This window comes from Petaurus breviceps, unplaced genomic scaffold (assembly GCF_028583685.1).
Source record: "Petaurus breviceps papuanus isolate PSGF00001 unplaced genomic scaffold, PetGlider_PUasm1.0 90654, whole genome shotgun sequence".
Classification (NCBI taxonomy): domain Eukaryota; kingdom Metazoa; phylum Chordata; class Mammalia; order Diprotodontia; family Petauridae; genus Petaurus; species Petaurus breviceps.
Window position 1 is genome coordinate 4,977,609 of NW_027187301.1, and position 144,179 is coordinate 5,121,787.

Genomic DNA, 144,179 nt, shown 5'->3' on the forward strand with positions numbered 1-144,179 from the left:
AAAGTTTTAAAAGTATGTTTCATCAGAGTTCATCAGTTCTCTCTCTGAAGATAGATAACATTTTTCCTCATGGGTCCTTTGGAATTGTCTCAGGTAATTGCCTTGATCAGAATATCCTGATTTAGATTTAAATGAAATTTTAAAAATTTAGATTTAAAATACCCAGAATTTTTCCTGTTACTGTGTACAGTGTTCTCCTGGTTCTACTCATTTCACTTTGCATCAGTTCGTGAGTCTTCCAAGATTTTTTTTTGCAAGCATCCCCCTTGTCATATCTTATAAAACAATAATATTCTATCATAATCATATACCACAACTTTTTCAATCATTTCCCAATTGACAGGCATCTCCTCAATTTCCATTTTCTTGTTGTCATTAAAAAAAAGCTGCTATAAATTAAATCCAGCATTCTTTCTATTATACAACATTGCCTCATAACTCAGGGATGTTACCAAGGATATTGCCTAGCAATTTTAATTGTAGTCTGTGTGTGATGGTCCTAATGGGCCTCATGGAATAATACAGGCATAACTAATAATTTTTATTGAGCATCATGGATTGAATATTTTATTTTTATGATTTCCCACCTTTCCGTTCCATAGAGGCTGAACCCTCAAGCCATTAGACTGAATAGAATCAGGTGTAGCCCTCTCTGAAAAGGCCTATCTGTAATCTCTGAAATCTAGTCTAACATAAACTCCCAAGCTCTCAGAGGTATCTAGATGGAGTAGTAGATAGAAGAGGAAGACCTGAATTGAAATCCAGCCTGAGACACTTACTGGCCATGTGACTCTGGGCAAGTGACTTAACCTCTTTACTTCAATTTCCTTGACTGTAAAATTGGGGATAATAACAGCACTTACTTTGCAGGATTGTTTTGAGGATAAAATGGTGAAATATTTGTAAATTATAGTAGGCTGTTCAGAGATGCTTCTTAGCAATATACTATTGATTCTACAAGCAATTTTTTTTCCCTCGCTACAAATGAGATCACCAAATATTTTCTTTCCAGCTGCAGAACATTTTGAACCAGAGTTCACACAGCATTTAAAATCATGCATTTAATCAGTTCTGGGTTGAACAAAATGAATCCTGAAAGAAATGCAAATAGATTTAAAGCCTATAAGGCAAAGTCAAACATGGTAGATCTTGTAAAACTGGATAATAGTAACGTGACTATTTCCCAATCAGAAGCATAGTCCATAATTCATACAATTTTTGAGCTGAAAAGAGTTTTAGGGATTATCAAGTCCAAACCCAGAATTCCTGTAAGAAAGGAACTGAGGCCCCTGGGGAAAAGGGGACTTGCCCCAAATCACCCAGCTCATTATGGACAGAGGAAGATTTGGGATTCAGGCCATCACGAACAGCAAGTTCAACTCAACTTTTTTTATGGGAGGAGTGAGCCTATCACTTGACCTCTCTTCATCAATATTTGTATGCAGCAGAAAGCACTTGATTGGCCATCAGATAGCCTCTCAGTCCCTCAGGCTCCCAAGCTAGGATCACTCTGGACCCTTCACTCACCCTCACCCCTCACATCCAAGCTGTTGGCAAGGTCTATCGATTTCACCTCTGCAAAGTCTCTTGAATATGACCGCTTCTGTCCCCTGACACTGCCACCATCTTGGTGCAGACCCTTACCTCCTTATGCCTGGACTATTGCAATAGCCTTCTGCTTGCTCTCTCTGCCTCAAATCTCTCCTCACTCAAGTCCATTCTTTTCTCCGCCACCAAAATTATTTTCCTGAAGTGTAGGTCTGATCATGTTATCACCCTACTCTACAACATCCAGTGACTTCCCATCACTTGCAGGATGAGATATAAAATCCTTGGTTTGGCATTCAAAGTCCTTCATAACCTGCCCCCAACCTTTCCAGTCTTTTTATACCTTACCTCTCCCCACACACAGCACCATGCCACTCCCTTTCCCCACACTCATACAAACATCATGTACTCTCTTCAGTCCAGGGACACCAGTCTCCTTGCTATTCCTCAAAATAAAACCAAACCTCTCCATCTCCTGACTCCAGGCATTTTTCCTGGCTCTCCCTATGCCTGAAATTCTCTCCCTTCTCATCCCTGCCTTCTGGTTCTTTCAAATCTCAGATAAAACCTCACCTTCAGGAAGCTTTCTCAATCCCCCTTAATCCTAGTACCTTCTTTCTGTTGATATTTCTAATTTATCCTGTATGTCGCTAATTTGCGCATATTTGCTTGCATGCTGTCTCCCCCATTATTCCATGAGTCTCTTGGGAGCACAGACAATGTTTTACCTTTTTTTGTACCTCCAGTTCTCAGCACAGTGCCTGTCATATATTAACTAATGTTTATGGACTGACTCATTGACTGACAGTCAATGAATGAACACAGAAACTTAAAGTTCAATAAGCCCAGAGATTCCCATCTAGTGTGGTCAGTATTCTGACTATTTAACAAAACCTTCTTCGAAAGTTAAAAAGCAGTCTGACAAGACTTAAGGTATAGACCAGGGGTGGAGAACCTTCAGCCTAGAGGTCACATGTGGTCCTCTAGCTTCTCAAGGGCAGCCCTTTGACTGAATCCAAACTTCACAGAACAAATCCCCTTAATAAAAGGATTTGTTCTGTAGAACAAAAGGCTACACAAAGTACCTAGAAGGCCACAGGTTCCCCACCCCTGGTATAGACCAACACCTTACACACATACCAAGTAAGCTCCAGATGAATACATGACCTAGATATAAAAGGTCACATCATAAACAAATTAGAGGAAGATAAAAAAATCATCTTTGAGGGGCAGCTAGGTGGTATAGCTAATAGAACACCAGCCCTGGAATCAGGAGGACTTGAGTTCAAATCCAGACTCAGGCATTTGACACCCTTACTAGCTGTGTGACCTTAAGCAAGACACTTAACCCTAATTGCCTCACCTTCCCCTGTCCTATATGTATATGTGTATATATATATATATATATATATATATATATATATATATATATATATCTTTGAGATCCATGAATAGGGAAAAAGATAATTACCAAAGAAGGGATAGAGAAGATCAGAAAGATAAATTGGACAATTTTGATTAATCTCAAAAGTTTTTACATGAACAGAACCAACATAGTTAAAATTAAAAGGGAAATAGATAACCAAGGGAAAATATTTGCAGCAAGTTTCCTGACAAAGGTTTTATATCTAAAATATATAAGGAATTAATTCAAATTTTAAGAATAAGAGTCATTTCCCAATATAGAAATAGTCAAAAGATATGAACAGATAAGTTCTCAAAGAAAGAGATCTAAGCTATCAATGCCCATAATGAAAAAAATTTTCAAATAATGATCAGAGAAATTAAAATTGAAGCCATTCTGAAGTTTCATCTCATACCTATCAGGTCAGCAAAGATGACAATAGAGGAAAATCATAAATACTGGAGGGACTAAAGGGAAACACTCACTTTGTTGTGCTATTGATGAAACTATGAATTGTTCTAGTCATTCTGAAAAGCAATTTGAAACCCTCCCCCCATTACTAAATTATGTATTAGTGATATCACTACTAAGTCTACATGCTAAAAAGATCAAGAAAAGAGGAAAGGGAATCATATGTACAAAAATATTTATATCAGCTGTAAATTAAGGCATATGAATGTAATAGGCTATTATTACACCATAAAAAAATGACAAAATGGATGGCTTCAGAGAAGCCTGAAAAGACTTGTATGAATTGATATGAAACAAGGTGATCAGAACCAGAAGAATAATTTATACAATAACAACATAAAGAAAAACAACTTTGAATGTCTTGAGAACTCTGATCAATGCAATGATCCACTACAATTCCAGAGAGCCGATGATGAAGCATGCTACTCATTGCTAGACAAAGAAGAGATGAGGCTCAAGACTGGACATAAGACATTTTGGGACATGGCCAATATGGAAATTTGCTTTACTTCACTGTACATGTTTATTACAGAGGGTTTTAAAAAAAATCTTTTCTTTTTTTTTTTCACTAAGAGGTGTATAAGGGTGACAGAGATAGGAGCAGGATATCAAAAAAAGAAAATAAAGAGGTATCTTTCCTTTTTAATGCACAGAAGAGACTAGAAGGAACACAGACAAGTAGGGCAGCCATGACAATGCTAATCAATGCAATAATAAACCACAATTCCAGAGATCTAAGCATGTTATCCACCTCCTGACAGGGAGGTGATGAATTCAAAGTGTAGAATGATAGATTTTTAGACAGTCAATGTGGGAATTTATTTTGCCTGTCTATGTCCATTTGTTGTAAGGTTTTTCTTTTTCTTTTTTTTTTTAAAGGAGGAGTGCAATGCAAAAGGGTGAGGGTAGATAGTAGTAGGGAAACAAGACCCAAAAAATAGAATTTTTAAGGTATCTTTTTTAAATGTAGAGAATAGAACATAAGGAAGGCCAGGAAGAAGCAGACCCCAGGACAGAACAGCTACGAAACCTAAACAATGAACTTTTTGTTGTTATTATTTAGTCGTTTCAGCCATGTCCAACTCTTTCTGAAACCATTTGGGGTTTTCTTGGCAATGGTACTGGAATGGTTTGCCATTTCCTTCTCCAGATCATTTTATAGATGAGAAAACTGAGGCAAACAGGGTTAAGTGACTTGCCCAGGATCACACAGCTGGTAAGTGTCTGAAGCTAGATTTGAACTTAGGAAGATGAGTCTTCTTGCCTGCAGGCCCGGCCCTCTATCCACTGTAGCACCTAGCTGAACTTATTATATTTAACAGAAAATCAAGCTGTTCATAATAGAGACCTGCAATTTCATTTATAATCTTCCTTTCCTTTTCTAATATGTATGCATGTATGTATGTAAATGCCCATTCTATTTGGTGTTTGTTAATTAAAAACTGAAAATAAATGTTCCTTCCTCCCCCCAAAAGTTCTGATCCTTCTTGACTCTGTTAAAGTATTTTACACTGATAACTACCCTTTTCTCCCATATACTCTCTCAACTCTGAGATTTTGTTGACACTGCTTTACTGCTGACAGTGATTCAAGACAATTCCAAAGGACTCATGATGAAATCTCTATATACCTCAAGAGGGGGAGCTGATAACATCTCAATGCATATGGAAACATATTTATTTTTCACTTTATTTTTCTTACTTTTTTTTCTTTCAACATGGCAAATACAGAAATGTGTTTTGTATGATTTCACATGTATAATGGGTATCATATAACTTACTTGTCCTTCTTACCTAAACTCACCTGGGGAAGACTTACATGAATTGATGCAAAGTGAAGTGAGTTCAACCAGGAAAACATTGTACAAAGTAACAGCAATATTTTAATGATGATTAACTATGAAAGACTTTGCTACTCTGATCAATATAAGCTCGCCATCTCAATGTGTGTGGGAAGGACTTGAGGGAGGAAGAGAATTCTACTCAATATTTTAAAAAAAATGAATGTTAAAAAAACATTTTAAAATATATAATACATTTATTGTTCTATTTATGTAAAAACTGTTCTTTTATTATATCTGGGTATAAACGAATGGATGTCAAGTAACAAATTTTGGTAATAAAATAATTTCTCAAAAAAAAATTGTACATTTGATATAGGGGTGTGCTGTTAAATATTTAGCAACTGGTTCTTCCTTCTCAAACAAACTATGCTGGACACATTTTTAAGTTTAATCTGCATTATTAATATCTTCTTCATCATTTTCTGGAGTCTAGACAAGTAACAAAACAGTAAATTAAGCTCTGATGGAAGTGTAAATGCTCACACTAAAATTTTAACAATCAGCTCTGGAGAACCACTGGCTCCAGCATGCTCCTGATAATATACCTGTCTTCCTGATCCTAATCTTTGATGAGAGCCTAGATATGGGCCAAAGCTAAGCTATAAGGAGGAAGGGAAGGAAGGAGAGAGGGAAGGAAAGAAGACAAGAAAAGAAAATTAGGAAGAAGAAGAAAAAAAAATCTAGTCCCATCAGCACATTGAAAAAATCTCACATTTTATGTTCCATATCTCTTAATTCTGACCTCTGCAAAGGAGCAGGGGCCAAACTTGTTCTTTATAATTTCAGAAGATTCAGTTTTTATTAATTTGCAGTTCTCATTCTTTCCATTTCCAGTTTTGTAATCGGTGTGTTTTGCTTTCCCATCTCTGCTTAGTTCACTTTTCATTTCTTCATACAAAACTTTCCACACTTCTTTTCATGTATCATGATCATTATTTCTTATCTCACAATAATATTTCATTCCATTCTTATACCACAACTTGTTTAGCTATTCCCTAATTGATGGGCATCCGCTTTGTTTCCAGTTCTCTGTTATCACAAAAATGCTTTTATAAATATCTTGCTGTATGTGAGACCTTCATTTTTGTTAATGATTTCCTTGCGGTATATGCCTAGTAGTAGAATATCTGATTCAAAGGTATGAACATTCTCATCATTTTATTTGCATAATTTGAGATTGCTTTCCAAAATGGCTGGACCAATTTATAGCTCCAACAACAATGCATTGCTATGCTTGTCTCTCCAGAACCAATCCAACATTCAGTATACCCATCCTTTGTTATCTTTGCCAATTTTGTAGCCAGTAAACATTTATTAAGCAGCCAAGCACTATCCTAAGTGCTGGAAATACAAAAAGAGGCAAAAGATAGTTCCTGACCTCATGGAGCTTATGCTTGAGGGAGGGAAAGAACAAAGAAATTATGTGCAAACAAGGTATGAACAGGAAAAACAGTAAATATTTAAAACAGGGAAGACACTAGAATTAAGAAGGTCTTCCTGTAGAAGATAAGCTTTTAGTTGACACTTGAAGGAGGAGATTAGGAGGGAGAGCATTCCAGGCCAGGGAGATAGCCAGAGAAAATGCCTGGAGCTGAGAGATGGAGTGGCTTGTTGATGGAACAATAAGGAGGCCAGCATCCCTGGATCGAAGTGTACCTGTATGAGAGTAAGGTGAAGGAAGACTGGAAAAGTTGGGGCATGGGGTGCTGGGTTCAGAAGGGCTTTGAAATCAAACAGAGGATTTTGTATTTGATCCTGGAAGTAATAGGGAACTACTAGAATTTATTGAGTTCAGGGGTAACGTGGTCAGAATTGAGCTTTAGGAAAATCAATTTGGCAGCCAAATGGAGGACTGAGTAGAGTGGGGAGAGGCTTGAGCATGAAGACCCACCATCAAGCTATTGCAGTAGTCTAGGAATGAGGTGATGAGAGCCTGCACTGGGGTGGTACAGTGTCAGAGGACAGAAGGAGGCTTACTCAAGAGATGTTCCAAAGGTGAAATCAATAGGCTTTGACAACAGATTAGTGAGAGGTAGTGAGGAGTTGAGTGTGACACCTTGGTTGGGGGCCTAAAGGAATGGGACAATGTTGTTCTCAACAATAATAGGAAAGTTGGGAGTGTGGGGAGGGTTTTCAGTCTATGAGATAAAACCTTGTATTTGTTTTGATATGCCTTTCTCTTCTTATTAGAGATTTGGAAAATTATTTCATATGTTTGTCAATTGTTTTCAATTCTTTTTAGAACTCATATCCTTTGACTACTTTTCTTCTGGGGAATGACTTTCAGTCACATATTTCTGTTAATTGTCTATATATCTTGCATATCAAACCCTTACTAGAAATACAGAAATATATAATATAAATATTTTCCCAGTCGACCCCTTCCCTTCTTATCCTAGCTGCATTAATTTTATTTGTGCAGAAGCTTCTCAATTTCATATAATCAAAATTATTCAGAATTTTTCATATTATAAAGACAAAGTAAATGTTTAAAACCAAGAGGACAGATTCCCATGTGGGAACCAAAGAGGAAAGAGGAGTTATAGAATTATTGCTTGGAAATCTGTAGTCTGGGGTATGTGGGTAGAGTAGAGAGTCCAACAGCACAGCATTTGTCTCAGCTCTCCTCATGCCTGATCAGCCTACATAGTCTTGCTCCTGGCATCCTTCCCTTTCTACTTATGGCAGCTGCCTCCACCCATATTTTTGTTCTACCAGATCCATGCAGCATCTTTCAGCCTCCTCTTTTCTAGGTCCATGTGTCTTCTGTATACATCTGATTGGAAGGTAGTTTCCTCTCCAAGTCTGGCTTCTTCCTGGACTCACTCAAAATGACTGACCCTAGAAATTCACAACTGTCTTTTAAAGGTCAACCAAAGTGTATGGCCAATCACAAACATCCAATGGCATCACTCTCTTTTTGATTTACTCAAGAGCCTTATTTGCACTTTATAAACAAATCTTGGCTACATTTCTACAATTAGTTGAACACTTTCTTACCAGCCTTTTTTTTTTTTTTAAGTTATTAAATCCTGGGCTTTTGATGACTGATTCCCTCATGCTAGGATAATAAATTTAGATTTGGAAGGTACTTTATAGGGTATCTAGCCAACCACTAATTTTAGAGGTGAAGCTGGGAAAGTCAAATGACTTGCTAAAGGTCATAAAGGCAGCAGTAAACATTTGGGGCAGGACTTGAACTCAGGCCGTAGGACTCCAGGCCCTTTTCATTGTGCCATAAAGTACCTCTTATTTATGTAGTCAATTTTAAATCCCCCTTATTGTGGCTTTCAATTCTTGATAAATTCGGTTTTGTTTTATTTTCCTTGTTTGAAGATTATTCTACTTAGTAAATAAAACATAAGCATTGTCCATTGTCATCATCACATTCATCCTGAGTAGTGATGTTCTAGCTCCTTGGATTTTCTCCATCCCAAATATAACCAACATAATTATTATTGTTGTTCATCTTTCGTTTTTGAAGAGGACCAATGACATCAGGGTGATGTCTTGACTTGTCCATGAATTGGATGCCTCTGTGAGGCATAGTTGCCCAAAGTCATGAGCCTCACTCTCTCCTCCCAAGACATCAAAGTCCAGCGGCAGGACAAAAGTCAAGATGACTGATGATGGCCTAGGGTGCAGCAGATGATTTTAGCATCATCAATGACTGAGCAAGGTCTAAGTACTCAACAGTGTCTGCTTTAGCCAGCTTCATGGCCTTTGGAACAAATTGTTCTCATCCTCCTATTGTGCCCAAAGAAGTCTTCACATGCTTGAGGTGGACGTCCCCCTACTTCACTGATGGTTTGAGGCCTGTTGGTCGCCCTTGACCTGGTTTAGCCCATTTGCTAGGATGTTGTATGGGGTGTTCAGGGAGGACTAGCATTTTTGGTATGAGGAATTGTCAAGCCCTTTTCAGAGCTTCTCATCCCCTTTGACATTCACCTGTCACGCAACTCTCACCTGTGGCTCCAAGAGAGACCACAGTCAGGTAGAAAGCTGAATGAAAGGAGCATATCAAATATGCTGGGAGGGAAAGGACTACATTTCTAATTAGGTTTCAGCCTTAACAATGGCGGAAATTTGTGCTCCCAAGACTTAGATTCTTTGGAGACTGTACAGGGAGATTGCGTCAGAAGACTTCTGAGGAGAAAGCTGAAAGAAGACAGGTATGATGGCACTCCATATTAATTAGAAGGTAGCAGAAGGAGTAGAGTCGGAGCAAGTTGAGGGCAGCAAAAAGAGGTTCATCTTACAAATGACAAATGAGATGATGAATAGCATCAGACACTCTAAACTCTAAATCCTGATCCTTCAAGAACATATCTTCCCAACCTTTGTTTTCTCTGGGCAGGAGACATTTGGCATCCCTGCTGTATACGAGGACATAGGTCTCAGAGGAAATTATTTTCTCCACTATTTGCACAATGATCAACCCTAATTCCTAGGATATGTGTGCTTTCCTATTCCTTTAATCATTTTTTCAGTCCTGATTAAGTATTTTACTTTAGAAATGAATGTTTCATGTAAATTGAAAAGGGGGGGGGGAATAGAACACTGTATAAGTATAATGAACAAGCTTGGCCTTGGATAAGTTAATCAGCTAACAGGAAAATAATGCCTAAGGGTTTGTGAAACACTATACAAGGTTGTTACGAGGGGATAGGACACTTGTATTCTCCAATGCAGCTTGGTGGCTCAGTGGATAGAGCATTGGGCCTGGAATCAGAAAGACCTGAGTTCAAATGTGGCCTCAGACACTTACTAACTGTGGGATTCCTTGATTTCCTTCAGTCAATTGCCAAGTCTTGCTGTTTCTACATATTCCATATCTTTTATACCTGATCTGTCTTATTATTTACACAGCTATCCCCTTAACAGATGTCTTTATTACCTCCTAGATTATTCCAGCTTCCTAACTGATATCCCTGCCTTAAGTCTCCATTCTGTTTTTTACACACAATTACTAAAATGATTTTTCTTTTTAAAAAATTAATATTTTTTATTTTTCCCCAATTACATGTAAAAACAATTTTTAATGTTAGTTGTTTTTTTAATTTTTTGAGTTCCAAATTCTCTCCCTCCCTCAATTCCAACCTCATTGAGAAGGGTTATTCATGTGTTGTTATGCAAAACATACTTTTGTGTTAGTCCTGTTGTGAAAGAAAATGTAGGCAAAAAAACAAACAAGAAAAATAAAGAAAAAGTATGCTTAGATCTGCATTCAGACTCCATCAGTTCTTTCTATGGAGATGGATAGCATTTTTCGTCACAAGTCCTTCAGAATTGTCTCAGATCACTGCATTGCTGTTACCGTGTACAATGTTCTCCTGGTTCTGCTCATTTCACTTTGCATCAGTTCATGTGAGTCTTTCCAGGCTTTTCTGTGAGCATCCTGCTCATCATAAAATGATTTTTCTCTTCTTAATTTATTTTTAGTTTTCAACATTCACTTCCATAAGATTTTGAGTTCCAAAGTTTCTCCCCTTCTCTCCCCTCCTCCCACCCCAAGACAGCACATAATTTGATATAAACTCTCTATGTACATTCACATTAAACCTATTTTCCCATTAGTCAAGCTGTAAAATGATTTTTCTTTTTTTTTTTGGAGGGAGGAAGGCAGGGCAATTGGGGTTAAGTGACTTTCCCAAGATCACACGGCTAGTTTTTGTGTTAAGTATCTGAGGCCAGATTTGAATGCAGGTTCTCCTGACTCCAGGACCGGTGTTCTATTTACTGCACCACCTAGCTGCCCCCTAAAATGATTTTTCTTAAGTGCAGATCTCACCACGTTCAAGCTAGATAACTCAAGTGGCTTTATGCCCAAGGTCAGAAGTAAATTCCTGTTTAGCTTTTGAGAACTTTCACAACCTGGCCCTGACTTATCTTTCCTGCCTGGTTGTTGATACACAAGCCCTAAACTCTCTGCAATTCTGTAAGCCAGTTAGACTGGTCTTCTCCCCATTCTTCAGACAAATAGCATTCCATCTTCCCTCTGTCTAACTTTTGCACTGGCCATCTAGAATGTATTTTTTCCTCGCCTCCGCCTCATAGAACACCTCTCTCCAATAAACAGCTCAAGCCCCACCTTTCACCCACAGCCTTTCCTGGTGCCCTCCCACTGCTAGCATGCGCCTTCCCCGATTATCTTCTCTTTATCTACTTTGTATTTATTTATTCTCTTTATATTTGTTCTGGACACACTTACATTGATAGTTACTGCATTCCTTTCCCCCTTACCCTCATTAAAATCAAAGATCTTTGAGGATAGAGACCTTTATTATTTGCATTTTATGTTGTTGTGCAGTCATTTCAGTCATGTCTGACTCTTTGTGACCCCATTTGGGGGTTTCTTGGCAAAGATACTCCTTCTCCAGCTCATTTTATAGATGAGGAAACTGAGGCAAACAGGGTTAAGAGACTTGCTCAGGTCACATATCTAGTAAGTGTGTGAGGCTGGATTTGAACTCAGGTCTTCCTCACTCCAGGCTAAGTACTCTAATCTCTGAGCCACCCACCTGCCTTTGCATTTATATCCCCAGTACATGGCACATAGTAGATGCTTAATAAATATTTGATTAGTTCTAAGTAAAAAACTAAACCTTTTATTATAGATGAATGAAACATACTGAAAATGAAAATAGCTGATAGCTGCCCCTGTTAGCCATGCCACCATTTTCTTTATTTAAAAACTACTTTTCAATTAAAAAGTATTTTTCTCTCCCTTCCATTTCTTCTCCCCCCTCTCCAATTATATGAGACAGACACACAGAGACACACAGAGAGAGAAGCATAACTCTCATAATAAATATGTATAATCAAGCAAAGCGATTTTCTACTTTGGTCATGCCCCTAAAATCTCATTCTACTTCTTCAGTCCATCACTTCTCTGGTAGGTAGCTTTCATAATCTTTGGTCCTCTGGAATTGTGGTTTATTATTACATTGATTATAAGTTTCATGGCTTTCTTTCTTTTTTTGAAATTAAAAAAATTTTTTTTGCTTTTTGGAAGGCAATTGGGGTTAAGTGACTTGCCCAAGGTCACATGGCTGGTTTTTGTGTTAAGTGTCTGAGGCCGAATTTGAACTCAGGTCCTCCTGACTCCAGGGCCAGTGCCCTATTCACTGCACCACCTAGCTGCCCCTTTTTTGCTTTTTTTTTTTGGAGGGGGGAAGGCAGGGCAATTTTGGTTAAGTGACTTGCCCAAGGTCATATGGCTAGTAAATGTTAAGTGTCTGAGGCTGGATTTGAACTCAGGTCCTCCTGATTCCAGGGCTGGTGCTCTATTCATTGCACCACCTAGCTGCCCCAATGGTTTTCCTTCTTATCTGTTTCTTTCTGACCTTCCTTCTGTTTTCTTCTGTGTATTTAAAACAAAACCAAAAAAAAAAAAACCCTCAATGACCCTCTTTTCTATTTATGTCCCTATTCCCATCCCCATCTTTCCACAGCATCCCCCATTGGGAAAAAAATCAAAGAAAAATAAAGCCCTTGTAAAAAATACACAGTCAAGCAAAACAAATGACCACATTGGTCATGTCCAAGAATGTATGTCATAGTCTGCATTGTGAGCCCTTCACCCACCTGTCAGGAGGCGAGTTGGAGGCCTCATTATCAGCGCTTTGGAATTTTATTTTATTATGACATTGATCAGAGTTCTCGAGTGATTCAAAGTCATTTTTCTTTATAACGGTGATGTTGTACTAAGAGTGTTTCTGGTTCTCCTCATTTCATTCCACATCATTTCATACAGGTCTCTCCGGTTTTCTCTGAAGCTGTCCATTTTTTCCTTTCTTATGGTACAGTCATAGTCCATTACGTTCATATGCCATAATTTGTATAATCACTCCCCAGCAGATGGACATTTCTTTTCCCCACTTCTTTTCCACAACAAAAAGAGCTGCTATAACTATTTTTGTACATATGGGTTTTTTCCTTTTATTATCTTCATGGGCATAGACCTAAGTAGTAATATTGCTAGTGTGGGCACAGTTAGTGATTTTTGTTTCCACAGTGCCACCAACAGTGCGTTGACATGCCCGTTTTTCTACAGTTCCTCTAAAATGTCATTTTCTTTTTTGTCAACTTTCCCAGTCTGACAGGTGTTAGGGAGATACCACCATTTTCTCACATTCTCATGTGATGTCATAGATCTTTCCATCGCAGAGAAGTATGATGAAACTGTCATGTCTCCTATTTTGATGATGTATGTAATAGATCCTTCCACTGTTGTAATAGAAAGAGGACTGGATGTAGACTTAAGAACGCCTGAGCTTGAATCCCTTTTTCTAATTATTACTAGCTCTGTGACCTGAAGCAAAGCCTCTTATGTACTGAAGTCTCAGTTCCCTCACCCATAAAATGGGAATAATGAAAATTTGTAGGCTCCTACCTCACAGGATTGTTATGAGAAACAAATAAGATGATGGTATATAAAGAACTTTGCAAGGTTTATAAATGTCAATTATTATTAAAAGCAATGGATAATAAAGGTATTTTTTCCTGATTTGATGTGATTGCATTACATACTTCACAACTTTAGAGATCTGTGATTTTGGTGGTGCAGGTATATCCCCCACTGATACACTGATAGCAACCCTTCAGTGTTTTGGTAGATTAGTCAATTAATCAACAAGTATTTAATAATTAAATACCTGCTATGTGTCAGGCATAGTGCTGCTAAGGGCTGAGGACACAAAGATTGAAATAGACTGTGATCTCAATAGGTATCGCTATGGCTGAAGAAGTTCACCTACTGGCCAACTTTCCTGTGAAGAGCCTTTCTGAACACAGTTAGACAGGTCCTTAGGCCACAGACACAGAACCCACACCTTGATTCATACTAGGAGTCCTTCCAGTTTTGTAAATTAAAACAAAACAAAACAAAAAAACCTATGCAAATGGAAGCCATTATTATTATAAATGGGAACCATCAACAATATTTACCTCTAATTTCTCATGATGGGTTTGGGGTTTTGTATGTGTGTGATTGATTTTTAAAATATTTTCTGAATGATGTAATTGTAGACACTTAAGGCCTGGGTACACTTTGGTGACCTTTAACTTTTCTAACTCATTGCCTGCCATCCAGATGACCCTAAAATGGGGAAATTATGTAAAACGCTTTGTAAACTTTAATACATTATATAAATGTTAGTTATGACTGCTATCTAGCAACTCCACATATAAGCATTCAGGTTCACTAATGCTTAAAACAGAATTGTCTTTAGACACACTGAAAGGGCTTACCACCCAAACCTTTAGTGAGTTGAGACACCATCCATGGGGGCAATGTAGCCATTGGAGACCTGTCTCTTTGACTTAATGTACTGCCATGGGTGAGGCTCTACCCAGAAGGGAAGGTAGGGTTTGCTTCTCCACCTTAATGCACTGCTCTGAGGCCCGTCTGGTGCCATGTTGCTTTCTTTCTTCTCAGCAGATCTCAGTTCAGACACTGCTCACCATCCTCTGTTTCTGCAACTCAGCTCCCAGAACCATTGACGTGTGTAATTTTATTTCCTATACCTCAGGTCCTTTGCAGTCTTCTGATGTTTTGACACGTTCCAGAAGATCTTCTACAATCACCTTTCCTAGGACACTCTTGAGTAGTTGACCCATGTGGAATAAGCTGAATGTTTATAGCTCAAGACACCTCCAGATCAAAGAGTGCCTCTTTCCACACTTTTGAAATTTGATGTCTTTTGCATACTTGGGTCCTGCAATCTCTGCCCTCTTTGCCAAAGGGCTCTCAGGGACTGTACTTCATACTTGCACTACAATTCCCATTTTCCACTTGGCCATCTTAGAGTGAATCAACTCTTTATGCCCCTTCCCCCCTATTGCCCAGGTAGTATACATCCCATTTGTGTCAGCTTTGGCCCTAAATTGGCTTTAGAAACTTCTAGCTCCCTTTGTCTTCTTTTTTTTTCCATAGTTATGACAGGCAGTATATTTCACAAGGCAGACAGGCTCTCTCTCACAGTCTCACACACAGACACACAAGCACGCATGCACACACACACACGTGCACACACACACATACACACACGATTTCCATTCACCGGGCTCTGCTTGTTCGTGTCAGGTACTGTACCACCAGACACATGATCACACAGGTGAGTAGCATCCCACCTGTCATGAAGTACTTGTCTTGGAAGGCCCACTTCTCAATAAGTCACATGACAGTGTTGGATAATGCCAGCATGTTAGCAATATCCAGGATCTTCTTCTGAGTGCCCTTCAGGGTCATTCTCTGAGCCTTCAGTCCCTCCAGAACACTGTGCCCGCCTCCAATGAGGTCGTCCATGCCGTGGTGAACTTTCTGGAGGGAGGAATTAAACTGCAGTGATTCATCCATGGGTATGGTGGTATCAGAGTCATTCGTGGTGAAGGTTCTTGCCAGAAGTTCTTCTCGCTGCCTCTCCTGATGCTCCCTTAAATATCGCCGATGCTGGAAGTTCCACAGTGCAGTCTGCAGGTGCTGGACATCATACTTTAACTGGTCAACACGGAGCTTGGCATTCTGGCGCTTATTAGGTGGCTCTTTGCTGGACAAAATTTCCAGGCGTTCCAGGCTGCTGAATATCTGGTCTATCCTTGTTTGGATTTCATTTTCTACTACGTGCAAAGACTCCTTGTCTGACGTCTCCAGGCGTCCCATGTGAGACTGGATCTCATGGACCTGCTTGTGGGTCTGTTGGTACAGCGGCTCCCTTGCTCTGTCCCCGGCTCCCGGTTCCCCTGAACACGTCCACCACAGACCTCCCTTTGTCTTCTTAAGTATAAAACAATGCCAGCCCCAACTATCTTCGGCTATTCCCCTGAATTTGTCCTATCATTTCTCCTAGAAACAGAATCAATCAGTTGGGACCTAGCATGGTGGGAGATGGTTTAGGAACACCTCTTCGGTATCCTGAGACCCAAAAGGGAAGTATATCACGGCTTAACTGGAGACCTTTGGAGTGGGAGGCAGGGACAAGGGTCCCAGATTGTGCAGAGACAAGCCAATATTTATACTAAAGCCAGGACTGAAGTAAACTGAGGCAATCCATCAATACTTGCATGGTAGAAATGATTAATCCAAGTTGGGGTAACTGATCAAGCTTCTTTACATTGAGGGATGAAACTATTCATCAATGAACATCTATTGAGCACTTATGTGTCAGGTCCTGTGCTAGGTGCTGGATATACAAAAATAAAAGTAAAACAGTTGATATGCTCTAGGAACCTCCTTTCTACTAGGGGGATACTGTAACATGTAACAAACAGACAAAAAATAAGGGAGGGAAGACAATAAGCATTTATTAAGTACCTAAGTGTTAAGTATATTGTTAATGTTTCAAGGCACTGTGATAAGCACTTTATGAGGGGGTGGCTAGGTTGCGCAGTGAATAGAGCACCGGCCCTGGAGTCAGGAGGACCTGAGTTCAAATCCGGCCTCAGACACTTAACACACAAAAAAACTAGCTGTGTGACCTTGGGCAAGTCACTTAACCCCAATTGCCCTCCAAAAAAAGAAAGGAAAAAAGCACTTTATGAATATAAGCTCATTTAATATAGAAAAATAAATTTAAGGAAATAGGGGAGAGGGAGTAAGTGCAGGTTCTTATACCTAAGGGAGTCAAGAAAAGTCTCAAAGTCAAGAAAATCTTTTGAGGTGATCTTTGAAGGAAACTAGGGATGTTGAGACAGAAGTCAGGAGGCAGTGTACTCTAGATATTGTGGACATCTTTGCTAACAGACTGGGATGGAGTGTCGTGTGAAGAAATGCAAGAAGACCAGTCTGACAAGACAAGTGTGTATGAAGGGAAATAATGTATGATAATTCTTTTTTTACATGTACAATCATGTTAAACATACTTCCACATTAGTCATGTTGTGGATGAAGAATCAGAACAAAAGAGGAAGACCATGAGAAAGAAAAAACAAAAAAAAAGTAGAAATAGTCTGCTTCACTCTGTATTCAGACTCCATAGTTCTTTCTCTGGATGTGGATGGATTTTTCATCACAAGTCTTTTGGAACTGTCTTGGATCATTGCATTGCTGAGAAGAGCTATGTCTACCGTAGTTGATCATTGCACAGGGTTGCTGTGATGTGTACAATGTTTTCCTGGTTCTGCTCATTTCACTCTGCATCAGTTCATGGTCTTTTCAGGCTTTTTCTGAAATCTTCCCACTTATCATTTCTTATAGAACAATAGTATTCCATTATATTTGTTTTATTCATTCATTCATTTATTTTTTGCTTTTTGGAGGGCAATTGGGGTTAAGTGACTTGCCCAAGGTCACACGGCTAGTTTTTTTTGTGTGTGTATGTTAAGTGTCTGAGGCCAGATTCGAACCCAGGTCCTCTGGACTTCAGGGCCAGTGCTCTATTCACTTCACCACCTAGCCACCCCTATTCCATTATATTTGTATATCACAACTTGTCCAATTGATGGGCATCGCTTCAGTTTCCAATTCTTTGCCACCACTCTGAGCTGCTATAAATATTTTTGTACGTGTGGGTCCTTTTCTCTTATGCTCTCTTTGGCTCACAGACCTTGTGGTAGTATTGCTGGATCAAAGGGTATGCACAGTTTTGTAACACTTTGGGATGATAATTCTTAAATGGTAAGTTGAAGCCAGGTTGTGAAGGTCTTTAACTGACAGAGTAGTTTGTATTTTATCTTAAAGCAGGGATTTAACCTTGGCCACATGTATATGCTTTTTAAAATGTTTTTACAACTATATTTCAATAAAATAGTTTCTTTGTAATCATACTAAAATAGTAAATACTATTTATATTTATTTATATTATTATTATTATATTTATAAAAAATACTAAAATATGCATTATTCTGACAAGAGATCCATAGACTTTACCAGCATGCCAAAGGGGTCCATGACACACAAAAAAGTTAAGAACCCCTTACTTAGAGGTAAAAGGGAGCCACTGGGATTACTGAATAGGGAAGTGGCAAGGTCAGATCTGTGTTTAGGAATACTGCTTTGGCAGTTATATGGAGGACAAATTGGAGTGGTGGGAGACTAGAGGCAGGGAGGCTAATTAAGAGAATGTGAGGTAATGAGGTCTAGGTGGTACAGAGAAGAGGCCAGATGGGGCAGATGCTGTGGAACTAGGCAATGGATTAGATATGTTAGGTGAAAAAGAGGGAGGAGTCAAAGATGAGTGAGGCTTTTGAATATCAGTGCCTGAAAGGATGGTGAACCCACTGACAAAAATAGGGAACGATGGAAAAGAAGTGAGATTGGGGGAAAAAGATGGAGTTTTTAATGTGGAACTAGAGTTCAGGAGAGAGGATAGGCCTAGATATATACAAATGGCAATCAAATGTGTAAAAATGATTATTGAATCCGTGGGTGCTAATGAGAGGGAGAGGTGGCCCAGAAAAGTTAGATGGTAGAAGATGACTCAACAAAAGAGGTAGAAATGATGCACAGCAAGGAGGGGAACCAAGACAGTGGTATCTTGAAAACTCTTGGTGGGAGAGAACACTGAAAGGCTGGTTGACAGTGCCAAAGGCTACAGAAGTCAAGAAGGATGAGGACTGAGAAAAAGCCATCTGACTTGACAATCAGACGTCATTGGTGGCAGTATATTACTGTAGAAATACCACTGACTCTGGAGTCAGATGACCTGGATTCACTTCCCTACCTCTCATCTTACAACCTGTATGACATTGGCTAAGTCACCTAATCTTTCTGGGCTTCAATTTCCCTTATCTGTAAAATGAGAAAGTTGGACTAAGTGACCTTTAAGATCCCTTTCACCTGTAGGTCTCCAAGCTTATGAATCTAGTCAAAGAAGCAGGTCAGTGCAGTGCCACAGAAGTCAAGATTGGGAGAGCATTTCAAGAATGTCAATGATCAAGAGTGCCAAATGCTGCAGAGAATTCAAAGTTAATCACTGGGGGGACCCTTCCCTTGGATTTGGCAGTTAGGTGCCTCCTAATGACCTTGAAAAGAGCAGAAAGAGTTGACTAGTCTTTCAAAAAAAAAATTAGCAGTGAAAAAGAGATTCGATTACTAGCCATGTGACTTTGGGCAAGTCACTTAACCCCAATTGCCCTCCAAAATGAAAAAGAGATTCCATAGTAGCTTGGGTAGGAAAAGGAATGACTTTTAGAACAGGGAAAATCTGGACATATTTGGAAGAAGAGGCAATAGGAGATCAGCTATGCAAGAGATAAGGAGATAAGGGATAGAGTAAGGTAAAGTCAGTGAGTCAATAAACATTTTATTAAGCACCAACTATGGTGCCAGGCCCTATGCTGAGCACCTGGGGACATAAAGAAACGCAAAAGATAATCCTGCTATCAAGGAGCTCACTGTCTATGGGGGAGACTATACGTAAACAACCACATGTAAACAAGCTATGTACAGGATGAGCTGGAGGTAATCAAAGAGGGAAGGCACTAGAGGAGGGATTAGGGTATGCTTCTTATAGAGAGTGGAATTTTAGCTGGAATTTAAGGGAAAGCAAGGAAGCCAAGGAAAGAGAAAGCATTCCAGGCATGGAGGTAGAGCCGATGAAAATTCCTGGATTCAGAAGTGTTCTTGTCTGGGGAGCAGTAAGAAGGCCAGTAGGGGCAGTGGTGAAAAGGATGGGAAGAATGGAAAGGTAGGGAGGGGGCCAGCTGAATTGAGAAGAGATTGGTGGGGGAGAGGTCAGAGGTAGAGCACAGGTGTGAAGGAGGGATGTTTCTTCTTATGAGACAGAGAGAAAAGAAAGAATGGATGAAGATAACATTTTGAAGCAGAGAGGAAAGAGATTAAGAGTCCATGAAGAGGGGCGGCCAGGTGGCTCAGCGAGTAAGAGCACCGGCTCCAGTGTTGGGATGACCTGGATCAAATCCGGGCTCAGATACCCAGCACCACACCCAGAAATAACTGGCCGTGTAACCTTGAGCAAGTTACTTAACCCCGATTGCTTTAAAAAAAAAAAAAAAGAGTCCATGAAGGATGGCCTTGATCTTAGTAAAATAAAAAGTTATGGGTATCTGCTGACAGTGAAAAGTTAGCATGGTGCTGAGTGCTTTAAGAGTGGAAAACATTTTAAACATTAACAACATGGAATGTGATGGAATAAAGACAAATCAAAGACTGTACAGTTTAAATTAGGTAGCATGAATTTATAGCTGACCTCTCTGTGACTCCTTCACTCGCCTCCTAACCTCTTATATGGGTATTTCTCAACAGTTTCTTTGGGGTCAACTAGGTGGCAGAGTGGAAGCACTGGCCCTGGAGTCTGGAAGACTCGAGTTAAAATTCAGCCTCAGACTCTTACTAGCTGTGTGACCCTAGGCAAGTCACAACCCCAACTGCCTCAAAAAAAGAAAGGAAGGAAGGAAGAAAGAGAGAGAGAAAGATAAAGAAAGAAGGAAGAAGAGAGAAAAACAGAAAGTTCTGTCTTTGGTCCCTCCTTTCTTTCTATGGCTTCTTCTCTGACAATCTCATTTACTCTCCCAAATTCAACTGCCACTTCCATTCAGCTAACTCCTAAATATAGGTCAGGGGTTCTTAATTTTAATGCTATGGACTTTGGCAGTCTGGCAAAACTTATGGACACTGTCTTAGAATATATTTTTTGTTTGTTTTTTGGAGGGGGCAAGACAGGGCAATTGGGGTTAAATGACTTGCCCAAGGTCACATGGCTAGTAAGTGTTAAGTGTCTGAAGTAACATTTGAACTCAAGTCCTCCTGACTCCAGGGCTGGTGTTCTATTCACTGTGCCACCTAGCCACCCTGGAATATTTTTAAATGCATAAAATAAAAGATAGGATTACAAAGGAAAACAAAGGTTAGTGAGAATAAAAATGCATTTTCCCCCATCCAGATTTTTTGACCTACTGAAATCTATCCACACCTGGACCCCAAGCTAACCCTTCTTCTCAGTTCCATTATGCACATCTTCAACTGCTTGAAACACATCACCTAGATGTCCCACCAGCAAATTCAACCTCAACCTTTCAAAAACTGACTTTATCCCCAAACTTATTCCACCTGACTTCACTCTTTTTCCTCCTGTGGTATAACAAAATGAAATGTATAACCAAGGAGTCAGGCTGGTAGAGACAACTGATGCCAAGAGGAAGTTGACAGCGGGCAAAATAAAGGTTGAAGAAGTGGAGGTCTGGCTGGGAGAACAAAGAGGAAGTCAGAGAGAGGAATTTCAGAAGATGAAAGGGGGTAGTACATTAAGTGTGATTATGCCAATGTATTGTTGAAATGGTTCACTAGCTGAGGTCGAAAACCTCGAGCTAGGAAGTTAAAAAGGTCAGCAAGCAACATTGATCTTGAGGTTGACAAGGATAAGCCAGTAAATGGAGAGAGGCATTATTATATTAGATTTGCTAGAATGTTCTGGCAGTACTAAAGATGGGAAGAGGGTAATTTAAACATCAGCCTCAAAAGAGGGAAGGAAATAAACCTTTCTTAAGCACCTATGTGCCAGGTACTACCTCTTTTGATCACCACAACAACCCTGTGAGATAGGTACTATTATTATCTTCATTTTATCTTCCAGCTGAGGAAACTGAGGCAGAGATTTAGTAACTTGCTCAGGGTCACACAGCTAGTATCTGAGGCAGGATTTGAATTTAGGTCTTCCTGGCTCTAGGCCTTGTGTTTTATCTACTGCACCACCAGATGCCTGGTGAACAGAGGCTGAGGGCCACGATGGCCTGGAATCAGCAGGGTGAACTGTCTTCAACTCTCACTGAAATGGGAGGAATAGCTTCAACTGAAGTAAATGGTACCTGAGAGGAAAGGCAAATTTTGATTAATGCAAGGATATGGAAGCACTTACAGGAAAGGGGAATTTGCTCATGATGGGAGTTCCACAGGACAAAACAGAGGGATGAACAGAGGGGTAAAAAGGGGTAGAATGTGTCTAGGGTAGGATAGGGCTAGGCTGTTAAGGGCAGGTGGATCAGGTTTGTGTCTGAAAACTGTGTTAAAAGAGATTAAGGAAGCCGATGGACAGTTGCTAGGCAGCAGGTACGGTACACATTATAGGAAAGAATTTAGTTATTTGAGTTTATAGAATTAAGCAGCTACTAGGCTCCACTTTGGATAGATATGTGATAGAAGCCTTAGGAAATTTACTCTGTGGTACTAGCCTTTGTGATGCCTGGTGACTTGTAGCCTTCGGAGAGGATGGGATAGAGAAGACAGGACTCTTAGAATTCATTCCCTGGATACTGGACTCTGCCTTTATATGCATCCCCACAGCCCCACATGATGTTAGGACAAAATCTGTAAACTAAACTCATCTTTTTGGATCACAAATACTCTGCTGTCATTTCACCACATAAAATGAAAATATGACTCCTCAGAAAAATGTTAAGTACTAACAAATCCAGTATTCACAAGGAATCGGGCTTCAAAGTCTGACAAAAAGCTTTGATTTTTTTTTATATACTCTGCAGAGCACTTCAAATTGAACACATCCCTGCCAGACGACTTATCATAAGATGCCACTTTCATCACATCACTTCCCAAGCTTCAATTATTACCATGGCTCCATCATTCAAGGCCATTTCAATGTCTTACAGAGTAGCTACAGGTCAGATTTGGATTCAGGAAGAACTAGGTTCAAATCTCATCTAAGGTGTTACTAGTTGTGTGTAGGCAAAGACTTACAAAGCCCATATAACATCAAGCACTAATGTGCATGGCTCTGACTTTAAGCTTCATAGAGAAGAGAGGGCCTTTAGAAAAGAGAAAGGTCAATAGCAGCTGAGTATCTTTCTGATACTCTTGGGTCTATACTACTGTAATGGAAATGCAAATTTAAAGATCTTCCCTGCCCCTAGGCTAAAGTGCACCTGGAGCCTGGGGTGGGAGGCTTGTTTTTCAGTTGATACTTCTTGATTGGCCAGTGGGTCCAAAAGATTGTTACATTCTCTGAGCCAGGAGAAGGCTATATAAGCCCTGATGTGTAGCTTTGTTTTTGGGGCTCACTTTGAGAAATGTTCTGTGATTTGATCAGATGAAACTCTGGGCTAGCCGTTGTCCAGAGCTCCCCAGCTTTGAAACCCAGATGTTGTTTGGTATGGATGTAATGGTTAGACAGTTTGGAAACTGTCTATTTGATCTGTTTCTCTGTCTTGATAATTCTGTCTGTATACTCTGAAGTTCAGGGTGCTGACCTTTTTCCCCTGAACTAGGTGAACGATACATATCTGACTGATTAAAGTAAGCTTGTTAACCCATTTTGAGTTGCCTTCCTTTATCAAAGCAGATCCAAGAACCTGTGTTGGCAGCCACCCTGGGGATGCTGGGGTGCTTGCTGCTACAACTATGTAACTCACAAGTGAGGAAGACAGACTAGGGAGGGTGAGTGAAACTGTAATGGGATACGGAAGGAATGGGACAGTTTGGGTGGAGAATAGAGTGGTTGGACTACAGAGGCTGATATTCATACAGTGCCTTAAAGCTTCTCCAAAGGTCATTAGACTTTCACAATCCCATGACATGGGTGCTGTTCTTATCCTTTTTTGACAGATAAAGAAACTGAACCAGCAAGAAGTCAGGGACTTTCTCATGGTCACACAGGTAGCAAGGATTAAGGCGGAATTTAAGCCCAGGTCTTACTGCTGTCTCTGATAGGACTTTATTCTATTAACCTTCTAGTGCACTTACATAATACTATGAATTCCATGTTATACCACTTCGGTTTCTTGGCACCCTATATATACCCTTGCCCTTCCCTTATATATATATATATACATGCGTGTGTGTATTTTAATAAATGTTTACTGACTACTAAGACTATGTGCAAGGAGAAATAAAGTCCCGTTGTTGTTCACTTGTGCTCAGTCCTTCATGACCCCATTTTTTGGGAGGGGCATTTCTCGACAAAGATACTGTAATGGTTTTTCCGTCCTTTTCCGGGGGATCCATTTTGTCAGGCAATCAGAGGTTGAGTGACTTGCCCAGGGTCACATAGTTAGGAGGGGTCTGAAGCTGGATTTGAACTTAGGTCTTCCTAATTCTAGACTCAATTCTATCCACTGAACCACCAGTTGCCTCTAACTCAGAGCATACATATGTGTACACACACACACACACACACACACACACACACACAGCAGTCTACCCTCAAGGAGCTTACAATTTAAGGGAATATTTTCTTTAATAAATGTTTAGTTCTTTTAATTTAAAAAGCCAATGGATGAATGTAGTGTTGAATTACTGTCTCTATAAAAATAATCAAAACTAAGTTAACTCGGTTTTGTAATTGTTTCTCATAATCTGTGGATTAGGTTGATCAGTCATCCTGTGACAGGAAAAAAGTACTCTTAAAAGTCATGATTAAGAGTTGTAAAAATACATTTAACATTAATATATTTTCCAGGAGTGACTGCTGCAAAAGATAAAAATCTGCTATTTAGTAAATATATACAAGGTACATGAAGAGTCTTAAGGCAGTTTTAAGCTTAAACAGCTTCAAACTACACTGATTTTTGGGATATCCTGTATATGAATATACATGTAAAATTATAGTATATTAATAATAAACTTTTCAATGTCATTCTAATATTGGACTGGAAAGTCTGAAATGCCATGTGTTATGGAGATATCAGATTTAATTGTGAATTCTATATGGCAAAATCCTGGTATTTCTGTTACATACTTTTTTTTTTTTGCTTTTTTGGAAGGGACAAGGCAGGGCAATTGGGGTTAAGTGACTTGTCCAAGGTCGCACAGCTAGTAAGTGTTAAGTGTTTGAGGCTGGATTTGAACTCAGGTCCTCTTTACTCCAGGGTCAGTGCTCTATTCACTGCACCACCTAGCTGCCCCTGTTACACACTTTTTAAAAGCGATTCTTCAGTCATTTCAGATGTGCCCAACTCTCAATGACCCTACTTGGGGTTTGCCAATTCCGAGTTCTCCAGCTCATTTTACAGATGAGGAACTGAGGCAAACTGGGTTAAGTGATTTGCCCAGGGGTCACATAGCTAGTAAGTGTCTGAGGGGAGATTTGAACTCAGAAAGACATCTTCCTGACTCCAGGCCCAGAATTCTATTCACTAGCTACTGCCAAATAAATTTTAATCAATCAAAAAAAAATGTATTAAGAACCCACTATGTACCAAGCACTGTGCTAAGCACTAGGGATACAAAGCAAGACAAAAGATAGTCCCTGTCCTCAAGGAACTCATGATCTAATGGGGGAAATAACAAATAAACGACTACGTACTAAAACAAGCTGGAAACTGAAAATAATCAACAGAGGGAAGGCATTAGATTTAAGAAAGATTGGGAAAGGGGTCCTGTAAAAGGAGGAATTTAAGTTGAGACCGGAAGGAAGTCAGGGAAACCAGAAAGCAGAGAGGAGGGAGACAGTGAATATGCCCAGAGCCAAGAGAATGGAGTGTCTTGTTTGTAGAACAGCCAAGCAGGCCAATGTCACGGAACTGAAGAGTATGGAGGGAATGGAGGTGGGGAGGTTTAAGATACAGGACTGGAAAGGTGCATACATGGGAGGGTGGTTATGAAAGGCTCTGAACACCAGAGACCTTTTATATTTGATCCTGCAGGTGACAGGGACCCACTTGAGTTTACTGAGTAGGGGGTAGGAGGTGATATGGTTCAACCTGCACTTAAGAAAATCACTTTTAGGTGTGGCTAGGTGGCGCAGTGAATAGAGCACCAGTCCTGGAGTTAGGAGGACCTGAGTTCAAATCCAGCCTCAGACATATAACACTCACTAGCTGTGTGACCTTGGGCAAGTAGCTTAACCCCAATTGCCCTGCCTTTCCCCCTCCAAAAAGATTTTTTAAAAAAATCACTTTTGTCAACTATTACAGTAGTCCAAGCATGAGGAAATGAAGGCTTGCACCGGAGTGGTGGCAGTGTCAGAGGAGAGAAAGGAGCTTATTCAAGGGATGCTGTAAGGATGAAATCAACAGGCCTTGGCAACAATTTGGATAGGGAGGAGTCAAGGATGACGAGCCACGCTGCCAGCCTTGAGCACTGGGAGGATGTTACTCTTTCAGCTGAACCTTGTCCTTTAATACAAAAACAAACGTGTGTCTTTTCCTAAAAAAAAAACACGCATTTTAAAATGATGCAATCAGTAGTGACTCACACAAACTCACATTGAGATACAGTGTTGTTGTCTTTGGATTTATTTTTAAAATGATCTTAAAAGACTTTTAAAATAATTTATTGTTTATATCTGGTTTTTATTTTTCATTTTGAGAATTAAACCAAATAATTATAAAACTAAAGCCTGAAATGAGTATTTTATTTTATTTTTGCCTTTTGGAGGGCAATTGTGGTTAAGTGACTTGCCCAAGGTCACACGGCTAGTTTCTGTGTTGTCTGGGGCCGGATTTGAACTCAGGTACTCCTGACTCCAGGGCCGGTGCTTTATTCACTGCACCACCTAGCTGCCCCTTGAAATGAATATTAAAAAAGAAAAATGGAACTTGAAGACTAGAAGGAATTTTGCCTGGTCCACTTATATATTTTTTATCTCTTTTCTGTAATCATGCCAAAATGCTTTCTATCACAAAATGCCTCTGAAGAAATTTCTGAAGTTAGGAAAAATTTAGCTAATGAATTGCACAATTTTAAAAGGTAAACTAAAATATGAAGGGAAACTACTCCCCAGCATCTGATAATGACAAGGTCAAAAAGTGAGCAAAAAAGGTCCCAATCATGACATTCTATTAGATAGGTATATATTTATTTGTAGAAAATTTGAAAAATATTCAAGAATTTTATTTTGCTTATTTGGAATGGAGATTAAAAGAACAGTTTTGTTCTTTTTTTTCAAACTAAAGAAAACCTGATGGGAGTGAGAAAGATACATTATACATTTGGCCACTGTCCTTTTTTTATTTTTTATTTATTTTTTTCACTGTCATTTTTTAGTTTGCATCTATTGTTTGTTTGTTTAATGTCAAATGGAAAGGTTGTGTTATTTCAGAACAAAAATGTTCATTTGTGTATCTTTTAACAGATGAGTTTTCCTTGTACCAGTTTTACCTTTCATAAAACTCAAGAGAATAATAAAAAAACATTAAATCACATTTCAGTATAACTCCTTATGTTTTTAAAACAAACATTTTGTTCCAAAAAAATTACATACAATGACATACTGAAACAAATAAAAAAACAGCAGTAGCTAGGGAGGAGCAAGGGAAGAGACCACAAGGCAGAGGAGAATGAAATCTCAGGAACATGTTCCAAAGTATAGGAAATGAGGTATTAAGAGTTATGAATCATTTTGTTAAATTAATGCATCTCATATGAAAATCAGCACAATGCTTCTTTCTTTTATTAAGTCTGGCAATTTCCACAATATTCTGTAACATTTTCAACATGTAAAAAAGTCAAATGCTAACTAGTAGTGGATTATTGTTATTTTACATAATTAGAAACAGCAAGTTCACATTTAAGATTCTGCAAAGCTAACAAAAAATAAAGATGCCTGGCTTTTGAACAAACTGTATCATGAAAACCAAAAAAAAAAAAAAATCAATATAATTTATTCATTTTTCTTTACAAAATTACAGCCAAGCAGTATAAAAGAAGGATGTTAATAATGAAGATACCACATATACTGTTGACATACAGATCTTTATATACTGAAATGTTACATCTTGTACCCTGAAACACCACTTGTCAAGAGCTGAGCCAGGTTAATTTAGGCTCATCACTCAGGTTTGAAAAAATGATTTGGAAACTTCCTTATTATATTTAACACATTCAATTACAAGGCTTTCTATTAATTCATGACAATGGACTCCACTACTCCTTTAAAGAGTTGTCTTCTTTGTTGGCAGTATAAAATTTTTGTCCAATATCAAAATCCTGGTGAAGCACAAAGTTGAAGGCATTTTCTAGTGTATGCATACATTACTCACAGGGGTGCTGAAGAGGTATGGGTGGAATAGCTTAGATTTCACACTAAGTTTCTGCTGAGCTTTTGTCAAAGCAAATAGCTCAGCTATAAGGCAAGTAAAAATCACCCCTCCAGCATTCTGATGAGCTTCCACTTGGCCATCTTTTCTGGGTAAACCTCAAGAATATACTCTTAAGTAAAAACTCTCCAAATAATTTTATACACTTATAGAGAGAGCATGGGCTGAAAGGACATATAAACATGACCTAACAAGGGGACTTTTTACTAGTTCAGAATCCTCTCAAACAATACCAAATAACTTTAGGAGGATCACCACAAGTTCTTATTTCAATGTTAATCTTCATTAAAACATCTCCTTTTTGTGCTATTCTAACAACTACAATCAGCCTAAAGGACATTGTATTTACTCAAATGATTAAATTGTAAATTTTTTGTGTATACCAGGTAGCAACTTAAGTCTCCATTATGTACTTGTGCTTCTGTTCTGGGGCACTTGATTGAAGAGGAATTCATTTCTGTAGGATTACATCTTGCTGAAGCATTCTTTAGCATTGGTCCACACTTGAATTCCCTAAAAGAAAATGGAAACATAAATAGATGACTCACAAAGGGTTCTGAAAAACTAAGTACTAGATTCCTCGGTACGTTAGATTTTGCATTGAGAGCCAAGAGATTATCAAAAAGCAATCCAAATAAACCAGTTAATGTCTAAAGTTTCAGAAAGTCATGACTCTCATACTGTCCTACTACATAACACACACTGTCCATAGGCCAGGAAAAGTGTTAGAAACATGATTTTTAAGACTCATGATAAAAGTGGTATAATAGACATTATTAAAGACAAGTAGGATTGGAAAATGAGGTAAGTCAGTAATTTAGTGAGCGTGAGATAAGAAATATCATATTCCAATCCCTCCGATCTTTTAATGTAGAAGCTGCTAGGTCCTGTGTGATCCTGACTATAGTTCTGCGATATTTAAATTGTTTCTTTCTGGCTGCTTGCAGTATTTTCTCCTTGATCTGATAATTCTGGAATTTGCCTACAATACTTCTTGTGAGTTTTCAATTTGGCATCTCTTTCAGGAGGTGTTGGGTGGATTCTTTCCATACCTAGCCCTTTGGTTCTAGGCCCTCAGGGCAGTTTTTCTTGATGATGTCTTGGAAGATGTGTCTAGGCTCTTTTTTTTTTTTCATCATGGCTTTCTGGTAGACCAATAATTCTTAGATCATCTCTCCTGGATCTGTTTTCCAGGTCAGTTGTTTTTCCAACAAGATATTTTATATTTTCTTCTAATTTTTCAATCTTTAGGTTTTGTTTGATTGATTCTTGATGCCTCATAGAGTCATTAGCTTCAATTCTAGGATTCTAATTTTTAGTGAATTATTTTCCTCAGTTAATTTTTGAAGCTCCTTTTCCATATGTTCAGATTTTATTTTTAGGGATTTATTTTCTCTAGTTAAGATTTTGAACCTTCCTTCCCATTTCATAAATTTTACTTTTTAAGGAGTTGTTTTCTTCAGTGAAATTTTTTTCCATTTTGGCAATTGTAATTTTAAAAGAACTGGTCAATTTATCCTCTACCTCTCTAATTTGGCTTTTAAAACCCTTCTTGGGCTCTTCCAAGAATGCTTTTTGGGCTTGATACCAGCTCATATTCCCTTTTGAGGTCTCAGATATGGGTATAGATTCAATGCTGTCCTCTCCTGAATCTGTTTCTTCTCACTCGCTATAACAGGATGCAATCAAACTTGTTTTTCCAGTTTGCTTTTTTCCCATTGTGATTGCCTATTTCCTGGCTTTTAAAGTAGATCTCTGCTTCTGGGGTACAGAGGGTTCTGACCCACGCTTCCTATGCTGGGAGCTAGGGGCCTGGCTGTTGACTTTGTGTGCTGAGGCCTCTGGGTGTATAGACAGAAGCCAAGGCCAGGACTTTTGCACTTCCCTGGAGTTACATTGAAGCTCACAGCATAAGGCGTGGGGGGAGGGGTGGTCTGGCCACTTCAGTTTTCTGCCTCCGTGCCCTTGGGCTAGAGCTCAGGCAGGATTAGCTACTGGTAGCTGGGCCTGCACTGGTGCCTGCAGATTCCCCTGATTATACAAAGGCACACCTAGGGTTCTAGTGTTAGTGCTTGCTGGCTCCAGGACAATGGGGTTTGGGATCTCCCACTGGTCAGCTGAGGTGGGGCTCAGCACAGCCATGGCCACACCCTTCCTCTAAGACTCCCTAGCCTGCAACTGATTCCACTATTTCAGGATTTTACACTGGAGCAATATTCTCTGTCTTCAGGGTCACAGAGAGAGAGGTAAGAGCAGCTAGGGTTTACTCTGCCATCTTGGCTCCCGGAAGTTCACGTAAGTGACTTTTAAACATCTAGGTTTCCAGCTGACAGCCCCAGGGGTAGCTGCTGTCACTGCCCTGGGCCCTGCACTTGTCTCTTAGCCAGCTCTGGCAGATCCCCTGTGCACCAGTGAGAGGTCTAGGAAGAACAGCCCCTCTGGCTCTGCTGTGGTCTGGTGTCAGTTTGGCACTGGTGCAGCCCCACACTCTGCACTCTCCCTGACCAGCCCTACATGTGCACTTTCCTGGACTGGAAATCTGCCACACTCCACTTACCAAGGGATTCTATTCTACTCTAAAATCCATTCAGATTCACCTTTTAAAGGTTACTGACAGAATTCACAGAAGAGTTCAGGTAGAGTTTCTGCTGTCACTCAGCCATCATGGCTCTGCCCCGTGAGCACAAGATAAGAGACGTACAGTTTAAATGTTGTGCAAGTATCCAAGAAATAATAAAAGAACCAGAGGAATGTCTCAAGGGCATTGAATGAATCCTTTATGGAGGATTTATTGAAAGAGAAAAAAATAGCACAGGGTGAAAAGGCATGCAAGACAAGAAAGAACTTCCTATTTGAAAGGAATTTCTGGGGAAAGAAGAAAGGGTTCTGGCAAATACTGGGTTTAGAATAACATCTTACACTATATACTATAATAAACTCAAAATGGATACTTGAACAAATTAAAGATCATACCATAAAAAATTAGAAGATATCTTTTTTTTTTTTTAAAGCAATCGGGGTTAACTAACTTGCTCAAGGTTACACGGCCAGTTATTTCTGGGTGTGGTGCTGAGTATCTGAGCCCAGATTTGATCTCCAGGTCATCCCGACACTGGAGCTAGTGCTCTTACTCACTGAGCCACCTGGCCACCCCTTAGAAGATATCTTTCACAGCTATAGCTAGGAAATCAATTTCCAATTAAAAAAGAATGTAAGTGATTATATATATAAAAGATCATTTCAAATACATCAAATTAAAAAGGTTTTACATAAACAAAATTAATGCAACTAGGGAAGGAGTTGACTGAGGGAAAAATCTTTGTATTAAATATCTCTGGATAAAGGTCTGATGGCCAAGAATAATGACAATTAACAAAAATATACACCCAAAGCTATTCCCCAATAGAAAAGTTGTCAAAGAGAATTGAGCAGTTCTCACAAGAAAAAATGCAAACTATTAACAATCATATGAAAGAACACTTCCAATCAGTACTAAGTGAAATGGAAAGCAAAACAACCCTGAGGTTTCTCCTTACACTCAGTAAACTGGCAAAAAATGACAAAAAGTATAAACAGTCAATATTGGAGGGGCTAGGAAAGACTGGCCTGGTAATGAATTGTTGGCTGACCTACAAATTTGTCCTATCTTTTTGGAAAGCAAATTAAAATTATTCAAAGAAAATGACAAAATGTCTCTACTCTAAGAGGGTCCAGTGCTAGGCATATACACCAAAGATAAATGGCAAAAAGAAATGCTCCATATACACCAAAATATTTACAGCAATACTTTTTTGTAGTAGCAAACAACAGGAAACAAAGTTGATGACTATTGACTGGGGAATGACTAAAAAAAACTGTGTATATGAATGCAATGTAGTGTTACTGTGCCATCAGAAACAATGAAGGACATATGGAGAAAAGTATAGGTAGACATATGGACTGTTATAAAGTAACCAGAAATAGTCAAATTATATACACAGCTATAGCAATGGAAATGGAAACAACAGCAACAAAACAACTGAAACTGAATGTTGAGAAATGGCCAAGCTTGGTCCCAAAAAAGGTTTTTCAACCTGAGTCCATGAAGAATTTCCACATAGTTCCTTACACTGATAAAATTACAGGTCAGAAAGGGTAGGGAGGCTGTTCTTATGGATTAAGTTCAACAAATTAATTGCCAAATCCCATAGAAAATGCTGAATTGAAATCTGGCCTTGGACACTTGACACTTACTAGCTGTGTGACCTTGGGCAAGTCACTTCCCCCAATTGCCTCACCACCCCCCTCCAAAAAAAATGCTAAAGAACAGCTTTTAAAACTGGCACTTTATATAAATGTGAGTTATCATTAAGAAATAATGCAGTGTATTCAAGATTTTGCTCATTCTATCAAGTGAAAAAACTTCTTAAATATTTAAAATACATACATTTAGAGGTTAATAGTATTATTTGTGAATGAAACAAATTTTCATTCAGATCCTCTGTATAGATTTATAAACTCAAAACACTATATACCTGTCTATAATATTTGATAAATGAGATGAAATTTTAAAAACTTAAAAGACTCTGGCATTATGGACTTCAAAAAGCAAAGAAATTAATTCTTCTGGCATCACAATGGTATTTAGACGTAATGAAATTCTAAAAATTTCCCCAATGTACAGTTACAAGTCAGCAGCTTCACTCAGGGTCTGTTGTGGACCTACCTTTTTGCACATACTAATCTGCATAACAGCGTAGCTTATGAGAGCCTCCTTTAAATCGTGGTTCTTTTGCTCTTTGAAACGTTCAATATCTGCCCAAGCAGCTTTCACAAATTCTCTGTAATGAAATTAAGACAGTCATCACTGTGCTTACTTCTGCGAGTTGGACTGTTTGGGTTAGTTACATTATTCTGGTTTGAACTTTATGAATGTGTGTGTGTGTGTGCGTGTGTGTGTTTTAAATTACTGGGTAAAATATTTCACTTCTGTGAAGACACACCTTTTTCTTTAATAATATATACTTTGGGGGTGGCCAGGTAGCACAGTAAGAGCACCAGTCCCAGAGTTCCTTGAGCAAGTTACTTAACCCCAATTGCTTCAAAAATAATAATAACAATAATAATAATAATAATATATACTTTGCCACAGTACAATTCAACAAGTATTTACTGAGTGACTATAGCGTGTGAAGGTCGTCTTGGTATGCAACGCAATTTCAAACTGCACTTTTCAAGGAAGCAAGAGGATGTTACTTGAATCGGTTCTCCCAAACTTGGTAGATATACATGCATAAACGGCTTCCCTCTGTCATATGAAAACGTACAGTTTTTCTGTGAAAATGAGTATGGCTCATCTTTGTATTTCCACAGCACCAAGCAACTGTATACAAAGCAAATACTTTAACATTTAATGAGGGGAGTTTAGCATGTGCTATGTTTGTTTTTGTGTGAACAACATTTGTCATTTTTATTCTAACAGCAAAAGCATCTTTAAATTGATTCTGCTTTCTCAGGAACTAGCTTTTAAGGAAATGACAAATGCAAACAGAAATACTGTTGTTTAGATTTGTTAGTTCATTTACTCGATGGAAGCAAAATAAGAAAAGTCAGATGGCAATTAAACGTCACAAGTTACAAAACGATCACTTTAGATATGTTTCATGGTCAAATTTATCCTCGAAGACATCAAAATATAAAGCATGCAAGTTGAGCACATTTTCAGGCATGCAAATTATATTAAACTTTTAGGAGATCCTCAACTATTATGTCTTCTAATTCCCACTGCTACAAGGACTCCACTTTGAATAAGATCTCTCAGTGGAAAGCTAGTTACCTCCATTGTGAGTAATATTTCATGCCTTCTAAAACAAAGTTCTGTTAAGTTTCTCTGCACTTTTACCTGCCTTCCAGATTTTTAGACTTCAGTTGTTCTTCTCCTTCATTTATTTGTTCTTCTAGTACCTTTATTCTGGCTTCTCTTTGCTCTGGGGTTTCTTGACCGAACAGCTTACTAGTCATTCCTTTTAGGGAGAATGTCCTCACAGTCTAAGAGCAATTAAGTAAGTAAATAAATAAAAAGCTACTTCCTTCCCCACTCCTCATCCCCCAAAGAAGTAAAAATCTTGTGCCAGGGCATCCTCTCAAAAAGTACCTTCTGGTTTATAGTTACCAAAAAAGATTTTTATAACATAAAAGCAGATATCATTTAAAAGCCAACTATGAAAACAAACTAAAAGGGTGTAAAAACTTGTTAAAATTTGCTTACCTCAGGCTGAAAGTGTCATCTACTCACAAGGCAAGAAAATTAAGCTTTGGCAACAAGTAGCAGCACATGAGGAGAGTATCCTAAATTCATACTTCATTACTCTCCTTTTCCCCATTCTTTGGAGATTAGTGGGGGAATAACCTCTCCTTTTATATGGTAGAAGGATGAATAAACCTACTCAAAAAATGGCCTTGAATTTTTCCAAAGTTAAAAAAAAAATCAAACCAAACTACCTATTTTACATACCACTACAAACTACTCTCTTAACTACGGTTAGCTATGTCACACACTAATCACAAGAAAAAGTAGATAAGACTATACCTAGGGCTCACTGTATCCCATCACCACTACAGGTAAAAACTGAGTGCCTGGCCCATTCACACTGGTTGTTACCTCCTTTAATGAAGGAAGGGCAGCATGGCCTGGTGGAAAGAACAACAGACTAGTAGGTAGAAGAAATGGGCTCTAACCCTAGCTTTCTAGTTAACACTTTTAAATCTGTCTAAGCTGAGTTAGTGGGGTATGGAAGAAAGAGAACTGGAAGTGACTTTGCCCCTTGTAGTGTGATTAATCAAATCACATTCACCTCTCTGGGACTTGGCAGGGGCTAGACAAGATGACAAAGTCTCATCTCAGTTTCGACATTCTTTGATTATGAATGATATTGAATACAAAATTATATAATGTGATACAGACCAAAATATAATGGGGCTATATATATCTGCCCTGCTCATCTGACAGAGCTAATGTAAAAATCAAAGTGCTCTGTAAACTTTAAAAATCACCTACCAATATAAAGTATTATTACAGAACTCCATTATTACGGAGTTGCATAAAACACATCAAAGATTCTCCTCACAATGTCTACCTTAATCCCATGAATCAGTTTAATACCAGTTAAAATAAAAAAAATCTACTCCATACAGAATACAGGTTAATCCTAGGTTAATATAAATAGGATATGGTCATTGCCCCCATGGAGTTTAAAATAATTTTCTTCACAAGTGCTCACAGAATTTTTAAAAATATGCAGAAAACTCTTCTTTTAGAGTAATTAACTGAATCCTTTCAAGATGAACTAAAAATTAATTCCTATAAAACTGGCCCAGGCAACTAAGACTATAAATTGCAAAACAACTACCAATCTGCTTCAAAGAGGGAGTTTCTTCACCAGGAACATTCCCTATACTGATAAAATCACAGGTGTGGATCAGGTCCCCAAACCCACCCTCCTCCCTCCCCCATAAAAATATAAACATATGTGTCATCAGTTACCACTGCAACATCTGCAGAGTTCTCTTCAATATCATAGTAAGCAGCAGTACCAATTGTTTAGCTTTTTTCCCATAAAAAGGTCACATACAAATTATATACAAGTGAAGAGGTTCTTTCTGAACCAAGAACTCTTATAATTAGATGCAATGCAGTTGCATATTGATAACTACATAACTCCCTTTTCCCCTTAGAACAAAGCTCAGTGCCTACAACGTAAGTCTTATGAAGCATAAATTAAGTGAAATACATTTACCCCTGTTGCGAGTTCTTCGCACTGCTGCTTTTTGGACGCCAGATCCTGAGCAGCCATCTCCAGGTCATACTGCATTAGCTCATGTTTTCTACAAACTGCTCTATGAGGGAAAAGAAAGGCTGTCATTTCACTTTCTAATGATTTTTATAGAGAAAGAAGAAAATGGAGTAAACACTTATACAGTGCCAACAGTGTGCCAAGCACTATATTCAGCATGTGACACCTCTCATCTCATCTTCACAACAACTTGTGCGCTAAATGCTGTCACTGTCCCCATTTTACAGTTGAGGAAACTGAAGCAGAAGTTCAGAGAGAGCCCATCAAGTGCAGAGTGGATAAATACATTACGACTGGCCCAGGGTCACAGAATTAGTAAGTACCAGAGGCCAGATCTGAACGCAGGTCTTCCTGACCCCAGGCCCAGGGCTCTACCCACTGGGCCACCAGCTACCTATATCTAGAATTTAAAAAAGAAAAATTAACAGCCCAATATTGAAAATACACCTAATTTCATAATTTAACCCAACAGCAGAACTCTTTATAAGATGTTAAACTCTCAAAAATTTGGTTATGTGCTTGAATATATGTAGTTATAAACATGTCTTAATTTTTAAGTATATGTGTAATTTCATACACAAGGGGAAGGGATGTATGGGAAAGGATTACATAAATGATTATATTATTACAGGGAACTCCCCAAGAAGAAGCTTCTTTTACCAATGCAGGTTGGCACCTTCTCTGCCACTCCCAGTCTCAGAGTGCCTAGAACACCAAGAGGGTTAGCCACTTGCCCAGGGTCACACAGTCAGTATGTGTCAGAAGGCAGGACTTAACCCCTGGTCAGCCTCCATTCCACTTCTCAATCTGCTACAGCAAGAAATGGATTAAGCTTGCAATAGACATAACTGTGGAAATATTTAAGACTTTAAAAAAAAAATACAGGTTTGGTTTAATTTTTTTTTTAATTTTCTTGAAGAATTCTGATGAATACTTCATACATGCTTACTTGGAGATACTACTTAAATACAAAAAAGCCTGTTATAAAACAATTCACAATTATATAGTCCCTAAAATATAACCCCTCTTAATTAAAAATGAAATATACCACAGTGAGAATTGGAGATGTGTGCTATTTGTTTTCTCTGACGCTGTTGGGGTTCTATTCCATTAAAATAAAATCTCACAGGGCTGATTTTTATAATTTGATACACTAAGGACCTATGAATTCATCAGTGAGATTTATGATCTCATTCACCATAATTAGTGTGGAGACCAACACAAACCATCACCCCTCTATGACTTAGTAAATGGTCTTAGAGCGGCTGTGGCTCAAAAATTCATCACTGGTAGCCAGTCTAACTAGACTGGGTTTCTGATAACAGAAGTCTGATCTATCACAAGGTCCATATTCAAAATCTTTACTGCAGAGGTTCTTAACCTGGAGTCCATGAATTTGGTTTTTAAATATCTGGATCAATACTTCAGTATCACTGGACATCTTTATAATCCTTTGTATTTCATTTTGTTTAATTAAAAAAAGAGTTAAGCCAAAAATCTCTCTATACTGAACACAGCATTTATCAGTGCCTCATACGAAGTGCTCAGCTGTGTGCTGAATGCTGTGTCTTATTCTAGATGTAGGGGGCGGCTAGGTGGCGCAGTGAATAGAGCACTGGCCCTGGAGTCAGGAGGACCTGAGTTCACATCTGGTCTCAGACACTTAACACTTTACTAGCCATGTGACCTTGGGCAAGTCATTTAACCCCAACTGCCCTTCCTTCCCCCCTCCAAAAAGCAAATAAAAATTTTTTCTAGATGTAAATGAAATGAACATGAAACTGTTGAGTCATAAGATGAACATTACAGGATGTTTAAAATGAAGCTGGTATCTCTTCCCCTAGCTTTACTATTTTTGTTGAGGAACAACTTTTAAGTCACCCAGGCTCAGGTTCAAGAACCTCAAATGTCCTCAGTTCTTCCTTTTCCCTCATTCCTTCCATACCCAAATATTTGCCAAGTATTTTGACTCTTCCCACCTCAGTATCTCCTCCATTCCTCCCCTTCTTTGTCCTCACACAATTACCATTCTAGTTTAGGCTCTCGTCACTTCTCACCAGGGCTATTGCAATAAATAGCCTCTTTTTAAAAAAAAAAATCAACAAAAATTTGTCTTCTCCAATCCCTTCCACCCCACACTCCTCTCCACTGGAGACAAAAGAACAAAGCTCCTATTAAACTTTTTATACTCAAGCAAAACAAATTTCTACATTGGTCATTAACAAAATATCATTAGATCTCATTATGTATTTAGTCTTTTACTTCTATTAGGGTAGCATATTATCTTTAGTCCTCTGGAATCATGGCTGATCATTATGCTAAGTCCCTAATCCTCTGAAAGCTGTTTGTCTTTACTATATTGTTGTCACTATATAAATTGTTCTCCTGGTTCTGTGCATCAGTTCATACCCCATCTTTCCAGGTTTCTTAAAAGGATGACAGTATCATGCAATAATAGTATCTCATTCAAATATCTTAATTTATTTATCCACTCTGCATTTGATGGGCACTCTCACATTCCCACTCTTTGCCACTTCAAAAAGGGCTATAAATAGGCACATCTTTTTGTTTTGTTTAGGACTAATCCCTTCCTTAGCTTACTCTTATCAATAATTTCTCCTTGTCCTCTTTTCCCATTTCTTATTTCCCTTTTGAGTGAAATGTATGTCGGTAGCCAATGTGTACATATATTATTCCTTCCTTTGACCAGTTCAGATGAAAATGAGGTTCAAATGTCAGCTACTTCTCCTATCCCATCCTCTCTATCTATGGAGATGTATACTTGTGCACCCTACTTACATGAAATAATTTTCCCTAACTTTCCCTTTCCTTCCCTCTGTGATGTATGCATCTTCACTTCTCCATTCTTTTCTCAAGATGATAAAGATATTAGCAGAACCACTCCTAGGTTCTTTGTCCAATTAGAATTCCTTTGTAGCCCTTGATGATGGGGTTCAGTGGGAACACATGTATCGTCGCCCCCTTTTAAAATATAAATGTTTTATCCTTGTTTAGTTCATCATTATTCATTCATGTTTACCTTTCTAGGCTTCTAATAACTCCTGTATTTGAATTTCAAAGCATCTATACACTCTGGTCCTTTCATCAGGAATACCTGGATGTTCTCTATTTCACTAAAGGCTCATCTTTTCCCCTTTCTAATTATATTAGAATATAATTATATTTATTTTGCTTGGTAAAGTTATTTTTGTCTGTGAGCCTATATCCTTTGACTTCTGGATTGTCATTTTACTTCTCTGCTCCATTATAATGGCATCTGCCAAATCCTATGTGATCCTGCTTTAACTACTCTGTACTTGATTTTTTTACTTTCTGGTTACTTTCAGTATTTTTTTTTCTTTGACCTTTGAACTGTTTGCATTCTAATAAGGGGAGAAGATATGTCCTCATTGAACCTTATTATCATCAGAGGGAGTTTAATTAGGCAGAAGAACTGGGAATTGTTCTGTTATATCTCAATGACCTTAAGAAAAGAATGAAGGGAAGATGAATACACTACAGAGGGAAGAGAAAGGAAAGTTAGAGAAAACTATCTTATGTAATTAGGGCATACTAGGAGATTTCTATAAAGAAGTTATGGTTTTGGATTCCTGGAAATTTTCATTTGGGGGTTTCTTTCAGTAGGAGACCAGTGAGTTATTTCTATTTTCCACTAAAATCTCTGAGCAATTTTCTTTTAAGGTTTTTTGAAATAGGATGTTTAAGGTTCTGGTTTTGGTCATGGTATCTAGATAGCCTAATGATTCTTAAATTTTTTTGTCCTTGATCTGTTTCTAGGACATTTGTTTTTGCTGTGAGATACCTGACATTTTCTTCTACTTTTTTTTTTTCAGTCCTTTGACTGTTTAAATCTTTCTGGTTGTCTCACGGAGTCATTGTGAATAGTCATTCTATTTGGTCCATTCTAATTTTCAGAGAATTGGTTGTTTGGGCAAGGTTTCTTTCTTTCTTTTTTTTTTTTTTAAGCAATTGGGGTTAAGTAACTTGCTCAAGCTTACACGACCAGTTTTTGTGTGGGTGTTAAGTATCTGAGGCCGGCACCCAATCCCGGGTCTCCCGGGAGACTCCGGGGCCAGCGTTCTTACTCACTGTACCACCTGGCCGCCCCTAAGGTTTTTTATTTCTTTTTCATTTATAAAAAGCATTTCAACTTTTTTTTTTCCTTTTAAACTTTTGCTTCCTCTCTTCCAGGAATTCTAGTTGAACTTGTGCCTAAGATGTTTTTCTTTGAGGTTTTGCTTTGTAGATATTGTGAAGTCATTTTCTTTTTTCTGGGTTTATGTCTTGAAGGTCCTATCATTATAAGAGTTTTTTATGGTGGGATTCTATTTTTTATTTGCTCTTCCTTCCAGCTGTTTTCTGACTCTGGACTTGGTTAGGGCCAAGTTCTGCAAGGAAGGAAGTTGGTCCTCTTGCTGTTTTCTTGGTGATATTGAGTGTTGTTATTCTAGGATCTCTAGGACAGATTAGGCTGGTGAACTTCAAGCTTTCAGGGCATCCAAAGAGGTCTTCTGCAGGTTAAAGCCTGATTACAGTCCTCTGGCCTGAGCTTTCCAAGTTCCTCACTTGTGTTTGGGTGCGCGCAACTGGGTTCAGCCCCTATTAGCCATCTGAGAAGCCCTGGTTATTCAAAGAGACAAAAATACAGACTCCATTTTGGCCTGGGTTTCCTGACCTGGTTATTTCTCTGCAGGCTTCAGATTGGGCCATAAGCTGAAACTGAGATGTCTCTATGATCCCAGGGTCTAAGCTACTTCTTGATTCTGAACTTCCTGTTCCATGGTACAGATCCTCTTCTCAGTCATCCCTGGATCTATAACCCAGAACTGGGTAGTGGGCAACAAAGCTGCCAAACCTGTTCCTGTGGAGATGCCCCAGGATGTATCTGGGATCTCATCTTACCCTGGTGCATAGCCTCTCCCTTACAATGGAGTGCTCTATTTGGCTGCTCCTGGCCAGATCCTATCCCCAGTGTCTCCCTGGGCTAGAAAAATGACTTGGTGTTAACTTTTTTCTTGGATTTCCCTATCAGTCTGGAACTCAGTCTGGTGCATTTACTACATGTGTTTGCAAGAGTTTGCGGGTAAAGGGAGCAGTTCACTATAATTCTTCCTGCTATTGTGCCATCTTGGCTTTGCCCACAGTAACCTTTTAATTGGGCTCTTTCCCTCAAGTTTCTCTCCTCTCCAATTCATCCACCACAAAGCTGCTAGAATTATCTTCCTAAAGCATAGCTCTAGATTTGTCATTAAAACTCAACAAACTTCAATAACTCTCTATTTCCTCTAACAGAAAATACAAATGCCTTTAACATAAAAAAAGCCTTTTACAATCTAACTCCAGTCCATTTTCTCATACTTTACATACTCCTTGACATATTTACAATCCAACAAAACTAGCCCCTATGTGCAGAGTGCACAGCCTTTCCAGAGAATCTGTGACTTCCTTCAAAGCTCAGCCCAGGTGTTACTTCTCTAACATGAGGCTTTTCAGGATTCCTTTAATTGTTAGTACTTTCTCCTTAGTTATTTGTATTTACACAGAAGGCAGTGTGGCAGAATGGATAAAATGCCAGACTTTTAAGAAGACCTAGGTTCAAATTCCACCTGTAATACACTTATTAACTATGTGATTACAGATAGTTTACTTATCTACTGTAGAGACAACTCAAGGATGTTATGAGAATGAAATAATGTATATAAAATATTTTTCAAAGCTTCAAGCACTTTATAAATGACAGCTACCATGACTATTTCCATTCACTGTCACTACAAGTACCTTTTATTTTTCCTCTCCTTTTTTCAAGGCTCACCCATCCACCCTCATGCCCTTGTGTCTTCCTTAGGCCCTAAAATTATTTCTATTTTCAACAGTGGAGGCTTCTCCTCTACTGTCAAACATACAGGTCTATTCATCTTGCAAAAAGTTTCACTTGACTCTGCTGTCTCAGTTACAGATCTATTTCTCTCCGTTATTTCACTTTCAATGTTCTTGAATGAATGACTTATAATTGGTTTCACTTCCTCATCACTCATTCCTCCTTGTTTTAAGTCTTCACAATAGGGATTTTATTAAATGTTGCTTTATAAAAGCAGACATCACAATTGTTAATTTAATAATTTACCAAATTGCAGTAACTGTTGCAGTTTGCTAAGCCCGTTTTGTAAAGGAAAGGAAAAGCCAAAACCCAATGAAAGTTATCCTAATACAATCTAAGAGAACAAAGAAAGTTTTATTTCACAGACATTTAAAATCCAGTACATAAAAACAAGTTAAGAATTCCCCTTTCCCCCCTTAAAAGTTACATCAGTAGAAATAACTCTGGTAAATATGAACTAGACTGTTTATATACTTGGAATACCACAAGTTGGGTTTTGTCAAATGCAATGATGGAGACATTACTTCTTCAAGGTTGGTAGGTTTTGGCCATTTAAATTTTTTGTCAAAGTAGTAACCACTTCAGGCAATGTATCTTTAAATAAGTAGTCTTCTTTGCAATATATTTTTAAAATCCTGGGCTATACCTTAAGACAAAGCAATTTTAATAGTAAATGCAACTACATGCCCTTGCTGCACATTGCTTTTGTTGACAAGATATGAAATAGTTCAAACAGGTATGGTTAAGGCTGTGTTATTCGATGCTGCCAGTAAACACTGCAGAATGTTTTTTTTTTGTCTTGTTGTACCTACTATATCCAATTTAGTGATTCTGCTGCCCTGGGACCAGATAGCAACAATGACATTATTAGGATTTCTTTTACTGTGATTCAACAGCAACCAAGTTTCCTGACTTGAACCTTTTGTCAGCAAAAACCAAGTTCCCTACTGCATTAGCACCTAAGTGGCAAGGGGTTAACCAAAACAAAAAAGATTTTGTGCTGCTTTTTTTTTTTATTGTAGCATTTGGCAGAACTGAAAGGAAAGGAAGTTGTGCTGCATGTAGAAAGGGTAACAGAAGACAATGGGGAGAAGATGAAATGTCACACCAAGTCTTCAAAGTCTTACAAATGTCCTCCATGGCAACCAACACAGTCTGCAAGATCATCTTAATCCCCTCCAGGAAGCACAACATTCTTTTTGGCTTTGCACTGCACAACACTGTCAATGAATTGGTAATCCTTTTCAAGCCATCAATTTCCAACGAAATACAAACATTTCAAAATAATGTTTCCAAGAAAATGGCATAATATAGAGACGGTTCATACTGTGTAATTTTTATCTTTTAGTAACTTTCCAAATTCTGTGAAATCATCTCTTGAAAATGAATTCATTTTACACCTTATAATGTTCTATATCTGTTTATTCATAAATTGTTCAACTATCCACTAAGTCTGACAGGTCACATATTCCATGTTCTTCAAATTTTCCTGTAATATCTCTGTTGGTATCTAGGTCATGTATCCATTTTGAGCTTATTTTGGTAAATGGTATAAGATACTGGTCTTAGAAAAAGATAGATAGACTTGCAAAAAATAAAAAAAGTGAAATGAGCAGAACCAAGAGAACACTGTATACAGTAACAATGCTGTTTTAAGAACAACTTTAAGCTAAAACAAGTCATTTTGACTCTTATAAACACCCAAACTAATTACAAAGGACACATGAAAGAAGATACTATATACATCCAGAGAAAGAACGGGTATATAGAATTCTTTTACATATATATATATATATATATATATATACACATTATTTGTGCCTAATGGCAGCCATGGGGGGAAGAGGGGAAAAAAGAAAGTTATGTGATATCATAAATTTAAAAGGAATAATCAAGTTTGCACTATTTAATAGATTTGTAGTTTCATGTACAATCATCTTTTCCTCCCCTATTCTATGTTATGTAATTGCTTGTTCTATTTCTTAAGTTCAGAATAAAATGAATGAAATTTAAAAAAAGAAAATGGATTCACAGCTTCTATACCACACATGGGTTATTAACAGCAAAGATTTCTTGTGTTAATTCAGATCTGCTTCTTCCTGTAATTTCTCCTTTTTTTTGGCCTTTTTTGGAGGGGGGAAGGCAGGGCAAATGGGATTAAGTGACTTGCCCAAGGTCACACGACTAGTAAGTGTTATGTGTCTGAGGTTGGATTTGAACTCAGGTCCTCCTGACTTCAGGGCTAGTGCTCTATTCACTGTACCACCTAGCTGCCCCACCTATAATTTCTTAGATATAGTTTATCTGCTAGCTTTTCTTCTGGTTTAAATTCTTCAGGCTTTTCAAATCTTTCCTTAATTTCTCCTTGTCTTTTCTTCTGTCTCTATTCTTTCTCTTTTTCTTTTCTGAAACTTTTGTTTCTGTTGGCTTATTTCCTCTTTGTTTTCTTCGCCATCATCATACTACTTTTCCTTGATTATCCTCATCCTTGCCTTCTCAATGATTCCTGCTGGCCACTCCTCCCTCCTGCCTCTTTCTTCTCCATTAGGAATGTGTCCTGACTTCCCAACCCAAGAAGGCAAAGTGAGGAAGAAACCCTCTGAAGCCCTCCCAAATTCCTCTCCAAACAACCAGAAAACCACCTCTGAATTGGTCTAGGAACAGGGAAGCAGCTTGTCAGGATGGTAGGAAAGGTCTGTTTCACTGGAGTGGGAGGGGACTGAGGTCCAAGAGCAGCAGCAGCAGCCAGCCTTAGCGCAGGCGGCCTGTAGCAAAGCTCCAAGCCTTGGGAATCCTCCAGTTAAGCTCCGCCCTCCCACAAACCTGCAGCCCCCTAGGCAAATGAGCAGTCTGTGCAGCTCAGCAAGGCCCCATCCCAGCAACCCTACCCCAGCACAAGTCACCAAGGTGGAAAGAAGAGCTACTATTTTCCTCCATTGCCAAATTTAGCTTTCACTCTCTACTGAAACTACATTTCCAAAGGTCACGAATGATTTGCCAAATTCAACAACCCTTTTCTCAGGCTTTATTGTCCTTACACTGCAGCACTGAATACTGCTGACCACAGCCTCTCCCTGAAACTCACTTTCCCTTGGCTTCCATGGATCACATGCTATCCGGATTTTCCTCCCACTTCTCTACTTCTTTGACTCTTTTATTAGGCCCTGACATGGGAATATCCCCCAACTTTCCATCTTCAGCACTCTGGGGCAAACTCTCTTCCAACTCTAGTCCTATTTCCAATGCTTATCAGATATTCCCCCTTGGATATTTTTCTTATCTAAATTTAATGTCAGATTCATTTTCTTCCCAACACTAGTTCCTTCATTTGACTTCCCTATTCTTACAATAAAACCAACATGTATTAAGCATCTATTATGAGCCAAGTATTGGGTTAGGCACAGTCTCCTCCACTAGACTGTACCTAGACTGAGGTCAGGGGCTGTTTTTTGCCTCCTCTTGTATCCTTAGCACAATGCCTGGCACATAACACGTGCTTAATAAATATTTAATAGTTAAGATTATCCAGGTGGATACAAATGACATAATAACGGTACCAAAACTCTCTTAAACAGCAAGCTCAAAAACCCGGGAATTTTCTAATCATGAATAAGATCGGTATAAATCAGAATATCAATTATACTGCTAAAGATAAAAGATGAAAATGATAAATGCCAAAAGGGGTGGGAACACAGGCACGCTACTATATTGTTGGTGGAGCTGCAAATACATCTATCTATTCTGGAAAACAGTTTGGTATTAGAAATGTCACTAAACTATAGAAACCTAGCAATATCACTGCTAGGCATAACTCAAGAGGTAAAAAAGCAGAAAAAATAGGGACTATTTATGCAGAAATATTTAGAGAGACACTTAAGAACCTACTGTGCACTGGGCACTGTGTTAAGCACTGAGGACACAAAGGGAGTCAAAGGACAGACCCTGCCCTCAAGAGGGACCTTGTAATCTGGTGGGAGAAACAACATGCAATCAAATATATACAGATCAAGCTATATACAGGATAAAGAGGAAATAATTAACAGAGGGGAGGCACTGAAATTGAAAGAGGTTGGAGGGACGGCTAGGTGGAGCAGTGAATAGAGCACCAGCCCTGGAATCAGGAGGACCTGAGTTCAAATCTGACTTCAGACACTTGACACAATTACTAGCTGTGTGACCTTGGCCAAGTCACTTAACCCCAACTGCCCTGCCCTCTCCCCTCCAAAAAAGCCAAAAGAAAAAAAAAAGAGGTTGAAGAAATCTTCCTATAGAGCATGGGATTTTAGTTGGGACCTAAATGAAGTCAGGAAGCTCAGTAGTTGGAGTGGAAAAGGCAAAGCATTCTCGGCACAGGGAACAGAGAGAATGCTTGGAGCTGAGAGATGGAGTCGTATTCGTGAAACAGTCAGCAAACCAGTATCACTGGATCAAAGAGGAGGCATCAAGGAGTAAGGTGTAAGAAAACTTGAAATGTTGGAGGGGACTAGATTATGAAGGGTTCTGAATGCGAAACAGAACATTTCTTATTTGATCCTGAGGGCAAAAGGGAGCCACTGTAGTATACTGACTAGCAGGATGAGATAAGATGCATTTTAAGAAAATCATTTTAGTGCCTGAATGGAGGATGGATTGGAGTGAGGAGAGACTTGGGGCGAGAAGAACCACCAGGAAGCTATCATCACAGTCCAGATGTAGGTAATGAGGATTTATATTAAAGTGGCGCCAGTGTCAAAGACAAGAGGACATATTTGAGAGATACCGCAAAGGTGAAATTCAACTGACTAGAGATCAGGGGTAAGAGATTTTAAAGAATCCAGGATGACTCCTAGGTTCTGAGCCTGAGGATTAGGAGGATGGTATTTCCCTCAACAGTAAAAGAGGAAGGCAGGAGGTGGGGGAAAGTTCAAGAAGAAATAAGGAGCTCTGTTTTGGGTATACTGAGTTTAAGATGTCTACTGGACATTCAATTTGAGATGTCTGAAAGGTAGCTGGACATGCAAGATGGGAGAGCAATAGAAAAGTTGGGGCAAGACAGGTAGATTTGAGAACCATCAGTATAGAGATGGTAATTAAATCCATGGGAGCTGATGTGATCACCAAATGAAGTGGTATAGGGGGGAAAAGAAGAGGGTTCAAACCAAAACCTGAGGGACACCTATGGCTAGAGGGTATAATCTGGAAAGAGATCCAGCAAAGGAGACAGAGAAAAAGTGGTCAGATAGGAAGAGAAGCAGGAGAAAGTGGTGTTTGAAAACCTAGGGAGAAAAGAATATCAAGGAGAAAATGATCAACAGTGTCAAAGGTTGTGGAGAGGTCAAGGAAAATAAGGCTTGAGAAAAGGCCATTGGATTTAGTAACTAAGAGACGGTTAGTAATTTTGGAGAGTAGTTTTGGTGGAATGATAAGGCTGGAAGCCAGATTATAAGTGGCTAAGAAGAGAGTGAGAGGAGAGAAAGTGGAAGCAACAATTATAGACAGTCTTTTCCAGGAGGTTAGCTATAAAAGGCAGAAGAGAAATAGGATGATAGTTAGCAGAGATGGAAGGATCAAGTGAGGGATTTTTCAGGATTGGGGAGACAGGGGTATGTTTGCAGGCAGTAGGAAATGAACCAGTAGAGAGGGAGAGACTGAAAATAAAGTGAGAGTGGGGGTTGCAGAGGGGGAAATCTACTGGAGGAGGTGGGATGGAATGGGGTCACTTGAACAGGTTAATAGATTAGTCTTGGTAAAGAGTTAGGCCACTTCATCATGTGAGACAGCAGAGCAGGAGATCTGAGTGATGTGAGATGAGGAAGATGGGAGAAGGAACACATGCAAATGGCCTCAATTTTTTCTGTAAAATATGAGGCAAAGTTCTCAGCTGAAAAAAGGGATGAAAAGGTTTTGAAGAGCCACCATGGAGAGAGTGATAGTGAGTGGATATGGGAGGTACAGGATTGCCTGGCAGCAGTGAGGGCTCAGCTGAGGTTGTGTAAAACAAATCTGCAGAGGACCTAATCAGAAGAGCTGCATGATTTTCTTAATCTTCATTCAAGACCAAGTGTATAAAAGTGAAGTCAGTGGATGGTAGAAGTGATCCAGGGCTAAGGCTTGGTTGGAAATAACTGGCAATATGCGTTAAGATAGCTGAGGATTAAAGAGAGGAGAATGGTGTAGAGTTGAATTGGTTCACCTTAGGGGGCAAGAGAGGGAGAAGAGAATGGCTAGTGCAAAGGCGATGGCCTAGGAGAGAACTGAGGGGTCAAGTATCTGAGGTCAAAGCGTGGACAAAGGATACTGTACTCTAAAAGTTATGTAAGGGAAGGCAGAGGGAGAGGTGAAAAGCCAATAGACTGTGATCAGATAAGGGGATTTTCAGACTTCTTGAACATTTGTGGAAAATGGTAAGTTCAAGGGCATCGTCAAGATGCTCATGGAAGTGAACAAATTGAAGAACTGAATAGTTAGGGTATTTGAAGGAAAGTCAATATGTATAATGAACAAACTGTGATGTATGAGTGTAATGGAATACTATTTTTTCTTTCTTTGTGGAGGGCAGCTGGGGTTAAGTGACTTGCCCAAAGTCACACGGCTAGTAAATGTTTCAAACGTCTGAGGACAGATTTGAACTCAGGTCCTCCTGACTCCAGGGCCAGTGCTCTATTCACTGCACCACCTAGCTGCCCCCAGATTAATCTTAAAATCTTGTTTTCATTATTTTACCCATCTGCTCAAAAACTGCCAACAGTTCATCAGTGTCCAAAAATGCCCAATGTTACAAAATACTATCTGTACTACTCACCTTTGCTTATCTTTTTTTTTGTGTATATATATATATAAATTTTTTTTTCTCCCTCTCCGGGAATAGGAAGGGTTTCAATTCATTCAGGTGACAGCAGGTTTTGGTACAACGCTGCCCTCACAAGGAACTAAAGGGTTTAAATTAGTCCGTGGCCTTCTAATAATGTTTAACCAAAAGGTACCTAACAGATCTCCAAATATTTGCTTAAGGAAATGAATAAAAAAAATCACAGTATCTATATTCTTTTGAAGCACATGGCCTCCATTTTGAATAACGAGGAGGCAATGAACTTGGAACTTTAACTATACTTACCTTAATGCTTCTGCATAGAAAAGGTATTCCTTTAGTTGATCTGCATAATGCTCCTCTTCTTCTAAAATATCATCAATAGAAGCTGCATAGCTGTTTTTTAAAAATATAAAAATGCATATATAATATATGTATACATAACAAATTAAACAACTTTCCTAGTGTACAAAGTATTAATGTTCTAATGCCTAAATCAAGCATACAAATTTTTTTTTCAAATTTTAGTAAGGAAAGACAACGAAACCTATGAAAGATCATGCATTTCAGCAAAACTGTATCCCTCTTAACAAAGTGTTTATATATACATGTATAAGTGTATGTATATACCACATGCATTATGTATGTAATATATAATATAAAATAGGTAGAGTGAAAACAAGAAAACATGTGGTGCTTTTTCCAGCCCTTAGCACAGCACCTGGTACATTATAGTAAGAGCTAAACAACTGCTAACTGACTCCTCTCCTCTCCTCTCCTCTCATCAAGGCCCCCTTGTACCACACTGTGATGTGTCCCTTTGTTCAGGTTCTTCTTCCTTTCTAGACTGAGCTCCCCACTGTTCACCCACACCTTACCCACTCTCTCTACAGAGCCCCTCAAGTCTTAGCTGCTTCATGAAGCTCTCACTACTCTGTATCTTCACTGATTTCCCTACTCAAAGTCTTCACCCTACAATTTAGCATGTAATTATAGATTGTCTTGTAATTGTGTGGTAGTAATTTCATATGTGTTTAGGCCTTATCTCCTAGATTTGAATTAACTTTTCAAGGACAGAGACCATATTTTTTATTTCTTTGTGTCCCCTAGAGTGCCTAGCACAGAACTTAGGACAGTAGGCACCAAATAAACACTTTCTGAATGACTAAAGAAACAGAAAAAAAAATCAGACTTTACTTATCTAATATTTATTCCATTCTGCTAAAAAGAACAGGCAAGAAAAGTTGCCAAAAAAGATGATTTGTAAATATAAAATTTATAGGTCATTTTAAATTCCAAAAGTCTGGGTTCAGTCTTAAACTTAAGTGAAGCTAAGTAAAAGAGTGGGGGTGACAATAGGGGGCAATCTACTAGAGGAGATGGGATGAAACGGGATTGCTTGAACAGGTAAAGAGGTTAGCCTTTGGGGCGGCTAGGTAGCACAGTGAATAGATCACCGGCCCTGGAGTCAGGAGGACCTGAGTTCAAATCCGAACTCAGACACTTAACATGTACTAGTCATGTGACCTTGGGCAAGTCACTTAACCCCAATTGCCCTCCAAAAAAAAAAAGGGAAAAAAAGAGGTTAGCCTTCATACAGAGTTAGAGAACCCTCCCAAAACTGGTACAATTCTAAAATTAGAGCTGCACCAAGACTTTTGGGACACCCTATAAAATGTGCATTTTAAAAAATGTGTACAATAGGAAGACACAAAAAATATGCACTGAAGTTACAGGTTAGGAATTTGCACTATATCCTTGGATAAACTTTCTATATACAGATCAAATTCTTGGAAGTCATTGTTGAAAATCATAAAAGCTCCTTTTGGCTTTTAAAAAAACTAACTGTGGATGTTAAGTCAATGTTAACAAAAAGGCTTCTGAGTAACAAGCAGATTGATGCCAGTAGATAGATAGGGCATAGAGAAAGGGAAAGGGGAAGGGATAAACAATCAGTTCTTAGGATAAAGATGTATAAACAGTTGCTAAGGTTGATGTTATTTAATACTTTAATAAATTATCTGGAAGATTACACTATTAAATTTCTAAGTATGAAAATTAGATTAATTCTTCCAGGTGAAATACCAAATTGAGAAGATTATCTTTTGATTCTTTGTGGGTAACCTAAAAAGCATTAGCTTTAGTATGGGCAATTTCAAGACAATGAATGCACTTAGGGGAGAAAAATAAAAATTTCCCATGATAGGCTCTGAGGTATCAGTTATGTCCCAAGAAAGGGTTCCTGGAATTACTGTAGATTGCACTCTGAAGATAGTCCTGGGAGGCTAGGTGGCGCAGAGAATAGAGCACCGGCCCTGGAGTCAGGAGGACCCGAGTTCAAATCCAGCCTCAGACACTTAAAACTTAGTCACGTGACCTTGGGCTTAACCCCAATTGCCCTGCCCTCCCCCCTCCAAAAAAAAAAACAAAAACAAAGCAAAAACAAAGACAGAGTCCCAGAGTACTGGAAACAAAACAGGCTTTATACTTCTGTACCAAGTCATGGTGTGTCCATTTCAGAATACTGTGTTTAAATATGGCAACTCCACCACGAGAAAGAGAAAGCAGCATTAAAGAACATCAGGAGAAGCATTAATGAAATGATCAAGATGGGCTACTACATCAGACAAGATTAACATTTAAATAGCTCAATTGAGAAAGAAGACATCTGAGAGGAGATTATATCAAAATGTGTAAAACCCACTAAGAATAATAACAGATCAAACACAGATTTGTTTATCAAAATGCAATTTAGAGGCAAAATGAAATACTGGAAAGTACTAGATCTGGATTGAGGACTGCATTTGAATCCTAGCTCCACCACCTTGGACAAGTCCCTCTGGGCCTTAGATTCCTCATCTTCAAATAAAGGGACTAGACCCCTAAGATCCTTTCCATCTATAAATCCACTTTTGTATGATCTTGTTTAATCATTCTTAACTGTTTACAAACACTATTTAAATATCTAATCCTATTTTCCCCTATTATCACCTCCAATGAAACACTTTCCCCTACTAGCTCCCTCTGAATTTCTTGATGCTTCTCACTTCTGGTTGGTTTGCATATTTACCAGGTGTCAAAACTTAAATATATGGGTTTTTTTCTTCTCCCGCTCACAGTAACCTGAGATCTGGGGCAGAGAGATCAATCCCTGCCAGGAGGAGAAAGCAGAGGAGGAAGAAGCCTGACCCTTTCTCCTCTCCTACCCCATCTGCTCCCAGCCCCCGATGTGTCTCCCTAAGTTCGTCCTGCCTTTCATGGCCTTCTCACCTTTTCCTTTATTCCTGACCTAGCTTCTCTGAGATTTTCCAGGTATCACTTTCTTCTCTGGATACGTCGTCAATACAATTATATTTCAATTTCCCCCAGCCCCAGGCTGGCACAGAAGTTCCTGTTTTACAGTGATTGTGGGGCAGAGGAGATTATTATGGGCCGAAAAACCTTAGATTAGAGCAAGTAAATGAAGATTTAGCAGACCATATCTGAAAGACTGCTAAACTATGAAGAAAATGGTGCTTTATCCCTTCTGTTTCCTATCCTCAATGGAACAAAGCAGGACTACATTGATAAGGGCACTTTAATTAATCTGTTCTCCACAACTATACTTAATGATTCAAAGAACAAAGAACTCCAAAACTGGGGTTAGAATTTCTTTACAGATACTTGGGAAATTCTTCCAATTCAGAAGGCTCAGAAGATGCATCAGAAGTTACAGTTGTCCAGGAAATGTTTTATATACACAAATATGCATCTGAAATACACTTTTAAAAGATGCATAATTACCATGGACTACTTCACAGAACCAATACAGAACTATGTGTACTCTCAAATACCAGCCAACACCATGGAAACTCTACCCATTCACTAATATTTTCAAAGAAAGTGGGCTGCTGGAAGCTTTTGATAAATTCTTGCATTATTTAAAAATGCCGTGAAAGAAACAAACGTGAGCCTGGACAGAAGAGGCTGGTGTGCTATGGTCTATGTGGTCATAAAGAGTCGGATGGAACTTGAATGACTGAACATTATTTTAAAATGCAGGTTAAAATTTTGACAACCAAAAAACAAACTCAAGGTCAGAAAGATACTTGGGAGGCTGTGTTAGGTTAAAATTAAAAAGTACTCAAGCAACCTTGAGGGTAGGGGTGGAGCCAAGATGGTGGATTACAGGCAACCCAGCTGAACTCAACATTCCTCTCCAAACAACTTTAAGATAACATCTCATATCAAATTTGGAGTGGCAGAGGCAACATAAGGGCAGGTAAAGACATTTTTCTAGGGCTAGGAAAATTTGGGACGTTGGTATAAGTTTTTGACACTGGGGTGGGAACCTGTACAGAGCCCCACACACAATGAAGGGATAAGAGCCTCTGAGAAAAGCTTTTACTTTTCTCAGGAAAAGAGGGAGAGAGATAAGGGGGAGCAAGTGAACCTTACTCTCATCAGAACTGGCTCAGAGGGAATAACATACACACTCTTGGGTATACAAATCTATCTTACTTACTCTACAGCAAAGTAGGAGAGGAAGGGGTGATAGAAAGGAGGGCAGACTGGGGGAGGGGTAGTCAGAAGCAAAACACTTGAAGAGGGACAGGGTAAAAGGAGAGATAAAATAGAATAAACAGAGGCAGGGAATAGGAAGGGGAAAAATACAGTTAGCAATAATAACTGAAAAAAAATTTGAAGAAAGTTTCTCTGATAAAGGCCTCATTTCTCAAACATATAGAGAACTGAGTCAAATTAAAAAAAAAACAATCCCCAATTGATAACTGATCTAAAGATATGATCAATTTTCAGATGAAGTAATCAAAGCTATCTATAGCCACATGAAAAGATACTTTAATTCACTAACAATTGGAGAAATGCAAATTAAAACAATTCTGAGGTACTACCTCATACCTATCAGATTGGCTAATAGAACAGAAAAGGTAAAAGACAAATGTTGGAAGGGTGGGGAAAATAAGACTTTAATGCACCGATGGTAGAGTTGTGAATTGATTCAAGTGTTCTGTAGAACAATTTGGAACTATGCCGAAAGGGCTATAAAACCATGCATACCTTTTGACCTAGCAATACCACTACTAGGTCTGTATCCCAAAAGAGATTTTAAAAAAACATGGAAAAGGACCCATATGTACAAAAATATTTATAGCAGTTCTTTTCTGGGGGTAAAGAATTACAAGTTTAGAAGTTGGGATGTCCATCAATTGGGGAATGGGTGAACAAGTTGTAGTTTGTGATTATGATGGAATACTATATGAACTATAAGAAATGATGAGCAGGATGCTCTCAGAAAAACCTGGAAAGACTTGCATGGCCTGGGTAAAGTGAGATGTACGGTGTACAAAGTAACAGCAATACTGTAAGATGATTAGCAGTGAATGACTTAGCTATTCTCAGCAATACAATGATCCAAGACAACTCTGAAGGATTCATGATGAAAAATGCTATCCATCCCCAGAGAAAGAACTGATGATGTCTGAATACAGATTGAAGCATGTTTGTTTTTAGCTTTCTTTATTTTTGTTGAGTTTTTTTTTCCTTGTCTGTTTTCTTTCACAACATGACTATTATGAATATGTTTTGCATGACTACCCATGGATATCCTGTATTGAATTGCTTGCTTTCTCAATAAGGGAGTGGGGGGAGTGAGGAGGGGAGAGAATTTGGAACTCAAAGTTTTAAAAAACAAATGTTGAAAACTGTTTTTACATGTAACTGGGAAAAAATAAAATACTAATAAAAGCTGAAAAAAAAAAAGCAGCTGAGACTGCAGCTGCAGCTTCAGGAGTTCTCAGCCCAGAGATGGTCAGGGAGTTGGACAACTGGTCAGAAAGAGATTATAAAGGACTCTGCTGGCACTGGGTGCAGCTGACACTGACTAGTAACTCTCTTGCTCATCCACAGTTCTGGGTTGCAATTCCATGGAGGAAAGGAGTGCTGGAGGTCAGTCACAAGAGAACAGAGACCCTGGTCATAGTTCCAAGGCAGGAGGGCACTTGCATTTGTGGTTGCAAGGTAGGTAGGACCAGTTCTGCATAAAGACCAGAGTGAAAATCAGGAGGCAGAGCGTGCTCTGGAGCTCCTGGGACCAAGTGTTTGCTGCCTTTTGGCACCATTACCCCAACCCCTACAGCAAGCATATGCTGACAGAGGATACTGTGCACCAGGAGGTAACTCCTGATCAGAAGCTGCTGTCCAGGCAGCTTCTAACGAAGACCAACAGGTTGCCCCGCTGGGCAGAGCGCTTCTTTCCTGCAATGTAGCCCACTCAGTGTACATCCTCGAGGACTCTATCGTGGACCCACAGAACCAGACCATGACCACTTTTACCTGGAACATCAACCATGCCCGGCTGATGGTGGTGGAGGAAAGATGTGTTTACTGTGTGAACCCTGAAAACAGTGGCTGGACTAAAATCCGCCGGGAGGCTTAGGCCTCCAGAGCTGTGCAGGAGTTTGGTCTAGCTAGATTCAAAAGAAATGTGACCAAGACCATCAAAGGCTTTGAGTACATCCTGGCCAAACTGCAAGGTGAAGCTCCTTCTAAGACACTTGTTGAAACAGCTAAGGAAGCAACTGAAAAGGTGAAGGAAATTGCCCTGGCAGCTACTGAGAAGGCCAAGGACCTGGCCAGCAAGGCAGCCACCAAGAGGCAGCAGCAGCAACAGCAACACTTTGTTTAAAGGAGTTACCCTACTGCTTCCCCTGCAACAGAAAGGCCCTGATGCCCTACCAGATTGCCAGTACCCAAGGCCGAAGCTTCTGGGGAAGACCTGGCATTGGGCCTGGAGCCCCAGTCCCTAAGCAGACCATCAACACAATACAAGCCCACAGACAATCCAGCTCTTGCCCCGTTACCTGCCCTGTGTCTGAGTTGTAATTTATCATTAAAAATCAATTTTCAGTTTAAAAAAAAAAATCAGGAGAGCAATAACCACACCTCTCCCAGGATCACACCACCTTGGAAGCACCAAAAACTCAGAGAACCCAGAAATAGATCTGAAAACATCAGCAAAAAAGGCCTGAAGCTTGGGACAATGCCTCTCCACCCCCAGGTAAGCAGAGCCCAACTTTAACATAAAGTCCAAAGTCAAGAAATAAGCTAGGGAAATGCGCAAAGGACAGCAACAAGAAAAGAATTTGACTATAAAAAGCTGCTATGGTGGCAGGAAAGACACAGACCAAGAAGACAGTGATGTCAAAGCAGCTATAAACAAAGCCTCAAAGAAAAATGCTAATTGGACCCAAGGTCAGCAAGAATTCCCGGAAGAGTTAAAGGAAGAGATAAGAGTGGTAGAGGAAAAATTGGGAAAAGAAATAGTGATACAAGAAAATTACTAAAAGGGAATTAATTTGGTAAAAGAGGCACAAAAATAGTGAATAAAATAACATCTTAATAGAACACAATTGGCAAAATGGTAAAAGAGGCACAAAAATTCACTGAAAAGAACTCCTTAAAAAACAAAATTAGTCAAATGGAAAAAGTTATAAAATCTCATTGAAGAAAATAATTTCTTAAAAATTGGAATTGGACAAGTAGAAGCTAATGACTCCATTAGACACCAACAATAAAACAAAATCAAAAGGATGCAAAATGGAAGAAAATATGAAATATCTCATTGGAAAAACAAATAGATTGAGGAGAAGTAATTTAAGAATTACTGGATTATCTGAGAGGAGAAGTATTTTAAGAATTACTGGATTATCTGAAAGCTATGATCAAAGAAAGAGCCTAGATATTACATTTCAAGAAATTATCAAGGAAAACAACCCTGATATCTTAGTTCCAGAAGGTAAAATAGAAACTGAAACAATCCATCAATCACCTTCTAAAATGAAAATTCCCAGGCAAGTTATAGCCAAATTCCAGAGCTCCCAGGTCAAAGAGAAAATAATTCAAACAGCCAGAAAGAAACAATTTAAACATTGTGGGACCACAGGCAGCAGGATCACAAAAGATTTAACATCTTCCAGATTAAAGAAGCAAGGGGTTTGAAATGTGATATTGTGGAAGGCAAATGAGCTCGGTTTACAACCAAGAGTAACTTACTCAGCAAAACTGAATATAATCCTTCCAGGAAAAAAAAAAATGGATATTTAATAAAATAGAGGACTTTCAAGCATTCCTGATGAAAAGACCAGAGCTGATTCTCAGAAATAAATACAAATGATCCAAGACAACTCTGAAGGACTAATAATGAAAAATGCTCTCCATCCCCAGTAATCATAACTGAGAAAGGGAATGGGATGAGCTTACCCATAAAATGGAAATGAATAGCAAAATGGATTAGAAATCAGAATGCAATAATATACTATTTACCAGAGACACACTTAAAACAAAAATACACCTGTAGAGTTAAAAATAAAGGGCTAGAGCAGAATCTAATATGCTTCAGCTAAACAAACAAACAAACAAAAGCAAAAGGTTAGCAATTATGATCTCAGCCAAAGTAAAAGCAAAAATAGACCTAATTAAAAGGGATAATCAGGGAAACTACATTTTGCTAAAAGATATCATGGGGTGGCTTAGTTGGAGCAGTGAATAGAGAACCGGCCCTGGAGTCAGGAGGACCCGAGTTCAAAATCCAGCCTCAGACACTTAACACTTACTAGCCGTATGGCCTTGGGCAAGTCACTTAACCCCAATTGCCCTGCCTTCCCCCCCTCCAAAAAAGGGGGGGAACAAATAAATAAAAAAGATATGGTAGACACTGAAGTAATATCAAAAAGTTTTACGGTGTCTCTGATAAAAGTCACATTTCTCAAATATATAATGAATACAGAATTAGTCAAATTGATAAAAGAGTCATTCCCCAACTGGTAAATGATCAAAAGATATAAACAGGCAATTTTCAGAAGTAATCAAAGCTATCTACAGTCATATGAAAAAGTCCTCTAAATCACTATTAATTAGAGAAAGGCAAATTAAAACAACTCTGAACTACCTTACACTTATCATAAATGAAAAACGCTAGAGAGGATGAGGAAAAAATAGGTACACTAATAAACTACTGTAGAAGTTGTCAACTGATTCAACAGTTCTGGAGAGCAAGTGGGAACCATGTATACCCTTTGACTCAGCAATACACTACTAGGTCTATATCCCAAATAGATTAAAAGGAAAGGAAATGCACCTTTAAGTGCAAAAATATTGACAGAGGTTCTTTTTGTGGTGGCAAAGAACTGGAAATCAAGGTGATGCTTTTCAATTGGGAAAGGCCGAACAAACTATGGCATACGACTATGATGGAGGACTACTATGCTATGGTAAATGATGAGGAGGTGGTTTCAGAAAAACATGGCAAGACCTATATGAACTAAAGTAAAGTGAGAAGAACCAAAAGATCACTGTGCACAATAACAGCAAAGTTGTAACAATGATCAATTGTGAAAGACTTGGCTACTCTAATCAATACAAGGATGCAAGACAATTCCTAAGAACTCAAGATGAAAAAATGCAATTCATCTACAGAGAAAGACCTGTTGAACTCAGAATGCAAATTAAAGTATAATTTCCTCACTTTGTTTTTCTTGCTTTTTTTTAAACATGTGACTAACATGGAAATATGTTTCACATGTATAACCAATATACTGCTTGTCTCCCCACTGGGTGGAAAAGGCAGCAGAAGAAAGGCAGAGAATTTAGAACTCAAAATTTAAAAAGAAAACAATGTTAAAACTAAATAAATAATAAATTTGAAGGAAAAAAAGTACAAGCACTTAGCAAGTTTTGGAATCAAAGTGTTGGCTTGAGATTAGGATTACAAACCTTAAAGAATTATGGGAGTATTATTATGGCTGGAGCCACAAGGTTTAGAAAGACCTAAAATTTAGTACAACAATCTAATCTGGTTTTCTAAGAAAAACAGATAAGCAGTAAATGCTAGTTCTCTTGTTGTTCTTTTTACAATTTATTGATAGTTTTAAGAGTAACTCTTTGCACAGGAACCTGACTTTTAAGATGGGAAGATGGGAACTAAAGTATCGAAAGAGAATGTCTGTGTGTCCTTAAGGATGGTGTTCAACACTACTTACATAGGTCCCCAAACAACAAATTTCAGTTAAGTCTGGGTATATGTACTGGAAGAAGCCTCAGTGCATTCCAAATGATTAATCAAGCTATATACCAAAAGCTTATATCATGAAGTGTGTGAGTCATTATCAAACACCCAGAAGGCCACAACTATGAGAACGTGTATATGAAGGGGAAAGGAAAGAAACAGTAAAGGTCAGTAAGAGGTTTCACTGACATTCAGAATGTGCCAAACTCCAGGTCTACAAAAGTGGCAGCAGCTTCTACTATTTGATTCCAAAAACTAAATTTCCAAAAATGCCATCTCAGGTAGTTTCAATGTTATCATCCATAAATTTACTGAAAATCAAGTGGCAGGATAAAATCCCCAAAAAGTAAAGTCCTAGCATGTAGTTATCACTAAGGTTCAACAAAATAATGACAGTGGTGATGATTCATATTTTTATGGCGCTCCAGAGTTTACAAAGCACCTTCCTCACAAGAGTCCCATGAGATAATGGTGCAAATGTTAACATTAAATGTTTAACTAGGGGAAGTGATTTGACCCCTCTGAAACAGAATTTTCCTCATCTGTAAAATAAAAAGGCCAAAGCAGATGACCTCTAAAATTTTTTTACCCTAACATTCTCAGATTCAACGACAAATACCCATATATGCTAAATGTAGAACTGAACACCACACACAATATAGACAAAGAATACAATAAGCATTTGTTGACGTGAACTTAAAATTAATCATCTTCAAAAGAAAGACAAAAATTAAAGTAAAAGGAAATGCACCTATATATACAAAAATATTGACAGTGGCTCTTTTTGTGGTGGCAAATTGGAAATCAAGGTGATGCTTATCAATTGGGAACAGCAGGACAACATGGTACTACATCAAAAGCTTTACATCTAATTATCCAACACAGACTTGGGACTTACACATCCATATGATGTCCTGCACTCTGTAATCCATCTCCCATTTCTTTTTCTATGGCACTCCATTCACTAAGAAAAAACAGATAAAATTATAAATATTATATAAATTAAGGATGTGGCATGTTAACAGGCTAGAGTTCCATGTTATTTCTTTCCAGTTCACATAAAGAGGGTATGTGGGTGTGTGTATTTGATACCCAAACAAATTGCTCTGTTCAAACAATAAAATCCAACCCAATTCACATTTTAAAACGTTTTATCAGATGGGCACACTAATACGCTACTGGTGGAGTTATGAACTGATTCAACCAATCTGGAATACAATTTAAAATATGCTAAAAAAAGAATGTGACTAAATCATCCTTTGACCCAGAGTTCCCACTGCTAGGCATATACTCTCAAGATGTCAAAGACAGAAAAAAAGATCCCATATACAGGTGTCCTAAGAGTCTTAGAGAAGTTTTAATCCTTTCCTATGCTAGTAAAGAATAACTGATTGGAGAGTAACTAAACAAACTGTACCACCTGAATCTAAAAGAATACTGCTCTAGTTCTAGCTTTATTACCCACTATGTGACCATGATCAGTTCAGCTCACCTGTTTGGACTCAGTATCTTTATACAGAAATAAAGCAGAATAGTAGCATTAGCTCTGCAGTCACTTGACCTGGATTCAAATTCCATCTCTGGTGCTTACTACTTGTATGACCTTGGGCAAGTCACAGTAGCATCCTTGGGTCTCAGTTTCCTCATCTATAAAATGAGGGAATTGAACTAAATGGTTTCAAAGGTCCCTGACAGCTCTAGGCCTATGACCCTGTGATTTTTAAAATGAGAAAGTGGACAGAGTAGAACCAGGAGAAATTTGTACACAATTACAGACACAACGTATGTGTGACGACAAACTTTGATAGACTGGACTCTTCTCAGCAATGCAGTGATATAAGTCAATCCCAAAAGACTCATGATGGAGAGAAATATGTGCATCCAGAGAAAGAACTAGAAAGAACTGAGTTTATATCCAGGTGGAAGCAAAATACCTGATCTTTTTCCTTCTCTTGTTTGGTTTTATGTCCTCTTTACCATTTTTCATTCCATCTGACACAATCCATCTTTATAACCTGACTAATGTATAATGTGAAAGTATTTACAGATCCTACACTTGACTATATGCTGCCATGTGGGGGAGGCGAGGGAAGGGGACAAAATGTGAAACTCAAGGAATTGAATCCTGTAAACTAAAAGGAAACAAACAAATTAATTAAAAAATAAAAAATAAATAAATTTAAAAAAAATGAGAAAGTAGACTATATGGTTGGTCTCTAAAGAAGCTTCTAGCTCTGTAATTACTATATTAAATTTATTATATACTTTAAAAAAAGTTTTATGTAACAGATTCACAATTTCATATGCAATCCTCTTTTGCCACTCTTTGTATACAGTAATGTTCATATATTGATGTTTATTAAGTTCAGAACAGAAAAAAAAATTTTAAAAAGATTCTTCCTTTGGGGTCTTATACCCAAAAAGATCAGAGGAAGAGGAAATTGTACAAAAATACTATAGCAGCTCTTTTCACAATGGCAAAGAACTAGACACTAAAGAGGTATCTATCAATTTGGAGAATGGCTGAACAAATTAAAGTATATGAACATGATAAAATACTAATGTGCTGCAAGAAATGGTGAAAGGGACTGTTAAAGCTGGGAAGGTTTGTACGAAATGATGCAGAGTGAAGTGAGAAGAACAAGGAAAACAATTTATAAAGAACAATAATATTGTAAAGACAAAAACCTCTGAGAGACTTAGGAATGATGATCAAACTTGTTGGTGACCAACCAACATTATGATTCCAGAGAATTCATAATGAAACACACCACTTCACCCTCCCAAGAGAGAGGAGATGGACTCATATTTCTGATTCTATTTTAATTCTGAAAGCTAAAAAGTACTGTTTCTTCAACAAAACAGGTAATAAAGATCTCTGTGATTACTATTAATGAAATGAGAATTTGTTATGAAAACAACTTATGAAATCCCAGGAAAAGAGTATAAAATTCTAAAAGGGAGGGTATGAAGCACCCTTGCAGTGCTAAAATTCTGTAATTAAACATTTAATTTTATTGTCTCTCTATAATATCATGTGGATTTTTTTGTTTTGTTTTGCTTTTTTTATTGCTTAGTCATGTCCAACTCTTTGTGACACCATTAGGGGATTTCTTGGCAAAGATACTAGAGGAGTTTGTCATTTCCTTCTCCAGCTCATTTTACAGATGAGGAAACTGAGGCAAACAGGATTAAGTGACTTGCCCAGGGTCACACAGCTAGTAAGTGTCTGAGGCCAGATTAAAAAAAAAAAAATAAATCTATTTATTTTTAGTTTTCAATGTTCACTTCCATAAGATTTTGAGTTTCCAAATGTTCTCCCCGTCTCTCCCCTTCCCCTACCCCAAGAGGGCATGTAATTTGATACAGGCACTACATATACATTTATATTAAACCTATTCTCACATTAGTCATGTTGTAAAGAAGAATTAGAACCAATGGAAGAAACCACAAGAAAGGAGAAACACAAATAAAAATAATATGCTTTGATCAGCATTCAAACTCCACAGTTCTTTCTCTGGAGGTCGACAGCATCATGAGTCTTTTGGAGTTCTCTTAGATCCTTGCATTTCTGAGAAGAGCTAAGTCTATCAAAGTTGGTCATCATACAGTATAGCTATTACTGTGTTACAGTGTTCTCTTGGTTTTACTCACTTCACTCAGCACCAGTTCATATAAGTCTTTCCAGGTTTTTCTGAAACCTGCCTGCTCATTATTTCTTATAGCACAATAGTATTCCATTACATTCTACAACTTGTTCAGTTACTCCCCAACTGATTGGCATCCCCTCCATTTCCAATTCTTTGCCACCACAAAAAGAGCTGCTATAAATATTTTTGTACACATGGGTCCTTTCCCCATTTTTATGACCTCTTCGGGATACAGACCTTGAAGTGGTATTGCTGGGTCTAAGGGTTTTACAGTTTCATAGTCCTTTGGGCATAGCTCCAATTGCTCTCCAGAATGGTTGGATCAGTTCACAACTCCACCAACAACACATTAGTGTTCCAATTTCCCCACATCTTCTCCAGAATTTATCATTTTCCTGTTTTGTCATGTTAACCAATCTGCTAGGTGTGATGCAGTACCTCAGAGTTATTTTGATTTGTATTTTTCTAATCAATAGTGACTTAGAGCATTTTTTTTCATATGACTATAGACAGATTTCATTTCTTCCTCTGAAAACTGCCTGTTCATATCCTTTGACCATTTATCAACTGGGGAATAACTTGTATTCTTATAAACTTGACACAGTTCTCTATATATTTTAGAAATAAGATCTTTAGCAGAGACACTGGTTGTAAAAATTCTTTCTCAGTTTTTTTGCTTACCTCCTCTTGGTTGCATTGGCTTTGTGCAAAAACTTTTCAATTTAATGTAATCAAAATTATTCATTTTGCATTTCATAATGTTCTCTGTCTCTTTTTTTGGTCATATATTCTTCCACTTTCCATAAATCTGACAGGTAAAGTATTCCTTACTCTCCCCTGAGGCCAGACTTGAACTCAGGTGCTCCTGACTCCAGGGCCACCATTCTATCTACTGCACCACCTAGCTGCTCAGATTTACAAAGTTAAATTTTCAAGTTCAGTAATCAATTTCCTGGCACAAATTGACCCCCAAATTTTTCTAGAAATCAAATCTGTAGAATTGTCAAAATTTCATTATGTCTAATTTCCCACTGAAAGTTTAGTCTCCCTTCCTCAAGTCTTTCCCCTCCCCAAACCATCCTTCACAAAGCTGCCAAAAATGCTTTTTCTGAAGTCCGGGTTTGATTATGTCACCCCTTCACTCAATAAATTCCAATGGCTGTCTATTATCTCTAGGATCAACTATAAACTCCTGTTTTGCTTTTAAAGTTCTTCACAACCTAACTACCTTTCCTGCCTTACTGTACATTACTATCCTTCAAACTCCTTACTACACAGTCAAATGATCTTGAAAAAAAACAAAAACTGTTTCTCATAAGTGAATACATCATCTTCCATCTTGATGGCTTTGGACTGTCTGTCCTCCACAACTAAAATATACTCCTTCGTCACCTCTGTTTCTTAAACCCCTCAATTTTCTTTAAGGCTCAGATTAAGTGCTACTTTCTAAATGAGGCCATTCCTGATACATACAGCACGTAGTATCTTCCCTTCAAAATTATGTCTATGTGGTATATCCCTCTATATTGTTGTCTCTCCCAGATAGACTGGTATGGTTCTTGAATGTGATAGTTTTTGCTTTTGTCTTTGTATCCTTAGCACTAAGCACAGTACTTGATACATAGCAGGTGCTCAATAAGTGCTTGTTGATTGACCTAATTAGCTGGTTTCTATTTAACCAAAACAAACTTTTGTAGGAGTAAAAACTGTATACATATTCCTCTGAAAAGTAAGATAGTCACTCAATTATCTCTTTTCTTCCTATTAAGGCAAGCCTACAAATTATCTTTTAGTAAGACATCAGTTCAAATAATGTTTTTAAAAGTTCATTCTTCCTAGTGATCTTAATAATAAAAAAAACAATAACAAAGAAACAATACATTATTCTGTGATTAATTTGTGTCAGACATTTTGGTAATTTTAACAAATATTCTATCTTGAAAACATTTGTTTTCTCTCCATTTTTTGTGAATAAGATTACATAATGAAAGGCTCTCCTTTCAGTGCTATCTTAGATAACAGATGTGTCCCATGTGAAGTCTATAATAAAGGCAAATTTCAAATATCAGACAACAGACCTATTAAAAACAACCCAAATATGTTCAATTTAATCTTCCTGTTCATTCACAGGAATGTTGTTGGTGAATATTTGCCACAGACATGTGTTTGAATTAGTTTATTCTGTTTATCGGAAGAGAATTTAAAAAAAGATTGGATGGGAAACAGGTTAAAGAAAGACAAGTAGTAAGTATGATTGTAATTTTTTCAGACTAAATTCAAATACTTCAAGTCTAATTTCTAACAACTTCTTAAAGAGATACAACAATTAATATTGGAAATTAAAAGAATTATATATTGAAACAATACATTAATGCAACTGCAAACTATATAATTTTTTAAGAAATAACTTTAATAATATTAATCTTTTTGGGGGGGGAGGGGACGGAATTTTCATCTACCCTAGCAGTGTCAATTATTTATTCCAAAGAATATAAAAAGCATTCAACTCTGCATTACACATATTAGCAACAATCTTAATAGTGCTCTGAAACACTCCTAAATTTAACCAGAAAGATGCTGGTAACATGTAAAAAAGTGACATACACTGAAAAATTAATATCCTTAAATGACTAGAAACAAGAAACCTGTGCATCTACCACAAATTTTTTAAAAATATAATTCAACCAAAAGAGTACTATAATAAAAGAACTTCAGGACAGCAGTCAAAAACATTAGGAACAACAAGATTTAAATTTTTAAATTTAGAAAAAGAGAACTGTACAAGAACAAATAATTTATACCGAAAAGACTGTTACATAGATAAATCTTTTTAAATATCATGAATTCTGATTATTATTAATAAAAATAGTGAGCAGTAGTTCACATTTGCATAGTGTTTTACATTTCACAAAGCACTTTCCCTGAAAAAGACACCTATGAAGTGGATAAGTATTATTTTCATTTTATAAAAGTGGGCACTGAGGCTAGGAGATGAATGATTTGCCTAAGTCATGACAAATGATGGTACCAGAACTGAAACCAGCCTCTCTGGATTCTTACTTTCAATGTTCTTTTTACTATAGCATAAACACCACGTTATAAAAAAAGTTCTACTGTCCAGAACCACACATTTGCAAAGATATATAATTTCCCATATATAAGGCATACTGACTAGAAACATGAGGAATTATTTAGAATGATGCTTACCTGAAAACTCTTCCATAATTTCCATGAACTTTATAGACACCATAGAGTCGGTCCGCCACTCTCTAAAAATAAATGTTTATAGAAGCTGATTTAGATTGAATTTACTTTATAATTCAATTTACTACAAAATTATTTTCTTTTCCAATCCCCCCAAAAGTTTATCATTTTAAAACCAAAAGCAATATACTAAAAAAGAAAAATTATATTCTAAAAATAGTACAAAAACTCAGTATAACCCTCTATGCCACAAATATTAAACAAAAACTTATGCTGGTATTGCATTATGTGCTCTTTTGACTAAGTTAAGACTCACTAAAATTTCCCAGCTATCAGAGATTCCACCTGAAGGTATAAGCCAAAGAGTACAGTACTGGCTGCACAAATCCCAGGTGTCCAAATGGTTCCATCAGCCGTTCCTCAGGATGCACCACATTTCTGATATTATTTATGAAAGAGGAAAATTTCGCTCCCAAACCACCGTATAAGAATAATCAGTTCTAGTAAAGCTTCCACTTAAAGAGGATACTAGTCTTTTAAATATCTGAAGCGATCAACTGCAAGAGATATATCAGATATATTAAAAAGCTTTCAAGGGGCGGCCAGGTAGCACAGCGAGTAAGAGCACTGGCTCCAGTGTTGAAAAGACCTGGAGATCGAATCCTGGGCTCAGACACTTAGCACCCACCCAGAAACACCTGGCTGTGTAACCTTGAGCAAGTTACTTAACCCCAATTGCTTAGGGGTGGCCAGGTGGCTCAGCAAGTAAGAGCACCGGCTCCAGTGTCGGGATGACCTGGATCAAATCTGGGCTCAGAAACTTAGCACCACACCCAGAAATAACTGGCCATGTAACCTTGAGCAAGTCACTTAACCCCGATTGCTTAAAAAAAAAAAAAAGCTTTCAAAATTACCCTAGGCAGAACTCAGTCCTCATTCCATTTGGAACTTTCCAAAGTTCTTACCTTTAATTTCTGGACCCAAGTTTTCGGGAATGTTGGCTTCCTCTGCCACCCCCAAAATCCTGCCTTCTGTCCCAGATTCCTAGATCTTACCTACAAACCCATGTCACACAGCCTTTCTTACTCCTAGCCTATATCCACGTGACCATATGACCTAGAATTCTGCCCCAAAATAGTATAGACAAGAGAAAAGGGGAGAGTTCAAATAAGCAGTAAGGAATTGCAATCTTAGGTTGAACATATCCACTACATTAGACTCCAAAAGAAATGTCTGACATAAATTTGTATTAAAACCCACTATTTACCAATAAGTGTGATTCTTTAAAGTAACCAACCCTTTGTAGCTAACATAAGTCTATTATGGAATTCAGAATTCTAGAAAAATGTTTTAGCCTAACAAGTTTTTGCAGAATTCAACTCAAACAGAGAAAGGCATGTATTCCACTCCCTGCAGTAGCCTGGTTAGGTTAACTCTCCAGTTTCGGATCCTACTTATGACATATGCAAGGAAGCTAACTAACCTTTGATTAATACTAATGAAGACAAGTGAAAGAAAAAGCAGTGAATCAAACTGTGAAAAGTAATGAATACGTAGTCTCCAGGGAGCCCAAGAACAGATTTGAAGAAAGGTTACTTTTTCAGGATTAATCACACTGTATTGTGTCATACCCTGGGAGAGGTAGAGAGGAATGGTTAATGTTTTTTCTCAGGTTGTAAAGTTCATTCTCTCTTCTAGAAAAAGGAACGGGAACAATAACAACAGAAAAGAATAATCCTGATAGCCAGAGAAAATTAAGAGCTCTATAAGGATGTGATCAAAAGGAAAAGGAAACTTGAACCCCTGTCAGGAGATTTTGAGTAACAAACATTTACGAACATTACTTGAAGGTGACTAATCTCCAGGTTAAATGGCAAAAAGGGTGAGTGTTTCTTGCAGTTTTCATTTGCAGAGAATGAGTCTGAGATAGCCAGAGAAAGCATAAACAGATAAAAGGGGTATCTTCTTTTCTTACTCAATGCTCCTCAGTACCGGAGATAAAAGATATGGAATCCTCTAGTTGTGATGGTAGAAAAGGGAAACTGGAGAAAGTCTTTATAAGATTGTTAGTCAAACTAGGGAGCAGGGCATATATAACTCCCTAATGAGGTCATATCCTACAGAAATCTACTGGGTCAAAAAACTTTTCCAAAATTCTAAACAACGTGACAGACAATGCTTGTGCCAGCCAGCAAAGCAATTCAAAGAAAAAATTACTATAGACATGTTACAGCAAGACTAATACAGGAAAAGGGAAAATAGAGGGAGGAGCTCCAGAAGGGAGTAACGGGCAAGCCTAACTGTCAAAGTAGGCCCATGACTGGTAAGATGCTGATAGTAAGTTTTAGGGCAGGGATTCTTAATCTTTTTTGTATCATGGACCCTTTTGGTAGTCTGATGAAGACTATGATATGGAATATGGAGGGTTTTTTTGGAGGGGGGAAGGCAAGGCAAGGCAACTGGGGTTAAGTGACTTGCCCCAGGTCACACAGTAAGTGTGTCAAGTGTCTGAGGCAGGTTTTGAACTGAGGTCCTCCTGACTCCAGGACCAGTGCTCTATTCACTGCACTACCTAGCTGCCCCAGAATAAGGTTTTTAAATGAATATAATACATAGGATTACAAAGGAACCAGTTACACTGAAATACAGTTTTGAAAACATTTTTAAAAAACCAACAAGCTCAAAGATCCCAAGTTAAGAACCTCTATTTTAGGGTCTTTTTTTTACTGAATGTAAAATGAAAGCTCACACAGCAGAATCTGAGTAAGAATAAATCCTCCAAATAAAAGGAGTTAGTCCTAGGTAAAGTAATTAGCACAAGTAAAACTTTTGACTCTCAGGGTAAGCATTTTAAAATCTGATGAACAGAACTCACATGAGTCTTTCCCAGATTCTCTTTCCCTTCCTCTTCCCCCTCTCCCACCCCATCTAGCTCTCAGTGCTGTCTGCATCCAATAAAATTACTAGGTATATGCTTTATACCAAAAAATATAGTGCATTACCACCACCCCACCACCCCTTTAGACTCTAAACTTCTTAGGGGTAAGAACTGTTTCATTTTGATCTGTTGTTAATGTGAAATTGATCTAATCTGGTAGAATGCAGTAGAAATGAGTCACTGACAAGGAGCTCCAGACAGACAAGACTTAAACAAAAGGTAAAGGATAAGTAGGGATTGCTATCTAAAGTTTAAAGTACAGGAAGGTACAATATGTGACAAAAGGCATTTGTCCCTCTTCAAAAACTACTCTGTTATTATTACAATAAAACCCATTTTATAAAGGAAAGCCAGAATGGCTAGATCACATGTCCAGTCATTCACATCTCCTGGTTCTATAAGACTCAGGGTCAACCTAAGTGATTAGACCACACCAAATAAACCCTGGCACCACCAGGCAGCTCCCAGAGATAGCAGGCCTAAAAGAAAGGAGGACAGGAACGTGCAAAACTATAAGTAAGGGCCAATATTAATATATCATAATTTTTTTCTTTTGCTTTTTGCAGGGGAGAGGGCAGGGCAATTGGGGTTAAGTGGTTAAGCCTAAGGTCACACAGCTAATAAGTGTGTCAAGTGTCTGAGGCATAACTGTTTTTTTTTTAAATCCCACTTGATAGGTGTTGGCTTTAAAGCTTAACAAAAAGCCTAAGAATCAAGAACAAATAGAAAAAAAAGAAAATGAGGGCTGCTGGGGTGGGAGGGAATGTGTTAAACTGAAGAGAAATAGTAAGAGTCATTAGATAAATCTCATTTTCCTAATCTAGGGACAGGGAAATGAGGATAATAATAGCATCTATCTCCCAGGGTTCTTATAAGGCTCAAAATGAGACAATAATCATAAGTACTTAGTACAGCGCCTGGCACACTGTAAGTGCTATATAAATTTTAGTTGTTGTTATTATTATTAAGCCTAGGACGGTTCAATTTGACAGAATAATCTGTAACAAGCCACCCTTTCAGCAGCAGACCATGACGACCACATGCTTCTCTTACGAAACATGCTGAAAACTAATCTTCCCAGTCAACAGGGAATGTAATTTCAATTTTCCTTTTATTCACCTTTTCAGCATATTTTATGGTGAGATGATCAAGTTTTCAATGCATGACATAACTGATTTAATTGCCATAAAAACTGTAATTGCTTAAAGACTACACAACCTCACATTAAGGAAGAATTCATTTGATTCCCCTGTGATCTAGGAAGCATTTTGTTACATATTATTCTACAAAAGTATCCTTCTCTGGTCCCACTCAATCTGCACAAAATCTTACTAATGACACCATCTCCCTTTCCATCAGCTTCTTTATAACATTTTTGGTGGGGTAGCAAAGAGGCAGGTTAGGACCTGAGATTTCATCACTGTACGAAACTCTTAAGTAAGGGAACTCCGTCCAGAGATGTGGATAAGCAGCTTTATAACTTTTGGTCTTAGAATTTCATAAGGCACTAAGGTTAAACAACTTTCCCACAGTCATATAGCTAATATGTAGCTTGAATGCAGTCTTCTTGCCTCCAAAGCCAACCCTCTATCTACTATGCTATGCTTCTCTCATAATTTATATCAGACTTTCACTGCAAGCTGTTCTTTGGAACAACCAAACTTCTTTCCCCAACACACACACATCTTGTGTATTTTTTTGGCTATAGAGGAGCTATACGGCAAAGGACATATCTTACATAAATATATAAAATATATCTGTATCTTATATAAAAGTTATTTTACAAATTTAAGGTCATACTGAATAAGAGACTATTTGTTGATGAAAAGGGAATAAATAATGCAGGGTAAGATATTAACTGGCTTGTTTAGTCACACATTAGTAAAATGAAAACGTTTATTTAAAAAATTTAAGACATTAAGAAAGAGAACGGGAATATAATAAAAATAACATTTTTACCTAAATTAAATTATATATTTAGTGCCATACCAATTAATTTACCAAAAAACTACTTTATAGAGCTAGAAAAAAATAGTAACAAAATTCATTTGGAAGAATAAACGGTCCAGAATATCAAGGGAATTAATGAAAAGAAATGCTAGGGAAGGTGGACTAGCTATACCAGATGTCAATCTGTATTATAAAGCAGCAGTCATCAAAACTACTTGGTACTGGCTGAGGAATAGAGGAGTGGGATCAATGGAATAGATTAGGCACATACGATTCAGAAGTCAACGACTACAGTAATCTATTGTTTGATAAACCCCAAGACCCTAGTTTTTGGGATAAGAACTCACTATATAGTATGGCATAAACTGGGCACAGACCATTATCTAACACCATATACCAAAATCAAGTCTAAATGGGTGCATGATCTAGGTATAAAGGTTGATACTGTAAGCAGTCTGGGAAAGCAAGGAATAGTTTACCTGTCAGATTTGTGGAGACGGAAAGATTTTATGACTAAATAAGAATTAGAGAATATTATAAAATATAAAATGGATAATTTTGACTACATGAAATTGAAAAGCTTCTGTACAAACAAAACCAATGTAACCAAGATTAAGAGGGAGGTGGGAAATTGGGAAAGAATTTTTACAACCTATGTCTCTGACAAAGGACTCATTTCTAAAATATACAGAAAATTGAGTCAAATTTATAAGAATACAAGTCATTCCCCAATTCATAAATGGTCAAAGAATATGAACAGGCAATTTTCAGATAAAGAAATTAAAGATATCTATAAGCACAAGAAGAAATGCTCTAAATCACTATTGATTAGAGAAATGCAAATCAAAACAACTCTGAGGTACCACATCTCACCAGTCAGATTGGCTAAGATAACAAAACAGGAAAATGACAAATGCTGGAGAGGATGTGGGCAAATTGGAACACTAATGCATTGCTGGTAGAGTTGTGAACTGACCCAGTCTTTCTGGAGAGCAATCTGGAATTATGCCCAAAGGGCTATAAATACTTTCATATCCTTTGACCCAGCAATACCACTCCTAGGGTTATATCCCAAAGAGATCATAGAAGTGGGAGGAAGAGCTATATATACAAAAATGTTTATAGCAGCTCTTTTTGTGGTGGCAAAGAACTGGAAATTAAGGAGGTCCCATCAATTGGGGAATGGCTGAACAAGTTGTGGTATATGCATGTTATGGAATACTATTGTGCTATAAGAAACGAGGAGCAGACGGTCTTCATATTTACCTGGAGAGGCTTATACGAACTGATGCTGAGTGAGGAGAGTTGAACCAGGAGAAATTTGTACACAATTATAGACACAACGTATGTGTGATGACCAACTTTGATAGACTGAACTCTTCTCAGCAATGCAGTGATATAAGTCAATCCCAAAAGACTCATGATGGAGAAAAATGTGTGCATCCGGAGAAAGAACTAGAAAGAACTGAGTTTATATCCAGGTGGAAGCAAAATACTTGATCTTTTTCCTTCTCTTGTTTGGTTTTATGTCCTCTTTACCATTTTTCATTCCATCTGACACAATCCATCTTTATAACCTGACTAATGTATAATGTGAAAGTATTTACAGATCCTATACTTGACTGTGTGCTGCCATGGGGAGGAGGAGAGGGATGGGGACAAAATGTGAAACTAAAGGAATAGTGGAATTGAATCTTGTAAAGTAAAAGTAAATACACAAATTAATAAAAATAAATTTTTAAAAAGTGTAAAAAAAAAGAAAGAGAATGGGAACTCAAAGAACAGTTTTCATAATCTGATCTAAACCAGGTACATATTCTGGGCATGGGATCCAAAGAATTAAACAATCAACAAACACTGAATAAGCATATATTATGCATCAGGTACTGTAGTAAATGTTGCATATGGAAAGATATAAACAAAACAGCCCTTTAATTCTAGTATTTTACAGTCTATCAGAGGAAACAAGATTTCCCTAAGGAAGACTCTTCTTCCTAAGTTCAAATTTGACCTCAGACATCTCTTAGCTGTGTGATCCTGGGCAAGTCACTTAACCCTGTTGCCTTAGTTTCCTCATCTGTAAAATGAGAAGGAAATGACAAACCACTTCAATATCTTTGCCAAGGAAATGCCAAATGGGGTCACAGACATGACTGAAATAACAACAACGATTTATGAGGAGGGAGAAGGCAGACACTAGTACTAGGATAAACAGGAAATGCCTCATAGAAAAGGAGCTTGAACTGGCTCTGAAGAAAGGTAAGACTTTTTTTTATGGATATATGGAGAGAGTACATTTTAGGCAGAGAAGGCAGCGTGTAAAAAGGCACAGAGGTAGAAAATGGAATGCTGTCTGGAGGGAACTTTGTGCATGAGGGGAAGTAATATGAAATATGTCTGGAAATGTAAACCTGAGTGAGATTGTGAATACTTTAAGTTTGAAACAGAGGAGTAGAAGAAAAGGGGAGTCACCTTGGAGCTTTTTAAACAAGGAAATGAACAGCATTGTTAAGACTTTTCATTCAGCAATATCCCTCTGGCATCAGGGTAGAGAATGGATAAGAGAAAGACCTGAGGTAAACAAAACAATTAGGTCATTGAAACAGTCCAGGCAAGAAGCGATAAGGACCTAAAATAGGCTTGTGAGTGGAGATACATTATGCAAGTAGAACTGACAAGAATTGACAACTGATCAGATATAAGAGATGAAAGAGAACAAGGAGTCAAAGGTGACCCTGAGCTTGTGAAACTGGTTGTCTGGAGGGATGACAGAACCCTTGACAGAAAGTGTAAAGTTAGGAAAAGGGTTAAATTGGGTGGGCAGGGGTTTGTGAGGAAATGAGTTCTATTTTGATATATTAAGCTGGAGAAGTCCTATGAAACATCCAGTTGGAAATGTCTAATTTGCAGTTGGTGATCCAGGGTGGGAGCTCAGAAAACATCAACCAGTATATCATAAAGTCTCATAGTACACTTTCACAACAAACCCAACGAGAAGGTATTGGCCAGAATATTCCTGGAAACTATCAGAAAAGGTGTACGTCTTTTCGTAAGAAAAGACTGGAAGAACATAAGGCAGTATGGATCAAACTGGTCCTCTTCAAGAACAAAGGACAACAATCAACGGAACAAAAAATAAAAAAGATATGCATTAAGTTAGGCAAAACTAGCTACACTTTATGCTATGAAAAAAAAAAATCTGTTCTGTACCTAAAACTTGACTATCGTTATACATAGTATTCACTTAATATTAAATGATTCCATGAAAACATGTTAAAGTAAATGGTTCCCCAGAATCAGTATTATGTAAATAAGCAAAGAAATGATGCATAGTAAGATTTTACAACTTTGGGATGAGATTTGGTTAAAAAATATCAAACTTCTTATTTCAAGAAAACCTTATGCAAGAGTTATGCATCATGATGAAAAATGCTATCTATGTCTAGAAGAGAACTAATGAACTCTAAGTGCAGAATGAAGCATACCTTTTTCACTTCATTTTTCTTGTCTTTTTGTGGGGTGGAGAGTAACATGACTACCATGGAAATAAGTTTTGTATAACTTCACATGTATAAATGATATCATACTGCTTGCTTTTTCTATGGCCAGGGGAAGGGCTGAAGGAAAGGAAGGAGAGAATTTGGAACTCAAAATTTTTAAAAATGAATGTTAAAATAAAGTATAATTTTTAAAAAGTATATGCTTATAGTTTTCACTTCAAAATGAAAGGTCATAGGAAGAAAAGATTTAAGAGTTAAAAGAGTGACAGAAAGCATCTGGACCAACATGTTCATTCAAAAGATGAATAAACTGAGATCCAGAAATAAAGTCGTTTATTCATGGTGGCAAAGGGGGGAAGGCTTCAAACTCAGTGCTTTGGAAATTATATCACAGCCTTGGCCCTTCCTACCAAAATGCTATGGTATTGCTTTGTATGGTATTATTATCACTACTGTTGAGGAAATGATGAAGTCCAGAACAGTATTACTTGGATCTATGGTGAAGAAGGAGAAGCAAAAAGGTAAAGAGGTTAAGGAATGTAGATCCGAAAGAGATGGCTGAGCCAGAGTCAGGGACACAGAAGTCAGGTTTCCTAAACTCAGATTACTTTTAATTATTTTCCAGGTTCAGAGTGGGGAAAAAAGTAGTTTTAGGCTCAAACACTTGAATTCTTAGCTATTACTGGTAACCCTGCCACTTGTATTTGACACTGGCATGCTAGTTAACACCAAGCCACTTGCTTCCTTTAATGATGTTGACAAAGAGAACAAAATCCACGATGGACAGGGGAAGTCTCCTCCTTTTTTAAATTCTACCACATACACTCTTATATTATTATTATTATCCAAAATATTTTAATTTCTTATTTCTTGCTACTTAACTGTTAATGGTTTTATACATAAAGGATATCTATGTTTTACAAACATCATCATTTAATAAGCACTTATGTGCTATGTGCTAAATACAGTACTAAGCACCAAACACAAAGAAAAAGCAAAACAGTTCCTGTCCTCAATGAGCTTACATTCTAACCCTACCTGTATACACGTGTATTGTCACTTTTTTTAAAATGGAAGATACATACTGTCGCTAGTGGTGTCCTCCTTATATTTAAGTGAAGAATCTCCCCATTCCCTCTAGTATGTCTATGTTTCCTTAATCTTAACTCCAAGGACATGTTGGCCTCCAATTAAATTTGAATTTAACTAGGTCAATTTCGATCGTTCCATCGGGCATTAAGCAATCTGTACAAGTATTAGCTGAAATCGGTTACCAATATTAAAGTCATAATTTCCCAAGGAGTTATAAACAGACACACACATCTATGTGTCTAGGTAAAAATATTAAGTATTTTTTTTATACAGGATGTCCTAAGAAGTCTTAGTGCAGTTTTAAGTATTAATAACCGCAGCTGTAAAAATGTTACAAACTTACAAAAACATCTTCTGAAAGATGTTTAAATTTCTTTTGGACTTTTATTTGTAAATTTTTAATTTTAATAAGATGTGGCACTGTTTCCTTATATACTGCACAGGACACTTTCTTCAGCTGGTAAATTAGCAGGGGAGACATTCTTGCTTGGACATCTGGTTCACCTGCTCTATTAGACTTCTTGTAGGGTCACATCAAAACTATGGAATAAGCATCAAAACCACATTCTTTGGATGATCTTAAGGCTAGGATGACAAATGTAATACTTTCAATTACTGAGCATCAACTGATGAATTTTTTACAAAGTTTGAAAATCAACTACAATGATGGTGGTCATATTGAATTTTAGTTAGAAACATCACCATTTTAAAAACTTAACCTTTCAAGTGTTATTTTCTCTAAGTTTATAGCATTCATATTTGTGAAGTTATTAAAACTGCATGAAGAATTGAGACACTATACCTTTGCACAATATACATATACGTATGCACATATGCATATCTGTGCACATATATACACACAGACGTACATATATGCATCATAATTTGTAAGAATGTCTTCTACATTTTACTTTAAATCTGGACTATGGTAATTATGATGGCAACTTAATTAACTTTTCTAATTATATAAAATTTTACCTTAAGAGCCAAGGAATTCATCCTAATTTATGTGAAAAAAATGTCACTTGAAGAAATTCAATACCTACTATTTTTAAGGTGTTAGCACATAAAGTAGTTTATTAATCGGATTCTAATGGAACAAAGACGTGTCCCTCAGTATTGTGTCAAGAACATAAATCACTCAACAAGTCTGTGTTAAGAAACTGAATGTCACAGATATTATTCTACAATGGGCTCCTTTTAATATCAAGAGAAGAGACTGATAGTTGAAGTGCATCGAAACACCTTTCACTTTGTGATCATATCTTTCCTACCAACTTCTTAAAATATTTATATTTGGTGGGATTAAAAGGATTGGTATTCTTGTGTTTGCTTGTACATCCTAACAGACTTTAGGCTAGTGAAGATAACAGGCTTATTCCCGAACATTCGTAAGATAAATTTTACACATATAGGCGATATTATGTTCATTCCTAGGGACTCATTTATAGTGAAAAATACAGCGAAGAGATCTCAGTTCAAACTCAAATCCAGATCTTCCTGCTCTGAATTTAGTCTTCTCTCTATGGAACTGTATTACATGGAATCTAAAGACTCTGACAACTAGTTCCAATGTAACTTATTCCTGAACAATAATTCATATAAGAATGAAATTAGAGAGATGCTGTTTTGCTGTTGCCTACTTGTGGGTCTAAAGCTCAGTCAGTTCTACTCCAACTTTTCATGGTATACATCTGGACTAAATCAAACCGCCAGACCCATAGTAAGGTAGCATAGCATTAGAGTAAAAATAACATTTGACTGGGAACAGAAGATCTGGGTTCCAATATGAGCACATAAATTAACTAAAATAATATAATCATCCAAGTCAATTTACCTCTCTGGGCCTGCTTTCTTATCTGTTAAATAAGGAAGGTGGACATAATGTAATAGGCTATGCTCATAGATCATGAAAATACAGGTTAGTCAGAAGGCTAGGTCGGTTTGGGAACTTCTCTAGGTATTCAAATGAATGCAGGGCTGACCCAAGATACCCTAGACTTGCCTGGACCTGTCACAACTTCCTCTTAGGAAGACTAGGTTCTCAGGCTTTAGAATGTCTGAAAGAGTGAGAGTAAAGGAGGCATCATTTTTCAGGTCCACCCATTCACCCAAAAGCATTTCGCTATCATTAGAGTAAAATTGTATTGATATGTATAAATCACCCCTGAAATTCTTGCACTGATTTTCCTAGACTTTTTATGCCTGCCATTATAACAAATCTACCTACCTTAAGAGGTTTTAAGAGTACTGATATAAGACCTCTTATAATAAGTGAAACATTACAAGTCTTCAAAAAAAATTCAGAGTGGAAAGATTAGGTAGATCTTAAAAGCAATCAGTTATATTCTCAAAATGAAATGGAAGATCTGACAGTGTATCAAAATAAACATATATGCTAAATTATAAACTTTAGAAGATGAATATATCAACACTTTCAGAATGGTTAGTCTAGAGAATATTTTGCATCATTTTTACAAAACACACCGGGAATGATTGAAAAATTCTAAATTATTGAACATGTGTATTACTCCCCCCTCCCTCCACTTAACTGTGGTTAAATAATTGTGCTGCCTTACAAATTATCTGGCAAAAAGCATGTGAGGATTACTTACGGCTCTGACTCGAAGGAGGTGTGAGATGACAGATTGTAGTTCATCACCGTAGTGTTTTAGCTCAGTAAACCTCCTGGGAACAGGACACAGATAGTGTATCATTATACATTAGGGAACAAGGATTCACAAACCAAAAAAAGTACTATGATCTAAGAACTGTTAATAATGATCCTGATTCTATTTAACATAGCTACAGATCTTTCCTCAACTGACAGAACTAACAAAATTCTAAAAGAGCACAACACATGCTTATTCATTTGACATTTTCAAAATAAGATTAGGAGCAAGTCATGTTACAAAACTTTATTGTGTGGTGAGGTTTTTTCAGATAAAAATCATCTTGGAATTAAATAGGGAAAAAGAGACTTGTCTCAAGAATTTTTTAAGGGAACTTTTTTGAACGTAGTCATTCAACAACAAATTCCATATGAAAATTTTCAATTACTTCCCTCTCTAAACAGGGCAAAACCTTAAAGATTATTTAGCACCCTCCCCTCATTTTACAAAGGAAGAAATGGAGGAACAGATAGAAGTAAGTCTGACTTGCCTGGGATTACACAGCTAGTAAGTGTTAAAGCTAGGACACAAAGCCAGTTCTAATTCCAAAGGCAATGTTCTTTCAACTGAGGCCTCTCTCTCTCTTAAAAGACAGGGACTTTTGGTAAGCTCTGTATATGGTCTAAGGCTAATAAGTAGGGAAAGTCAGTATGAAGGTTAATGATAAACTAACTGTTAGTGAAGGTTAGTAATTTAAAAACAAAGAACCAAAAATTTTGAAAGTGCTTTTAGACTCTCTAGGATACCTTTTACCATCTTAATACCCCACATGTATAGTCATCAAAGGTATATCTCATTTACAATTCAAAGTTTCAATGGAATATAGTACATAAGAAGAGAGGAAGCAAGTAGGACTGAGAATATGAGCAATGCTTATTAATGCATAGCATGTCATAGAGTAGAGGCAATCTAAAACTCAGTATTTCTCCACCTCCCCTTTTCATCTTATATCATTTTTCAGTCAATAAACCTTTTGAGAACCAAGTGAGGGGCCACAGGGCTTACAAAAGTGGGTGGCCATGATTAAAGAACACATCCTCAGAATGACCTCACTTCCTTGCAGCATCCTACATGGAACAGGAGAAAATGTATTATCTCAAGCAACTTTGCATGAGAGATCTAAAGGCTGCTTTTTTTTTTTTTGCCTGCTGCCAGCTAGGTTTCTCACTGCTTATGACTTCCTATTTATCTAGGCTGAGTATCAAGAGGCAAACAGCCCTCTAAGCCTCACTCTGGGTCTACTGACTATGAATAAACAGAACCTTCAGCACAGCCTTGAATCTAGGAATTAGGCAAGATTAGGCCTTTCAAGCCTTCTTCACAGTAGATTAGATAGATTTCTTGCTCTGGATTCCTTCTCTTCCAATGCCAGCCAAGAATCCACTGTACTTTAACAAAATTTCTGAGTTTAAAAATTCTGAAATGTTTTTACATCATAGTTGCTTATAGAATACCAAGAGAATTTAAATGTTTGATACATAATGAGTTTAAACTGAGATAACAGGTGGCTAATGAATGTGAGGGAGGAGGAGAAAGTTTTTATTCCTCCTCCTACAGGAGTCATAATTAGAGAGGAACTGACAAATCTATAGGCTGCGAAGTCAACATGTAAGAGACAGAATAGGACCAGAATTCTTTAAGTCAGGTACTTCTCTTCTCGGTCAATAAAACTGGCAATGCCTGCAGACTTAAATGGGGAAGCCACCCAGGACTCAATGAAATTAAAAGAATAAACAAAATTAGCCTCTATATACTGCTTGGAATTGAGAAGGCAGATTGTAATACAGTATCTCCTTAGATTACAACAGATGTAAGTATATTATAGCATAAGGAACATGAACTGAGATGTAAATACAGATCTCTAAGAAAGCGAATATTAAAAAAAGGAGAGGATAATGCTGATAAAGGTATTCTGAGACCAGGAAAAGAACTTGAATGGTAAGGAGGCAAGTTTAGGTAGGAGGCTGTTTTGGAAAATGAGAGAAAAGGAAGCATCAGTTTATAGAAGCTACAGAGAACAGCCACAGGTAAAGGCCAGAAAGTCAGGGACAAAGACTTGAGTAAAATTATTCAGGCAGTCAGAAAGAATTTAGAAGAATAAGACAAAGCCTTGCTAGAATACAAGGGAGATTAAAACTATTAAACTGGTATTTCAGTGGCTGTTTCCTCTTGAGCCCAAGAGAGGGACCTGGTGATCAACAAAGAATCAAGTAACCTTCCAAGGGCTGGGGCTAAAGGAATAAGTTAGCTATATGGAAGTAAAAAGTTGAGAATGTATAGTATCAGATTTAATTAACTGTAATATCTAAAACTTTCCTATAGTATACAATTTCTAAACCAAGATTTCCTCATATTTAAGTAAAATAATGTTGCAATTTAGTCACTTGCTAATGACAATATTGAAAGAGAGGAACAAGAAGTCAAATGGCCCTAATCTCATGATCTCTAGGGAAACCTAAAATACAGAGAAAGAAGGTCACAGACAGCAGGCTGCCGGGGCAGCTTATGTTTGGTGGCTTTATTTCCCATCTCCCCAATATTGTTTCCCTTATAATTTCTTTGCTAGTCCTCATGCCCTTTTTCAATCATTTTTCAGTTGTGTTTGACTCTTCATGACCCCATTTGGGGTCTTCTTGGCAAAGATAATAAAATGGTTTGCCATGTCCTTCTCCAGTTCATTTTATAGATGAGGAAACTGAGACAAATAGGGTGAAGAGACTTGCCCAGGGTCACACAGCTACTAAGTGTTTGAGACTGGATGTGAACTCAGGAAAATGAGTCTCCCTGACTCCAGGACCACCTCTCTATCCACTGCACCACTTATCTGTGCTTCCTCCTCCTTTAAATATTTTAAATATCAACACTATGACATGTCTTTTCTTCATTTTACTTACTATCATACTTAGTTTTATGTAGAAACTCTAATAAATATTCAAAGCTGATTTTAAACAACTGGTTAAGTTAGAAGGAAATGTTTCTTAAATATATGAAAATGCTAATGGACAGAGATGAAATAATATCTTGCAATTTACATTTTAAGTACGACTAAGTCTAGGCTTTTTCCCCCTATAATACTTTTTTTAAGGATGATAATGGCAATGGATTATTTTTATTTTAAAATTATAGTCATCTACAATTATACTTTCCCCCTATAATGAGATCAACTTATTATCGTTAATCTATCAGAGCATTTTCACAAGACCAAGTCAACTACAAAATATTAATCAAGTTAACTACAAAACTTCAAAAGTTGATATTCAAATGCTAACCAACCTGATTACTTACTGAAAATCAGAAAACTGATAAAGATTTATATTTAGATATCTATAACTACATTATATAAAATCAAGTATAAGAAAGCTTATCTAAGCATGTAAAATTGGGTTACTATGAAATCATATATAGAAACCACAGACTAACTTCTCCTGAAGTATTAGTTTAAAACATTCTAATAGCTACTACAGCTTTATTCCTCACCTCTGGCTAAAGCATTCTCAACTTTAACACATTTAGAACAAATAACTTCTTTGAGTTGACAAGGAAGTATGATAAAATTGAACTAGAAGGACCTGCTGAGATCATCTGGTTAGGTATCCTCTTTAAAGAAAATTTTTTAATAGCAAAAACATATATTTGGCAATAAGGTGATAATAACTGAGAATACTAAGTGGACTTATATTGTGAAAGTTTTAGATAAGTTCCCAGTATCATAGATTTTAGAAGGTCAGAGACCATTCAGTTCTTCTAGTCCAATGCTCTCATTTTATAGTTGAGGAAACTGAGGTCCAAAGAGGTTAAATGACTTGCTCAAGGGCACATGGTTTAAAAGGAGAGTCAGTAATTATACCCAAGTCTTCAGATTCCAAAACTAGCACTCTTTCTACTACAGGATTAGTGATACCTTTAAAATTATACCAAGAGGAGCAGCTAGGTGGCGCAGTGAATAAAGCACCAACCCTGGAGTCAGGAGGATCTGAGTTCAAATCTGCCCTCAGACACTTAACACAAAAACTAGCCATGTGACCTTGGGCAAGTCACTTAACCCAACTGCCCCTCCAAAAAAAAAAGTATACCAAGAAAATCCAGGGAAAACAAAAAACAACTTTCCCCTATGTTATGATCTTGAGTAGCCAAATATAACACACACACACACACACACACACACACACACACACACCCCTACATCACTGTCTCATTGTGGTACAGAGGTGGCTCTGAAGTGGTACAGGATTTGGTTTTATTTGTCTGCATTAACACAACTTTTTGATACAACAGTCACTTCTCAACAAACATCCAAAGAAACCTCCCTACAAAGCATATTTTTTCTCCCCCAAAACAGTTAATCAATTCCAACCCTCAGTAATGGGAATGTAAATTTAAAGATCTTCCCTGCCCCTAGGCTAAAGTGCACCCAGAGCCTGCGGTGGGAGGCTTGTTTTTTCAGTAGATACTTTTTGATTGGGCAGTGAGTCAATAAGGTTGTTACATTCTCTGAGACAGGAGAAGGCTATATAAGCCCTGATGTGTAGCTTTGTTATGGGGCTCACTTTGAGAAGTGTTCTGTGATTTGATCTGGATTCTGGGAAGCCCTTGTTGAGAGCCCCCCTTGGCTTTGAAAAACCCAGATGTTGACTTGGTATGGATGTAATGGTTGGACAGTCTGGAAATCTGTCTACTTGAACTGTTTCTGTCTTGATAATTCTGTCTGTATACTCTGAAGTTCAGGGTGCTGACCTTTTTTCCCTGAACTAGGTAAACAATACATATTTGACTAATTAAGGTAAGCTTGTTAACCCATTTTGAGTTGCTTTCCTTTAACAAAGCAGATATAAGAACCTGTGTTGGCAGCAAACCCTGGGGACACTGGGGTACTTGCCACACCCTCTCATTTTACAAATAAAAAAATTGAGGAAGAAAGCAGTTGTCTTCACTAGTAGCAGTGCTGGGACTAGTCAAAAGAAAAGCCTAACAGAATTAGGCCATAGTTCAGAGTGGAAAGGATCAAAAATTTGAAGAGTCTCTAATCCTCATACCATAAGAAAGCCATTCTTGAATTCAACAGCTTCCTTTAACACAGTCATACTTACACGTGATTCCTATCATTTCAGAAATCTTCAATAAATACTCTTTTCATGCAATAAAAGAATCAACATGGAATCAATTTGTGCTAGTATATTATTACCTAACAACTTTTCAACCCTATTCTCTCAGGGTCTAAGAACAGAAAACTAAAAGTAAAAAACTGGCCCAATTCATTTTGAAGGAGAAAATACATTCCATCTAGATGAAAAGCAGGAATTAAGGAAACATTTTAAATAAAATGAAAGCTATTTTGCTCACCATTTTAAAAAAATCCCTTCAACCATACTTAAGCCTACTGAAAAGAGAAAGTGTAGTTTGGTTTTCTAAAAAATTTTCCATCAGTCAAACATACCCTTAAATTGAATCAAGTCCAAATTTCAAAGCCAGATTTAAAGTGGTTTAAAAACAGAATCTTATCAGACTTCAGTCACTACTTAAAATCTTGGGTAAATAAAGCGCATACATTCAGAAATGAAAAAATTAAAGTTTCGGAAAGGCACAATTCAAAACAACATTGTAACTGTTATCAAAACAAAACCTTACTTGTCTGGGTTTTTCACTCTGAATGTTGCATTAAGAGCTTTTAACCTGGAGTCTGCCTGGAAAAAATAATTTGTTAACTCAATTACAATTATATTTCAGGGTATAAAATCAAACAGTTTTACTTTCCTTCTAGAATTAAGATGCTAAAATAAAATTTTCTTTATATCACAATGTCAAATACATTTGAACAAGTGAACAAGTCTCACAAAGAAAAGAATGATGTCATTAAGCTTTTCAGAAACGCCACAAAAACAGGAGCATAAACTAGGTATTTGTGAATACCAAAGAAATGGTGCGGTCCAGTAAATTACAGTACTGGGAAAAGAGCTCTATGTTATTCTCAGGTGATATGACAGAGTACAGGCCAAAGACAAAGTAGCTTATTAGAAACCAAAAGGATGTCAGGCTCTTTAATTTTTGAGTTCCAGGATTTTAGGAAAATAGAGGAGTGGATGAAAACTATACTCACTAGCAAACTCTATGAGACACCCAATAAATTTTTTTTTTAAATCAAGATACAAATTTCTTTCTAACAAACATAAAATACTATGAAGCACCATAAATTATGAATTGTCTATAGTTAGAATAGATGCATAAAACCAATCCTCCAAATTAGTTTCTTTAACTGAAAGATTTACACTCAATAAATTCTCACAAGAAGTTACTTTAATGGGGGCGGCCAGGTGGCTCAGCGAGTAAGAGCACCGGCTCCAGTGTCGGGATGACCTGGGGATCAAATCCGGGCTCAGAGACTTAGCACCACACCCAGAAATAACTGGCCGTGTAACCTTGAGCAAGTTACTTAACCCCGATTGCTTACAAAAAAAAAAAAGAAGTTACTCTAATGGTTGAAAAATTAATAATGGGTTCAGAAAATGGATAATGAAACACACCTTCCAATACAGAAGACTCCTTGGGCAGAGCATTATATACACGATCAGACCTGGTCACCACATTCTTTATTTTGACTTATCTGTTTCTTTGCTACAAGGAAGGGGGGAATGAATAACTAGAAATAACTGTGACAAAAAAAAAATAAAAAGCATCAACAAAACCTTTTTTTAAAGAAGCTGCTACTCCGATGGTACCTCCAGAAGAAGCAGGAATCATAAGTAGTACTAAAAAAATTAGTTTACCCAGCAATGCCAACAGATTTGTTAAGAGGCAATTATAAAAATCACAACTGGCATGAAAAATCTGCAATGGTATTACCTACATTTACCAATACCATATTTTTATCCAATTAAACCCTGCCTTATCAGTGTTCTTGAAAAGCATCTCCCTGTAACAAACATGTTCATTTACAGAGATTCCCAGAAAACCAAACCAAAGGGAGTTAAAAGAAGAGAAATTATCCTCAGGTTCTCATTGATTTTGCTGGTTTCTTCTTTCTGAGATCAGACTATTCAACTGGCCTTCCTCACCTCAGAAATTTAATGGAAGACTTACTTCAATACTTCAAAAATCTATGATTTTGTTGGTAAGAACACTCCCTTCAATGACACATATTGCAACCTCTCTTTCACTTGGAGATGAACTTTGAAAGTTGTTGCCAAAAAATCACCCAGTAGCTAGCCTGGTGATGAGGCTCTCAAATATGGTTAGGTTGCAACTCGGACAACATACATATACACACAATTTGGTAACAAGTGAAAACAAATGAATCAATGCATGTAAAATCTCTTACAAATAAAGACTAAAAAATTTAAGAGAGTTAGCACTATCCTGTGGTCTGCAGCTAAATACACAATTAGAACCAAAGGGCTTCACAGGTCCAGACACTAAAGACATTCACTTTAACTTTTCTGTTGGGGGTGGGGGTGGGAGTGGGGAAGGGAATGTCTGAGGCTAAGACTTCATCAACATAGAGAATTCCCAATGTGGAAACTCTGTCCACTAAAGCAGACTGGCAAGCAGTCTATAACTTAAGAGTTTTATAGAGTTGCCAGAGAGAACGAGAAGTTAAGTGACTTGCCAGTGGTTACACATATCGAAGCAAGTCTTGAACCCAGATTTTCATGAATCCTCCAAGAGAGGTTGACTGTCTCTGACATCCTGAGAATGAGAGTTAGGGTATGTCAGGAAAATGGCTATTCTCTTGTCCAACCCTCACCCACTAGATCATGCTATATTCATACAAAGTAGCAGCTAAGATAGATAAGCCATAAATAAAAATTGTGGGGAAAAATATAGTAGATATTTGTATAGTGACATAGTGGATAGAGCTGACCTCAAAGCCAGGAAGACCTAGGTTCAAATTCTACTTCTGACACAGACTGACTGGCTGTGTGACCCTGTGTAAGTCATCTGACTTTCTCAGGATTCTAGCTAACTCTCTAAAACTAAGAGAAAGTGCTGACCTGAATTGGTCAAAGGGGTCTCCTCTACTAGTTACGTAGCAGGTCCATCCTTATCCCTATCTTTCTTGAACCTAATATTCTTTGGCATTATCAAATTACTGAGCCTTTTATTGAAGCAAATCACATAAAATATAAAAATCAAACACAATGACTTAATTTCATACATTCTACCTACTCTCTCCCCATCTACTCCCATTCCTTTGCCTCTGAAACATCTCTAACACACTCATCACAGTACTTTAAATATTTAAAACCTTATTTCTAACCCTTTTTGGATGGAAATTTTTCTAAATGTAGTATGTAGTTACCTGTTTCTTAAAATGAGAATAATGAATATAACAATCTCTCATAATGGTTTAAGAATATGCTGGGCTTTTTAAATATAGTTAGAACCTCAAAGGCTACTGAGGTATGAAGGGCTATTCTCTCTATACTAAAAGGCTCCTGCCTGTATTATTTTAATTAATAATCTACTTTTTATACCTTTTTTTTTTCTCTCGTAATCAAGGCTGTTTGCTGTCATTTCTCACTTTTGCACATATACCTGCCTCTATAGGTACCTACTTGATTTTACTTCTAATTTGCTGCTTCTAATTACTAACTAAACAGATTAGTAAGCTTCTCAGCACTACGCTTACATGAGCAAAGAGAGTCTGAGAGAGTGCTCAAGAGGCTACCCCAAAGAGCAAAGTATGTTATCTTTATGGTCTCTATTTTGACTACACTTTTGCTTACTTCTTAATTTTTGATCACATTCAAGATTTTGAGGCTGCCTAATAAGTGATTACTTTTAACACATACAAATATAGGTGTGTTCAGAAAGGGTGCGCTTTCTGAAAGAGTAAAAATTTATCATTTTTCTGAGGGAAGAAGAGAGCTAAAATAAAAACAACCAAGAATAAAGTCAGGAATACACCAAGATATTTATATTTCTCAATCTTTTGAGTCTGTTTAGTCTTTGTCACAATCTCATTAAGAAAGTAATTTTACAAATTATGCAGTAAATTTAGCGCTGCTTTTCCCAGATATTTTTAAAGTTCAAACTATACTATCACTCTAAGACTTGCCTAAATATCAAATGCAATACTTAAATTATTTAAAACAAAAAAGTTGCTCCTTTTATAGAATTTGACATTTACAAGATTTCACATGTATTTTACACACAAATTAAAAAAAAATGTTTTGATAGGATTTTTGCGACACCTTAGTAATAGGTAGTTGGCTAGGATCAAATCCTGACTACTAACTTCTTAGATGAATCACTAACAGAATACTTTTAAAAGCAAATAAATGTATACAAAGAACCTTTTACTTATGACCCTTTTTATTAAGTCTCAGACATATTAAAAATATTTCTACAGAATTATCAAAATTAACATATTTTTAAAAGTTTAAGATTTCTTTAAATCCATCCCTCAATTAAAATGTACTTATTCCAGCATTCTCATAGATGATTTCCATAAGATAGTCCAGAAACTGATGGCATAAAGTTGGCAAGATTCCTTTTTTTTTTTAAAATGTGCGTTGGTATTAAAGCATAGTAATGAAAATACTGTAGAATTATCACATCATTTACATATAAATTTTTCTTTATCACTTTGCTAAATTTCTGACACACTATTACTATATATGAACATTATACCTCTTGACATTATAAGGTCTTTTTTTAAAATTTAATCAAATCAGCTAATAAAACACATTTAAATTTTTATTCTTGAATAATAACCAGGTTTAGACTAGTTCTACCTATGAAGTAAGGCATTCTCAAGATGACCAGGAGGCAAAGTTTCTAGACTGAAAAGATAGGAAGATGATAGGAATCAGTGAAACAATGTGTTTCTTCATTTTCTATAATTGTGAATTTAGGGCCAGAATGAAGTAAAGTTAGCATCAGGCCACCAATATTAAAATATCCCTCAATTTCTTGCTAGCCCAGGCTGACCCTAATGATAACCTAAAATCTCTCTTTAGAAACGTGCAAACAGACATACAAATACACACATATGTGTGTATGTACAAATACGTGTATGTATGTGGAAAGACTGGGGTTCTTGTGCTATTTACCTCTCTCCACCTAAGCTGCATTAAAAACATGTTCCAAAATGCCTGTAGGACCATCTCCCTATCCCAAACACAAATTCTAATGACTAGATGGAAAAACCCAAGGTCTGAATTTGCCTAGGTCACCAAGAAAGTCTTATTTAAAATATGTAGAATGATGTTTTTAGGAATCACCTCTTTAAGCTTGCCTTATATACAGAAAATAACAGCAATGTGCTAGAGGACAGATGAAATGAGACTAAGATGACCTATTTGCAGCCTGCTGAGGATATAAGGCTAGACTACATACTATAAAATTTTTTCACCTTCAATGAAGAGTTTGTTATACACAGGACTTTAATAATTAGATTTTTTTTTAAAGACAAGATTGTTAGACAAAATGTCAATATGTACTAAAAGAATGAATTGTAGTGAGAAAAATTCTCCCACTGCTATTTCAACTATTTCCTGATATGACTAAATTCCAGATATAGTCTTAACACAAACTAGAATACATAAATATGAAAAGAACTTTGTTGATGTTACTTTGAAATTTTTACCAAAATGCTAGGTATAAAATCTCCCTTGTTACAAAATTAATTCCCAAATTATTACCTTTAGCTGGAACCCTGTTTCATTCACTGTCTCCTTCCAGTTATTTTCCTAAAAAAACAAAACAAAACATTATATTCTAGTTTTCAAAATTATTACAAAAGAAACAAGAAATACACAGTGTTAATACTTAAATTTCTTCCCAGGAAGAGGTCGTAAAAAGAGAAATCTTTGATTTAAAAATTAAACACTCTATCACCATCCTGAATCCAAAAGAGACTCTTGAGGAAGACCCAAATTCTTATAGATTTATATTCTAAATGACTACATCAGAAAAGATACACTGAGCTATTTCCTATTTAGCTAGGCAATATCAGTAAATACCTTCAGTAGTTCAATGAACTCAAAAGTTTCAGAAAAAAATAATGATACTGGATACTCATTAAAAAAAAAAAATCACCTAGCAAAGATGCTTCTAAATGTCTCCAGAAAATAAAAGGACTAAATGTGATGTAAAATACCTGTGTTAAAAACAAATAGAAGATTTTGTCTTCAGAAAGGACAGAATGTGAAGCGACTCTTAAAAGAAAGTTTTCCAAACCAATTCTTCGTCTTTCCACGAAATCAGGATCCATGTTGTCTGCAGAGAGTTTATGCCAAACGAATTCTGCCTACGTAAGTAAACCAATTACTAATTAAGAAGAGCTTCAAAGCTAAACATTAAAAGCAAAACCAAAAGAATACACTACCATTATCATAACTATATAAATGAAGTTCATTTTAAGTATCAATAAAATTCAGGTCAAAACATTGGACAACAATAGCACCAACCTCTAAAGTAAACATGTACCCTTTCTTTTAGTAATTGGTAAACTACCGTTAGTCAAGCTCACCCGTTTATGCTCACTTGCTTTACTGTTTGGGGGGATGGTACATTGTAAGGAAAGCAACTCAGAATATGCCAGGGTTTTAGATAATGTGTCAAGACAAAATCTATCAAAAAGAATTAAATGGAAATAGTGCTGCAGAAACAAAAAACTATTAACTTCTTACCCTCTTTTCAGGCAGAGGTGGGACAACAATATGTGGATAGTAAACCAACAAATAGTTTCTCAATAATTCAAATTCGCTATACCGTCTCCAAAGAGAGTCTGTAAGAACACTCTGGCCATCACTTGGTTCAACTGATCTAGGAAGGAAATAAAAAAGCGAATGTTAAAAAAAAAAAAGATAACTTCAGAACTTAGCACAAAAAGCCTATCTGAGGGACGGCCAGGTGACGAAGTGAGTAAGAACACCAGCCCCAGAGTCAGGATGACCTGGGATCAAATCCGGGCTCTGATACTTAGCACCACACCCAGAAATAACTGGCCATGTAATGTTGAGCAAGTTACTTAACCCCAATTGCTTTAAAAAAAAAAGCCTATCTGAACTTATGTCAGAGAAAACCTCAAAAAAAAGTTAATAAGGACTCTTTAATAAAGACATTTTAAAATACCCTTAAAAACAACTCAGTTAATCTAAAAGAACAGATTTCAGAATACAGTAAAAGCTCATTTATCTAGTGTTTTTTCCATGGATATCTTTATCACTACAGTAAAATAAAAATAATTGACTTTAATAATAACCAAGATCATTTCAAATTGGGATTTCAAAATCCCAAATCAAATAAACCCAATCCATGAAAATACACAGTTCTAGTAAAGTATTAAAATTAACTTTCAAAAGAGAGGATCAAAGTTCAATTCTAACTTTATCCAATATCCAGGTCAAGGCACCACAAATTAGAATGAGGTATTTCAACCTAATCTAAGCATCAGATGCATCAGCATTCTTCCATGGACTCAAGCATTCTTTAAGTCAAGGTGGCAAAGATTTATTGTTACACTATAGAGCAGGCAAGAGTTCTTAGAGAACCTGCAACCTTAGAAGGTTACAGTTAAAGTTAACATAGGATAAACTATAGTAAAACATGTGCCAAATATGCTAAATAGGTGGGATTAGGGAGTGGTTAAGGAGTGGTCAGTTCTTAAAGGAACATGCACTTTCAATATCTACTGTTCAGGTATTTTACCCAGAGTTCAATGGGAAACAACCCAAGGTGGGGCTATAGGGAGGTGTGATTTTAGGCCTGAACGGGTCACTAAGTTAACTAATGGTCAGGGCTGACTGAGAAATACTCAGGCTGCCCGTATCAATCAATGTCTTGTTAGACAAGATAAACTTAAGGGAGTATACATATGACTAAATCTAGGATACAAATGATAGGTTAGTGAGTAGTAAATATCTTTATGACCCAGTACAAAGCCAGTTCAGTCAGTACACAGCTGGTTCAAACTACTAAATTCTATAGGTGCAGCTGGCTATTGTATCAGGAAGAGAAAATAAGAATTTTGCTAGTGCATGCTGCCCTTGAGCTGGGGAGAAACTGCCTGAGACAGTGTTTTGAACCTAGGGAGATATAAGGCTAGGGAGCAATGTGATTTTGGAACTGGGGTTCAAGCACAGGCACTCAAGCCCCTCATCAGTTACTGTAGCTATTCATTCATTTTACATTTACTGGACTATGTGTAAGACTGAAACAACACTGCTAACCTTTAGTGATGAGGATTAATTAGCTTTTTTCCTATACAGGGTATCATTAACCTTCTTAAAGTGTTTCCCCCTCCTAATCTGGAAACACAGTACATGCACAAAATTTCTAACAAATTTCAAAAGCTTACTAAGTGGAGAAAGCTCCTATCCTCTATATCCTCCCTACTTCCATGCTATTTTAGGCACTTTCCTTATTCTCATACTTTCTCAAAAAAAATGCTGGATTTAGAAATCAAAAAACCTGGATGAAAATCACAACTTCAATATGTCTGTTAACATGGAAGTGTTTAGGTCTTACACAAGTACCAAACTATTTCTTAACATCCAACATATAAATTAATATGAACAAAATGTCCTGTACCATGCTGAGACTGAAGAGAGAACAAAAATGATTCTTCAGACCACTGTATTTCCTTCTTACTGGGCAGTCAAGGGTCAGTGTTGGGTTTTACTTAACAGATATTACAAGTGCTTTTCTAGTGAATTTCTTTCCTGTTAGCCTGTCAACTTAAATGCTGTCAAACCTGTATGCAGGGGGCAGTATGGTACAATGGAAAGAGCACTAGCTCTGGAGTCAGAGGACTGGGATTCAAATTCCAGCACTGACAATTACTGCTGGTATGACCTTGGGAGAGTTTCTTCATCTCTCAGGTCCCTTCCTCCTCTAAACATAATACTATATATCATAGGCTGAATCTCTTTGTAGGTTACCTTACCTTTTGTATTAATACTATAGAAAAAATGAGTTCTAAGTTCCAAAAAAAAAATCTTTAATAACATTCTGAGAGGGGCCTCTTCCTACCACCAAAAGAATAAATCTTCAAGTGTTGTTATTTCCTTCAGGAAACACATTAATTAAAAAAGGCTGAGCTGCTTAAGCCTTAGAGATTTTCTCCATTATTTCTTCAGTTTTTACTTTTTTGTCACAACTAACCTAAAAACTAATCAATCTCTATTTGTTCCTACAAATTTCTACCTGGCACACTTTAAGACTCCTATTTGTAATGCTAATCCATGCTCCAATTGATGACCCTAGCACACTTTCACATACAAATGGAACCAGATCTGAGCAAAAATGTATATGCTAAAAGATTCTATGTCCTCATATAACCCACTCTATACAAACAAAAAAAGAAAATCTTCCCCCACAAAACACTAACATTTTGAAAAACATGCTAAAGTATTAAAAACAAATTCAAATAGTTAATTGAAATATTATAACTAAAAAAGATACCTTTCTGTTAACTTCGAAAAGAGCACAAACTTGCTATAACTTTTGTAACCCACCTTGTCTCAATGAGGTAAGCTGTGTAAGTTTCTTGCATGTTCATGGCATTTCTTCCAGTCCTTTTTTCTGCTTCTGAAACAGTAATTTCAATTTTCTTCGACCAAAAGCTACCTTCTGTCATCTAAGCAAAACCAAGGGGAAAAATAAAATTTTCACATTGGTAACAAAGGAAAAAAAAACACATAACAGGAACATAGTAAAACCATTTTTGAGACTCTTAAGTATAAAACCTTTCAGATTATAAACATAAATCTTTCAGACTAGTTTGTTTTATCTTTTACAAGATTAACTCTTCTTATGTCCTGTTTTTGGCTGATAAACTATTATCTTCTCCCCTCCCTTCCTCTTTCCTCTACAGTCCCCACAAGCCCTTACATGAGGGTGTTCAGCCCAAAGGAAGGGAAATTGATGTGATGTGATGGCTGAAACCTACCAAGTTATCTTGGGGTTTACTGGCTGGATTTCTTTCTTAAAGACCATGCCTTAAATTCACTCTGGCTCTCACAGATTGGCCAACAATAGGTTCTGGTCCAAGCACCACTTAATGATTATTTTGGGGCCCCATAGGCTCAGAGTAAATGTAAATAATAATTGTTTCTCTTTGGCTAACAACCCTGAGGGTCTTCTCCTCCCAGTTTGAAATTTTCTTTTAATTAAAGGGGCCATCCCTGGACTCACTTCTTAAATAGGCCTAATTACTCAGAATAGGCCTTGCCTGACTCAAAAGGAAGAACTGGGAAAGACCTTAGTTTAAAAAGGTCGAGGTCTCCTACTACATCCTAGGCCATCTCCAGTCCTCCTGATCTTTATCTGGCCACTAGACCCAGATGGCTCTGGAGGAAAGTGAGGCTAGTGACTTTCCACAGCCCTCCCTCACTTAAATCCAATTCAATTGAAAGTTGTGTCATTATCTTCCTGATGTTATGATCCTCTTCAGGAATGAAGGAACACACATGTACCTGGCAATATTACTATCATTAATGGATATAGTAAGTTTTTTTGAAACCTAATTATCACTTACCATGTTTTCAGTTACTAAAATTAAATTATTCAAATTGATGGGGTGCTTGGGATCTATATTTGTAAGATCAATTTGTAATACCACTTTGTAACATCAGTCTGTAAAACCAGTTTGTAAAATCATGCTTGGAACAATTAACAAGCTACACCTATCAATCCTTCACAAAAGTATCTATAAATATTCCAGCTTAGGCAACTATTATCTCCCCCTTGTATAGTGTCCCGCTGCCCCCATGAATCCTTCAATACCCTATCTCTAGGTTGACTCCTTGGCTGCCTCAATGAATCCTTCAGGACCCCATCTCTGGGTTAACTCCTTAGCCTATTATCCACACACTGAGTCTCCATTAGCCTTGGTTCCCAGACATCAATCTTGTCAAACATGACACTGATGGGTGGCAGACTGGGCACTTCTCAGCCCTTGACCGCTCTCTGACTTAGTGACGTTTCAAGCCTAAAACCACACCTCCAGGTAGCCCCCCCTTGGGGCTTTTTCTCAATAAATAATCAGCAATAAGCCTGCGCAGTTACATTAAAAATGTATGTTCCTTTAAACACTGGCCCCACCTTAACTCCTCCCTAATCCCACCCTCTTCTCACCTGGTCAGCATAATTGACATCTAATGAATAGCCTTAACTCTTTAAAAGCTATGCCTGTGTCTTCTTTAAGCTTGCAGGTCCCCTAAAGGACTCTTGCCCGCTGTACAGCCTAACAATAAGCTTGCAGGTCCCCTAAGGACCCTTGCCCACTGTAAAATGTACAATAAACTTTTACAACTCTGACTCCCAACTTGGCTTGGGCCTATTGAATTCTTTCCAGACTGAATCGAAGGCTTTATGATCTTAGATAAAGATCAGAGTTCTGCTGAACCTATTGTGAGCCATCCCTCACCACAAATCACTGACCAAAATTAGAAATCCTCTTTATTGGTATGAAAATATACATAGAAATTTATATGTCTTCCTTGTCCTAATCAAAGTTGGTAAGATTTGTTACAGAGTATTTACAAATGATAAGATTCTTATAGTTATCAATTTTCAATTCATTAAAGCAATTTATCTTTCCTCACAACTACAACAAAAATGGGGACTCACAAAAAGTTTAGATAAAAACCATATTCACCAGAAAGAGAGGTTTCTCCCTCTTCCCTGCAAACAGCTTAACCCTCTTCCCTGCAAACAGCTTAACAATCAGGACAGTCTTAAATTCCAGTAAGTTTTTGCAGATTGTGCTGCAACAGTTAACAGTCATTGCATCTACTCTAGGCATGCTGTCATCTGCTCTCCCCATTCTGAACTTCTGCCCTGGGGCTAAACTGTTGTAACTGGTGAGTCCAAATTCAGCCAACTCACTGTATCTTGCTTGGAACTCTCCAACACATCTTCCTTCCCTGGGAAACTCATCATTAGGAAACTTCATTATCCTGTAAGACTGACTACACCTGGTACTCATCAACACCCTTGGCCCTTCTGACTAGAACCTCTGCTTATCTCGTTGCCAGCAGGAAGGATAAAAGGCACAGCAGTGGGAGATGCAGTATCACATAGGAGGAACCACAAGATGGCCAGTTTGGCTGGACCACAGCATCTGTGGAGAACAGTAATGTTCAACAAGGCTAGAAAGGTATGTGGGTTAAGGAAGTGAAAGACTTGAAATACCTAACAGGAGTATATTTGATCCTGAAAGTGATCAATGAATGAATGAAAGAAAATGAATTTATGAAGTGTGCATTATGTGCCAAACATTATACTTAACCCTAGGAATAAAAACAGAAAAACTAGATAGTCCTTCCTCTCAAAAGAGTTCACAACTGGTAGAGACAATACATAAAAGAAAGTTTACTGGCAAGGCAGATGGAAAAGCCCTGAAGTCCTAAGGGTGAGATATTGGATCTGATGAGGCCAAGGAGTATTCAGGAAATAGAGGTAGGGCCAGGAGGCAGTGAAAGGCCAAATGGTAAGGCCTAGGAAACCTCCATGTCACCTGAAGAATTAGAGTTGGTAATTCCCATCTTATCCAAACCATCAGAAATAAAGGAAGGAGGACTTCCTCCCCCTCCAACAGTGGCAGATCTTCTGGCCCCCCAGCTGTCCAAGATGGGTTCTGGGAAGCCACTAGTGGGAGGTATCCATTAGAATTTACTAAGTAAGGGAGTGACATGGTCAGTCTTGCATTTTAGGACAGTCAATCTGGCAACAATGTGAAGGAAGGATTGCAGAGGGAAAGAGACCTGAGATAGGAAGACCCATTAGGAGATTATGAAAATTGCCTAGGGCTGTGTTCTCCAGAGCAAGATGGGCTGCAAACCAATCTCAAAGTGAGGGCCAATCATGCGTTTGTCTCCAATACAACTACACCCGCCCACATATGCCATCACCAATGCTCCCTCATTTTGTTCTCTTCCACCACTGGCCTCTAGCTCTAATCTAACTAGGCCCCAGGCACCTATAACAGGCAAAATTCATCATCTCTCTACCTTTCCCTTCAGGTCACCTCATGGCTACAGCTGGCACCATTGAGCGGGTGGGCTCTGTGTCGGTCTTCTGATGGGAGGGCATGATCATTCCTTTAATCTCCCAGCTTTTACATCCTCGATCCTGTTATTATCCTTGACTCCTGACTCTCCCTTACCCCTACCTATTCTATAATTTACCAAATCTTGGCATTTCTACCTCTATGACATCTTTCCTTTTCTCACTACTTAAAAATCCACGAGTTCCTCATTACTTCACCTGGATTACTGAAACAGTCTCTTAATTGGACTCCCTAGCTCAAAATAGCTCTCTCCTTTCTAATCCATCCATCTTCCACAAAGCCGGCAGTGTTTTCTTCCTAAAGTGAAAGTCTAACCACATCACTGTTCTACCTCAAAACTCCACTGGCTCTGAATTGACACTAGGAACAAATGTTGAAATAGGTAATACTAATAATAACCGTTACCTCATCCTTTAAAGTTTTTTGGTTTTTGTAAAAGTTTTATAATGTACATGATTATTAGTATATGAATTTAAAAATAAGCAAATATGAGTGAGCAATCAAAACATTTTGGATACCACTGGTCTGAGTGAAAGGTAAAAAGGGCCTAAAGTAAGAGTGGTGCCCAAGTAAGTAGAGAAAAAGGAACAGAAATGACATTGAGAAAGAAAGGACATTTGGCAACTGAAGGGAAATCTGGGGTTTGTGAGAGTAAAAAGTCAAGGATTGCACCGAAGCTGAAAACTTAGGAATGGTAGTGTTCTGAACAGAAAAAAGCAAGTTCAAAAGAAAGGTAAATTTTGAGGGAAAGATAATGCATTTAGTTTTGGATGTGTTGAGTTTAAGATGACAATGGGAATTCCACTCCAAAATGTCCAATAGACAGCTGGTGCTGTGGATATGGAGCTCGGGAGACATAAGCATTAGAAATATAAATCTGGAAATCATCAATATAGAAAAGGTAATTAAACCAACCAATGTTAAGCTAATGAGGCCACCATTAGAGAATGAAGAGAGGAGTTATACTGCAGTGGATGGGAAGAAGTCTGACAAGTAGGAAAAGAACTAATATAGAGCAATTATGAAGACCTAGGGAGGAAAGAGTACCTAGAAGAGGGTGACCAACAGTGTTAAATGCTACAAAGAAGTCAAGAAAGATGAAGACTGAGAAAAGACCATCATATTGTGCAACTAAAAACAAAAAAGTCGATTTCAGTTAAGTGAGATTAGATACAAGATCACAGAAAGTTTAGAAGAGTGTCAGAGTATAAAGCCTATCAAAGAGACTGACTGAGAAAGGAAGAATATATATGGTGAGGGAAAGAAAGAGAACGTGAAGACAAACTGCTGTAGAAGATGAAAGGGGATAGGATCAAAGTGCCATGTTGATGGGTTGGTCTTGGAAAAGAGAATAAAGGATGATATCAAGAGGTTATGAGACAAAGAGGGAACATACTCAGGGTTCTATCCTAGCCCCACACCCCAATCTTACATGGATCCTGCTAACCTCTCAAGCTCCTACCTATTCCATTTCTCTATCCACTTTCATTGCCAAACTTCTGAAGATCTATCTACAATGCCCTCTAGCTCACCACCCGTTTACTTCTCAACCACATTCTCCTGGTCGTCCATGTTCAAAATATCAATTATCTTTGGATATAAGGGATGAAAAGAAATAACCAACTAGTTGCCAAATCCTGTTGATTCACCCTCCAAAATCTCTTAAATCTGTTATCTTCTTTCTATTTTCACTGTCAGCATCCTGTTGTGAACTTTGTAAACTTGAGGAAATAATCTTGAGGCTAAGAGTATAGGAAATTAGTGACTGTCTCTGCCCCCCCCCCCACCCCAGACCACCAACACTCCTTCTAGCCAGGCCCCACAAAAATAACACTGAAAGGAGTAGCCCTTGTGGAGAAGGAATCTGCCATCCCTGCCATCACCAAGTAAACTGTCACTTACAGGTAAATCCAGAGCCTTGTGAATGGCACCACCCTCAGACCATCAGCCCAGACCCAAAAGCTATTATCCAAGGGAACAATCCTTGTGAGGGGGGGTTTGCTCTCTCCCACTATCACCAACACCAACTGCTACTCACAAGCATTGGTCCTCTTCAAAAATGAAGGATAAAAAACAAGCAGACACTGCAACCCCAACCTCCTCGGCAGCTATAGTTACTCAAGACCCCCAAAAGAAAGTTTTCATCACCAAAGTCCTCAGCACTGTCAAACAGTTCAATATTAGAGCCCAAGATACTTTTATTAATGTAAGTGACAGTAAAGAAAGATGTATTACCATATGCTTTGCCACTGAACCCTAAAGACCATTGGCAAAACCTTTTTATCTGACTTGTTGCAAAAACCTCATCTGTTATCTCTCCCATTATAATGTGACTTCCTTAAGCACAGACACAATCATGCTTATTTATTTGTATCCTCAACTCCATAACTAAGCATTTAGGGGAGGAGAGGAAGAAAAAAGGAGTATTTATATAGGACCTAATTCATGCCTGGTACTATGCTAAGTATTTTACAAATACTATCTCACTTGATCCTCACAACAGCCCTGAGAGGTAGGTAGGTGCTATGATTACCCCCATCTTACAGTTGAGGAAACTGAGCTATACAGAGGTTAAGTGACTTGCCCAGGGTCATATAGCTAGTGTTTGAGGCAGTATGTGAAGGCAGGTCTTCTTGACTCTAACACCAGTATATCTATCCACTGAACCACCTAGTTGCCTTTAAATAAATGTCTCTAAACAAATTTTTAAAGTTATTTTATATTCTATCTCTAGAAAGTAGCACTATAATAATGCAAGTTTAATAAATAAATACTTTTTGATTATATCTTGGCTATTAAAATAGCCTCATTTTTCTTCCCACCCAACCCATCCATAGGCCTAATTATGCCACTCTCCTAATTACAAATATTCAATGGCTCCCCACTGCCAGGTAATAAAATTCCAAATTTCTTCTCTCAGTATGGAACAAGACCACACTCTGCCCCTTACTCACTTTGTCTTACATTATTTCCATTCATTTGCTCTATACTCCAACTAAAATAAGCTACTCGACATTCCTCTCCAGCACTGTTTAAGCCATTCCCCATCCCTGAAATGTCTCAACTCTATACCATTCCTCCTGTAAGGCCCAATTAAAGTGCAACCGTCAGCATCGGGCCACCTTCTTTGGTACTATCAACAAATCTAAAGTATCTTTTCACTCTTTGAGCTCTCAGAGGTACTTTGAACCTTTCTCACTCTAACATTCTACCCTGTATTATATTTGTCAAGTTTAATCCCTTCTACTGGACACGGAATTCCTCCAAGTAAGGAAGCAGGGTTTATTTTTAGGCTTCCATCTAGAGCACAGTGCTTAGCATACAATAAGCACAGAAGCAGTTGTTGAATTGAATTCAACTGAAAAAAAATTTGAGTATGGCAAATGAGTAAAAATGGAAAAAAGGCAAAACTGAAGCTTTTCTTGGCAGACTCTATTTCAATGGGCCCACAAAAGCATGGAATAGAACCAGTTACAGGAATTTGAACACACCAAAAGTGCTAGAAAATCAGTTTTACCGGAATTAAACTGAAATTTCAAGAAATCAAAGGAATGAATTTATTTTCCTCTTATCAGAGAAATAAGTCAAAACTATCATAGGATCAACATGAACAATTTAGAGTTTTAGAGATCTTAAAAGTCATCTAATCCAACCGTTTTATTCTATAAAGTATCTCTCAATCAAAAAGCACTGATTAAGTGAACACTTATATGACAGGCATGTTGCTAAGTACTAGTATGGTCTCAGAATGATTAAATGACTTGACCAAAGTCTCAAAAGATGGTAAGTGAAAGTCAATTTCTCTATTCTCAAATCCAGCACTGGTTTGTTTGGATGTTTGTTTGGTATTCTGGGTTTTGTTTTGTTTTTTTGGCTAGCTACAAATAATTTTATCAAATGTACCTAACTATAAAAAAAAAATCATTCTGCATTCCAGAAACATATGACTGAAAGAAGATCTGCAACTATCTATAGGGAAAAATGAGGATGAGATACCATTTTACTGTAACATGTCATCCAATTATACTACTGGGAAAATAGTTTAAAATACCTCATTCTAAAAACTTTATGGCATGAAAAAACTGCATGTTATAGTAATATTGGCAGTATTAGAAGATGTTGTGAACCCCACCCTATGTGATCCTGAAGCATAAAAATCAATGTTGAAAGAACATGTGTCAACTGCAGTAATATCTATGTTGCAAAGAAGATACAAAAAATTTTGATAAGGCATTATCAAAATAGAATTTACAATTTTGTGTTACACACATGCATAAGTAATATTACAAAACAACATAAAATACATAAAAGATTTGAGGGCAATTTGTGATGTTAGAGAAAAAAATGTAAATATTAATTGAATCTTGGAGAAAGACTTCATCAAGGTGACATTTAAGGTAGGCTTGAAAATAAGGTGGGTCCTTATGCAGAAGAAATATGAGAAAGCACTTCACCTACTTCTTTGCAAAGGTACTGTCCTATGAGTCTTCATATAATGCTTGACTTTTTAGTTAAGGCATCAGGTTGCTAAACTTTCCTATTTTTTAAATTTTTTTGTTATAAGGGACAGTTTTCTGGGAAGAGTCAGGGGAGAGGAATATATTGGGAAATGTAGCTTATATAAAAACAAAAGCTATCAAAATCTACTTTAAAAAGAAAAAGGAAAAAAATTCTAAGTTTTGCAGGTTAAAAAAAAGGAACAGGTAAAACTTTAAACAGGAAGAGATGGAGGTCATTGCAAGCTAATGAATGTTGAACAATGGCAGAGAAATGGAAAAGCATGGAATATGAAAAGGAAAGAGAATCACATGGTTTAACCTGGCCACAATCTACAATACATGAAGGGAAATAGTCTGGGACAAGGCCAGACAAGAAGCATGGTGACAGGTCGAGGAGGACCTCGGAATCAGGCAAAAGAAAAGATTCTTTGGGGGTCTTTTTTAGGGGAGAGGTAGGGAGTGATAAATTTAGTTTTAGGCATGCTGACTTTGAGGTTTCAACAGGAAAACAGAGTAGATCATTAGAAACACAAAACTGAATATATGGAAAGAGGTGAAACTATATATACCTTACTACTAAAAATATATATTTACATAGAGGTAGTAAGGATAGAAGAAACCAAGAAAGTACAGTGTAACAAAAGGCAAGCTATACAAGAGTATCAACACTACAGAGAGGCAAAAGAAGATGAAGACTAAAAAGGGTAATAAGGAGCTAAGTGGGAGATTTGGTAATAAGGAAGACATTATGTTTAATACTATGGATAAGTCAAAGAGGATCAAGACTTTTTTTCTAAGGTCATTTGGAAATAGTGAACTATTTCCTGGCTTTTGAGAGAACAGTTTCAGTAGAGTGACGGTGAAAGAAGTAAGTATAAAGGAGATTAATAGGAAATATAGGCAGCAATTATAGGCTGCTCTTCCTAGAAGTACAGCAATGAAGTCAGAATAAAGAAACAGGACGACAGCTAGAGAAAGGTATAGCAGATAGAGGAGTACTTTTAGAATAGGAGAAACCTGAACATGTTTGTAGGCAATGGGGAAAGAGTCAGCAGTAATGAATACATTTTAAAGTTTCCTCATCTATAGAATTAGGGGGTTACCAGACCAGGTAATCTCTTAGGATTATGAAGATCTCTTAAATCTCTCAGCTCTAGAGCCTAAAATGAAGGAATAATTAATGGAGCAAGGTCAAAGAGGAAATGAAAATATAAGGAATAGGGCAATGGGAGAGTTAGCTTTGAAAAGAAGGAAAGCCACACCATCCTCTGACATCAAAAAGAAGGAGACAGTTTAAATGAGGTCGCTGGCTTAGGTAAACAGTGTCAGGAAGTTCACGGATCTCAGTAATGTTGGAGGTAAGAATCAAGAGAAAAGAAAGGGACAGTAGAGTGCGAACAAAAATGTTTAGAACAGTCGCTACAGGCAAGTGTGCTAGGGAGTGCTTGTAAGATGAATTGTTATGCATCACTGACTGTCCAACTAAACTAATTAAAAAGTCATTATTAAAGTATTAGTTAAGTATAATGAATTTAAGTTCCTATTAGAAAGTAAGCCCTTTACATTATTCCTTAGACATGTTCCTAAAAAGGAGCTTTTCTGTTGATTTAATTTTGGAAATGCATTCAAAGTTTTGGTCTTAATAAATGTTCAAGAATTCAAATATTTAAAAAAAAAAGAAAGTAAAGCTCCTTGAAAGTAGTGATTATGTCATTCTTTGTATTTATATCCCTAATGCCTAGAATGGTACCTGGAATAGCGTAGGCATTTAATAAATATTTGATTGTTGCTTGATTTGTTAGGCACTTTTTTTCTGTTCAAGGCACATCATCAAGAGCTGGGAATACAAACACAGAAGTGAAAGGGTACCTACTCTCTATGTGCTAACATTCTAAAAGGGACAGACAACATACATACAGCTGTGATAGCCAGATAAGTGAGTATCTGAGAAGCAGTAACAATAACTTGAAGTATAAGTAAAGATCACATTAAATATGTTATTTTCTGTTTACTTTCCACTCTCTACTTAACATCCACAGTTAAAGAGGCTCCTAGATTTGAGACCATCCTGCAACCTCCTTTCTGGAATGAGTGACATTCTTCTAAGTCTTCTATGGGAACCTATCATTTCTGTTGCTTATTCTTAATGACTTTTAAACTAGAAGTTACGTAATCTCTCAGGGCCTCAGTTTCTTCCTCTACAAAATGAGGAACTTCATCCGTATAAAGTTCCGATTAGATGGCATAAATTGGCAGTAGACAAGAGTCTGCTTCATGATTTTTGTCAACAGAATTCTGCTGTTCACAAATAAGAACAAACAAGGAAGATGACTGCAGTTACTCTAGATTCGAGGTTAATATGACAAGAATGAGAGACGATCATTCTCATGACTACCTTCTGCCTATATGAATGGAGGGTGAGGTCAAGAATATGAAGGAGGGAGCTCAGTTAAAAGATTGCCTCATTTCTCACCTGGCTACACTATTTTAAGACTTGACTTCTCCACCCCAACCCCCAACCCCTAGATGAACTGAGCACCTTCACCCCATTCTCAGCTTCCTTTTGTGTGTTGGCTTCCACCATTAGACTGTAAGCTCCCTGAGGGGAAGGATTGTCTTTTTCTTATCTGCATCCCCAGCACTTCAGAGAGTCTGGCACATAGTAGGTACACCATCAAAATGGTTTATGTGGGGAAAAAAACAAGAACATAATAGAGATGATAGACCAGGAGAATAAAGATGGAAAAGGGTCTGAAGATGATGATGAAAGTAAAGAAAACATACAGGAAGAGTAAAAAAGAAGCTAAGTGGGAAGGCAGGAAATTGTAGTCATGAAGGACAGTCTCAGACTTCAAGGTTTTAAGTGGTATTATTTCAAGTGATAGTAAGATAGGTGTGACTACCCCAGAGAATGACTAAAGCAAAATAGTGACGAAGGTCACAGGAACTGAATACAAGAAACTCTGATCACACAGGGTATTAAAAGGGTGATCAAATCAGACACTGAAGTCCCTATGATGATGAAAAGGGGGGCAGTATGAACCCAAGGCAGGTGGCTGAATAGTGAACAAGTTCATTAAAGACCACTTGTTATCTTCATACAAAAAATGTCTCTTGGCTGAATAACATGTTTTATTAAAAAAAATAATAATTTACATGTTAACACCTCATGGTTTACAAAGTACACGCACATATTCATGACAAAGACACTTGATGGAAATGAACAATATGCCTAAGGTAGAAAAACTGATACATAATAGTACAGAAACTCCAAAGAGTTTATATTAGGTTGTTGTGTTTTTGGTTTTTTGTCTCTGGATCCCATGCTAAAGACACAGTGCTAAATACATAGTAAACACTTTAAAAGTGTTTATTTAAACAATACTCACTCCAATCATTAATGAAAAGCTTGCTGTTTTGTCCTTTCTTCTCAAAGAGGACCATGACATCAGGAAGGTAATGAAAAAGCTGTCCTTTTTGGATAGTGAAAATGTGCAGCAGCAATAACCTAACCCCTCCCCTAAGCAAGATAGGTTTGGTTGGTTTGTTTGTGTTTGTTTTTTGTAACCATCCTCTAGACCAGATTAGGGGCAGCTAGGGGAAGCAGTAAATAAAGCTCTAGGCCTAGAGTCAGGAAGACCTGAGTTCAAATATGGCCTCGGACACTTACTAGCTGTGTGATGCTGGGCAAGTTACTTCACCCCGTTTGCCTCAGTTTCTTCATCTATAAAATGAGCTGGAGAAGGAAATGGCAAGCCATTCCAGTATCTTTGCAAAGAAAAACCAAAATGGAGTCACGAGTTGGACATGACTGAAACAACTAGACTGGCTCAGGAAACTAAAGGCTCAGGTTGTGGACATCACTTCCTGGCCAGCTGAGTACAAAACAGCCAGGAGGAGCTTCAGGCGCTGTCACTCTAAGGCTTAGCTGGTTGAAAACCACGAACAATTCAGGCAAGGGAGCTGTCTTGGTTCAGTCAACTTAGGCTATTCTTAATGCACACATGCACTAGCGCGTGCGTGTGCACTCGTGTACACACACACATCCTTGCTGAATATCCTTCTACAGCTATCACTAAGTGAATCTCCTTTATGCAGAAACTGCTTAGTGACCTAAAGGTGTCTCACTCTAGTCTGATATCTAACATCAACTATATACTGGGAGCTGGTCTGAGGCAGACCCAGTCCAGAACAGTTGATAAGGTCAGTAGGATTGGAAGAGAATGATAGGAAGAAGCAGGGGTATATGCAGTGTGGTAGAAAGTGAGCCTAGACTGGCTTCATGCTTCAGGGCGTGCTTCTGGTAATACGGTACCTCTAGAGAAGGCAGTTATTTACAAGAAGCTTCTCCCCAACTCTAGGAGAAGAGTTGAACTAACTGCCCACAGCCATTAAGCAAGGAGAGACCAAAGTGACTATGCACAGTGTCCTCGAGAACAGTACCTTAAAGACAACTGCAGCAAACTCTCTTTTGTAGGCAACTGCTATAATGCTTCTGGGCCTTCCAACATGGTAATTTAAGCATCCTCTAGGTCCTTAGAATGAACTGAATTTGGGGGAATTAAGGATTCTCACACCACCCCCAACCTCAGTAGAAAAGGACAAATGCAAAAGAATGAGGTGTGTCCAGTCAAGGCAAGAATCAGACGCCTCAGATTCTAGTAATTTTTGGTGACTAAAGATCATTATCTAATTGCTTCAGGGAAAGCCTAAAGAACTAAGGTCCCTTTGGGACTTTAAGTGATATAGATTTGAGTGTGAATTAGGAATATGTTATTTAGTTTTGAATGTTTTTTGGCAAACTGAGCAAATATACAGGTCCAGAAATGAGGTTTTGTTGCTTTTTGCATTGCTTTGTGTCTTTCCCAGAGCATGGTAGCTGGACACTGAGCTGAACATTCCTTGTCTTGGTGGCAAGCACAGGTGAGTTCAAAATGTTTGGAGCTCCTGGGTTCCAAAGTAGGGATCAAATGGAAAAAAAGAGGGCTTTCCTATACTAGTAAGGGTGGCCACTGACAGGCAAGGGAACCCCTGGTGTGATCAGCCAGAATCTTTTGGAGTTGCCTGAGCCTGTGCAAAGCAGATACAAAGATAAAAAACAAAACTATCCCTGACCTCAAAGAACTTCTATTTTATTGTGAAAAAAAGAGCATAGTTGGGGGTAAGCAACATGTACAGACAAATACAAAACACAAACAAACTTGCATGGGGTTAGGGGAAGCTAGTGACAAGGGAGTAATCAGAAAGGACCTTGTATAGGAAGGGGACCTTCAAAGCAAGGGCTCTTAACCTTTTTTTAATGTTATGGATTCCTTTGTCTCTCAGAATAATTTTTTAAATACATGAAATACATAGGATTAAAAAGAAAATAAAGTATAATAAAATACAGTAATTTAAACTTTTTTCCAAAAGCAAATTCATGAACCTTAGGTTAAGAATCTCTGCTTAAAGTAGGAAAGAGCCTAAGAAATAGATGAGGAAGAAGGGAATTCTAAATATAGGTAATAGACTATAGAGTAGAGATATATTGTCATGCATGGACAATGGCAAATAAGTCAGTTTGTCTGTGAGGGGCTTTAAGCACCAAACAGAGGAGTTAGTATTTTATCTTAGAGAAGGAAACCAATGAAGTAACATTTATACAATACTTTAAGAAAATCAATTTGGCAGCTATGTGGAGAATGATTGGAAAGGGGAAAAAATGAAGATAATCTAAAAGAGGTAATAAAAGCCAAAACTAGGGTTTTGCTAGTGGTGAGATGGAAATGGATATAAGAGATGCTATGGAGATGAAATTTAAAAACTACTTGGCAATTGACTGGATAAGGAGGATTAGGGAGATTGAAGAGACAGGGATTATTCTGAGGTTACACAAATCAAGGTGGCTGCCTGAGGAAGTTTGGAAGAGGAAAAGATCTGAGGGAAAGATAATGAGTTTTGCTTTGAACATACTTAATTCAAAGAATATACTTTGAACACAGAGAAATGCCTATAGGACATGTAGTTAGAGATTATGATAGGCAGTTGATGATGTAAGCCTGAAACTCTGGAGAAAGCCCCAGTCCTCATGCAACCTATTTATGTAGAGAAAGGGCATGGGGAAACATAAAGGCAAAAATAAAGTCCCTACTGTCAAAGAGATTCCTATTCAAGTAGCAATAGGACCAGCCCAGACCTCCCTTACCAAAGTGGTTGTAAAGCCCAGCCAGCCCTAACAACAAGGCTGAAGTCAGGTCTGATGAAAGAATGAGCAAACAAAAGAACTCCACCATAGCTATTATGGTGGCAGAGATGCTCAAGATACAACCCAGAAGAAAATGATTCTAAAATATCTAGAAACAATGCCTCAGGAAAAAAAAACAAACACATCTTTGGCATAAACTAGATCCTGGAAGATATGAAGCAAGAGCTTTTGTTTTTTTGGATTTTTTTAAAGTCAAACATGTTTTATAAAAAAAAAAATTTAAATACAAGTCAGAAACAAGTAAAAAAGAAATCAGAGCTATGGAAAAAATAATTGAAAAGGTAGTATTACTAGCCTGTCACAGAAGTACAAAACCTTACCCAAGCAACAAACTCCCTGAAAACTAGAATGGACCAAATAAATAGAAGCCAGGAAGTCCTGAGTTCAAAATGGTCTCACACACTTCCTATATGACCCTAGTCAGTCCAGTTTCCTCATCTGTAAAATGAGTTGGACAAGAAAATGGCAAACCACTCCAATATCTTTGCCAAGAAAATCCCAAATAGGGTCACAAAGAGTCTAACATGAGTGAAATGACTTAACAACAAAATAGAAGCCAATGATTCCATAAAACACAAAAAAGTAAAACAAAGTCAAAAGAATGAAAAAAGAGAAGGAAATGTAAGGTATCTCATAGCAAGAAAAAAAGTGTAGAAAACAGATGAAGGAGAAAAAAATGTAATAATCATTAGACAACGTAGATACCATGAACTAAATAAGAATCCATCATATTTCATGAAATCTTAAAAAAAAAACCTGCCCAGATCTCTAAGAAACAGAGAGAAAGAAGAAATAGGAAGAATCTACCAATCACCTCCCGATAGAATCCCTAAAAGGAAAACTCACAGGAACATCAGAGCCCAAATTCAGAGCTTCCAGGTTAAAGAAAAAATACTGCAAGGGAACAGAGAAATTCAAGTACCCAAACTGTCACAGTCAGGATCACCCACAATTTAGCGACCACCACTATATCAAAACAGAGAACTTAGGATAGAATAGTCTAGAAAGCAAAGGATATAAGAGGCTTACAGCCCTTAACTAGCAAAACTGAGTATAATGCCAAGGGAAGACCCCCCCCCCACACACACACACACACATACACACCCCTGGGTACAGAAATATATTTCACTTAACAAGGAAATAGGAGGGTAAGAGGAATTAGAGGCAGAATAGATTAAAGAAGGAATTAGTCCTAATCGAAACACTCTAAAGATATAAAAATATATTTAAAGGTTTTCTGAAGTGGAAAAGAGTGGGAATGAGGGGGTGCCCATCAAACTGGGGAACGGATGAATAAGTTTTGATATATAAATGCAGTGCCTCCTCACAGAGCGGTGAAAGCCTCGGAATACAGAATAAGAAAATTTGTATAGACACAGTCAGTGTGGAAATGTGTTTTGAGACTAAACATGATTATAATGGATTTTTTGTCTCTGTAGTTCTCAACTAGGGGAAGGGGGTTAGGATAGGAGGAGGGGCTGAATTTTTGCTGACTGAAAAATATAAACAAATGGATGAATGAATGAAAAGTCTAAAGAAGTACTTCCTAAAACCCAATAAACTGAATACAAAAGAATACTGATTATAGATTTAGAGTTGGAAGAGTTCTTACAGCTTATCAAATCCAATATCTTCATTTAACAGATGAGGAAACTGAGGCCCCAAAAAGATCAAGTGACTTGGCTCTAGTCAAACAAGAAGCAGCAGAGTCAGGATTTGACCCTAGGATCTCTGACTCCAGACTCAAATCTCTTTCTTCTGCATCTTGGTTGATGTAGAATAGTTATAAAATATCTAAAAATGTTCCTCCCAAGACCCAAAACTTCATCAATGAGGGTCTTTTCTTTGCTGACAATCACAGAATTTCAAACATGGTGCACACTTCAGCAAAATATTTTAATAAATATTCCCCCTGAGCAACTCACCCACCACCTAGTAACCAATCCTTTAGGTGAAAGAGTTCTCCTAAAAAAGCCAAATTAGTCGTCAGTTGACAGACTTCTTCAACAACTGATGCCTTTCCAACTTAGTGAAACCTACCTGAGCTTGTACTCCACTGGCATGGCCTTCAAGAACTCAGGGTCACTTCCACATAATGATGAGGCACTGGAGTAGGAATTTTATGTACTTAAAATATTGTGTAAATATAATCATCTCAAATACTACATAATTAGAATCCATAATGCCTAGATTACTTACATTATCTCTGAGCTTTAAAATATATTAAAATTAAGTGCCACTGTACAGTGTCCCCAAAGACCTAAATCTTCTGGAATGCCTTGTATACAGGTAATAATAATAATGATAAGGATGATAGCTAACATTTATATAGTGCTTTAAGGTTTGCAAAGCACTTTACAAATATAATCTCATTTGATCTTCACAAAAGCCCTGAGAAGTAGGTGCAATTATTATCCCCATTTACAGTTGAAGAAATTGAAGCAATCAGAGATTAAGTAACCTGCCAAGGATCACAGAGCTAATTAGAGTCTGAGGCCTCAGGTCTTCCTGTTACCAAGCCCAGCACTCTATCCACTGCACCACCTAGCTGCCTTTGTAGTTCTAGAAACCAATTAAGAAAAATTTCAAGTCATTCAAATGTTAATTTTAAAATATTACTAAAATGAATTTTTACATAATTTCTATAATTGCATATATAATGTAAAATTTATATTACTATATATGGTAAATATAATTCTTATATAATTGTAACAAATTATATAATTTATATAATTGCAATGTTTGCAATTATATGGTTAACTAAAATTCTAAAGGTACTTTCAAAATGGTTTACAATCAAAATGTGCAAACCACTAATTATTTTCTAAATGCCACATATAAGAGCATGAAGAAGTCAATAGAAAATAAATTTGGGGAGAATGTATCCTGGAGGAAGATTTTTTTTTTGTTTATTTGTTGCAAAGCATCTTGTATCAAAAAAAACCTTTATCAATAAATTTTATATTAACAAAACTGTCTTGGGCAAAAGTCACTTAACCCCAATTGCCCTGCCTTCTCCCCTCCAAAAAGCAACAAAAACAAAACCAAAAACAAAACCAGTAAAACAAAGATAACCAGAAGATCTCATATCTGAGCATTTTCCTAAACATTTAACATTCTTTTTAACCCCTAAGCAATATTTGCCTACCCTACAAATATAATCAGCCACCTAACTCACTAATTTTCCTGGTAAGCAGACACTATCTTAACTGTTTTATCTGGTACATTTTAAAACAATCCTCCAAAAATTGGATTATCAAAAAAAAATTTATTAATGCCTTTTTTTTTCATACCATTTGTTTCCTGACATTGCACAACCTTCTGTTGAACCATCCCTTGTAACAAAGAAACAGGTCAGCAAAACCAGAGTACTCAACAGTCCTATACCCAGAATCCTCTACTTCTTGTCTTTTTCCCCCCTCTATTTCTTTACTGAGAAAAGTTGACAGTTTCATTTTTAAAGTTTTTACAAATATCACATTCATTTTCTAATATATCTCTCTTTCCTCTACCTTATGGACCAAGTGAGCCCGGATTCAAGATTAGGACATCTGTAAACAACTCTTAATTTTCTTTATCACCTTACTATAAATAATGAAAAATTCTACATCAGCAGACTGCATGGATTCCAAGCAAACACAGTGACTTGGAAAAGAGTAGTAGAGTACAAGAGAAAAAGTTTTATGGAGGGTAATCTAATGGTCTCCAAAGTGGGGTCTTGCGGGCTGTGACTAGGATGTGTAACTGGACAGTGGAAAAATGGGCTGTATGCCACCTTTCATTTGTAATACAACCCCACCACCTTTTTTTTGCCCCTTAACTTAACACTCTTCACTTAGTTGCCTTCTACCACCAGGGGTGGGGAAAGTTAAGCATTGTCTACTCAGGATGATGATGTCAGGATAGCACCAGCTGTCCAGGCAAAATCACTTGCCCTCCTCCCCCAGCATTACTATATACTATTTGTTCCCTACATCACCTCATGGTGGACCCAAACGACTATCGACGGACAGGGTCGCTGGAGTAACAGTCAGTAAGGACTTCCACTCCCTTACTTTTCATTTTCTCACTGGGACAGAGTGAGTAGCACAGGAAGCGCAGGAATGGATGGATTACGTTATCTCCCCTGCCCCAACCCACTGCTCTTCCAAACCTCCCTATTTTCATTGAGAACACCCACATCCTTCCCAGTCCTCCAAGTTCTCAACCTCTTTATTATCCGGAGTCTTCACCCAAAAGATACTTCTCTCTCGAAAGCTACCAATGGTTGTTTTTGATTGCCACGTCTGGTAGGAGCCTTTTTTCCATTCTCTTACTTTTTGTGTATATTTGATGCTAGTGGCCACCTCCTTCTCCTGCATACTCATTCGCTCCTCTCTGGATTGCTGAAAATCTATAAAAACTCTCATTAAAAAAAAGTTGGAGACTTTTCCACCCTATTTAAAAAAAATCTTCTGATTGAAGAATTGCAGTGAGTTTTGAACCCATTTGTTTAATATATATATATGTGTGTGTGTGTGTGTTTTTAATTCTCTCAACAATTTGCAAGAACAATTTCCATTAGGGAAGATGGAAACCGTATTAGCCAAATGTCAACAAAAACCTTTGCCTAAGTGGTAGACTGAACTGGAAAAAGTTGTCCCAGAGACAAACCCCAAATAGACTATGAAGAAAGGGAGAGCAGGAGATGATTCATATTCCCATTCTCTCACTGGTTGATCACACACTTGGAGCCACGTCACCCACGATCCCCACTATGGAGACCCCTACTGTAAAGGGTCAACTGCACTGACCAATTTTCTCCTAAAGCATCCCCTTCATCATTCTTTTATCTACTAGACATCTTCACACTGTTACCCCATATTCATCTCAAACTCAGCACATCCAAAAACAGGATTTTCCCCTTAAATCTGGCTTTCCTCCTCCTATGTTCCCTATTGTCAAGAGTACCAATATTCTTCCAATCACTCAGGTTCACAACCTGGGAATCATCTTTTGTCAATCAGTTCTCCTTCACCCCACATATCCAATCAGTTGTCAAGTCTTGTCTTATCCCCCCCAACACAATTCTCACCCTAGCTTCCCTTCAAGGCTTAGCCCAAGTGCCATCAAATTGTTAGTACTGCTCCCCCCCATTACTCTGTGTGTGCGCATGTACACATACACACACGTGCACAGACATGCATGTATATACGTACATATACTTCTGTATTTATCTATGCATATGTTATATCCCCCTACTACAAGAGTTCTTAACTCAGGGCCCATGTATTTATTTTATTTTGATAACTGGATTTCAATGTAAATTATTTCCTTATTATATGTGTACTGTAAATGATTTCTTTATGTATTTTTTGTGTAAGCATTTAAAAACATTCTGAGAAGAGGTTCATAGACTTCAGTCTGTTAACACACAGAAAAAATTAGAACGTAAATGCTCTGAGGTGAGAGACTACATTTAGCAGTGTCCAACCCTATGATATGTTTAATAAATGTTTTTTGTTAAATTTCCTAATGATGACTAATGTGAACTACAGCAACAGCCTCCCAACTGGACTTCCTGCTACCAGGCTCTCTCCCTTTCCACAAGGCTGCCAAGGTGACACCACTAAGGTCTGTCCATCTTATACCTATGCTTTCAAAATCATCAGTGGCTCCCTACATTTTTACCTCTAAGAAAAAATACAAAGTCCTCATCCTGGCACTTAAAAGCCATCCTAAAGTAGCTTTCACATATTTTTCCTGAATTAGTGGAAAGAGCACCTGGGGGCCCTGGGGTCAGAGGATCCAAATTCAAATCCCAGTCCTGCTAGCTACTACCTATGTGGCCTTGGGCAAGTCACACATCTCCTCCTCAGCTTCAGATGCCTATGTGTAAAATGAGGTGGTTGAACTAAATGACATTTGAGGTTTTTCCTTATCTCTAAATGTATGATCCTATGATTCTTCACACAATACATTCCATCTAAACTGACCAACCAGCTGTTCCCTGAACTGGATAGGCCATGTCCCTGTCTGCGCTTTTACAAAGCCTCTAAGCCTGAAATGTCCTCTATTCTCACTTCTAAGTCCTAGAATTGCTAGCTTTCTTCTAGGTACAGCCAAGTGCCATTCCCTGTCTTTCTCGATTTTCTCATACTCCCCCTCCCAAACACCCATCCCAGTTGTTATTGCTTTTTGCTTCCTAAAATTACTTTGTATTTACTTTGCTAGGTACATACTGTATCACTCAGTGAAATGTAAGCTTAAGCAAGGGCCATGTTTCATTTTTTGTTCTTGCATCCCCAGCCCCTAACTTAGTGCCTTGAACAAAGCCGTCACTTAATAAATGTTTAATTGAACTGTTGAACTTAAAAAGACAGACCAAAAAACTTTTGCAAAGTTAGGAGCTAGAAACACTGACCTCAGTAGGAATTTACTAAGTCAGAGCAGTAAGCAGACAAGTAAACCACTATTAAGGAGGGAGGGGAAAAAAAATCTCAAAACCCCCTACTTTTCAAGGCCATCAATTTACTGGGTCTTTGAGGTACTGACACAAGCCAAGTAAAAAGTAAAAGCAACCCAACTGTACTCACATGATTGTATACCCCACCCCACTCCACCCCTATTATCTTGCCCTAAACTGCCATACCAGAAATTTTCCACTTATCTTAACCTTATCAAACATTACTCTTTTTCCTACACTCTATGGTAAGAATCAAACTAGAGTTCTTGTGGTTTTCACACTTCCATCTATATCTCTGTGCCTTGTACTGATACATTCCCCATGCCTACAATAAGTAATCCTCCTCACCCCTGCCTCTTAGAAACCCCAGTGCCCTGTTGCATATGAAATTCACCCAGCTGGTGGTAGTGCCTTCCCCTAAAAAAATAATAATACTCAGCTTTATTCTGTACATTCTTACAAATACGAAAGGTAGTTTGGACTGGGGAAGAGGGCTGACATCAAGTCAGAGTGGGACCCTAAGCAAGTTATTCAATCTCTCAGTGCCCCAGGCAACTCTCTTTAGAAATATAAGTTGCAGAAAAGGTACCTGATCTGAAAGGATAAAGAAGTTTTTCACCAGGAGTCCCTTATACTCAAATGTATATGTATGTACATTGTATCCCTCCTCCTTTCCAAGAATCTAAATTCTGTGAAGTTAGGGGATATTTCATTTTTGTCTCTGTATCCCCTGGGCCTAGGCACAGTGCCTGGTATGAACTATTTAGTAAATGCTGCTGGATTGGCTTGAAACCCATTTCAAGCTCCTCCCACACAACACTACCATCGCCAACCTTGTCCCCAAAGTTCTATAAACTGGTCCTGGAATGACCCAAATTCCCAAATTTATACCTTACCAACTCCAACCCCCTTCCAAACCCCGTATTCACCCAACCCAACGTGCAGAGGCTACCCCACCCCCCCAATAACACCAGTAGGTTCAAATCCTCACCCCCTTCCTTGTCCTTCTCTTCCCTGGAGCCCCACTTCCTGTTGCAGTGCTCTATCCCTGCAGTCCCTGCTTGCCCTCATACACACTCCCACATATGCTGACATGCACACACATCACTGATGATCTTCATCACCACTTATAGCATTTACACAGTCCTCTAAGGTTGGCAAAACAAATGCTATCTGTGTTATCTCCCTGGATCCTCAAAGCCCTGGGGGGCAGGTGCTTTGACAGCTGAGGAAAGGCAAGCACAGAGAGGATCACATAGTTATTAAGTATCCCAGGCAAAACGTGAACTAAATTCTGGGTCTATCCACTGCCACACCTCAACGGCTCAATCACACGCCCACACAGTCACACTCCCACCCGCGGGGGCACACACTTTCACAGATCCAAAGGCAAACACGCTCGGAGTGACACAGTCACACACTCAGGCTCCAACTGACAAGGACGCACAGCGACACACTCACATTCACAAACTGACACGCTGACATCTTCACACTTCAGACGTGACATGCAGGCACGCACTCACAATCAGACACACTCACACGTTCTCCCCGCAGCTGCCACACACATTTACAATCTCGGACTCGGGCTGACACACCCATCCACACTCCAGGGTCACACCCATTCAGTCCCACGCTCAGACTGACACCGATTCACACGCATACGCTCCTGCTCTCGGGGTCACACCCATTCACAGTCACACCTCAGCCTCTCTCACACTCACACACACACACACACACACTCACATTCACACTCCCGCTTCCCGCCGGCCCCGCTCCTCCGGGCCCTCCCCGTCTCCCCTTCGCCCTCGCCTCCCGCCGGCCCAGACGCCGCCGCCGCCTCCTCGCTGAGCTCAGGCCCGAGCCCGGCCCGGCTCTCCTCCGCTCCTCACCGTGGCGTCCCCGGAGCCTGAGAGCCGGCCCTCGGCCCCGCATCCGATCCCGGCCGCTTGCTCATCCCCGGCCGCCACCGGGTCGGTGTCCAGTCCCCCCAGGGGCTCGGCCACAAGCCCCGGCGGCAGCTCGGGTGCTCCCTGCTCCATGGCGACGGGCTCAGCTCGCCCTGTGCGCCTGCGCAGCCGTCCGCACCGCCTCCGCCTCGGAGCCCCTCGGTCGGCGGTCACCTGGGGGAGGGGGAGGAGGAGGCCGGCCAAGGGCGGGGCTGAGGCTGGAGGGGGTAGGAGAGGGGACCAGAAGTCAGCCCATGAGCTTTTTTAAAGGGAGCCCTTACTTTGTGTAAAACGGGGGATGCTAAGTAAGATAAAAGCCAGCCCTGATCTCCAGGATCTCCTGGTCTAAGGTCGGGGAGACCCGTGCAAATATACAAACCAGCTGTTGATGATCAGCAGAGGAAAGGCACTAGCATGAAGGGGGAGTGTCAAGAAAGGCTTCCTGTAGAAGGTGAGATTTGGGGAGAGATCTGAAGGAAGCCAGGGAAACCAGGAGGGAGAAGGGAGAGCCAGACAAATGCCCAAAGCCCAGAGAGGAGACCGGGGTCACTGGATCACAGATTATAGGGAGGGGAAAGAGTAAGAGGGGCCAGGTTATGGAGGACCCCTATACAAAATAAACAGAGGATTTTCTGTTTGATCCTGGAAACCCCAGGGAAGTCACTGGAGTGGACTGGATGTCAGAGCTGGGAGATGTCTTATTGGTGATTACCTAGGCCAGTGCTCTCATGGATTGAAAGTAGCATAGGGTGGGGTGTTATAAGGTACCTCTCAAGAAAAAGTGAAAACAGTAGTCACATAAAAAATGTTCTGAATTATTATTGATTAGAGAAATGAAAATTAAAACAACTCGGAGGTTCCACCTCACATTGGTCAGAGTGGCTAACATGACAGAAAAAGGAATTGACAAATGCTGGAAGGGATGTGTAAAAAATCAAGACATTAATGCACTGTTGGTGGAGTTGTGAACTGGTCCAACCATTCTGGAGAACAATTTAGAACTATACTCCAAAGCCTATAAAATTATTTATGACCCAGCAATACCAGCACCAGGTCTATTTCCTAAGGCGATCAGGAAAAAAGAAAAAGAACCTATATGTTCTAAAATATTTATAGCAGCTCTCTTTGTGGTGGCAAAGAACTGGAAATTGAGGAAATGCCCATTAGTTGGGGAACGGCTAAAAAAGTTTTGGTATATGATTGTGATGGAATACTATTGTGCTATAAGAAATGGCAAGCAAGATGAGTTCAGAAAAACCTGGAAAGACTTAAATGAACTGATGGAAAGAGAAATGAGCAGAACCAGGAAAATGCTGTACAAAGTAACAGCAATATTGTTCCATGAAGAACTGTGAATGACAGCTTTTCCCAGCAATACAATGATCCAAGACAATCTGAAAGGATTCATGATGGAACATGCTGTCTCCAGAGGAAGAACTGATACTGTCTGATTACAAACAGAAGTATGCTATTTTTCTCTTTCTTTTTTCTTCTTTTTCCATTTTTCTTGTACAAAATGACTAATATGGAAATGCTTTACATGATGGCACACACATGTGTGTATATATGTATATGTGTATATATACACATGTGTATATATGTGTGTGTAAATATATATATATATATATATATATATATATATATATAAAACACCTGTATTGGATTGCTTATTGTCTCAAGGAGGGAAGTGGGGAGGGAGAGAATTTGGAACTAAAACTTTTTTTAATGCTTAAAAATTGTTTCAACATGTAATTGGGGGAAAATAAAATATTACATAAAACTATAAACCACAATTAAAAATTGCACACTGGAAAAAAAAACTTATGAGCTGATTCATTTTAGAAAAACTTGGAAAGACTTGCATGAAATGATGAAGAGTGAAATGAACAGAACCAAGAGAACATTGTATATAGTCACTGCAATATTGTTAAAAGAACAACTGGGAATGACTAAGTTATTCTAAGTATTATAAATTTTCAAAGCAACTCCCAAGGACCTATCTTCAGAAAAATAACTAATAAATAGAAGCATGCATGGTATGGTTTTACACACACACACACATCACATATCTGTGTCAAATGGTGGTCTTTTCTATTGGGGGATGGGGAGGGAGGGAAAAAGACAGTTCAGAACTTAAAATGTAACTAAATAAATAAATAATATATCCACAAAGTTCTATAGGGCATCTTTAGAACTCTGATTTTTCATTTATTAATTTGTTTAATAGTTGTTCCAAATAATAAATATTCAATAAACATTATTAAACACTTGCTATGAACCAGGCAGAGTTGCTTAAAAGCTTGGGATACAAATAAGAAGACAGTCCTTGTTCTCAAGTAGCTTACAATGGAATGTGGAAAGAATCTACAAAGGGAAACTGAAAAAGAAGAGGGCTGCTACAAAAGAGGGTACCCAGGGTGGGCACAGAGGCAGAGTTGAAAACAAGTAGAGCAACTGATGAGAAAGGAATATCCTATAGCTCTTTTTTTTTTTTTTTTACTGGAAATTACTTACCTGTGTGAAGACTGCCCTGCCCTACTAAATGAGCTAATTTAAGAAATCCAGAAAAGGGAATGATTGGGGAAGAGGTAGTATGTAGTATTGACTACATGTACCATATTTCACCACATAATCATCAAAGATTTTATGCCAATTTTTTTGTAAAACATTGGGGTGCGACCATTATGTGAACTATCTTTTAAAATGTTTAATTGTGCCAGTATTACTTTAAAATAATTTATTACTAATCTGTATCGCTGACAGACAAACTGTACAGTTTAGTTATCATGGGAAGATGCAAGTCTTACCATATCCCGCGTCTTACTCATGGCAGCTTCACCTGCCTGTCTGCCTGCTACCCTTGTGCCTACAGATCTTCATTGGGTTGAGTGACAATACTGTTAGTACTGAAGTGCTCTCAACAAACCATGAAAGTTGGCTTTCCAAAATATAGCGACAATGCTCAAGAGCTAAGAATGAGATAATGAGAATGAGAGCTGTGGAACATAAATGCATATCCATATACCACTGGTGAATACATTGTTGCTGTTTACCTTTTAAACCTTTTACCTTTTAAAGAATTATGTTGGGGCGGCTAGGTGGCGCAGTGAGTAGAGTGCTGGCCCTGGAGTCACGAGGACCTGAGTTCAGATCTGGCCTCAGACACATAACATACACAAACAAAAAAAAAACCTAGCCATGTGGCCTTGGGCAAGTTACTTAAACCCAATTGCCCTCCAAAAGAAAAAATTATGTCATGTGACAATTACATGATGAAAGGTTACAAACCAATTTTTGGACTAAAAAAAAAACAGAGTGAGATAATTATGTGGAATTACATCACATAATCGTATTTTAAAAATTCTTTTTGAACCTTCTACCTTAATACTTATTCCTTTATTTTTAATTGTCAGAGTCATACTATCTCCTTTTCCTCCCTACCCTTCACCCCAATCCCCCCCAAAAAAACCAGAAGTGAATGAAGGCTTTTTACAGTCTTCCTGTGAATTCAATAAGATTGATGCCAGTACTTGTGGAAAGAGAGGAACTTTATCTATATATATTGGCAGAAGTCCAGTGCAAATGAAGTCATTAAACTGTCCATATCCTTTGATCCAGTGATACAACTATTAGGCCTATCTCTTTCAAAAAAATCCTTTTCTTTTAGAGAAAAGATTTCCCTTTTTAGAGGAAAAAGACCCAAGGGAACAACAATAAAAATTTACAGTAACTCTTTTTGTTGTAGCAAAGAAATGAAAGTAAAGTTGATGCCCCTCATTTGGAGAATGGCTGAACAAATCATGACAGATGAATGTAATGGAAGGTTGTGCCAAGAGAAATGATGAAAGGGAAAGTTTCAGAAAGTCTTGCACTAACTGATGCATAGTCAAATGAACAGAATGAAGGGAATACTTTATACAGTGACAACAGTGTAAATAAAAAGAGCTTTGAAATCAATGATCAATGCAGTGACTAACCAGGACTCTACAGGTATGATGACAAAGCATGCTGCCAAACACTTACAGAGTGGTGATGAATTCAAAGTGCCAAAGGAGACAACGTTGGACATGGCATATGTGTGGACTTGTTTTGCTTGACTATTATTGATTTGTTACAAGTGTTTGGTTGTGTTGTTTGTTGTTGTTGTTGTGTTCAAATTAGAGGTAAGGATGGGAGAAGGAAGTCAGTAATAATGTGTCCAAGAAAAGAAAAGAAAAACAGGGTTAGTGAAGATTTCTAAGAAAATGAACGCAAGAGAACAAAAGGAAGTTCAGAAGCACAATTTTCCTTTTTGGTTTTATTTTGTATATAGAAATATTTTTGTTTTTGTTGTATGTTAGGGACAGATTACATCTATTTTAAATACTGTCTACTAAAAGCCTAGAGTATGTTGCAGTCTATGTTGGTAGAGACAAGATTCATCAAATAATTGTTCCCTTTGATCCTTCATCAGAGTACCTGAAAATCTGAACCAATAAAAAGAGATATCACATTTCAAGAAATCACGAATGAAAATCTGCCCAGATATAGTAGAGCCAGAGGGTAAAGTGAAAACAAATAATTCACTAGTTGCCTCTTGAAAGAAATTTCAAAATGAAAACTCCCTGAAACATCATAGTCAAAATCCATAGTTTTTTTAGGGGGGTGATGCTCCAAACAATCATAAAGGAAAGAGTTAAAATACCAAGGAACCACAATCAGCATCTTTTCTATTAGATAAGATGGTAAGTTCCGTTTTCTTCCTCCTCTATTCACTCCCCACTTCCCATATCTTCCCCTTTCTCTTTTTTTCTTCTCCTTTTCCACAGATTCCCTATCCCTATTCCTAAGACCATCAAAATGGAACAAATGCAACCCCAGGTCCTCTGTCTTATTTAACTTTCTCTATGATCCTTAAGGTTCTGAGAAGATACTTATAACCATTTCATCATGGTATAGTCATTCCCAATTAACCAACTGTATGTGTCTCTTCTGTCTAAGACTTTCTTTTGACTCTTGTGTTTGCATTTCGAATTGTCTACTCAGCTCTGGTATCTTTATCACAAATTCTTGGAAGTCCTCTGTGACATCATTCCCCTGTTAGATTACACTCAAATTTGTTGAAAAAGTTATTCTTGGTCATAAGCCTTTGGGTTTTTTTTTTTTTGCCTTTTATAATACTAAACTTGAAGCTCTCCTCTCCATTATCATGACAGCAATCAAGTCATATGTGATGCTGATTGTGGTTCCTTTGTATCTTAACTCTTTCCTTCTGACTGTTTGGAGCATCACCCCCTAAAAAAAACTATGGATTTTGACTATGATGTTTCAGGGAGTTTTCATTTTGAAATTTCTTTCAAGAGGCAACTAGTGAATTATTTGTTTTCACTTTACCCTCTGGCTCTAATATATCTGGGCAGATTTTCATTCATGATTTCTTGAAATGTGATATCTCTTTTTAATGGTTCAGATTTTCAGATAGTCTGATGATTATTAGGTAAGTCTAATAATTATTAGATTATCTTGCTTTGATCTGTTTTCCAGGTCAGTTGTTTTTGATAGGATATACCAAGGCTGCAAACTTCAAGACACATGGTTAAATTTAACAATTCAATTCAGAAATAACAAGTGATGTGAGCGATCAGAAGAAAGACCCTCAAACACAAAGGAAAAGATATTCAAATAATGAAAGACTATTCTTCGCCCACTAAAAAAAGGAGGAGGGAATGTATTCTGAAGAGCAGTGAAGTTCAGGATATAACCCAGGGTGACTAATCCTATAAATCTGAGCATAACCATACAGAACAAAAGGATGTTCAATAATAAAGAAGAGTTTGGAATATTTTTAGAAACAAAACCAGAACTGAAGAGATTATTTGTTTCTCAAATGTCCCACCATCTAAAATGCAAGAGGATTGAATAGATACAGTAGGCAAGGAGAGCAACAGAGTGACAACAGAAAGACCAGTAAAAGACTTCTTTTTAAATGTTCATAAGGAGATAGGAGTAAAGGTGGAAATGTGATAGAGATAACAGTGAAGAGGTAGATACCAACCAATAAAGGGGCAGCTAGGTAACAAAGTAGATAGAGCTATGGGCTTGAAATCAGGAAGACTCATCTTCCTGAATTCAAATCCTGCCTCAGACAGTTACTAGCTGTGTGACTCCGGGCAAATCACTTAATTCTGTTTGCCCTCAGTTTCCTCATCTGTAAAATGAGTTAGAGAGGGAAATAGCAAACCACTTCAGCACCTTTGCCAAGGAAACCCTAAGTAGAGTCACAAAGAGTTGGATGTGACTTAAACAACTAAACACCATTAAAAAAAAAAAAAGAAAAAACAACAGGAACCTGGTTAGAGATCTTAAATAACCCAATCTCAGTCTAGGATATAGATTTACCTGTAAAGGAACTACCAAAAGGAGGTATGAGGAACTTGATTAATTCACAGGAGAGTTCAATCAAACTTTTTGAGAACAGTTAGAACCCATACTTCACAAATTACTTTTTTTTATGGGGGGAGGGGGTGACCCTACCAGAATTCTTTTATGACACAAATATAGTCCTGATACCTAAACCAGGAAAATATTAAAACACAGAGGGAAAAAAACAACTATAGGCCAATATTATTAATGAACACTGACTTAAAAAATTTAAACAAAATTCTGTCAAACAGACTACAGTAACTATTCAAGAAATCATACTTTATGACCATGTGGTATTTATATCAAGAATTCAAGGATAGTTCAACATTGAGGGGAAAAAATCAACATAATTAATCATATTAAAAATCAAAACATCACCTTGGGCAAGTCACTTAACCCTGATTGCCCTACCTTCTCTCCTCCAAAAGCAAAAAAAAAAAAAAATCAAAACAAAAAATCTAAAACCGCATGATCATCTCAATAGATGCAGGAAAAGCCTTTAACAAAATACAACACTCTTTTAATGCTAAAAATCCTACAAAGTATAGGCGTAGAGGGACTTTTTTTCTGAGGGGCTTTTTTAATATCACAAAAAGCATCTATTTAAAACCAAAAACAAACATAATATGCAATGAGAATAAAGAAGAACCTTTTCTAATAAAAACAGGATTGAGACCAGGATGCCCACTCTTCCCACTATTATTTGATATAGTTTTGGAAGTGCTAGCAGCAGCAATAAGACAAGAGAAATTAAAAGCATAAAGACAGGTAAAGAGGAGATAAAACTATACATATTTTCTGAGGATATGATGGTTTATTTGAAAAATCCTGGAGAATCAGCAAAGATACTACATGAGACAATAGCTTCAGCAAAGTGACAGGCTACAAAAGAAATCCTCAAAAACCAACAGCATTTCTATACAATGTCAACAAAACACAAGAAACAATGAAGCAATAATGGAAAGGGAAATCCCATTCCAAATAACTACAAAATTCATAAAATATCTGGGAACTGACCACCTAAGCACCCAAAAGGCTTGTGTAGATTCAATTATAAAGTATCCCTTAAAGAAATAAAGAACAATCCAAATAGTTGGAGGAATACCCAAATGCTCATGAATAGGCCATGCAGATATAATAAAAATAATACTACCAAAATTAATTGATGCTTTTAATGCTATATCAATCAAATCATCACAGGAGTATGTTGTACTACTTGATATGCTGATAACAACAGTCATTTGGAAAAATGAAAGATCTAGTTTATCAAGGGAAATGAATGAAAAAAAAGGAGGGAAGAAGGAATAGCACTTCCAGACCTCAAACTATATTATAAAGCAGCAATCATCAAAACCATCTGCCATAGGTTAAAAAAAATTAGATAGACCAATGGAAAAGACTAGACAAGAAAGAATCAAAAACAAGAGAACTCAATAACCCAGTGTTTGATGAAGTGGAAAACATAAATTATCTAGGAAAAAAACTCCTTATTTGATTAAAAAAAACCTGCTGGGAAAACTGGAAAGCAGTCTGGCAGAAATTAAGATTAGACCAAAAATTACACTTTATTCCACAATATATTCTAAATGGATATGTGACCTTAATCATATTAAAGATCATATTAAAAAATTTTAGAAGAGAAAGAGATCATATGCCTTTCACAGCTTTGGGTAGGAGATGTATTCTTACCCCCCCAAAAAAGACAGAAGTAATTACAAAAGATAAAATAGATAACTTTGATTACTTGAAAATGAAAAGCTTATGTACAGATAAAATTAATGCCCCATGATAAGAAGGGAAGTGGTCAAATTGGAAAAAAAATCTTTGAATCAAATTTCTCTGATAAGGGTGAGTATATAAATATATATATATACACATATGTGCATATATGTGTATATATATATATATAATAGCCATTCTCCTATTAATAGGTAGGTTGTCAAAGGATATGAACAAACAATTCTCAAAAGAAAAACTGCAGTGTTTTCAACCATATGAAAGAACTCTGAAACACTAATAATAAGAGAATTACAAATCATAACAACCCTGAGGCTTTACCTCAAACCCTGAAAATTGGCAAAAATTGCAAAAAATGGCAACCATTAATGTTGGAGGGGTTGTGGAATAATAGGCATACTAATACATAGTTGATGGAACTGTGATATTGTACGATCATTTTGGAAAGCAATTTGGAATTATACAAATAAAGTAAATGGACTTAAAATGGACTAAAAGTAAATGAACTAAAATGTCCATACCTTCTGAACCAGAGACTCCATTCATTACTAGACTTATTCCCAAGGCTTATTAAGTAACAAGTCCCCATATATACCAAAATATTTATTAAAACTTTTTTTTGTTATAGGTAAGAATTGAATATAGAGTAGATGTCAATTGGGGAATGGCTAAACCAATTGTAGTACATGAATGTAAAGGAATATTATTGAGCTATAAGAAATTATGTCTGTGATGAACACAGAGGAGAATGGAAAGATCTATATGAACTTAAACTGAGTGAAGTAAGCAGAGCCAAGAAAACAATATACATAGTAACTACAACAGTGTAAATGGAAAAAACAACCACACACCAAAAAAAATTATATAACAAAATTAGTAATATCAAGCTGGATTCAATTGAATAGATATGAGAGGGCATGCCCCAGACAACCTATTTGTGGGTTTTACACATTGCATACGTCTTTGGACTTCTTCAATGTTTTGCTCAGTTGTGCTGATTTTTTTTTTGAAGGGGGGAAGGTAGGGCAATTGGGGTTAAGTGACTTGTCCAAGGTCACATGGCTAGTTTTGTGTTAAGTATCTGAGGGCACACTCAGGTCCTATTGACTCCAGGTCCAGTGCTCTATTCAGTGCGCCATCTAGAAGCCCCTGTGCTGACTTTTTTTACCTCTCTAAAAATACTGTTTGTTATATGGGATGGCTCTCTAGGAGGGCAAGGGAAGATGGTTAGGATAATTATGATGATATAAGAAACAAGGTATCAATAAAAAAAAACTTATTTTAAAACAAGTTAGCAGAAAATTAAAAATAAAGTGGGTGGAAAAACAAGTTAGCAGGAGGAAAAAGATATCTTGCACCTACTTTCTCATCTACATAAAAATTTTATGAGAATAATTTACATGCACAGAGGACACACTGGATGAGGGTATTAGTCGGGGTTAGAACCTGGGTCTCCTTACTCTCAGGGTAATTTTCTTTTTAAATCATGAGAGAATTTTAGAATTTTACAAATTATTTAGTATAACCTCTTTATATATGGGGGACTGAGGCCCATTAGATATGAAGTGACTTTCCCAATATCACAGTCATTTAGTGGCAGAGCTGGCATTCAAACTGAGTCAATAAGTCCAGGCTCTTTCCACCAAAGCAAGTAATTTAGAGGAGATCTGATTTACTTTTTAGTAAATGAGTAAATGTACTCTCAATGAGTACAGCAGATACTCCTCTTCAATCAAGTTATTTTGATGGTCAAGCTCAACCTGAACAGGGCTGGCTAGGAGTCTCTCCTTGGAATGGCTACCAGCCAAGGTGAAGAGAAGGGACTTCTGTTTTTCAGCATAGGAGGGCATAGGACATTGCAGCTTTTCTAAACAAGAGACTGACATCTGCTGTGAGACACTGGAATAGCAGGCAGCTGAGTCCTTCCTCAGTCAATAAAAGACTAGTGGCCAAAATTAAAGAATTGATAGTTCGATTACATGCTGCCTTGGTCAGATCTCATGTGTGGAGTATTGCAATTATTTCACCACATTTTAAAAAGCATATTGACAGACTGGAGTATGTCCAAAAGAAAGGAGTCAAGATGGTAAATGGAACTGAAGTCAATGACACAGGAGAACTGGTTAAAAAAAAACTAGGATGTTTAGTCTGGAGAAAAGAAAATTTTAGGGGACATGATTGCTATCTTCAAGTTCTGAAGAACCATCATTGGAAAAGGGATTAGATTTCTTTGCCTGATGATAGAAGGGAGAACTAGGAGCCAAGGATAAAAATTGAAGAAAGGTAGATTTAGGTTCAACAAGTTCTTGTTGATTGATTGACTGACATAAGGAAGAACTTCCTAATAATTGGAGCCTTTCAAAAGTGTAATGCCTTGCCTTGGCAAATCATGAATTCCTCACCTCTGGAGCTATTTTATCCTTATGCACAAGTCATTGTTTGTTAATATATACACCTTGTATAAATATACAATATTAAGTACATCCTAAACACATATGCTATATGTCTTTCCTTTACCATTTGTGTTACCTGAAATTTTGGCTCTTCTGAGATCATGGTGTTTCATGATGACCCTGTCAAAAGAGAGATAGAGACAGAGGGAGAGAGGAGGAGGACAAGGACAAGGAGGAGGGAGAGGGAGAGAGAGAGAGAGAGAGAGAGAGAGAGAGAGAGAGAGAGAGAGAGAGAGAGAGAGACAGAGAGAGAGAGAGAGAGAGAGAGTGAGAGAGAGAGATAGAGAGAGAGAGAGAGAGAGAGAGAGAGAGGGAGAGGTGTTAGTTTGGTAAGTCAACTCATCATGTTTCATTTTTCTCATCTGTAACATGCAGGTGGTTGGAGTATATGGCCTCCAAGATCTCCTAGCTCTAATTCTAAGATCTTTTGATTTGTTTGATATGTTGGCTCATAGTGATTACTGCTTATCTTTTGAAAGGCTCACAAACCATCTTTTTAATAATATATTCTAGAATTTTTCCAGGAATCAAAGTCAAGCTCATTTTCATGGAGCTTCAATTTTAAACTTCCCCTTTTTTTTTTTTTTAAATCAGGATCCTATATCATCTATAGCACCCTAACACCTTCTTGGTTCTCCACAAATTCTCCATGAAAACAGTGATTTGGGAACCTTTCAAACAAGCTAAACTCTCAGGGTATAATATTTAATGATTGTATAACCTCAGCACTTAGCAAAGTATTTGGCACGTGGTAAGCACTCAAATACTTGTGTATTGTTCTTAATAGACTGGTTTAAAAAGGACCAACCGAAACAAAGCAATAGATTGAAGAACTAGGTTTAAACTCTGACCAGCCATAATTCCACAGGATTGATGATGATCCTGATCACCCTACCTACCTCCTGATAAAGAAGTGGTGAATTGGGAGTGTAAATTGAGATGTATTTTTTGACTAGGTCAGTGTGGTCATTTATTTTGCTTCATTGTGCATATTTGTTACAAGGTGTTTTTTTTTTCTAATTGGGGGGAGAAAATAAATTTTTGTTAATTGAAAAATTAAACAAAATTTTGAAAAGAACTGTGATGAAATCAAAGCTATCTATAGTCATATGAAAATTGCTCTAAATCACTATTGATTAGAGAGAAATGCAAACTAAAGCAACTCTTAAGTACCATCTCACACCTATCAGATTGTCTAATATGACAGAAAAGAAAAACAATAAATGTTGGAGAGGATGTGGGAAATTGGGATCTTAATGCGCTATTGGTAGAGTTGCTAACTGATCCAACCATTCTGGATTTGGAACTATGCCCAAAGGGCCATAAAATTGTTCATACACTTTGATCTTGGAATACCACTATCAAGTTGTAATGGGAATAGGAATGTGAAGATCTTCCCTGCCCTTTGATAGAACTGGGGAGGTGGGGAGGGAGTCTGAAGAACTCCCCTGCTGTGAAAGTAAACTTTGACCCCCTAATAGGCTGAATATAGTCACACGGAGCCTGTGGATGAAGGGACTTTGCTGAAGGGTGCAGCAGAGCCCACAGGAAGCTTCCCTTCTGTGAAGACAAACTCTATCCCCTAATAGGCTGAATGTAGTTATATGGAGCCTGTGGTAGGAGGAGTTTGCTGAAGGGAAGCAGAGCCCACAGGAAACTGGAGTTAGCCAGAAGGTGGGGGAGGAGGATAGAGGAGGACCTCAGGCAAGGAGTCAGATAGGTTCGTGAGTAGACATTGATCTTGTATTGGTTTGTGGGAATGCTAACAGATGGCATGTCTCTCAGTACTATTATGGCTTCTGAATATCTTTGGTACTATGATAGAATTGGCGTACTGGTTTTGGGATTCAGTTTTCTGGTGTCTAAATAAATCCTTTAGTTCCATCCTCTATCTGGAGAATCTGTTATTGAACGTCATGCAATACTTATAGTCACGGTCTTTGTCGTGATCATGGGTGCTGTAAATACTGCATTGGTGCTTTACAAGTCTGTGTTCCAAAGATATTTTTTTAAACTGTGTGTGGGGGTGGGAGGACCTATTTGTATAAAAATATCTATACCATCTCCTTTTGTTATGGTAAAGAATTGGAAATTGAAGGGATATCCATCAATTGAAGAATGGCTAAACAAATTGTGTTATTTGATTGCAATGGAATACTATTGTACTATAAGAAATGACAAACAGGATGACTTCAGAAAAACTTACATGAATTGATGCAGAGTGAAGTGAGCAGGACCAGGAGAACATTGTACACAGTAACAGCAATATTATACAATGGATAACTGTGAATGACTCAGCAATACATGATCCAAGAAAATCCCAAAGGACACATGATGAAAAATGCTATCCATCTCCAAAGAAAGAACTGATGGGAGTCTGAATGCAGACTTGAAAGATACAATTTTTGAGGTGGCTAGGTGGCACAGTGAATAGATCACCAGCTGTGGAGTCTGGAGGACCTGAGTTCAAGTCCCAGCCTCAGACACTTAACACAAAAACTAGCTCTGTGACCTTGGGCAAGTCACTTACCCCCAAATGCTCTCCAAAAAAAAAGAAAGAAAAATGCTATTTTTCACTTTATCTTTTGGCTTGAGTTTTCTTACACAAAATTACTAATATGGAAATATGTTTTTACATGATTGCACATGTATAAACTATATCAGATTGCTTACCATCTCAGGGAGAGGGAAGGAAAGAAAAGGACAGAAAGAATTTGGAACTCAAAATTTTAAAAAATGAATGTTAAAAATTGTTTTTACATGTATTTTGGGGAAAAATATTTTTAAAATCTCTCCCTCTGCTTTTCATGATCAAATCCTGCTTTTTGTCTGCAATGTGACCTCCAATCCTTTGACCCCTCAAGTGTCTCCCAGGCCATCATCACCTCTGCGTTATCCACACTCTCTTCATTCTCCCATCTTGACCCTTTGGTGAACTAGTTCAATTCTATACTGCCCTCTTCTCCTGTCCCTTTATCATTATCATCAACTGTGCCTCTGAAACCTTAGCCTTGGATCACTCCCACCATGGGATACCTTCTCTGAGTTGCTGAAGTTGGAGAAAAATCACACACCCCAGACTCACAACCAAAAAACCATCCTGGACTCCTCACCATCTCTCACCCCCTATATCCAATCTCCTGTCAAGGTGTGTCAATTTCACCTTTGCAACATCTCTCATAATATGCCTTCTCTTCTCTGATACTGCCACCGCTTAGTAGTGTCCCTCATTTCCTCATGCCTGGACCTTTTTTTTTTTTTTAATTACCTTCTGGTTGGTCTGAAAGTCACAAGTCCCGTCCCCCCCTTCCCCACCCCCGCCCCATACAGTGCATCCTTCACTCAATTGCCCAAGCAGTTTTTCTGAAACACAGATATGACATGGCCTCTGCCAACACAATGAACACTCCAGTGGCTCCCTATTATCTCCAGGATCAAATACAAAACCCTGTTTGTCACTCAAAGCCCTTCATAACCTTGTCAACCCCCACCTTCCCCATCTTCCTTCAGTCTAATGACATGAGTCTCCTCCAGGTTTCTCAAACAGGAAATTCCCATTTCCCCAACTCCAGGAATTTTCACTATCCCCCAGGCCTAGAATAACTAGAGGGAAACCTCATCTTTTGTCTCATTTCCTTCAAGTCTTTGCTTTAAATCTCACCTTTATAATAAACACTCCCCAATCTCTCTTAATTTTTATGCTTTCCTTCTCTTGTTTCCTATTTATCCTGTATATAGCTTGTTTATACATAGTTGTTTCCATGTTGTCTCTCTCTTTAGATTACAAATTCCCTGAGATCAAGAAATGTCTTTTGGGGGCAGCTAGGTGGTGCAGTGATTAGAGCACCAGCCCTGGAGTCAGGAGGACCTGAGTTCAAATTTGACCTCAGACATTTAACACTTACTAGCCGCGTGACCTTGGGCAAGTCATTTAACCCCAATTGCCCTGCCCTTCCCCCTCCAAAAAGGGGGAAAAAAGTTTAAAAAAATGTCTTTTGCCTTTCTTTGCATCTCAATTTAGCACACTTCTTGGTACATAGAAGGCACTTATATTTGCTAGTATTTACATGATCTGTGTAAATTACTTAATCTCTTTGGGCCTGAGTTTCTTCATCTGTCAAATTAATAATTTGAATTGCATGGCCTCTAAGATCACTTCCAGTTCTGAACATAGTGTTATTTGGCCTTCAACACATAGACCCAAGGTAAAATCCTGAGTCAAGATGCAAGAGTCTTGTTTAATAAATACTTTTTAATTCTTAAGAAATTAGCCAGATCCGAAATACTTAAATCATTTCAGGGTCATGAATCTGGAGCTTTAGATTAGCACAGAACCAAACTTCCATAAGTACTTTTTAATTGAACTTTGGCCTTTTTCTTAAAAAAAAAAAAAACATTTCCCGAGTACCCTTTGTTAGCTATGGGGTTCTCTAAGAGCCAAAGATAGTAGACACAAATGCTAATCTGGTTTGTCCCTTCAGGAGAATGAAATGTTTCATCAGCTGAGGAGGGCAGCAGTCAGTCAAATGTACCTCTTATTCGAATCATAATGGACACCTACTGGATTTGGCATAAATTGTGTAAGAATTAAACTAAAAAAAAAAAAAACCCCAAACCATCTCTAGTCATCTTGGACCTTTTTCATCTTATCTAGGTCAGCATATTTCTCCTAAATAAAGTTCCTCTGTCTAATCTGCAAAATATAGCAAAGTCCATTTCCTAAAAGCTACTGAGGGAGCTAACACACTCTAGATTCTAGAATTTGGCTGAATTCCCAAATCAGAAGAGGAAATGAAGATCTTCAGTCAGTTTTAAATCAAGGAGGCTTTACTGACATAAGCACATAAGAGAAAAACTAAAGCAGAGGGGGGAAAAACACTTGCAGATTAGTGCACACTCCAGGGGGACAGAACTATACTCAATTCAATGGCACCTGTGTACAGGCCTGTTTTCCTGTGGGAAATTAGATGCAATCTTTTGCTGCTTGTACCAACCAATAAGCCAGTACAATTTTCCTCCTGGCATCTTGAGCAATACAGTGGGTTCCCAAAGTCTTGGTGCAGTTTTAAGTTATTTAAACTTTAAAACTGCACTATTTTCTTACGCTATTTGCATGCATGCTAGTGAATAGAACACTAGGTTTGGGAGTCAGGAACACCTGGGTTCAACTTTAACCCCACAGTTGTTGTATAACAGGTTTAGCTCTAAATCTATGATCATATGATCCTATTAGATTATAAGCTTCTTCAGGTCAGGAATTATTTTGTGTATCTTTTCCATCACCTAGTACATTGTAGATGCTAAATATTTACTGAATTACTACATGAATGAAAGCAAGCTGCTTACCTCTTGCTGCCATACTTTCCTTGGTGGTCAGGTATTTAAAGACAGTATATTTATACCTACAACATCTAGTTAATCAACTGAATTAACCTGCTGGGGTGGGCAGAGCACAGTGGAGGAGAGGATTGCCACTAAAAATGCAGGCAGGTTGACAGATGCAGCAATGACCAGTGACTCTAGAGGAGAAAAACCTTGGGTGGGTTGAGAGACAGCAATCTTACACCATGTCAATCTGATGCTTTTATTTTTTTTTAAAGTATGTGTGGGGAATGCATTCTTAGCTCTCACATTTCTTAAAAGTCCAGTTTTTCTTTTCTATTCCTACAGTAAGTACAACATATTTAAGTATGTTTAACAGAAAAGAGGCATTTCAATTCCAATTAAAGGTAAAAGAACATAAACATTCTATTTCTATTTCTTATTTCACAGCTCTTCAGTGTTAGCAGGCTCAGATGAGGTATAGACTATATTTTTTTTGTGTAAAGATGGAGCTAAAGCTGCTATTAGCACAGGAGAATCTTAACTGAAGATAGGAAAATTTAAAATTGCAGATAGGATGGCAACTGAAAGAAAAATCACCTCGAGATGAATTCTGGGTAAAGATTAAAGCTTAACGTACCAGTTTTAATACAAGATTAAGTGCCTTGCCCAGGATCACAAATCCTGTGTCAGAAAAAATGGTAAACAATTTTTTCAGTACTATTTTTCTTGAATAATGTACAAACCATGGCTCTGGATTTTTTCCTTCTCTTGTGGAAAAATCTGGCCATGTCACTCCTCTACTTAAAATGTGTCCAGTGGCTCCCTACTGTCTACTGAAAAAAGTTCAACTCCTCTGTCTGAAATCTAAGGAATTCCACAATTTGGTACTAGCCTACCCTAGTTTCTTAAGTTTTCTCGATGCATTTTCTTTCCCAGAATATCACCCCCTTCCCTTTGCCCTCAGCCCTAAAATTGAATCTTCCTCCTAACAAAGCCATGGGATTACAGTGACTTCATCTGACCATACATACAACATTCTGTCCTAGGAGTCCCATGCTTGTCTGAGGCACTACCTTTCCAAACACATCTCAGTATTCTTCTACATGGACACTTTGCTTTAGCAACATTGTACTAGTGTCTCTTGAACACAGCCCTCTGTGTTTCCCCACCTATGTAGTACCTGGCTTTACTCATATTATTCCTTGTGCCTGGAATGTCTCCCTCTCCCTTCTTCGCTTGTATCCCTAATCATCCTGTATAGCCCAACCCAAATAATACCTACTCAACTGGGTCTTTGCTGGCCCCCTACTGGTAAAATAAGCTTCCTCTTTGAATCTCACAGAAAACATTGTTATCTATCTCCCTATGGTACTCATTATGTATTACCAATCTACATGTGTGTTTTAACTCATACTATATTGCAAGCACGAGGGCAGAAGCTGGGTTTAATCTAGACTCTGTATACAGGAGAGACTTCAAAGTTGGCTGAATTGAAGAGAGCACTTGATGCCTTTATGGTGCAAGTTAAAGATTCTTGAAGATATGGGTTTGGAATGGGGTATCGAAATCCATCTTGCTCTACAAGAAAATAAGGGGGAAGGGGTTAAGGGGGGATGGGGAGGATACAAGAGAGGGCACACTAGGGGAAGGGGTAATCAGGATGCTTGTCATCTTGGGGTGGGGAGAAAACTTGGAACTCAAAATCTTGTGGAAATGAATGTTGAAAACTAAAAATAAATTCTAAAAAAAAGAGGAAGTTTGGAGAGAAAATTAGTGACCTCTCAAATGAACAGAGCAAGAAATCTAGTGATATGAATTCCTACTTCTTTCCAATCGTCCAGCTTCTAAGAAAAGACAAAGGCTGCTGGTTGTTTTGTAGTTTTATTATTTTTCCATTTCCCCACACAGGGACTACGACTCGTTTTGAGATTTTTCAGTGCATTTCACAGCAAAATGAACAAGGGAATTATTAAGTAGTTGTGCATAAAGGAAATCTTTTGCATGTGTGATTTACAGTTTGTTGAAAAACTATTTAAACCTTTTTTGGATGTTCTCATTTCATTTATCCCTTTTAGCAGAACACAAGTGACAGAATCACACCGAGTTTACAGTTCTCATGATGATGCAATGGAACCAGCCACCTGAAATGGCTGGTGAACAACTTTATTACAGATACACACTGATTGGAAGACTACATGAGAAGAAACAGAATAAGGCACCACTCTGGGAAAATTAAGGTAGTTTGTAATAACAAGTGTTGAGTACACAGTAAGTACTCAATAAATATTTGTTGAATGAATGTATGATGAAAGCCATAATCAGCACTATTCTCTTAATTGCCAGCAATTCTTAAGCTTCAATAAAATACTTATTAAAAAAAAAGATTATTTGTACCTGAATACATTTCCCTAATATGTTTCTATTTCATACTAACCTTTTTTTTTGACATATGATATCCAAAATAAAACAAAGCAAAACTACAGTTCATGTGTTCTCCATCACAATTAACGGCTCTTCCTAGATTAATGACAAATACTGACGGTTGTTTTGAATTTTGAATGAAGTGAAACCCAACTAATCCACAGGAATAGCATATAATACTGGATATTTGCTTTCAAAATGGAAAAAAAAATCTAGGACAAAAAAAGTAATACATTTTTTAACATTTGCTATTCCCTTCACTGCCTTAGTTCAAGAAAGTCCCCAAACCTCACCACACTGACAAGTACATTTGTTAAAAACAGTCTCTCACATGTGATATTTATTAAAATCTGCTGAAAAGCATTCTGAAAGACTTTTTTTCCATTCAAGTCGATTTTGTTTTCAAGTATATTAAAATGGTTCAGAGGGGGAAAATTCTCCATCGTTATAATTCTAATCAATTTATAAATTTTTTTTTTTTTAAAAAGGGAGTTCCAACAGAGATTGATACTTTTCTCAGATATGGGCACAGTCTTTTCTGAAGAAGAGAAGTGTCTCATCACCCCAATCTGGCTGGTTTCTAACACTGATTATAGGCCCAGTGACTGAATCCACCTTGGTTGAGTTCTTTCTTCATGAATTTCTTCTTTGAAACACAAACTATGAAATTTCGGCTCCTCTGGTTTTGTTTATATGTGCAGGAAATAGTTAGACCCTGACACAAAGCAAAGTATAGACCTTAAAAGAGGCTATGTTTCTTAGATCAACAGAATCAGAGCCTTTGTGCCCATTCCACTGGGTCTGACTGCTACTTGCAAAGTCAAGTGATCTGAAACTTGGTTAAGCCTTAGTAGCAGGAACCAGATAAAAACAAATCACCTAATAATCCATGTAAAAGACTTGAAGATGGCATTGTTTGCATTCTATGAAAGAAGTTAGTGGAAAGGTCCACTACCTTTCTTCAGTATCTTGGATTTTTGGTAGTACTAAAGTGCCCTGGTAGATGTGTCTTTTTAATCTGTGCCATCATAAAACAAGACACTCATTGCAGTGACTCCATTCTGACAGTGTAAGGGGTAAAGGAAGCAGAAGAAACCAAATCCTGGAGAGTCTTAGCTAGCTCATGTCACTCAGCAGGCTGTGTCACTGGGATCGTTTTCCAAAGGGGGTCATAATAAACCCAGCCTTCTCCCTGAAACAAATGGAAAAAGAAATTAGAGAAGGATTCCACTCAATGCTTTTACTATCTGTAAGTAGAGATAGGAGTTGTCCACTCTAGAGGTAGAAGCGTCTTGCCACACCAAAATAATAGGCTCTGTAAGGCAGTCTGCTCTTTTGGCCCAGAGCATGAAGGAATGTCTGTACTTCTGAGTGTGAAGTTCTTGTCCAGTAAGACCTCACCCATGCTCAGAAAATGAATTCATTAACAAGCATTTATTAAGCACCTACTATGAGCCAGAAAACACTAGGCACTGAAGATAACATAGAAAAAATGAAACAATTCTTACTTTCAAGGAACATAAATCAAGTGTGGCAATTCTGATGGTTATTCCAAGATACTACAGACCCATCTTGCTTACTGAAGTGAAAGAAAGCCCTTCTGGTGTACCCACAAGAAGAAATCATGCATGTTTGACCTACAAGGATACTTGTGAAGCCCTTTGGCCTTTTTAATCCTCAAATGCTTTATCTCATTTACTATCTCCTGTCCCTATCCCCTTGTCCCACAGATATAAGGACCTAATGGAAAGCCAAAGACAGAGCCAGGGCCTGGGATGGTGATGGTGATAAGTACCATGAAAACCAGGGGCAGTGACATGACCAAATGTATGCTGTGGCACAGTAGGGAAGAAGATTTCGGTGGAGCACATGTGAGGGCAGCTACAACATACGGTTTCTGAGGGGTGATTCAGGTTGGCAGGCTTAAATAGGGGAGTAAAAGTCAGGAGGTTCACTGGAAAAGATCCCATATCTTGGGAGTTTGGCTCAGTATAGTTTTGAGGGTCAGCTAGGTGTGGCAATGAACAAAGTCTCAGGCTTGGAGTCAGAAGACTTATTTCTCTGAGTTCAAATCTGGCCTCAAGACAGTTACTAGCTGTGTGCCCCTGGGCAAGCCACCTCGCCCTTTTGCCTCAGTTTCCTCATCTGTAAAATGAGCTGGAGAAGGAAATGGCAAACCACTCCAGTATTTCTGCCAAGAAAACCTCAAAAGGGAGTCACGAAAAGTCAGGCACACTCAACAACAAATAGTTGGGGGTTTTTTTGGAGGGGGAAAGGCAAGGCAATTGGGGTTAAGAGACTTGCCCAAGGTCACACAGTAAGCGTGTCAAGCGTCTGAGGCCTCATTTGAACTCAGGTCCACCTGACTCTAGGGCCAGTGCTCTGTTCACTGTGCCATCTAGCTGCCCCACTAAATAGTTTTGAGTCACTTGGCTTATTAATCAGTGGGGAAATGAAGGAAAAGCATTCTCACTCTTGCTTCTAAAGCCAAATGATGTAAATAAAAGAGTACTGGATGAAATTAGAGGGCTCAGGTTCCAAACACGTCTCTGAAACTGCAGAATGACCTCAAGACAATTACTTATCTTCTCTGTGTCTCAGTTTTCTTACTTGTGAAATTACATGCCATCTACATTTAAGTGTTATTTTGAAGATCAGATAACATATTTAAGTTTTAAGAAAATAAAACATAACACCTAAGAAAATCAATACTCTAATGAATATATTTAATCATGAAGTGATAGGGAAACTCATTAAGAAGTTTGATGTCAACGTGACACTGGCAGAAACTTCAGTGAATTTCACTTCTGCAAGACCTGGAAGAAGATACCTTGTCTATAAAGAGGTCTGTGCTTTCCTCATCAGATCAAGATGTTTCTGTATCACTGAAAGTAACAACTGAGAAAAGTTCTTACTATGACTTCATTTATTCTTTTCCTTTCCATAATATATATTTGTAAAGGACAATGTTAATGATTCTGGAGGACACAAAGAAATATAATACATGGTTCTTCCTTTCGAGAGACTTACAATCAATTTATAGTATACTATTCAAGCCGGTAATACCTTCTAATTTTTTTGTGGACTCTACAATGCCTACTGGGTACAAAGTAGTTTGCCCCTCACCATCATGCTCTCAAGCACAGGGGGATACAATCCAGGCATCTTATCTTTAATTACTACTCCATCTACTCCATTATTATTCCAGGAAGTAACTTATGATTCACTTTATTACTTCTCTCTCTCTCTCTCTTCTCCTGGTCTGTCTTGTATGAGACAAAGAACAGTGAGGCATAATAGAAAGCAACACTAGACATGGAGTTAGGGATTGGCATTCTAGATTCAGTTCAGCTATCTGATTTCAAGGAAGTCACTCAACCCCTCAAACTCAGTTTCTTCATCTGTAATATAGGGAGAACTACATACAGGTTTACAGGCTGTAAACATAAGATGTTTGTGAATGTGCTTTGAAAATGATAAAGCAGCATACAAATGTAAGGTGACAATAAACTAGTAAATAATGTTTTAAAATAATCTTATCTATTCATCTTTGATAACAATTTTGCTTTAATCACATTCATGAATTATCCAATTTCTAGCTGCATAAGCAACAAAACAAAGTTTCTGGTAGAGTCAGGTCTAGAACAAGCTCTCCTGTCTCTGCTCAGTGTGCTACAAGATCTGTGCCCCGTGGGACTAGGCTATATAAACTATTTATGTGGGCACAAATTCTAGTCTTTTTAGTATTGTAAAGAATGAAAATTTTAGCAGAGATGAAGAAGAGATGTGCTACAAAGCCTTGAGAATCACCACACTAGACAAATCAGAGAAGATACCAGAATACTGGCATTTTAAAATCCCCTTCTTGTCTGAAAGGACATGCTTTATAGTTTTGATATGTAAACATAAAAATGACCTGATTTTCTAACAATTTTATTAGCTCAAGTCAAGGAGAGATTTGGACTCTGAGGGATGTAATCACACTAAGACATGGTACGATGTAAAAGGTGATGCCTGGCACTTGGCACAAATCTGTTTTAGTAGGCCATAATCCAAGTAAGACCAAACAAATATTCTGTCCCAATAGGGGAATTCAGCTACTGTCAATCTCAAAAGATCAATGAAGTTATTTTAATATTGGTCAAAGGCATTTTAAAAGATGTGTTAGAACTACAATTATAAACAAACTGAACGTTTTAGCTATCTGTGTGATTACAGAAAGAAACAGTAGCAGAAGAGTGGAAAAGAAAAGGATATCTAAGTACAATTTAGTACCTTTCTATCAACTCTTACAAATTTTTTTTTTCCTTCACAGTTTTAAGAGAGGAAATTCATTCCTTCTCTCATGGATTTACTGATGTCAAAAGCAATCAGTCTCTGTCTGCAAACAGACAGGGTGAAATTTACTAATCTGCAAGGCTACCCAATCCTTCATCTATCTGAATTGAAGCAGTTATAATGACTTATTTCATTTTATCTTTTTTAGGTTAAAATACCTCCTTCAATCGTCCATCAAATGCTATATATTGGAGACCTTTCACCATGCAGTGGAAATACCTGTTTATCAATATCCCCTTAAAAATGTCATATCCAGAACGGAACATAATACTCTAGATGAGGTTTGACTAGTGTAGAGGGCAATGTGATTTGGTGGGTATTTATAATTCTATTAAAACAGTCTAACATTGGGTTAGCATTTTTTAAAAAAATATAAGAATTTTATTTTTTTAAATGCTATAAGGGACTGATAAGGACAGCTGATATCATGTGCCATGCTTATTTGCCATTTTGCTTACATGTCATGAATCACATGACATTTTTCTTCTATTGTTGTAGAATCCCATCTGCTGTAACTGATGCAAAAAGAGACAAGAACCTAAGATGTTATTAATATTCTCCTGACTAAGAGAGACAGTTCCAAGACCTTTAGTTTGACCCATCTATGCAGGATACATACCAAAAAGACACTGACAATTATTCATCTTCCTACTTAATAATAACTTATATTTATACAACCTTTTATGGTTTACAAAACTTACATTTTAAATAGCCACTTGACGCCACTAGCTAAGTTTATTTTTAAGTTCAAGCATTAATAAGCTCACTGTAATCAATGAAACCCATCAAATCTTTTCCAATAAACTGCTGTCAAACAGCTTTTTCTGACAAATTAGAATGAATAATTGAAAAACAAAAGATGTTTAAATTAGGTCATTTTTGAAAAATAAGATTTGTGAGACAGTAAGGCAGCAAAAGATCAGCAAGGAGAAGTTATCATCAAGCAGATGAGAGTCAGTATAAGAATGAATGAAACCCACCTCTTTAATAAAGTATTTGGTTTGCCACGGTGTGCCTGTCTCAGCACGGTGTCTCTCTTCACTCCTCTGACGCTCCTCTAGGGCTCGTTTATGTTCCGTTGCCTTATCAATTTCAGAATCCCTCAGAGATTCTGTGACATTTTTCCATAGTCGTCTGGAAACAGAAATTTTGGCTTTTTTTTTTTTTTTTTTACATTTTACGAGCACTTTTATGAACAAAACCAAACCAAACCCTAAGAGATAAGTTTGATTGTTTTTCAAATGATGGCAACTTTTTCTAAGCCAGTTCCATTTTCTTTTCTAAACAAGATTCATAATTTCAGACCTGAGATGGAGCTACATGAATTTTGGTATTAAGAGGAACAAGTGTTACTTGTTACTGTAATAATAATAATAATAAATAATAAAAATAAGTGTTACTGATGCCTTTTGTTTTTTTACATCACATTCACTTCTCTCTCACCCTCCAAAAGAGATCTTTCTCAGAACAAAGAAAAGCCAACTAATACAACAATTACATCTAATAGAAAAAGCAATATTTAACATTATAAAGGCTATTTTTGATTGAACCAGATCGCTATTATATCTATATTTATATCTACTTACATAGGTTGCTATGCAACAGGGATTAAACACTTTAAAATTAATTTGGGGAGCATACAGACTAAATGAATTTTAATAGCAATATGTTCAGCTTGGTTTCCATGAGTCCAGGAGTATTTATAAGCTTGTTAAAATAGGATTAAGCCTGAAAACACTTGACTTGAGAATATCTGGACATTCAGAGATTTGATTTTTATAATAAAGCATTTAATTGAATTTCACTTAGAATTCTAGTATTGGTCATCTAGTCCAACTTTCTGATTTTATATTTGAGGCAAGCGAGGCCAAAAGGCATCACATCATTTGCTCAAGGTCAGAAGTTAATGGAAGAACTGAGACGAGAAGCCAGGTTTTCTAAATCCTGACTAGAGCTCCTCCCACCATACCATGATGACTTACCTAGATTCAAAAGGTCCCTGCTTTTCCAAGGGTCTGACTCTTTTTTTGGTCACAGATAATTTAGTCAAATCCACATACTTTGTCTCTCCATTGCTGTAAGTGAACTCCAGGACACTATTCCATTCCCCTTGTACTCTGCATACCACAGTGTTAGAAGTATTATGTTTTACTTCAGCAGTAACCCTATAGACAGTGAGAAAATAAAGACACAACTTAGTAAGTGGCATTAATATCAAGTCTTTGACTTCTGAAATTGAAACTTCCTATGAACATTGTTTAAATTGGTTATTTAATTCACCTCAATTTGTCAGTTGGTTTAGCTCCCTGGGAAGAGGAAAAAAACAGCATCCTGTGGTCCCTTCACTGAGAAATTTCTGACCCACTAAATAAGTCATACACAAATCATAGATACAGTAATGAACACAGGGCCTAAGACAATGCTTTTACACTCAAACACTACTCTGATATTCACTAATGACATTATGCACATTATGTTCTAATTTCTTTTAGATCTCATGATGTAGTATGGTTTAGATTTACCTGAATATATTAGGTTAGGTCTACTCTACTTTGATTTCTTGATATTCTACTTTTTTATACATTAAAAAAAAAACTTTGAATGTCTATTTTAGACAAAAACAGATAAGCTAGTGCCAGGATCCAAATACAGAGATGGAATACGGCTGTTCAAAAATTAATGAAGATTTATCTAGCCAGCCTATCTGTAGGCAGGCAGAATGTAGCTCAAATGAGTGTTAGGAACAAGAACAGATCTAATAATTTTTTTTACAGGTTACATAGCAGAACAGAGGCAATAGGCTCAAGTGAGACAAGAAATTAGGACCAAAAATGGTCTGTGCAGGAAAATGAGTCTGGCAAGTAAGGTTTTAAGGCTACAGTAGATCTGAAGTTAATTAGGAGTTTATCTAAATGCTAAGATTTAGTCTTTAAAAAAAGCCAAGATATTGGTTAAAAAGTCCAAGTTATCATTTGTATTAGATTACTAAGTTATTCTATTGTGGGTTCCTTGTGGGTAAAGATCACACTTAACATATCTTTATATTTCCCATGGTCCTTTGTCCACAGCAGGCATTTAACAAGTATTTGTTTAATGGGTGATGAATGAAATTATCAGGAACAAACTGATTTAGGAACCAAAAGGTCAAAAATCCAAGACCTCAAAATGGATGCAAGGAAGTCCAAGTTACCAATGGCTAATATTTGGTATCTGGGAATGAGTATGGCAAGAGAAAAAGGGAGACTTTGAGGTTAAGGCAGGCATCGGTCCGGAATCTGTGTAGTCAGGTACAATAGTAATAAAAATATGTGTGTGAACCTAATCCCAGGGCAGGGGTAATTTGTCCTCTGGAGTTGCTTTAATTTTCTCTTGAGGGTGAAAAGCCCCAGGTAAATAAAGATGTACCAGCTAATGAGGAGTAGGAATATAGGTATAGTCTGTTTAAGGACAAAATACTGGCTAAAAAGATGGTCTTACACTAAGATTTAATTTTGGGGTTTTTTTTGGTTAGGTTTTTTTTTTTTCAAATGAACATAAATGGTTACTCGCTATGTCTGTCCTGACGACACGTCTTCTCAAGTTACATTCTACATATCCTCTTCGAACCAGCATGCCAATCTTCCTCTTTTCCTTGAAATTCCATCTCCTTTATGTAGTCTAACTGGATAGGAGGCGACATTTAAAACTCACCTTCTCCTCCGTCTCCACAGAAGCTCACAACTATGTTTAGAGTGCTGAAGCGGGCAGATTTAAAGACAGACTTACTTCTATAATGCCCTGGCTCCTGCTCATCTCCTCCACAGTACACTCTTCAGGCTTGTTCATGCTAATATTCTTTCCTGCTCAGCTTATGCTCTTAATAATAGCTCATATTTATTAAGCATGTATACTTGATAAATATCATCTCATCTGGTCCTTATAACAACCTTCTGACTGTAGATAGTACAAATATCCTTATTTTTATTTTATGAGTGGAAGAGGAATTTTGAAAAGTAGAAAAATAACTGACTTTGGAATCAGAAAACAGTAAAAAAAAAATGCCTGGATCTACTGCTTATTATGTGACCCTGGGTTAGTTTATTTCACCTCTTTGAGAGTCACTATCCCAATCTATAAGAGGGGGGCAAAAACCCATTGCCTATAAAGATGACAAATGTTGGGAATAGTCAACGTTAGAGAAGTTGTGGAAATGCACTGTTAGTGGAGAAGTGAATTGGTACAGTGGTACATAAGCCCAAATACTTTTGGCAGAAATTTTTTGTGGTAGCAAAGAACTGAAAACAAAGTAAGTTAGGGAATAGCTATAATCAAAATGTAGTACATGAATTAATGGAAATAATGAACATGATGAAACCAGAGAAGCACAGAAAGGTTTAGATGAACTGATGCAAAGCAAACAGGCCAGGAAAACAATGCATACAATTGTCATAAAACTGTAAAGAGAAGAAACCAAAATCAAAAAACAATCAAAACTGAATGCTGTGTGAAACACTGCAAATAGCAGCAGACTTTTCCCAATGTTTTGAATGGCTTTGCTTGTTTATTTTCTCCATCTTTTTTTATTCCTTGCCCTAAGGGATGACTCCCTGGAAAGGGGAAGGGAGAGGGATACAAGAGAAAATGTGGGTGATATAAAAACAAAAGATATCTTTTTTCAAAAAGCTATAAAGTCTCCTGCCTATGAACTGCTTTCCTTTCATAGCTTTTAAAATTCTCTATTAAAACGGATGGCTTGCTTGGGAACAAAGACAAAGCTTTGAGAAATGTAGGTATGTAACAAATAAAATACATTAATAAAGTTTTTTTTTTAATTTAATCCCAAGCAGGATGATTTAAAAAAATCTGGACGTACATGAATTAAAGCATAGTGAAGAGAACCAAGAGAATGTTGTATACAATTACAGCAATACTGTTATTGATTAGGAACTGTGAATGATTTAGCTATTCTCAGCAATACAATGATCCAAGTTAATCCCAAAGGACTAATGATGAAGCACACTATCTGCCTCCAGAATAAGAACTGGTGTTGTTGGAATATAGACTGCAGCAAGCTATTTTTCACATTCTTTCATTTCTTCTTTTACTCCAGTCTTTTTGTACAAAATGAGTAATATGGAAATGTTATACATAATTGCACATGTATAACCTATATCTGATTGCTCACCATCTCAGGGAAGGGGAAGGTGGGATAGAATTTGGAACTCAAAACTTTAAATAAAAGTGTTCTTAAAATTTTTTTAATCATTTCCTACCTTCACAGGATTGATATGAAAACCAGTTGTAATTTTTTTTTAATATGGCATATAACCTTGGCTGCCCCCCTTCACTACTGACTGAATCATTCTATTCTCCTCTTACTAACTTTTGATTTCATTTCCCATAGTTATTACTTGAAATCCTTTTCTTCCTCCTCAAGTCCCTAACTGCAATCACATTCCCAACATATTTATTACTTTACTGAGATCTAGAATATCTGATGGTTACATTCTCTCAAATCCCCTCTCCCTTATACCTCTAAGTTTCTCTGTATTGTCATCTATTCTGTCCTTCCCTCCTCACACAAGAGAATGGGAATACGTACTCTTTACTGAGTCTGTGCCCCTCAATTACTTCCTTCTCTCTCCTTGCAGAACCTTTCTCCAGCAACACTTTCTTCTCTATATGTATGTGTGTGTGTATTTTTGCTTTTAGGAGGGCGGAAGGCAGGGCAATTGGGGTTAAGTGACTTGCCCAAGGTCACACAGCTAGTAAGTGTTAAGTGTCTAGGCTAGATTTGAACTCAGGTCCTCCTGACTCCAGCGCTGGTACTTTATTCACTGCACCACCTTGCTGCCCCTCACATATATTTTCAATCTTTTCCTCACAACTGACCCTTTCTCATTTGTCTAAAAACATTCTTAGATTTCTCCAGCACTAAAACAAATAACAACAAAATCACTTTCCCTTGTCTTCTATTCTATCCTACTATTGTCCTTTCTCCCTATTTTATGGTCAATCTTACGGGAAAAATTATCTGTACTCAATTCCTTCATTTCTTCATCACCCACTGGTTGCTTAACTCCCTAAAATCTGGTTACCATCCCCATCTTTCCCTTTTTTTAGTATTTTTTCTTTCCAATTTACAAGTAAAAATAAGTTTTAACATTCATTTTTTAAAAATTGCGTTCCAAATTCTCTCCCTTCCCCACTGCATGAAATGGAAAGCAACTTGATATGTTATACATATGCAATCATGTAAAATGCTTCCATATTGGTCATATTGTGAAAGAAAACAAAGACCAAAAAAATTTTAAACTATCACCAAAAAAATGAAGTAAAAAATCTTATGCTTCAATCTTCATTCAGACTCCATCAGTTCTTTCTCTGGAGGTGAATGCCATTTTTCTAAGTCCTTTGGAATTGTCTTAGATCATTGTATTGCTGAGAATAAGTCATCAAGAGCTGATCGTCACACAGTACTGCTCTGACTGTGTACAAAGCCCTTGTTCCGCTCATTTCACTTTTCATCAGTTCGTGTAAATCTTTCCAGATTTTTCCTGAAATCATACTGCT

General features: G+C 37.6%; 2 protein-coding genes and 2 pseudogenes across 3 annotated transcripts in view; 1 reads left to right on the top strand and 3 right to left on the bottom strand.

The window, feature by feature from the left end:
* Nucleotides 1–15,374: 15,374 nt before the first annotated feature.
* On the bottom strand, nucleotides 15,375–16,044 carry LOC138143679 (Golgi SNAP receptor complex member 2 pseudogene; annotated as a pseudogene).
* Nucleotides 16,045–27,540: 11,496 nt separating this feature from the next.
* On the bottom strand, nucleotides 27,541–115,096 carry SNX4 (sorting nexin 4). Its single transcript, XM_069064976.1, has 14 exons — nucleotides 114,895–115,096; nucleotides 92,261–92,382; nucleotides 89,432–89,567; nucleotides 88,900–89,049; nucleotides 88,442–88,489; nucleotides 83,427–83,482; nucleotides 77,745–77,817; nucleotides 65,653–65,714; nucleotides 59,694–59,759; nucleotides 49,039–49,128; nucleotides 35,990–36,089; nucleotides 34,096–34,241; nucleotides 32,920–33,034; nucleotides 27,541–28,727 (listed from the first exon to the last, which is right to left on the bottom strand). Exons 1-14 carry the CDS (start codon nucleotides 115,042–115,044, stop codon nucleotides 28,680–28,682), a joined length of 1,362 nt encoding a protein of 453 aa, XP_068921077.1. The 5' UTR covers nucleotides 115,045–115,096; the 3' UTR covers nucleotides 27,541–28,679.
* LOC138143765 (PRELI domain-containing protein 1, mitochondrial pseudogene) lies at nucleotides 54,538–55,955 on the top strand (annotated as a pseudogene).
* A 17,640-nt stretch (nucleotides 115,097–132,736) lies between the features above and the next one.
* Nucleotides 132,737–144,179, bottom strand: part of OSBPL11 (oxysterol binding protein like 11) — a 103,470-nt gene continuing 92,027 nt past the window's right edge. For both annotated transcript variants that reach the window (XM_069064977.1, XM_069064978.1), the window contains 3 exons: nucleotides 139,610–139,792; nucleotides 138,608–138,761; nucleotides 132,737–134,481 (listed from right to left, as the gene is read on the bottom strand). In XM_069064977.1, coding sequence (XP_068921078.1) covers nucleotides 134,416–134,481; nucleotides 138,608–138,761; nucleotides 139,610–139,792 — 403 coding nt within the window. In that variant the 3' untranslated portion in view covers nucleotides 132,737–134,415. The remainder of the gene's footprint in view (nucleotides 134,482–138,607; nucleotides 138,762–139,609; nucleotides 139,793–144,179) is intronic.

Coding starts and splice junctions, on each gene's coding strand:
- SNX4 (XM_069064976.1), bottom strand. CDS start 115,044: ATGGAGCAGGGAGCACCCGAGCTGCCGCCGGGGCTTGTGGCCGAGCCC. Junction 77,818..83,426: donor AGAGTGAAAAACCCAGACAA/GTAAGGTTTTGT, acceptor TCCTGTTCCCAG/GAGGTTTACTGAGCTAAAAC. Junction 65,715..77,744: donor ACCTCCTTCGAGTCAGAGCC/GTAAGTAATCCT, acceptor ATTTATTTTTAG/AGAGTGGCGGACCGACTCTA.